At 48.1% G+C, this 143,697-nt stretch overlaps 10 protein-coding genes and 1 pseudogene across 10 annotated transcripts; 5 read left to right on the top strand and 6 right to left on the bottom strand.

The window, feature by feature from the left end:
* Nucleotides 1-63,386: 63,386 nt before the first annotated feature.
* On the top strand, nucleotides 63,387-68,476 carry LOC149435400 (uncharacterized). Its single transcript, XM_089662694.1, has 2 exons — nucleotides 63,387-63,509; nucleotides 67,324-68,476. Exons 1-2 carry the CDS (start codon nucleotides 63,387-63,389, stop codon nucleotides 68,002-68,004), a joined length of 804 nt encoding a protein of 267 aa, XP_089518820.1. The 3' UTR covers nucleotides 68,005-68,476.
* LOC149435401 (U2 spliceosomal RNA) lies at nucleotides 65,566-65,681 on the top strand (annotated as a pseudogene).
* Nucleotides 68,477-68,629: 153 nt separating the features above from the next.
* LOC149435399 (histone H3) lies at nucleotides 68,630-69,118 on the bottom strand. Its single transcript, XM_089662688.1, has one exon. The coding sequence runs from the start codon at nucleotides 69,098-69,100 to the stop codon at nucleotides 68,690-68,692; it is 411 nt and encodes a 136-aa protein (XP_089518814.1). The 5' UTR covers nucleotides 69,101-69,118; the 3' UTR covers nucleotides 68,630-68,689.
* Nucleotides 69,119-72,840: 3,722 nt separating this feature from the next.
* Nucleotides 72,841-73,152, bottom strand: LOC149435398 (histone H4). Its single transcript, XM_089662687.1, has one exon. It carries the CDS (start codon nucleotides 73,150-73,152, stop codon nucleotides 72,841-72,843), a length of 312 nt encoding a protein of 103 aa, XP_089518813.1.
* An 11,458-nt stretch (nucleotides 73,153-84,610) lies between these two features.
* LOC149435397 (histone H2A type 2-B) lies at nucleotides 84,611-85,090 on the bottom strand. The gene has a single exon (XM_089662685.1). The coding sequence runs from the start codon at nucleotides 85,059-85,061 to the stop codon at nucleotides 84,669-84,671; it is 393 nt and encodes a 130-aa protein (XP_089518811.1). The 5' UTR covers nucleotides 85,062-85,090; the 3' UTR covers nucleotides 84,611-84,668.
* A 275-nt stretch (nucleotides 85,091-85,365) lies between these two features.
* Nucleotides 85,366-85,823, top strand: LOC149435396 (histone H2B 1.1-like). The gene has a single exon (XM_089662684.1). It carries the CDS (start codon nucleotides 85,379-85,381, stop codon nucleotides 85,757-85,759), a length of 381 nt encoding a protein of 126 aa, XP_089518810.1. The 5' UTR covers nucleotides 85,366-85,378; the 3' UTR covers nucleotides 85,760-85,823.
* A 6,409-nt stretch (nucleotides 85,824-92,232) lies between these two features.
* Nucleotides 92,233-92,998, top strand: LOC149435395 (uncharacterized). The gene has a single exon (XM_089662682.1). The coding sequence runs from the start codon at nucleotides 92,242-92,244 to the stop codon at nucleotides 92,941-92,943; it is 702 nt and encodes a 233-aa protein (XP_089518808.1). The 5' UTR covers nucleotides 92,233-92,241; the 3' UTR covers nucleotides 92,944-92,998.
* A 1,961-nt stretch (nucleotides 92,999-94,959) lies between these two features.
* LOC149435394 (histone H3) lies at nucleotides 94,960-95,439 on the bottom strand. The gene has a single exon (XM_089662681.1). The coding sequence runs from the start codon at nucleotides 95,428-95,430 to the stop codon at nucleotides 95,020-95,022; it is 411 nt and encodes a 136-aa protein (XP_089518807.1). The 5' UTR covers nucleotides 95,431-95,439; the 3' UTR covers nucleotides 94,960-95,019.
* Nucleotides 95,440-96,952: 1,513 nt separating this feature from the next.
* On the bottom strand, nucleotides 96,953-97,425 carry LOC149435393 (histone H2B 1.1). The gene has a single exon (XM_089662680.1). The coding sequence runs from the start codon at nucleotides 97,395-97,397 to the stop codon at nucleotides 97,017-97,019; it is 381 nt and encodes a 126-aa protein (XP_089518806.1). The 5' UTR covers nucleotides 97,398-97,425; the 3' UTR covers nucleotides 96,953-97,016.
* A 266-nt stretch (nucleotides 97,426-97,691) lies between these two features.
* Nucleotides 97,692-98,165, top strand: LOC149435392 (histone H2A type 1). The gene has a single exon (XM_089662683.1). The coding sequence runs from the start codon at nucleotides 97,715-97,717 to the stop codon at nucleotides 98,105-98,107; it is 393 nt and encodes a 130-aa protein (XP_089518809.1). The 5' UTR covers nucleotides 97,692-97,714; the 3' UTR covers nucleotides 98,108-98,165.
* Nucleotides 98,166-99,938: 1,773 nt separating this feature from the next.
* LOC149435391 (histone H4) lies at nucleotides 99,939-100,266 on the bottom strand. Its single transcript, XM_089662678.1, has one exon. The coding sequence runs from the start codon at nucleotides 100,248-100,250 to the stop codon at nucleotides 99,939-99,941; it is 312 nt and encodes a 103-aa protein (XP_089518804.1). The 5' UTR covers nucleotides 100,251-100,266.
* Nucleotides 100,267-143,697: the final 43,431 nt, after the last annotated feature.

The following is a 143,697-nucleotide window of genomic DNA, read 5'->3' as shown; positions in this document are numbered from 1 at the left end:
CATGGCCGATATGGGGCCTGGCGGCACCTATGGGAGGCCGCTAATCTGCCAGCAACCTATGACAAAATGGACAACCGCAGGAGTGTGAGGAGATTTCAAAGTGGCACATGGCAGAGTGGAAGCAATGGGAGGCCGTACAGGGACCCAGGTCACACTGTGGGCTCAGCAGCAGCGTGACCAGGAGGTACGGGGGCCCATGGCCGATATGGGGCCTGGCGGCACCTATGGAAGGCCGCTAATCTGCCAGCAACCTATGACAAAATGGAAAACCGCAGGAGTGTGAGGAGACCTCAAAGTGGCACATGGCAGAGTGGGAGCAATGGGAGGCCGTACAGGGACCCAGGTCACACTGTGGGCTCAGCAGCAGCGTGACCAGGCGGTGCGGGGGCCCATGGCCGATATGGGGCCTGGCGGCACCAATGGAAGGCCTGTAATCTGCCAGCAACCTATGACAAAATGGACAACCGCAGGAGTGTGAGGAGATTTCAAAGTGGCACATGGCAGAGTGGAAGCAATGGGAGGCCGTACAGGGACCCAGGTCACACTGTGGGCTCAGCAGCAGCAAGACCAGGCGGTACGGGGGCCCATGGCCGATATGGGGCCTGGCGGCACCTATGGGAGGCCGCTAATCTGCCAGCAACCTATGACAAAATGGACAACCGCAGGAGTGTAAGGAGACCTCAAAGTGGCACATGGCAGAGTGGAAGCAATGGGAGGCCGTACAGGGACCCAGGTCACACTGTGGGACCAGCAGCAGCGTGACCAGGAGGTACGGGGGCCCATGGCCGATATGGGGCCTGGCGTAACCTATGGAAGGCCGCTAATCTGCCAGCACCCTATGACAAAATGGAACCCTGGGCTGGGGCAGGCAGAACCGCCGCATCTTTATCACGTTTTTCACAGGCCACCGAATGGCGACGCTGCATATGCTGACGCAACGCTGTAGTCCCAACATGGGCCCCCTGGCCACGCTTGACTTTCTGGCCACATAGTCGACATACGGCTACGTTTACTTCCTCGGGCGGCTTGACGAAAACTTGCCACACCGCCGAGTAGGAAACTTTGCACCCGCTACTCCTCACTGGCTGACTGCTACTTCCTCCGTGCACACCGGCACCACTACTGGCTGTGGTGGTAGGCTGCAGTGGAGCTGCTGCTCTACTCCGTGGCCGTTTGCCTCCACTGACACAGCTGCGACCCTGCTGCCTCCTGGCAGCAGCAATGGGAGGCCGTACAGTGACCCAGGTCACACTGTGGGCCCAGCAGCAGCGTGACCAGGCGGTACGGGGGCCCATGGCCGATATGGGGCCTGGCGGCACCTATGGGAGGCCGCTAATCTGCCAGCAACCTATGACAAAATGGACAACCGCAGGAGTGTGAGGAGATTTCAAAGTGGCACATGGCAGAGTGGAAGCAATGGGAGGCCGTACAGGGACCCAGGTCACACTGTGGGCTCAGCAGCAGCGTGACCAGGAGGTACGGGGGCCCATGGCCGATATGGGGCCTGGCGGCACCTATGGAAGGCCGCTAATCTGCCAGCAACCTATGACAAAATGGAAAACCGCAGGAGTGTGAGGAGACCTCAAAGTGGCACATGGCAGAGTGGGAGCAATGGGAGGCCGTACAGGGACCCAGGTCACACTGTGGGCTCAGCAGCAGCGTGACCAGGCGGTGCGGGGGCCCATGGCCGATATGGGGCCTGGCGGCACCAATGGAAGGCCTGTAATCTGCCAGCAACCTATGACAAAATGGACAACCGCAGGAGTGTGAGGAGATTTCAAAGTGGCACATGGCAGAGTGGAAGCAATGGGAGGCCGTACAGGGACCCAGGTCACACTGTGGGCTCAGCAGCAGCAAGACCAGGCGGTACGGGGGCCCATGGCCGATATGGGGCCTGGCGGCACCTATGGGAGGCCGCTAATCTGCCAGCAACCTATGACAAAATGGACAACCGCAGGAGTGTGAGGAGATTTCAAAGTGGCACATGGCAGAGTGGAAGCAATGGGAGGCCGTACAGGGACCCAGGTCACACTGTGGGCTCAGCAGCAGCGTGACCAGGAGGTACGGGAGCCCATGGCCGATATGGGGCATGGCGTAACCTATGGAAGGCCGCTAATCTGCCAGCAACCTATGACAAAATGGACAACCGCAGGAGTGTGAGGAGATTTCAAAGTGGCACATGGCAGAGTGGAAGCAATGGGAGGCCGTACAGGGACCCAGGTCACACTGTGGGACCAGCAGCAGCGTGACCAGGCGGATCGGGGGCCCATGGCCGATATGGGGCCTGGCGGCACCTATGGAAGGCCTGTAATCTTCCAGCAACCTATGACAAAATGGAAAACCGCAGGAGTGTAAGGAGACCTCAAAGTGGCACATGGCAGAGTGGAAGCAATGGGAGGCCTACAGGGACCCAGGTCACACTGTGGGACCAGCAGCAGCGTGACCAGGAGGTACGGGGGCCCATGGCCGATATGGGGCCTGGCGTAACCTATGGAAGGCCGCTAATCTGCCAGCACCCTATGACAAAATGGAACCCTGGGCTGGGGCAGGCAGAACCGCCGTATCTTTATCACGTTTTTCACAGGCCACCGAATGGCGACGCTGCATATGCTGACGCAACGCTGTAGTCCCAACATGGGCCCCCTGGCCACGCTTGACTTTCTGGCCACATAGTCGACATTAGGCTACGTTTACTTCCTCGGGCGGCTTGACGAAAACTTGCCACACCGCCGAGTAGGAAACTTTGCACCCGCTACTCCTCACTGGCTGACTGCTACTTCCTCCGTGCACACCGGCACCACTACTGGCTGTGGTGGTAGGCTGCAGTGGAGCTGCTGCTCTACTCCGTGGCCGTTTGCCTCCACTGACACAGCTGCGACCCTGCTGCCTCCTGGCAGCAGCAATGGGAGGCCGTACAGGGACCCAGGTCACACTGTGGGCCCAGCAGCAGCGTGACCAGGCGGTACGGGGGCCCATGGCCGATATGGGGCCTGGCGGCACCTATGGGAGGCCGCTAATCTGCCAGCAACCTATGACAAAATGGACAACCGCAGGAGTGTGAGGAGATTTCAAAGTGGCACATGGCAGAGTGGAAGCAATGGGAGGCCGTACAGGGACCCAGGTCACACTGTGGGACCAGCATCAGCGTGAACAGGCGGTACGGGTGCCCATGGCCGATTTGACCTCATTCATCCCATAGTCCTGCCGACTCACGAATAGCGTGGCCTCCTCAAAGGGCCTGAGCAAGCGCAGGTGTCACGCATGAGCTGACAATGGCTGACATCTAAGTTACACAGGGAGTACCTTTATCCGCTTTTAACATCAGGAAATCTGTGATGGCCTTTAGCTGTTCGTAAAGGCGGTCTAACATATGTAGGGTTGAATTACACCTTGTTGCAACGTCACAGCATGAGGAGTCGGTACGGGGGCCCATGGCAGATTACGTGCCTGGCAGCAGCAATGGGAGGCCCGTAATCTGCCAGCACCCTATGTCAAAAAATTCAACACAACAGCAGTGTGAAGAGACCTGAATGTGGCACATGGCAGAGTGTGGCGATGGAAACAGCAGCAATGGGAGGCCGTACAGGGACCCATGAGAGACTCTGGACTTGGCAGCAGCATGAGGAGGCGGTATATAGGGGCCTATGGCAGATTAGGGGCCTGGCAGCAGCTATGGGAGGCCCGTAATCTGCCAGCATCCTATGTCAAAAAATTCAACACACCAGCAGTGTGAGGAGACCTGAATGTGGCACATGGCAGAGTGTGGCGATGGAGACAGCAGCAATGGGAGGCCGTACAGGGACCCATGAGAGACTCTGGACCTAGCAGCAGCATGAGGAGGCGGTATATAGGGGCCCATGGCAGATTAGGGGCCTGGCAGCAGCTATGGGAGGCCCGTAATCTGCCAGCACCCTATGTCAAAAAATTCAACACACCAGCAGTGTGAAGAGACCTGAATGTGGCACATGGCAGAGTGTGGCGATGGAGACAGCAGCAATGGGAGGCCGTACAGGGACCCATGAGAGACTCTGGACCTAGCAGCAGCATGAGGAGGCGGTATATAGGGGCCTATGGCAGATTAGGGGCCTGGCAGCAGCTATAGGAGGCCCGTTATCTGCCAGCACCCTATGTCAAAAAATTCAACACAACAGCAGTGTGTGAGGAGACCTGAAAGTGGCACATGGCAGAGTGTGGCATGGAGACAGCAGCAATGGGAGGCCGTACAGGGACCCATGAGAGACTCTGGACCTGGCAGCAGCATGAGGAGGCGGTATATAGGGGCCTATGGCAGATTAGGGGCCTGGCAGCAGCTATAGGAGGCCCGTAATCTGCCAGCACCCTATGTCAAAAAATTCAACACAACAGCAGTGTGAGGAGACCTGAAAGTGGCACATGGCAGAGTGTGGCGATGGAGACAGCAGCAATGGGAGGCCGTACAGGGACCCATGAGAGACTCTGGACCTAGCAGCAGCATGAGGAGGCAGTATATAGGGGCCCATGGCAGATTAGGGGCCTGGCAGCAGCTATGGGAGGCCCGTAATCTGCCAGCACCCTATGTCAAAAAATTCAACACACCAGCAGTGTGAAGAGACCTGAATGTGGCACATGGCAGAGTGTGGCGATGGAGACAGCAGCAATGGGAGGCCGTACAGGGACCCATGAGAGACTCTGGACCTGGCAGCAGCAGGAGGAGGTGGTATATAGGGGCCTATGGCAGATTAGGGGCCTGGCAGCAGCTATAAGAGGCCCGTAATCTGCCAGCACCCTATGTCAAAAAATTCAACACACCAGCAGTGTGAGAAGGCCTGAAAGTGGCACATGTTTGAGGCATGATTCATGGCGGATTTAGTCAGTTGTGTCAGGAACTAGTGGTTTGAAATCCAGACTAATCCACGCCTGATTCATTTTCACAAACGTGAGTCTCTCCACACTTTGGGTGGACAGTCGTGTCCTCCGCGGAGTTACAATACCTCCTGCCGCACTAAACACGCGCTCCGATGCCACGCTACTGGCCGGGCATGACAGCCTTTCAAGGGCAAATTCAGCTAGTTGGGGCCAAAGGTCAAGTTTCGTTGCCCAGTAGTCAAGGGGATTGTCTACCTCGGTTGGCAGGGTGCTGTCCAAGTAGGCCCAAGCCTGTTGTTTGAGCTCCTGCTCCAGGTCCACCTGATGCTGCTGCTGGTTAGTAGTTTCCTCACTGCGCTGGTGAAGAAAGCTACTCATCATCGACTGCAGACTGAGGCAGCCGCTGCTGGTGGAGCTGCCACTGCTCCTACCACCCCCCCCTCCCCTGCTGCCATGCCAGCGGAACGCGAGCGCACAGGGCCCACAGTGTCTGAGGATGGACATTGGCGCACAAAGGCAGAGACCAACTGACTACATAGGTGGTTTTTAATAGTACGTTATTTTGGCCTCCCTCTCAGCAGGTGTGAAAAAGGCCACCATTTTGGAACGGTAGCGAGGGTCCAACAAGGTGGACAGCCAAAAGTCATCCCTCTGTCTGATGGTTATTATTCGGCTGTCGCTACGCAAGCAACCGAGCATGCTATGGGCCATTTGTGCCAAGGAATGCGAGGGACTCCCTGCCTCCATCTCCACAGCATACTGCCACGGTGCGTCTGGATCCTCTGTCTCCTCCTCCTCCTCCTCTACCAGATGCTCCTGCTCCTCCACTCCTGTCCGCTGAGTGGAAAAACCACCCATTTCACTCAATAATTCCTGAGCACAAATGTCCTCCTCTACCTCCTCCTCTTCTTCCTGTCCTGCCCCCACAGGGGTCATGTGGCGTTGAGATCTGTGCGCCACGTCTACCGCACCCTGACCAGCCATTGTTAACAGCATTTGTTCCAGGACGTGCAACAGAGGAATGACGTCGTTCATCCCATAGTCCTGCCGACTCACGAATAGCGTGGCCTCCTCAAAGGGCCTGAGCAAGCGGCAGGTGTCACGCATGAGCTGCCAATGGCTAACATCTAAGTTACACAGGGGAGTACCTTTATCCGCTTGTAACATCAGGAAATCGGTGATGGCCTTTCGCTGCTCGTAAAGGCGGTCTAACATGTGTAGGGTTGAATTCCACCTTGTTGCAACGTCGCAGATCAGGCGATGCTGTGGAATTCCGTTCTGCCGCTGCAGCTCAATGAGGGTGTTCTTTGCGGTGTAGGAATGGCTGAAATGCATGCACAGTTTACGTGACATTTTAAGGATGTCTTGCAGTGGGATGGTGGATTTTAGGAACCGCTTGACAACCAGATTGAACACGTGAGCCATGCATGGCGCATGGCACAACCTTCCTTGACGCAGAGCAGACACCATGTTCTTTCCGTTGTCGGTCAACATGGTTCAGATTTTCAGCTTGCGCGGAGACAGCCATCTGTCGATTTCTCTGTTCATTACACTCAGAAGTTCCTCCCCTGTGTGACTACGTTCGCCAAGGCATACCAGGTGCAGCACAGCGTGACACCGTTGCGCCCTGCACATGTGATATGCCGGTCGGGTAATGGGACTTGGCACGGGGTGGCGGCTGAGGACACGGCGGAAAAAGAGCTGGTAGAGGCGGACATCTTTGCTGGACCAAGGACGTGCAAACGTGGAGGCAAAAGCGTCGTGACCTGTCCAAGTTGCTGGTGCGGCTGTGCCGGCACCACGTTCACCCAGTGGGCCGTAAATGACATGTACTGTCCCTGACCGTAGTTACAGCTCCACACGTCGGCGCTGCCGTGCACTTTGGCAGAGACCGACATGCTCAAAGACTGGCCCACCATCTCTTCTACATGTGAATGCAGGGCTGGCACTGCCTTTTGGGCAAAGAAATGACGGCTTGGCACTCTCCACCGCGGCGCGGCACAAGCCATCATTTCTCGGAAAGGTGCTGAGTCCACCAGTTGGAAAGGGAGGGACTGCAGCACCAGCAACTTGGACAGGAGGACGTTCAGCTTTTGCACCGTCGGGTGCGTGCTCGCAAACTGTTGTCTCTTGGAAACGGATTCCAAGAAAGACTGTTGACGGAATCCGAGAAGAGGAGTAGCAGGAGAAGGAGCATCTGAACGAGCGGAAGATGCCAACGAGCGACAACTCCCCTCAGCAGAGGTGTTGGAGCCTTGACTGGCTGATAGAGGGTGATTGACGACGTCGGGTGACGGAGCAAGTAACGGAGCGGGTGATGGAGCGGGGGCGGGGGCAGGCAGAACCGCCTTATCTTTATCACGGTTTTCCCAGGCCACCGAATGGTGACGCTGCATATGCTGACGCAACGCTGTAGTCCCAACATGGGCCCCCTGGCCACGCTTGACTTTCTGGCCACATAGTCGACAGACGGCTACGTTTACTTCCTCGGGCGGCTTGACGAAAAATTGCCACACCACCGAGTAGGAAACTTTGCCCCCGCTACTCCTCACTGGCTGACTGCTACTTCCTCCGTGCGCACCGGCACCACTACTGGCCGTGGTGGTAGGCTGCAGTGGAGCTGGTGCTCTACTCCGTGGACGTTTGGCTCCACTGACACTGATGCGACCCTGCTGCCTCCTGGGCAACCCACCGACTGTTTCGCTCGCTGCCAAGCTGGCACCCTCTTCTCCTGATGATGCGGAAGAAATTGCCTGATGACGACGAGGCAGCCAAGTGCGATCAGCCTCATCATCATCAAGTACGGTCTCCGCCTCACTACTAGCCCCCTCGGCTGCGTCTGGGTCAGGAGACAGACCTGTCTCTAGACCGGCTACCGAGCCACTCTCCTCGCCAGTACTTGTTCGCCTGGCTGCTGAAAAGGCCGATGTCTCCCCCCGTTACTGACCGCCCTCTGTTAGCTCTTCCTCACTGTACAGTGGGGCTGAGCCCACAGCATGCGATACTTCGCTTGGTGAGGGAACAGCAAAGGACAGGGGCAGGTAGAGGACATGTGATTTCAGTGGGCTTGCTCCCGGGCCATGCCAACTAACGGTTGTGTCTGACGTACCCACCGACCGTTGGCTGTAGGTGTCAGAGGTGACCTGGGAAGAGGAAGACGACCGAGCCAACCAATCAATGACGGCAGGGTTGTCGGTGGAGACACGACCGCTGGATGACACCGGGAGCACTGGCCTCTGGCTGCGAATAGTGCTGCCTCGACCCCTTCCTCTGCTGCCACGTCTGCTCGCTCCTAAAACATTGCCTCCTCTGCCACTCCTCTGCATGTTGTCTGACATACTCTTTAATTCAACGATTATGTGTCCCTGAGTAACAATTCTGTGTCCCTGAGTAACAATTCTGTGTCCCTGAGTAACAATTCTGTGTCTGTGCGAGTAACAATTCTGTGGCCCTAAGTAACAGTTCTGTGGCCCTCAGTAACAGTTCTGTGTCTGTGCGAGTAACAATTCTGTGTCTGTGCGAGTAACAATTCTGTGGCCCTAAGTAACAGTTCTGTGGCCCTCAGTAACAGTTCTGTGGCCCTCAGTAACAGTTCTGTGTCTGTGCGAGTAACAATTCTGTGGCCCTAAGTAACAGTTCTGTGGCCCTCAGTAACAATTCTGTGTCTGTGCGAGTAACAATTCTGTGGCCCTAAGTAACAGTTCTGTGGCCCTCAGTAACAGTTCTGTGCCTGTGCGAGTAACAATTCTGTGTCTGTGCGAGTAACAATTCTGTGGCCCTAAGTAACAGTTCTGTGGCCCTCAGTAACAGTTCTGTGGCCCTGAGTAACAGTTCTGTGTCTGTGCGAGTAACAATTCTGTGGCCCTAAGTAACAGTTCTGTGGCCCTCAGTAACAGTTCTGTGGCCCTGAGTAACAATTCTGTGTCTGTGCGAGTAACAATTATGTGTCTGTGCGAGTAACAATTCTGTGGCCCTAAGTAACAGTTCTGTGGCCCTCAGTAACAGTTCTGTGGCCCTGAGTAACAATTATGTGTCTGTGCGAGTAACAATTCTGTGGCCCTAAGTAACAGATCTGTGGCCCTCAGTAACAGTTCTGTGTCTGTGCGAGTAACAATTCTGTGTCTGTGCGAGTAACAATTCTGTGGCCCTAAGTAACAGTTCTGTGGCCCTCAGTAACAGTTCTGTGGCCCTGAGTAACAATTCTGTGTCTGTGCGAGTAACAATTCTGTGGCCCTAAGTAACAGTTCTGTGGCCCTCAGTAACAGTTCTGTGTCTGTGCGAGTAACAATTCTGTGTCTGTGCGAGTAACAATTCTGTGGCCCTAAGTAACAGTTCTGTGGCCCTCAGTAACAGTTCTGTGGCCCTGAGTAACAATTCTGTGTCTGTGCGAGTAACAATTCTGTGGCCCTAAGTAACAGTTCTGTGGCCCTCAGTAACAATTCTGTGTCTGTGCGAGTAACAATTCTGTGGCCCTAAGTAACAGTTCTGTGGCCCTCAGTAACAGTTCTGTGGCCCTGAGTAACAATTCTGTGTCTGTGCGAGTAACAATTCTGTGGCCCTAAGTAACAGTTCTGTGGCCCTCAGTAACAATTCTGTGTCCCTGATTAACGTTTCTGTGGCCCCAAGTAACGGTTCTGTGGCCCTCAGTAACAATTCTGTGTCCCTGATTAACGTTTCTGTGGCCCCAAGTAAAGGTTCTGTGGCCCTCAGTAACAATTCTGTGTCCCTGATTAACGTTTATGTGGCCCTAAGTAACGGTTCTGTGGCCCTCAGTAACAATTCTGTGTCCCTGATTAACGTTTATGTGGCCCTAAGTAACAGTTTTGTGGCCCTCAGTAACAATTCTGTGTCCCTGAGTAACAATTCTGTGTCTGTGCGAATAACAATTCTGTGGCCCTAAGTAACAGTTCTGTGGCCCTCAGTAACAGTTCTGTGCCTGTGCGAGTAACAATTCTGTGTCTGTGCGAGTAACAATTTTGTGGCCCTAAGTAACAGTTCTGTGGCCCTCAGTAACAGTTCTGTGGCCCTGAGTAACAATTCTGTGTCTGTGCGAGTAACAATTCTGTGGCCCTAAGTAACAGTTCTATGGCCCTCAGTAACAGTTCTGTGGCCCTGAGTAACAATTCTGTGTCTGTGCGAGTAACAATTCTGTGGCCCTAAGTAACAGTTCTGTGGCCCTCAGTAACAGTTCTGTGGCCCTGAGTAACAATTCTGTGTCTGTGCGAGTAACAATTCTGTGTCTGTGCGAGTAACAATTCTGTGGCCCTAAGTAACAGTTCTGTGGCCCTCAGTAACAGTTCTGTGGCCCTGAGTAACAATTCTGTGTCTGTGCGAGTAACAATTCTGTGGCCCTAAGTAACAGTTCTGTGGCCCTCAGTAACAGTTCTGTGTCTGTGCGAGTAACAATTCTGTGTCTGTGCGAGTAACAATTCTGTGGCCCTAAGTAACAGTTCTGTGGCCCTCAGTAACAGTTCTGTGGCCCTGAGTAACAATTCTGTGTCTGTGCGAGTAACAATTATGTGGCCCTAAGTAACAGTTCTGTGGCCCTCAGTAACAGTTCTGTGTGAGTAACAATTCTGTGTCTGTGCGAGTAACAATTCTGTGGCCCTAAGTAACAGTTCTGTGGCCCTCAGTAACAGTTCTGTGGCCCTCAGTAACAATTATGTGTCTGTGCGAGTAACAATTCTGTGGCCCTAAGTAACAGTTCTGTGGCCCTCAGTAACAGTTCTGTGGCCGAGTAACAGTTCTGTGTCTGTGCGAGTAACAATTCTGTGGCCCTAAGTAACAGTTCTGTGGCCCTCAGTAACAATTCTGTGTCTGTGCGAGTAACAATTCTGTGTATGTGCGAGTAACAATTATGTGGCCCTAAGTAACAGTTCTGTGGCCCTCAGTAACAGTTCTGTGTCTGTGAGAGTAACAATTCTGTGTCTGTGCGAGTAACAATTCTGTGGCCCTCAGTAACAGTTCTGTGGCCCTGAGTAACAATTCTGTGTCTGTGCGAGTAACAATTCTGTGGCCCTCAGTAACAATTCTGTGTCTGTGCGAGTAACAACTCTGTGTCTGTGCGAGTAACAATTCTGTGGCCCTAAGTAACAGTTCTGTGGCCCTCAGTAACAGTTCTGTGTCTGTGCGAGTAACAATTCTGTGTCTGTGCGAGTAACAATTCTGTGGCCCTAAGTAACAGTTCTGTGGCCCTCAGTAACAGTTCTGTGGCCCTGAGTAACAATTCTGTGTCTGTGCGAGTAACAATTCTGTGGCCCTAAGTAACAGTTCTGTGGCCCTCAGTAACAATTCTGTCTGTGCGAGTAACAATTCTGTGGCCCTAAGTAACAGTTCTGTGGCCCTCAGTAACAGTTCTGTGTCTGTGCGAGTAACAATTCTGTGTCTGTGCGAGTAACAATTCTGTGGCCCTAAGTAACAGTTCTGTGGCCCTCAGTAACAGTTCTGTGGCCCTGAGTAACAATTCTGTGTCTGTGCGAGTAACAATTCTGTGGCCCTAAGTAACAGTTCTGTGGCCCTCAGTAACAGTTCTGTGTCTGTGCGAGTAACAATTCTGTGTCTGTGCGAGTAACAATTCTGTGGCCCTAAGTAACAGTTCTGTGGCCCTCAGTAACAGTTCTGTGGCCCTGAGTAACAATTCTGTGTCTGTGCGAGTAACAATTCTGTGGCCCTAAGTAACAGTTCTGTGGCCCTCAGTAACAGTTCTGTGTCTGTGCGAGTAACAATTCTGTGTCTGTGCGAGTAACAATTCTGTGGCCCTAAGTAACAGTTCTGTGGCCCTCAGTAACAGTTCTGTGGCCCTGAGTAACAATTCTGTGTCTGTGCGAGTAACAATTCTGTGGCCCTAAGTAACAGTTCTGTGGCCCTCAGTAACAATTCTGTGTCTGTGCGAGTAACAATTCTGTGGCCCTAAGTAACAGTTCTGTGGCCCTCAGTAACAGTTCTGTGGCCCTGAGTAACAATTCTGTGTCTGTGCGAGTAACAATTCTGTGGCCCTAAGTAACAGTTCTGTGGCCCTCAGTAACAATTCTGTGTCCCTGATTAACGTTTCTGTGGCCCCAAGTAACAGTTCTGTGGCCCTCAGTAACAATTCTGTGTCCCTGATTAACGTTTCTGTGGCCCCAAGTAACGGTTCTGTGGCCCTCAGTAACAATTCTGTGTCCCTGATTAACGTTTATGTGGCCCTAAGTAACGGTTCTGTGGCCCTCAGTAACAATTCTGTGTCCCTGATTAACGTTTATGTGGCCCTAAGTAACAGTTTTGTGGCCCTCAGTAACAATTCTGTGTCCCTGAGTAACAATTCTGTGTCTGTGCGAGTAACAATTCTGTGGCCCTAAGTAACAGTTCTGTGGCCCTCAGTAACAGTTCTGTGCCTGTGCGAGTAACAATTCTGTGTCTGTGCGATTAACAATTTTGTGGCCCTAAGTAACAGTTCTGTGGCCCTCAGTAACAGTTCTGTGGCCCTGAGTAACAATTCTGTGTCTGTGCGAGTAACAATTCTGTGGCCCTAAGTAACAGTTCTATGGCCCTCAGTAACAGTTCTGTGGCCCTGAGTAACAATTCTGTGTCTGTGCGAGTAACAATTCTGTGGCCCTAAGTAACAGTTCTGTGGCCCTCAGTAACAGTTCTGTGGCCCTGAGTAACAATTCTGTGTCTGTGCGAGTAACAATTCTGTGTCTGTGCGAGTAACAATTCTGTGGCCCTAAGTAACAGTTCTGTGGCCCTCAGTAACAGTTCTGTGGCCCTGAGTAACAATTCTGTGTCTGTGCGAGTAACAATTCTGTGGCCCTAAGTAACAGTTCTGTGGCCCTCAGTAACAGTTCTGTGTCTGTGCGAGTAACAATTCTGTGTCTGTGCGAGTAACAATTCTGTGGCCCTAAGTAACAGTTCTGTGGCCCTCAGTAACAGTTCTGTGGCCCTGAGTAACAATTCTGTGTCTGTGCGAGTAACAATTATGTGGCCCTAAGTAACAGTTCTGTGGCCCTCAGTAACAGTTCTGTGTGAGTAACAATTCTGTGTCTGTGCGAGTAACAATTCTGTGGCCCTAAGTAACAGTTCTGTGGCCCTCAGTAACAGTTCTGTGGCCCTCAGTAACAATTATGTGTCTGTGCGAGTAACAATTCTGTGGCCCTAAGTAACAGTTCTGTGGCCCTCAGTAACAGTTCTGTGGCCCTGAGTAACAGTTCTGTGTCTGTGCGAGTAACAATTCTGTGGCCCTAAGTAACAGTTCTGTGGCCCTCAGTAACAATTCTGTGTCTGTGCGAGTAACAATTCTGTGTCTGTGCGAGTAACAATTATGTGGCCCTAAGTAACAGTTCTGTGGCCCTCAGTAACAGTTCTGTGTCTGTGCGAGTAACAATTCTGTGTCTGTGCGAGTAACAATTCTGTGGCCCTCAGTAACAGTTCTGTGGCCCTGAGTAACAATTCTGTGTCTGTGCGAGTAACAATTCTGTGGCCCTCAGTAACAATTCTGTGTCTGTGCGAGTAACAACTCTGTGTCTGTGCGAGTAACAATTCTGTGGCCCTAAGTAACAGTTATGTGGCCCTCAGTAACAGTTCTGTGTCTGTGCGAGTAACAATTCTGTGTCTGTGCGAGTAACAATTCTGTGGCCCTAAGTAACAGTTCTGTGGCCCTCAGTAACAGTTCTGTGGCCCTGAGTAACAATTCTGTGTCTGTGCGAGTAACAATTCTGTGGCCCTAAGTAACAGTTCTGTGGCCCTCAGTAACAATTCTGTCTGTGCGAGTAACAATTCTGTGGCCCTAAGTAACAGTTCTGTGGCCCTCAGTAACAGTTCTGTGTCTGTGCGAGTAACAATTCTGTGTCTGTGCGAGTGACAATTCTGTGGCCCTAAGTAACAGTTCTGTGGCCCTCAGTAACAGTTCTGTGGCCCTGAGTAACAATTCTGTGTCTGTGCGAGTAACAATTCTGTGGCCCTAAGTAACAGTTCTGTGGCCCTCAGTAACAATTCTGTGTCTGTGCGAGTAACAATTCTGTGTCTGTGCGAGTAACAATTCTGTGGCACTAAGTAAAGTTTCTGTGGCCCTAAGTAACAATTCTCTGGCACTCAGTAACAATTCTGTCTGTCCCTGAGTAACAATTCTCTGGCACTCAGTAACAATTCTGTCTGTCCCTGAGTAACAATTCTGTGGCCCTAATAACGTTTCTGTGGCCCTAAGTAACAATTCTCTGGCACTCAGTAACAATTCTGTCTGTCCCTGAGTAACAATTCTGTGGCCCTAATAACGTTTCTGTGGCCCTAAGTAACAATTCTCTGGCACTGAGTAACAATTCTGTCTGTCCCTGAGTATGAATTCTGTGGCCCTAACTAGCGTTTCTTTGTCCCTAAGTAACGATTCTGTGGCCCTCATTAACAAGTCTGTGTCCCTGAGTAATGGTTCTCTGTCCCCAAGTATCGTTTCTGTGGCCCTAACTCTGTCCCTGTCCCTAGTACAGAGCGGTCTGCCTCTGTTCAATGACTGCAGGCAAATGAAGAATTCCAAAATGGCCGCTATTTATAGCTCGACCATTACACAGTGCTGGCTGGCTGGCTGCTGATTGGCTGATGCGATCACATGTCGTTGAGGAATGCATTATGGGTCAGCGCGCCTTGTCTGCGCGCCTTCCCAGACATCCCCGCTCCGTCGCCGCACATGTCAGCCGCCATTTTCTGAAAAATTTCGATTCGCGCGTCCGAATTAGGCTATTTTTCGGATTCGGCACGAATCAAAATTTTTCCGATATTCGACTCGAATTCCACTTCGGCTACTTCGATTCGCTCATCTCTAATAATGACATAAATCCTGTATAATGATATAAATCCTGTATAATATAAATCCTGTATAATAATATAAATCCTGTATAATAACAAACAACCAATAGACTCAACTCCAGAGGGGTCTGGCTCTAGACTGGAGGTGGAGTGGAGGTCACGTTTCCTGCCGAGTGAAGCTCCATTCTGCAGCCAGACTCCATTACCTTCACCTCCCTGTCAGTATTCCTGAGTGTAGCTCGGGGTTAACTTTCAGCACCACAAGCGGTAACCTGAGCTACACTCGGGAATATTCTGCAGCGTTGCTCCGGGATCTCTCCTGTACTTACCTTGTCCTGCGCTCCCCTGATGTCCCCCCTGCAGCGTCCCCGGCCATCTCCTCCAGCCGATGCCGGCATCTGTCATCTGGGTTCCGTTCCCTGCGACGTCGGGACGTACGGGGGACAGAACTGGCGGGAAATTTGAAAATTGTAAAAGTGACATTCACTAAAATCACTAAAATCACATAGTATAACATTCCTGTATCAAACCATTTCACATACATTTTGTCCCGAGTGCTTTGTCCGGCGCCCTGCCTGCATTTTTACTGTTCTTTCTGCCTGGAAACTGAGAAACGTCCATGGCGTCCGAAAAGCGTCCCTTTAGGTCAGACGCGGTTTTAGACCGGCTAGAGAACAGCGATAGTAAATCAGAACCACTTGCAGAATTGAGTGATAATGATTCCTGGGGGAAATTGGTCATCAGACACTGAAAACGATTCTGCGACTGAGCTCAGCGATGTGCGAACTTGGCGCTCTATTTCACATTTCAGTGTTTTTGGTTTGATTATATTATTGAATTACATTTATTATTATTATATTATTTTTTATGATTATTTATTATATTATAATTTATGATTTCAGGTTTCAAATTTTATCATCCCCGGGATGTTTACTAGACTCTTGTTCGGACAGATTTCAGTGAGTTATTCGTAAGAATTACAGGAATACAATAAAAAAACAACATATTTTCATGCAAAAAAATGTACCGCTTTGAGCACAGAAATATGTACATAATCAGACCACTAGGGAGGTTAAGAGCCCACAGAGTACCGCCCCTTCCAGAGAGCCCCGCCCCCAGCACAAATGCAACCAGAGAGCTCCGTCCCAGCAAGCACCAATCCAAAGAGCCCACCCCCAGTTCTAATGAGTGCTGTGGCCCCACCCACAGCATGCAACTAGGCCAGAGAGCCTGACCCCATGCACATATGAGACCAGGGAACCCCGCCCCCAGCACGCGCCAATCCCGGGAGCCCCGCCCTCAAGTGTAAAGTTTTGACCTAAATTTATGACACAATTTGATATTTTTTTTTAATTTTTTGCTGGACATGTTTAATAGCAAAAAGTCCAAAATATTGTTTTTTCTTTTCTCAAAATTGTCAGTCTTTTTTTTATTTGTCCCCATAAAGTGTTCAGCAACATGCAAGTCTGTGAAGTGATTGATAATCCAGTTCCAGGAATCCAACATCCGGGACACAATAGTACCCTGAAGTCATCTTTGGTCCATCAGGGGTAGGCAGCCTTAGAGCCGCAGGACTACAAGTCCCATCATGCCTCTGCAAGTCATAGCTGGAACTGTCAGTTTTGTAATGTTGCAATGCCTCATGGGAAATGTAGTTCCACAACAGCTAGAGAGCTGCAGGTTGCCTAACCCTGGTCCAGATGGACAGATCTCCCTCCATAGATGTACCAATCGTTCCCGTCATCCGTATGCAGATCTGCATCCTCTCAGCGGGTGGCCTGAATGCAGAGAGGCCCCATATATGTGTCCCTACAGATAAACAGAGCCCTGCCCACAGTGAACCCAGCAGCCAATGGAAAGCTTCCAATTTCTACTTGTGATCGCGAGATTTCCAATCACGTGTCGGCTGTGACAATCACCGCGGTCACATGATCAGAAACCCCGCCTCCAGGCATCTGAAAGTGGGAGGTGCCGACGCCAAGGGGTTAAAGGAGAAGTAGGGCCAAAGCTCTTTTCCAATCAGGACCTGTCTCCCCCTCCAAAATGGGCCACTCATATACGGGGCAATCTGATTGGACAACTTCACCAATAAGATGAAGACACAACTTGAACGTCATCCAGCCCCGCGTGTGTGTGTGTGTGTATGTGTGTGGGGGGAGGGGATGATTGTATGGGGGGGTGGGGGAAACTACACACCGTACAATCTGATAGGACAACCAGAAGGAGGCGGAGTCAGGAGGGGGAGGGGATTGTACAGGGAGAGGTAACCACACACATTACAATCTGATTGGGTGGCTCCACCAATAAGAAGATGAAGACAAAACCTGAACGTCATCCAATCCAGCGTGTGTGTGTGTGTGTGTGTGTGTGTGTGTGTGGAGGGGAGATTATTGTATGGGGGGGGGGGGACTGCAATCTGATAGGACAACCAGAAGGAGGCGGAGTCAGGAGGGGGAGGGGATTGTACGGGGAGAGGTAACCACACACGTTACAATCTGATTGGGTGGCTCCACCAATAAGAAGATGAAGACAAAACCGGAACGTCATCTAGAGATGAGCGAATCAAACTAGGCGAAGTGGAATTTGTTTCGAAGATTGGGAAATATTCGATTCGCGACGAATCCGAAAATTAGCAAACTTCGGGTGCACGAATCAAATTTTCCCAAAAATGGCGGCGACATGTGTGGCGACGGAGCGGGAATCTCTGGGAAGGCGCGCAGACAAGGCGCGCTGACCCATAATGCATTCATTCATGACATCTGATCGCATTAGCCAATCAGCAGCCAGCCAGCACTGAGTAATGGTGGAGCTATAAATCGCGGCCATCTTAGAATTCTCCATTAGCCTCCGGTCATTCAAGAGAGACAGACCTGTCTGTATTGAGGGACAGAGTTAGGGCCACAGAGACTTTAGGGCCACATAATCGTTACTCAGGGACACAGAATCGTTACTCAGGGACACAGAATCGTTACTCAGGGACAGACACATAATTGTTACTCAGGGACACAGAATCGTTACTCAGGGACACAGAATTGTTACTCAGGGACAGACACAGAATTGTTACTCAGGGACACAGAATTGTTACTCAGGGACACATAATTGTTACTGAGGGACACATAATTGTTACTGAGGGACACAATTGTTACTCAGGGACACAAAATTGTTACTCAGGGACACAAAATAGTTACTCAGGAACACAGAATCGTTACTCAGGAACACAGAATCGTTACTCAGGGACAGACACATAATTGTTACTCAGGGACAAAGAATCGTTACTCAGGGACACAGAATCGTTACTCAGGGACACAGAATCGTTACTCAGGGACACAGAATCGTTACTCAGAGACACAGAATCGTTACTCAGGGACACATAATTGTTACTCAGCGACACATAATTGTTACTCAGGGACACAACATTGTTACTCAGGGACAGACACAGAATTGTTACTGAGGGACACAGAATCGTTACTGAGGGACACAGAATCGTTACTGAGGGACACAGAATCGTTACTCAGGGACACAGAATCGTTACTCAGGGACACAGAATCGTTACTCAGGGACACAGAATCGTTACTCAGGGACACATAATTGTTACTCAGGGACACATAATTGTTACTCAGGGACACATAATTGTTACTCAGGGACACATAATTGTTACTTAGGGACACATAATCGTTACTCAGGGACACAGAATTGTTACTCAGGGACAGACACAAAATTGTTACTCAGGGACACAGAATCTTTACTCAGGGAAACAGAATTGTTACTCAGGGACACAGAATCGTTACTCAGGGACACAGAATCGTTACTCAGGGACACATAATTGTTACTCAGGGACAAAGGGATTACAATTGTTACTCAGGGACTGGGGTGCTTATTGAATTAAAGAGTATGTCAGACAACACGCAGAGGAGTGGCAGAGGAGGCAATGTTTCAGGAGCGAGCAGACGTGGCAGCAGAGGAAGGGGTCGAGGCAGCACTAGTCGCAGCCAGAGGCCAGTGCTCCCGATGTCATCCAGCAGTCGTGTCTCCACCGACAACCCTGCCGTCATCGATTGGTTGGCTCGGTCGTCTTCCTCTTCCCAGGTCACCTCTGACACCTACAGCCAACGGTCGGTGGGTACGTCAGACACAACCGTTAGTTGGCATGGCCCGGGAGCAAGCCCACTGAAATCACGTGTCCTCTACCTGCCCCTGTCCTTTGGTGTTCCCTCACCAAGCGAAGTATCGCATGCTGTGGGCTCAGCCCCACTGTACAGTGAGGAAGAGCTAACAGAGGGCGGTCAGGAAAGGGGGGAGACATCCGCCTCTTCAGCAGTCAGGCGAAGAAATACTGGCGAGGAGAGTGGCTCGGTAGCCGATCTAGAGACAGGTCTGTCTCCTGACCCAGACGCAGCCGAGGGGGCTAGTAGTGAGGCGGAGACCCTACTTGATGATGAGGAGGTTGATCGCACTTGGCAGCCTCGTCGTCATCAGGTAATTTCTTCCGCATCATCAGGAGAAGAGGGTGCCAGCTTGGCAGCGAGCAAAACAGTCGGTGGGTTGCCCAGGAGGCAGCAGGGTCGCAGCAGTGTCAGTGGAGGCAAACGGCCACGGAGTAGAGCACCAGCTCCACTGCAGCCTACCACCACGGCCAGTAGTGGTGCCGGTGTGCACGGAGGAAGTAGCAGTCAGCCAGTGAGGAGTAGCGGGGGCAAAGTTTCCTACTCGGCGGTGTGGCAATTTTTCGTCAAGCCGCCCGAGGAAGTAAACGTAGCCGTATGTCGACTATGTGGCCAGAAAGTCAAGCGTGGCCAGGGGGCCCATGTTGGGACTACAGCGTTGCGTCAGCATATGCAGCGTCACCATTTGGTGGCCTGGGAAAACCGTGATAAAGATACGGCGGTTCTGCCTGCCCCAGCCCCCGCTCCATCACCCGCTCCGTTACTTGCTCCGTCACCCGACGTCAATCGCCCTCTATCAGCCAGTCAAGGCTCCAACACCTCTGCTGAGGGGAGTTGTCGCTTGTTGGCATCTTCCGCTCGTTCAGATGCTCCTTCTCCTGCTACTCCTCTTCACGGATTCCGTCAGCAGTCTTTCTTGGAATCCGTTTCCAAGAGACAACAGTTTGCGAGCACGCACCCGACGGTGCAGAAGCTGAACGTCCTCCTGTCCAAGTTGCTGGTGCTGCAGTCCCTCCCTTTCCAAGTGGTGGACTCAGCACCTTTCCGAGAAATGATGGCTTGTGCCGAGCCGCGGTGGAGAGTGCCAAGCCGGCATTTCTTCGCCAAAAAGGCAGTGCCAGCCCTGCATTCACATATAGAAGAGATGGTGGGCCAGTCTTTGAGCATGTCGGTCTCTGCCAAAGTGCACGGCAGCGCCGACGTGTGGAGCTGTAACTACGGTCAGGGACAGTACATGTCATTTACGGCCCACTGGGTGAACGTGGTGCCGGCACAGCCGCACCAGCAACTTGGACAGGTCACGACGCTTTTGCCTCCACGTTTGCACGTCCTTGGTCCAGCAAAGATGTCCGCCTCTACTACCTCTTCTTCCGCCGTGTCCTCAGCCGCCACCCCCGTGCCAAGTCCCATTACCCGACCGGCATATCACATGTGCAGGGCGCAACGGTGTCACGCTGTGCTGCACCTGGTATGCCTTGGCGAACGTAGTCACACAGGGGAGGAACTTCTGAGTGTAATGAACAGAGAAATCGACAGATGGCTGTCTCCGCGCAAACTGAAAATCGGAACCATGTTGACCGATAACGGAAAGAACATGGTGTCTGCTCTGCGTCAAGGAAGGTTGTGCCATGCGCCATGCATGGCTCACGTGTTCAATCTGGTTGTCAAGCGGTTCCTAAAATCCACCATCCCACTGCAAGACATCCTTAAAATGTCACGTAAACTTTGCATGCATTTCAGCCATTCCTACACCGCAAAGCACACCCTCCTTGAGCTGCAGCGGCAGAACGGAATTCCACAGCATCGCCTGATCTGCGACGTTGCAACAAGGTGGAATTCAACCCTACATATGTTAGACCGCCTTTACGAGCAGCGAAAGGCCATCAGCGATTTCCTGATGTTACAAGCGGATAAAGGTACTCCCCTGTGTAACTTCGATGTCAGCCATTGGCAGCTCATGCGTGACACCTGCCGCTTGCTCAGGCCCTTTGAGGAGGCCACGCTATTCGTGAGTCGGCAGGACTATGGGATGAACGACGTCATTCCTCTGTTGCACGTCCTGGAACAAATGCTGTTAACAATGGCTGGTCAGGGTGCGGTAGACGTGGCGCACAGATCTCAACGCCACATGACCCCTGTGGGGGCAGGACAGGAAGAAGAGGAGGAGGTAGAGGAGGACATTTGTGCTCAGGAATTATTGAGTGAAATGGGTGGTTTTTCCACTCAGCGGACAGGAGTGGAGGAGCAGGAGCATCTGGGAGAGGAGGAGGAGGAGGAGACAGAGGACCCAGACGCACCGTGGCAGTATGCTGTGGAGATGGAGGCAGGGAGTCCCTCGCATTCCTTGGCACAAATGGCCCATAGCATGCTCGGTTGCTTGCGTAGCGACAGCCGAATAATAACCATCAGACAGAGGGATGACTTTTGGCTGTCCACCTTGTTGGACCCTCGCTACCGTTCAAAAATGGTGGCCTTTTTCACACCTGCTGAGAGGGAGGCCAAAATAACGTACTATAAAAACCACCTATGTAGTCAGTTGGTCTCTGCCTTTCTGCGCCAACGTCCATCCTCAGACACTGTGGGCCCTGTGCGCTCGCGTTCCACTGGCATGGCAGCAGGGGAGGGGTGGGGTGGTAGGAGCAGTGGCAGCTCCACCAGCAGCGGCTGCCTCAGTCTGCAGTCGATGATGAGTAGCTTTCTTCACCAGCGCAGTGAGGAAACTACTAACCAGCCGCAGCAGCATCAGGTGGACCTGGAGCAGGAGCTCAAACAACAGGCTTGGGCCTACTTGGACAGCACCCTGCCAACCGAGGTAGACAATCCCCTTGACTACTGGGCAACGAAACTTGACCTTTGGCCCCAACTAGCTGAATTTGCCCTTGAAAGGCTGTCATGCCCGGCCAGTAGCGTGGCATCGGAGCGCGTGTTTAGTGCGGCAGGAGGTATTGTAACTCCGCGGAGGACACGACTGTCCACCCAAAGTGTGGAGAGACTCACGTTTGTGAAAATGAATCAGGCGTGGATTAGTCTGGATTTCAAACCACCAGTTCCTGACACAACTGACTAAATCCGCCATGAATCATGCCTCAAACATGTTATTATTTTTAACATAGGCCTCTGTATGGCCTTCAATTTAAGCTGCTTACGCTTTGCCACTCTGCCATGGGCCCCTGTACCGCCTCCTCATGCTGCTGCCAGGTCCAGAGTGTCTCATGGGTCCCTGTACGGCCTCCCATTGCTGCTGTCTCCATCGCCACACTCTGCCATGTGCCACTTTCAGGTCTCCTCACACTGCTGGTGGGTTCCATTTTGTCATAGGGTGCTGTATGGCCTCCCATTGCTGCTGCCAGGCCCGTAATCTGCCATGGGCCCCCGTACCGACTCCTCATGCTGCTGCCAGGCCCGTAATCTGTCATGGGCCCCTGTACCGCCTCCTCATGCTGCTGCCAGGTCCAGAGTGTCTCATGGGTCCCTGTACGGCCTCCCATTGCTGCAGTCTCCATCGCCACACTCTGCCATGTGCCACTTTCAGGTCTCCTCACACTGCTGGTGGGTTCCATTTTGTCATAGGGTGCTTTATGGCCTCCCATTGCTGCTGCCAGGCCCATAATCTGCCATGGGCCCCCGTACCGACTCCTCATGCTGCTGCCAGGCCCGTAATCTGTCATGGGCCCCTGTACCGCCTCCTCATGCTGCTGCCAGGTCCAGAGTGTCTCATGGGTCCCTGTACGGCCTCCCATTGCTGTTGTCTCCATCGCCACACTCTGCCATGTGCCACTTTCAGGTCTCCTCACACTGCTGGTGGGTTCCATTTTGTCATAGGGTGCTGTATGGCCTCCCATTGCTGCTGCCAGGCCCGTAATCTGCCATGGGCCCCCGTACCAACTCCTCATGCTGCTGCCAGGCCCGTAATCTGTCATGGACCCCTGTACCGCCTCCTCATGCTGCTGCCAGGTCCAGAGTGTGTCATGGGTCCCTGTACGGCCTCCCATTGCTGCTGTCTCCATCGCCACACTCTGCCATGTGCCACTTTCAGGTCTCCTCACACTGCTGGTGGGTTCCATTTTGTCATAGGGTGCTGTATGGCCTCCCATTGCTGCTGCCAGGCCCGTAATCTGCCATGGGCCCCCGTACCGACTCTTCATGCTGCTGCCAAGCCCGTAATCTGTCATGGGCCCCTGTACCGCCTCCCCATGCTGCTGCCAGGTCCAGAGTGTGTCATGGGTCCCTGTACGGCCTCCCATTGCTGCTGTCTCCATCGCCACACTCTGCCATGTGCCACTTTGAGGTCTCCTCACACTGCTGCTGGGTTCCATTTTGTCATAGGGTGCTGTATGGCCTCCCATTGCTGCTGCCTCCACCGCCACACTGTGGCTCCAAACTCTGGTTTTGGCCCCGTGACTGGCCAAATGAGTGAAGTGTGCGGTGATTCTAAGATCGACGGCACTCATCTGCATGTCATACTGACTGACAGTATTATTTCTCTTCCCCAGCAGACTCCAAGGGCATTTAAATTAAAGGTACAGTGTTCTGCACTAATATAAAGGCTCTCTGAAGCCTAGAAACACCCTTTTTATAAGTTAAATTCGCAGCAAATTTATTCGACTCGAATCAAATTTATTCTGCGAATTCGGCGAATCAAATTTTTGAATAATTCGCTCATCTCTAACGTCATCCAATCCATCGTGTGGGGGGGGGGGGGGAGGGGAAGGAGATTATTGTATGGGGGGGGGGGGGACTGCAATCTGATAGGACAACCAGATGGAGGCAGAGTCAGGAGGGGATTGTAATGGGAGAGGTGACCACACACGTTACAATCTGATTGGACGATCCCCTCCAGATGGAGGCGGAGTCAGGAGAGGATTGTACAATAAAAATGTACGGTGGACAGGTGAACTGATCACACACGTTATAATCAGATTGGACAATCTCTTCCAGATATCTGTGGAGGCGGATGTGGAAAGGGAAATATTGTCCAATCAAATTGTATGGGGAGAGGTGACCCCACACGTTAAAATCTGACTGGACGATCCCCTCCAGATGGAGGCAGAGTCAGGAGGGGATTGTACAATAAGAATGTATGGTGGACAGGTGAGCTGACCACACACGTTACAATCAGATTGGACAATCTCTTCCAGATATCTATGGAGGCGGAGTCATGAGGGGGTTGGAGATGGAAAGCCAGATATTGTTCAATCAGATTGTATGGGGAGAGGTAACCACAAATGTTACAATCTAATTGGATGATTCCCATCAGATGGAGACGGAGTCAGGAGAGGTGGGGATTGTACCATCAGATTGTACAGTGGGTGGTCCCCATCATCTATGGAGGTCCAGTACCCACCTGATTGGACGGATGGGGGGAGAAGAGGTTATGCAATCAGATTGTACGATGTATGACCACCATCATCTATACCAGCCCTCTCCCTGATTGGACGGATGGGGGGAGGAGAGGTTGTGCAATCAGATTGTACGATGTATGACCACCATCATCTATACCAGCCCTCTCCCTGATTGGACGGATGGGTGGAGAAGAGGTTGTGCAATCAGATTGTACAATGTATGACCACCATCATCTATACCAGCCCTCTCCCTGATTGGACGAATGGGGGAGGGGTCTGAATAGATGTAGAGCGGATCATACGATCTAATTGTACAATGTATGGTTGGTAAATCGGTTCCTGAGGGGGAAGAGAGGAGGGGGAGGGGTGCTTCACACACAACATCCAAACCCCAATCCCCCCTCCAGACCCGGTACTCTACCTGGGGAAGGCGGTGACCCGGGCCACACCGAGGACTCCTGGAGTTCTGTCACCTCAGAGCCGCGGACAGCCAATCACAGTACAGGGAGGACCGATGTGGTGGCAAAATAGGTATCCCATGGAAACCGGTATCCCCGAGGCAACTATGCACAACACTGCCAGCATCCCCCAGACCAATCAGGTGCCTGTGATCAGAGGGGGTGGGGACAGGGCGGGAGATTTAAATACATACTAGGAATATGAGGGTGGGCGGGCATATACTCATGGTGGGCGTGGTCAAGGAGAGCGATTTCTGTAAACAATAGGCTGAGGTGAAGGCGGAACTGAAAGATAAAATCGGCCCAATAGAATTCCCTCCGGGGCGGAGCACACAGTCAGCGCCCAATTATCTCCATGTTACAGGCCAGCTGCACGTATGTGTGGCTGCAATGGGGGAAGGCGTGTCCACAGCGTGCGGCCCCTCCCTCAGAGTCAGCCGAGGTGTTCCACAGTAGGAGTGGGCGGAGCCTCCTTTAGTTGATTCACAGTAGGAGTGGGCGGAGCCTCCTTTAGTTGATTCACAGTAGGAGTGGGTAGAGCCTCCTTTAGTTGATTTACAGTTGGATTGGGCGGAGCTTCCTTTAGTTGATTCACAGTAGGAGTGGGCGGTGCCTCCTTTAGTTGATTTACAGTTGGATTGGGCGGAGCTTCCTTTTATAGGAGTGGGCAGAGCCTCCTTTAGTTGATTCACAGTTGGAGTGGGCGGAGCTTCCTTTTATATGTGTGGGCGGGGCCTCCTTTTGTTGGCTCACAATAGGAGTGGGCAGAGCCACTTTTTGTTTAACAGTGGGGGGGAGCGGGGCCTCATTGTACCAGTGGAGTGGGAGGAGTCACAGCTGTGATGATATCACAGTGTGTCTTTCCGACCGTCATTCCTAAGAAGATTTCTGAGTGACAAGGTAAGATTCTTTTAGCTCTCCTCACACATCTCCTATTCCTGAGCATGATCCTTACACCCCCATCATGTACACACAAACACACCCCCCCATCATGTACACACACACCCCCATCATGTACACACACACCCCCATCATGTACACACACACACACCCCCATCATGAACACACACACACCCCCATCATGTACACACACACCCCCATCATGTACACACACACCCCCATCATGAACACACACACACCCCCATCATGTACACACACACACACCCATCATGTACACACACACACACACACACCCATCATGTACACACACACACACCTCCATCATGTACACACACACACCCCCATCATGTACACACACGCACACACCCCCATCATGTACACCCCCATCATGTACACACACACACACCCCCATCATGTACACACACACCCCCATCATGTACACCCCCATCATGTACACACACACACATTTTCTGACTTTTTTTTTTTTCCACAAAATTTTTTTTTTTATTCTATTTGCTACAAAATGTCTTAGAACCCCCCAGACAGGATAGATTTTTTTTTAGAGCAGAGGTCCTAGAGATTTTTTTTTTTTTCCATTTTTTAGCTCGCATTTATGCAGCAATTTTTCAAACACAATTTTTACTGAAAAAAATACATTTTTAATGCACAAAAACAACACGCAATCCAACATTTTTTTTTTGGGCGGGGTAGAATATAAAACACATTACGCCGGGGAAATAGAGGGTTTCTCGCACCGCATTCTGCCCTAAAAGCGGCTGGACTGACGCAATGTGACGTCATCATGTTAGCCATACAGAACGATTAGCAAGGTTGAGTTGCAGACAGTTTAGCTGCGTTTAGGAAAAGACGGGACAGCGCTGCGTCCGCTATCTGCAGCTAGACGCACATTGCGTTTACCATCAGAAAATGGCGCACGTCCCCTTTTCTTCCTGAAATGTCGGTTGTCATCCATCCTCATGCCGATGTTCATTCTATGGAGATGCGGTCTAACAGTCGTAGTCAAAGGTGGACGCTGACATTCGGGGGAGTTGTAAGGCCTCGTCCACACTCCATGTTTTACTAACTCTCCTAGGCGCCTTTCCTCCTGGCAGCGCTGTTTTTGGCAGAAAAAAGACACTTGACGCATGCATTTAGGCGTGTCAAGCACTCGGGCATCAATTCATTTCATTGGCCAGAATAATAATTTATTCCGGCCAATGAAAAGCGTTAATGCTCAAGCGCTAAACATACGTAGCGTTAATGTGTATTTAGATGCGTTTTACACACATCAAGAGTTTTTTTTTTTTTTGCAAAATGTCGCTGCTCCAGGACACGCTGGAAGTGTTTTTTCTGCCTGTAAACACCAATGTGTGTGTATGGACACAGAGGGGAAGATCTACTACAACTGGAGAGTGCAAAATCTGCTGCAGCTCTGCATAGACACCAATCAGCTTTCAAGTTTTATTGTCAAAGCTTGATTGAACAAGCTGAAGTTGGAAGCTGATTGGCTACCATGCACCACCGGGCCAGATTCTGAGTGCTCAAGTTTTAGTAAATCTCCCCCATAAGCTAACATAGAGGGGGTTTAGAGACAGAAAAACAACCCACCAGAAGCCCCTAAGAGCTTCGCCAAAACTGTCCGTGAGGCCTAAAATGTATGCGGAGAGGTTGTGATTTCCTCCCACATCAGGACAGACTATCCCCTAGTTCAGGGGTAGGCAACTGTGGCCTTCCAGCTGTTGGTGAACTACAAGTCCCATCATGCCTCTGCCTTTGGGAGTCATCCTTGTAACTGTCAGTTTTGCAATGCCTCATGGGACTTGTAGTTCTACAACAGCTGGAGGGCCACAGTTGCCCACCCCTGCCCTAGTTACATGCTGGGATCTGCATTAGAAAAAGTTAAAATATTTCCTGCAGGTAGTTGTGGTTTATAAATGAGTCTAGCTGCATTTTCAGGTGTTTTTTTTTTCTCAGTACCCCATTCTCAGGGGGATGTTATACCTCTGGCACCTCCTCTTCCTCTTTGTTGGTAGTTTTCTGAGTGAGGAGACAGACTTCTGTCATTGAAATGGAGGGCAGAGCAAAGCTGGTGCTTACCATTGTGTGCCTGCTTGAGAGGAGAAGAAGAGTCACACGCACAGCACTACTTTTAAAAACGCACAGCACCGAGCTGAATGGTACTTCAGGACCAAGTGTTTTGGTGCCTGCAAACGCTCTGCGATGTGATCTGCATTTTGGGTACCATTAACAATCAGTTGCACCTGCATGCAGATCACATAGTCAATGTCACAGTCACCTGCAGTGCGGGAAACATGCACAAAATGCACCTTTCCCATACTGCGCCCTGGTGTGAACCGGCCCTAAGGCAGATAAAAAGGCAAATGCAGCAAAAATAGGTACATCCCCTATGCAGAGAATACAGGGTTCAGGAGTGTGTTACACGCAGAGTGCAGGGTTCCTGGAGTGCGTTACACGCAGAGTGCAGGGTTCCTGGAGTGTATTACACGCAGGGTGCAGGGTTCCTGGAGTGCATTACACGCAGGGTGCAGGGTTCCTGGAGCGCATTACACGCAGGGTGCAGGGTTCCTGGAGTGCATTACACGCAGGGTGCAGGGTTCCTGGAGTGCATTACACGCAGGGTGCAGGGTTCCTGGAGTGCATTACACGCAGATTTTTCTGGAGTGCGTTACACGCAGGGTGAAGGGTCCCTGGAGTGCATTACACGCAGGGTTCCTGAGCCGCATTACACACAGAGTACAGGGTTCCTGGAGTGCGTTATTTACAGAAAACAGGGTTCAGGAGAAAATGCTTTCAAAAAGTTTAATAATGTAATATTAAAGTGGAACTCTGAGTAAGACTCTTTGAGATGGAATGGGGAAGGGTTAGCACCCAATCCATCCAAATATAAATGAAGACATTTTGAGCGGAGTTCCACTTTGAAATTTGTACTTAAAAACTTACCTTTTTTTTTTCTTTATAGATCACAATAAAAATCTGAGAGGAAAACTATCGGAGAAAGAAGAGAGAGAGAGGAGAATGAGCTACGACAGAAAGAGAGAGGAGATAGTAAAGAGACAGGTGAGGGATAGAGAGACACTAAGACAGAGAGAGGAGAGAGAGGCAGAGATGTACAGGAAGAAAGAAGAAGAGGTACTGAGAACATTTACAGAGAGAGACGAGGAAAGAAAAATGGAACAGAGAAAGGAGGGAGAAGAGATCAGAGAGATGGACTATGACAAGGGAAGAGAGTCTATCACGGCATTTGAAGAAATAGAAAGTGCCAGGAAGATGTACAGAGAGTTAAAAGCAGAGACAGAAAGAGAGGAGGAGCAGAGCGTGAGAGAAGAAGAAAGAGGAAGAGAAGAGCAGGCGAGAGCAGATGAGAGGGCAAGAGAGCCTGTGGGGGGAGAAGAGAATGGACAAGCGATGGCTGAATCTGCTCCATATACCCCACAGGAATTGGCATCTATAATCAATGAGATCACCCTAAACGTCCTCTTGGTAAGTATCCTGTAATATTATATAGTTGTAGTTATCCAGGTTGAAGTAAATCCCATGTCTATAGGGTTCAGGCTTTCACTAATTGCAGCAGAGGAAGGGAGAACAAAACCCTCTGAATAGCTGGAAGCCATGTTTTTTCATGGGGGGGGGAAGCAAAATTACAATTGGTCATTGTTAACCTACAGATCTTTAATAAATGTTACGTTCCTGGAGAATTGGGGAAGAGCGGTCAGTAAGGTTGTCACCTCACCCCTTTAAACCCGAACACATATTAATTACACGGGTAAAGGGATGAGGTGGAAACCGTAGCAGTGATGGCAGAATCTGGTGCTAGGACTTATTCCAGGGGGGTGAATAGTGATCAGGACGTGGGCTCTCTGCACCCCATTTAGCTGCTTCCCAAGCACAATCTTTAATGTACTATGTATAGATAGTATAGATGAGCCTCCAAGTCCCAGGGGGCCCTTGTGCAGCTGCAGAGTTGGCACAAATAGTAGGCCTGCCCCTGAATTTCTCCCCCTTGCTGTATTTGGGACCTTCACATCTTTACTTCTTTAAATAATTTATGATTAGTAACTCTTTATAAACATGCTTTAAAAAATCTAATAATTTTTTTAAAGCAGAACATCAAGCAAGGCAGTTCATGGATTTCAGATGGAATGGGGGATGGGTTAGAACCTCAGTTGAATTTTTATTATGGTCTGCAATCCTGATGGGAGGATTCCGCTTACTTCTCCTGAGATGATATGAAGTAAAGGGAAACTTCCCAGTTACAACATCGAGAATGAAAACCTCAGAAAAGTCTGAACCCTTCCCCCACTCCATCCAAATCTAAAAGAAAGAGTAGAGTTCCACTTTACAATCTGTCCTTATATCTAACTTTTGTTTTTTGTTTTTTTATAGACCACCGAAAACACAAAAGGAGAGGTGGAGTTCATGACATGTGAGCGAGGGAAGATCAACATAACATGGTCCTGTGAGGACATGGAAAGAGAGGCAGAAAAGGAGGAAATGGAAGAGGAAACCTCCCAGCCACCACCAGGGAAGATAGAGGAAGCATCGCCAAGTGAGGATAAGAAGGAAGAAAACGAAGGCAAGAAATCGAGTGAAGGAGAAAAAAGCAATAAAGAAGTTCAACATCAGGAAAAGAATTGGCATCACATGGGAATCCAATGCCTCTGGAGTCCAGGACCACAGACAGACAATGATGAAGAGCCTGAATGTGGATGCTGCCAGGGTTGTCACTGCTGCGCATGCTGCCAGGGTTGTCACTGCTGTGATTGTTGCCAATGTGGTCGGTGTTGGATTTATTGCAACCCAGTTGAATGTGCGGTTGGTCTCCTTGATTGCCTCTTAGTACCTGTGTGGAAGCTGCTAAAAAGAGTAAGTGTCATATAAAATTATACCGCTTAGGTAGTTACATAAACTAGAAGTCTCTCACAAACAAGCAATTTAGGACTAGAGGACGAATGAAGCCCTCTGGGTAGCTGGAGGCCATTCTTCCTCATGGGGGGGGGGTGTCACAGTTAATAAGAAATTGTCCATTGTCAAATTACAGAGCTTTAATGAATGTTCCTTTAATGAGGGTTCCTATACAGTACACTGAATTACCGGCTACCCATCAGGCCGATCTCCTCTGTGGAGAAAACTGCCTTCTAATAATTGGCATTTTTGGGGAAACACATAGATATCATAACTGACATAAAAGTCCTAAAATCATAAATATTGCAGAAGTGACCGGCTGTATCTGATGGAGCTGAAAGAGGATACTCCTGTGTTAGATCGTCTACTAATTTTGTTTACTAATTTTTTTTTTCTTTTCCATAGTACGCTTGCCAATACACCTGTGACTGTAAATGCAGAGATGTGCATGAAGACCACAGTGAGAATGAAGAATGGCCGAGTGAAGAGGAAGAAAACAGCAAAAAAGAAGAAAAAGCTGAAGAAGAGATTGGTGACCAGGGAAAGAACTGGAATAACATAAGAATGAGGGGCTATTGGAGTCCAGACACATCGGCAGACCGTGATGAGCAGACAGAAGACAGAAGCTGTCAGTGTTGTCACTGCTGTGATTGCTGCTCTAGTTGCTGCCCTTATTGGAAATATTTAAACCCATCTGAAAGTGCGATTGGTCTCCTTAGATTCCTCTTAAAACCTCTCTGGAAGCTGCTAAAAAGGGTAAGTATCATATACAATTCTACTACTTAGGTGGTTCCATAAATAACTAGAAGTCTCTCACAAACAAGCAGTTTAGGACTAGAGGAAGAATGAAGCCCTCTGGGTAGCTGGAGGCCATTCTTCCTCATGGGGGGGGGGGGGGGCACAATTACAGTTAATAAGAAATGTTCTAGTATTAAATTACTGAGCTTTAATGAATGTTCCTTTCCTAGTGAATTGGTAGGGGGGAGGGGGGATTTGAAATGGCAGAATCTGCTACTATTACTTATTCCAGGGGGATGAATAGTGATTGGAAAATGTTTTCTAGCTTTCTCAATAGTGGTCATTCAGCCTGGCCAGATCGTCCCATTAAGGGCCCCTCCAACTTACCTCAGGGTTCCTAGTAATGTCCTCCCCTAAAAGTAGTAAAGTCCTGGCACTGGCTGACCATATAGAAAGGGTTCCTATACAGTACACCGAATCCTTCAGCCACCTATCAGGCCGACCTCCTCTGTGGAGAAAACTACCTTCTAATAATTGGCATTTTTGGGGAAACACATTTAACATAAATGACATAAAGTCCTAAACTGATAAATATTGCAGAAGTGACCGGCTGTCTCTGATGTAGCTGAAAGGTGATACTCCTCTGTTAGACCGTCTACTAATCCTTTTTTTTTTTTTTCTCTTTTCCACAGTACGCCTGCCAATGTACCCAAGAATTAAGATGGAGAAATGTAGCAGAAGATGTAGACCAGACTGAGAAGAAAGAAACATGGAGAGAGGAAGAAAAAGTTGAAGAGAATGGAGAACAGGAACGTGATCGTAATAAGTTGAAAGTCCACTTCTTCTGGACTCCTACAAAATCAAAGGAAAACCAGGACAAAAACATTGAGAAGACAGAAGAGAAAGACAACGGCGAAGAGACCGAGTGGACAGCAGGCGGATGTTGGCAGAACTTTCGTTTTGAATATTTAAGCCCACTTCGAATTGTGGGTTTGCTCTTAGAACCTCTGTGGAAGGTGATAAAAAGAGTAAGTATCATATACAATTCTACTTCTTAGGTAGTTCCATAGATAACTAGCAGCCTCTCACAAACAAGTAGTTTAGGACTAGAGGAAGGAAGAATGAAGCCCTCTGGATAGCTGGAGACCATTCTTCCTCATGGGGGGGCATCATTTCAGTTAACAAGAAATTGTCCAATGATAAATTACAGCTTTACTAAATGTTCCTTTCCTAGTGAATTGGTGGGGGAAGGTCATTGGAGATGGCAGAATCTGCTACCATCACTTATTCCAGGGGGATGAATAGTGATTAGGAAATGTTTTCTGGCTCTCTCAATAGTGGTCATTCAGCCTGGTAAGGTTGTCCCATTAAGGGCCCCTCCAACTTCATTCAGGGTCCCCAGTATTGTCCCTAAAAGCACTAGTGATGACACTGGCTGACCATATAGAAAGGGTTCCTATACTGTACACCAAATCTTCAGACACCTAACAGGCCGACCTCCTCTGTGGAGAAAACTGCCTTCTAACAATTGGCATTTTTGGGGAAACACATTTATCATAAATGACATAACGTCCTAAACTGACAGGCTGTCTCTGATGTAGCTGAAAGGTGATAATCCTGTGTTAGATCGTCTACTAATCTTTTTCTTTTCTTTTCCATAGTACGCTTGTTACTGCACCCATGAATGTGAATGGGGAGATGTGCAAGATGAAGATGAGAGTGAGAAGGAAGACGAGAGTGAGAAGGAAGACGAGAGTGAGAAGGAAGACGAGAGTGAGAAGGAAGACGAGAGTGAGAAGGAAGACGAGAGTGAGAAGGAAGAACAGCCGAGTGAGAAGGAAGAACAGCCGAGTGAGAAGGAAGAACAGCCGAGTGAGAAGGAAGAACAGCCGAGTGAGAAGGAAAAACAGCCGAATGAGAAGGAAAAACAGCCGAATGAGAGGGAAGAACAGCCAAGTGAGAGGGAAGAACAGCCAAGTGAGAGGGAAGAACAGCCAAGTGAGAGGGAAGAACAGCCAAGTGAGAGGGAAGAACAGCCAAGTGAGAGGGAAGAACAGCCGAGTGAGAGGGAAGAACAGCTGAGTGAGGAAGCAAAGGAAGTAAGAGAAGACTTGGAGAGAGAAAAGGAGGCAAGAGATGAGAAGGCGGCAATAGAAGACCAGGAGAGAGAAAGAAGGATAACAGCAGAGGAGAAGATAAGGATAGAGAGGCTGAGAGCAAAGAGGGAAGGGAAAGCCATGGAGAAAGAAAACAGTGAGAGGGAGAGAGAAAGAAGGGCGAGAGCAGAGGAGAAGGCAAGGGAAGAGAGGGTGAGAGCAAGGAGGGCAAGAGAAGTGCGGGAGAAACAAGAAAGGGCGATGGAGAGTAAAAGGAGAGATATGGAGATAGAAGAGGGGGGAAGAAAAGAGGAGAAGGCAAGGGAAGAGAGGGCGATGGTAGAAAAACAAATAGAACATAGCATTTTATATCCGATACATAAATATGGAATAGAGAAGAATAGGATAGAGTATAATATAGAACGGAATAAAAAAAATAAAATAGCGTTTCTCTACCGGGCAGCAGCAGCTGCGTGCTAGAAGGGAGGATTAAAATGGGGGGTTGTGCTAGGAGGGGGGATTTGGGGAGCTTAGGAGGCATGCAGGGAGTGGGGATTGGGGGGGGGGGGGAGGGTTGTGCTAGGAGAAGGGAGTGGGGGGGAGGTTTTTGTTTGTAGGGGTCATTTGGAGGGGATTTGTGCTTGGAGGGGGGACTTGGGAGTGAGGGGGTTGAGATGGGGAGTTGTGCTAGGAATTGGGATTTTTGGGGGCTGTGCTAGGAGGGTTTGGGAGGGTGTGCAGGGAATGAGGATTTGGGTTGGGGAGGGGTTTGTGCTAGAGGGTGGGATTTGGGGGGTTGAGCTAGGAGTGGAGTGGGGATTCAGGGGATTGTTCTAGGAGGGCAGAATTTGAGGGGTTTGGGTGCGGAGGGAGTGGGGTTTTGGGAGGGGGTTGTGCTAGGAGAAGGACTTAAGAGGGGGAAATTGTGCTAGGCTAGAAGGGGGGATTTGGGGGAGAAGATTTGCAACTAGACATGTGCTATTTGTTTCGGTCTGAATCTAAATTCGGATGAATGTTTAGTTATTTGGAGATTAGGAGAGAGGGAGATTAGGAGAGAGAGAGGGAGAGGGATAGATATAGAGATGTAGATAGATATAGAGCTGTATAGATAGATAGAGATATACAGTAGAGATATAGATAGATAGAGATAGAGCTGTATAGATAGATAGATAGATAGATAGATCTAGATATAGATATACAGTAGAGATATATAGAGATATAGATAGATAAAGCTATACAGATAGATAGATAGATAGATAGATATAGATAGATATAGATAGAGAGAGATAGATATACAGTAGAGATATAGATAGAGACAGATATAGAGATATAGTTATAGATAGATATAGTAATAGATAGATATAGAGATATAGTTATAGATAGATATAGAGATGGGCGGCACAGTGGCTTAGTGGTTAGCACTTCTGCTTTGCAGTAATTGGGTCATGAGTTTGATTCCCAACTATGGCGCCTCCTGCATGGAGTTTGCATGTTCTCCCTGTGTTCGCGTGGGTTTCCTCCGGGAACTCCGGTTTCCTCCCACACTCCAAAGACATGCTGGTAGGTTAATTGGCTCCTGTCTAAAATTGTCCTAGTTTCATCCCTGGCCATGTGGGATCCTGCATGGTAGGGAGTTGGGGAAAGACCTGGCAACCTACTCTGTAAAATAATAAGAGAATTCATGGAAAAGAGTTGCTTACAAGTGACGGTCCATGCAATCGCCAAGGGTCGGATACGACTGAATGGATAGAGATAGATAGATAGATATAAATAATATCACACAAAAACCTGATTGGAAATGAAATCAGTCTTTTTACCAGCAAGACCATATAATATGAAAGTAGAGTAGGGACTGGCCAGAGAGGGATTACTTTGACGCAGTTGGCCGGCTTAAACATGTATTGCAATGCATGTGAACCAAAAATCCCTGTTTTTATGTAAAGTGCACTAGAAATGCATAAAGGGGGTATAGCAGTGTACAGAAAGTCCATTCACATTTTTTGTTTTCATTAGCACCTGATGGGTTAATATACAGTCGTGCTCAAAAGTTTACATACCCTGGCAGAAATTGTGAAATGTTGGCATAGATATTGAACATATGACTGATCATGCCACAAAATGCTCTTTGATAATAAATGGCTTCATATAATCATCACCCTTCAATAAAATAGTTGTTTGGCTCCTTTTTAAATCATAATAACAGAAATCACCCAAAAGGCCCGGATTAAAAGTTTCCATCCACTGGAATGTTTGGCCTTGGTACAGACACACAAGGTGACACACACACACGGGATAAAATGCCAATTAGAGGTTAATGTCCCACATCTGCGGCTTTTTAAATTGCAATTAGTGTCAGTGTATAAATAGTCAATGAGTTTGTTAGCTCTTATGTGAAGCACTGACTAGGCTAGATACTGAGCCATGGGGATCAGAAAAGAACTGTCAAAAGTCCTGCGTAACAAGATAATGGCGCTTTATGAAGATGGAAAAGGACATAAAGAGATGTCCAAAGCCTTGAATATGCCAATCGGTACAGTTAAATCACCTATTAAAAAGTGGAAAGTTCAGGGATCTCTTGATACCAAGCCAAGGTCAGATAGACCAAGAAAGATTGCAGCCATAACTGACAGAAGAATTGTTTGGGATACAAAGGGAAACCCATAGGCAACCACAAGAAAAATCCTGGCTGCTCTGGAAAAAGACGGTGTGGTTGTTTTGAAGGAGCACAATATGATGACACTTCAACAAAAATGAGCTGCATAGTCGACGTGCCAGAAAGAAGCATTTACTGCACCAATGACACAAGAAGGCCCGGTTAGGCATGTCAAGGTGTTGTCAGGCATATTGTAACCGGGATTTTTTGTGGCATTGGTGCAGTAAAAGCTTCTTTCTGGCACCTCCACCAAACAGCTCATTTTTGTTCAAGTATCACCGTATTGTACTCTTTAAAAACAACCACACCATCTTTTTCCAGAGCAGCCTGGATTTCTTTTGAGGTTGCCTGTGGGTTTTTCTTTGAATCCCGAACAATTCTTCTGGCAGTTGTGGCTGCAATCTTTCTTGGTCTACCTGACCTTGGCTTGGTATCAAGAGATCCCCAAACTTTCCACTTCTTAATAGGTGATTTACCACTACTGATTGGCATATTCAAGGCTTTGGACATTTTTATGTCCTTTTCCATCTTTATAAAGTTCCATTACCTTGTTACGCAGGACTTTTGACAGGTCTTTTCTGATCCCCATGGCTCAGTATCTAGCCTAGTCAGTGCTTCCATGTAAGAGCTAACAAACTCATTGACTATTTATACACTGACACTAATTGCAATTTAAAAAGCCACAGATGTGGGACATTAACCTCTAATTGGCATTTTAGCCCGTGTGTGTGTCACCTTGTGTGTCTGTACCAAGGCCAAACATTCCAGGGGAGGGAAACTTTTGATCATAGCCATTTGGGTGATTTCTGTTATCATTATGATTTAAAAAGGAGCCAAACAACTATTTGATAATAAATGACTTCATATGATCATTATCCTTCAATAAAAGAGCATTTTTGGCATGATCAGTCATATTTCCAATATCAATGCCAACATTTCACAATTTTTGCCAGGGTATGTAAACGTTTGAGCACAACTGTATATGTATAAGCTATTTGTATTAGAGCACATGTATATCTTATTATTATTACAGTGCAGCCCAGTGACCGGACCTGAACCTGTAGCTCTACTACATATGTCATATATTGGTACTGTATCCACTGATGTATGCTGGGCAAGGAAGTATTTTTCATTTTGAATAGTAGTGTAGGGACTGACCAGAGAGATTACTTTGACGCAGTTGGCCGGCTTAAACGTAATGTATCGCATGTTAACCAAAACACCCTATTTTTATAATTATATAAAGTTTGCTAGAACGGGTGTATGGCAGTGGGCAGCGGGGTCATTCAAGATTTTTACCATACAGAGAACCTGTCACATGCCCATACTATCACGTAGTGTTTGTTAGCTCACTTTTGCTAGCAATAAAGGAAAGGAAAAAGTGTCAAAAATTAAACGAAAAAATAGGATAAGTTATTTAAGAAAAATTGAAAGCACCCCTACCCGTGCAAATGCAAACGCATGCATAGGTGTACCTGTTTTTGTAAACAGCGATTGATCTCAACATTTTCTGACATGTGACGCAGAGTGAGAGCAATAGTTCTACATAGTTAGTCTGGCTAAAAAAAGACAAAAATCCATCCAGTTCAACCATAGAAAAAAAAAAAAGTTCTAATCCTACACCCACAGTTGATCCAGAGGAAGGCAACTCCATCAAAGCATGATCCAATTTGCACCTGGTGGGAAAAAAAATCCTTTCTAGGAAAATTCTTGGACCATCAATCACAGTTAGCTCCATATTGATAACCTGAAAAGGTCAATAAAGCTTTGCCTAGGGAAAATTTGGGGTACTGTAGGAGGGTAATGTTAAGGCTTGACAAGTTTGAGAGTTTAAGGTACTTCTTGCAAAAAAAAAAGACAATTTTCACTTGTGTGTGAAAAATATCAAATATTGCCCGGGTAGACAAGTGACCTCAAGATAGGGTGCCCTATTGGCAAAACAGGTTGGTACTATAGCCAGGGCAGCCCAGATGCCCCCTGAGAAGACAACATCATCATTACCTTCAGGGTAGTCTGGTGACTAAACTGGGAGTTCTCGCAGTTTGTCATACTGCACTTGTACAAGATAAGGAGCATTCTTCCCACTGTCTACCAATGCAAGGAGCATTCTTCCCACTGACCACCAATGCAAGGAGCATTCTTCCCACTGACCACCAATGCAAGGAGCATTCTTCCAACTGACTACCAATTGAAGGAGCTTTCTTCCTGGTGTCCCCTATGCCGGCACTCAATACAAGGCCAACTTTTATGCGGATGATGCCCTTTTGGTTTTAACCAATCCTCTCATCACTCTCCCCAATCTCCAAGTCATATTGGACCGTTTTTCGACTATTTCTGGCCTCCGCATTAATTTGTCTAAAACCACGGCTTTGAATATTACGCTCCCTGCCGACCTGGTTGAACGGTTGCAGACACACTTTCCCTACCGTTGGGTGTCCCATTCTCTGGCTTATCTGGCCATTACACTTACTTCCTCCTATTCTACTTTATTTTCGGCTAATTATTACCCCTTATTGTGCTCTGTTACTTCTCTGCTTCATTCTTGGCAGATTCCTTCTCTATCTTGGATTGGCCGGTTACATCCTGTCAAGATGACTATTTTGCCGAAGATCCTGTACTTTTTCTGTACTCTTCCCATTCAGGTCCCTGCGGTTTTTCTTTGTGTACTGCAAAGCCGGCTTCACAGTTTTATCTGGGCTCATAAACGGCCCAGTGTGCCTAGAGCCACTCTATATACTCATATATTGCAGGGAGGTTTGGGAGTCCCACACATTTCTAGATATGACTTGGCAGCCCAGATTTCCCAGTTGTCTATGCTTCATGCCACGACAGATATCCCGTTATGGGTACTATTGGAATTACCCAACTGTGCTCCGCTTTCCTTAACTGCATTGCTTTGGCTCCCGCCTGAGCTACTCCCTCCAGATTTGAGCCCTATCATGCTTCACAGTTTACGAACCTGGGATTCTGTAAAATATTTGGGTAATTTGATTTCATCATTTCTACCTCTTTTGCCAATCACGTATAATCCTTTGTTTCCGCCAGGCCTAGAACACCCCCCTTCTTTCTCTTGGTGGACCTCCCATAGCTTTGTTATCGTACATTATTTTCTGAACGCTCTTACGTTTCCTTCATGGGCATCTCTTCAAGCATCAAAAGGGGGTCCCGCCACGGGAATATTATCGGTATTTGCAATTGCGCCACTGAGTCCTTTCCCTCCGTCGTACTTCTACATACCCTTACCGCAAAACGTCCTTTGAACACGTTTGTCAGCACTCCCCAGGGTCCCCTGGTCTCATTTCTGTAATTTATGCCTCCCTTAACAGTAGGTCCTCTTCACCACCCGTCTTATGTCTCTCAGTGGGAACAAGATCTGGGTGGCTCAATTGCAGCGGACAATTGGCGTAGGGCCTTGGGGATGGTGGCAAAATGTTCATTCAATACAGTCACTCTTGAGGCAGCCTACAAAGTTCTTCTGCGGTGGTACTGGGTCCCGGCTCGGACTGCACACTTTAATCCGACTGGCGGAGATATAGGATTCCAGAATTGTGGTCTATGTGGGGATGTCTTACATATTTGGTGGCCGTGCCCGCGATTGATAGGCTTCTGGTCTAGGGTTTTTGGTTTGCTACAAATGCTATTTCACATTACGGTCCATAGGGATGCAAGGGTGGCCCTTCTACATTGCCCAATTCTGGGTCTGTCTAGACCTCAGCAGAAATTGGCATCTTACCTATTTATTTCGGCCAAAATGCGCCATAGCTCAAACTTGGAGAACCCCTTTGGTTGTTTTCCAAGGGGTGAAGACCCGGATGAATGATATGTTGATCAATGAACAGATATCTAGCATTCTTCATGATTCTCATCCGAGATTTCTTAAGTTTTGGGAACCTTGGATACAATATTCCTTGCCATCCCTGCCCCTTACTAGTTATGACCCCTTTTTTTCTTTCTGACTCCTTTTTTTTTTTTTTCTTTCTTCTGACCTTTTTCTATCCTCTTCTCTTTACCGTACTCTGTTGGACTACTGCTGATAATATTTGGTTCGGCTTTTTGCCGTCCTTCCTTGCTGTTATTGGGCATTGTATTATGTGGCTAATACAAGTCAGCAGGATGTACCTGTTCCTGAGTTACTGTTACGCGTGGTCCCTGCGTGGGCATATATTGAGCTTGTTGTGTTCATAAAACAAAACTTTCTTAATAAAAATATTGAAACAGAAGGAGCATTCTTCCCACTGACTACCAATCGAAAGGAGCATTCCTCCCACTACCAATTGAAGGAGCATTCTTCCCACTGACTACCAACTGAAGGAACATTCTTCCCACTGACTACCAACTGAAGGAGCATTCTTCCCAGTGACTACCAATTGAAGGAGCATTCTTCCCAGTGGCTACCAATTGAAGGAACATTCTTCCCACTGACTAACAATTGAAGGAACATTCTTCCCACTGACTACCAATTGAAGGAGCATTCTTCCCACTGACTACCAATTGAAGGAGCATTCTTCCCAGTGGCTACCAATTGAAGGAGCATTCTTCCCAGTGGCTATCACACTAGTGTATTGTGAGCTACAGCTATAGTAATTCTTTGTAGGGGTTCCCTGAGACTGGAAAGTTATTTCAAGGGTTCCTCCATGAAAAAAGGTTGAGAAAAAAGGTGTTTATGTAATACAGCCTAAGTGTACATTGTTTGATGTTGAACCACATACACAGCAATCCACATAACATATAATAAAAAGTTCCACAATGTAATCCTCTAGCTATGATATTAATCTGTTCCATGCTACTCCATCCTTGGGGCTCCATATGAAGGAAATTCAGACTAAGTTACACCTCCTATAACACAAAGAATGTTGCTTGGGACAGACCGGGAGTTTGTACTTCTTTATTATGTATACAATATGGTGGGATGCTTTGAGATCAACAGCAATAAAGAAGTTGTGTTTTAATAATACTTTTTTTACTATAAATGATTTAGAATGATCTCTTCTGACTCCATCCAAAATTCAAAAGAAAAAATTTGTGCTTTACATAGACTTTAAAAAAAAAAAAATGTTTATTAAAGAGCTTACACTTTGTGGAGCAGCGCTGGACTCTGGAGTGTTAGTAACCAGGCCACACAGCAGGAGGTGACAGTGCTTCACATTAGGACAACGGGCAACTTGCATGTCCTCTCCCAGCCACTGATGTCATTCCATCTGCAGGGCAGGGGGCGGGAGGAGCGACAGTTCTGGAGAGCAGGAGTCCTTTAATATTAATAGGCAGGTAATCACCCTCTTGTTAACATAAGTTGGCCAGTTCCCGCCCTCCGTCCACATCTGCAGCTCGGGAGACCCGGGAAAGGAAACAGGCTGATAAACGCCTCCACCCTGCCAAAGGAAGGACTGTGTAGGGAGGCAGAGATTGAAAGGGGACAGTGATGTAAGAGGAAAGGTGGGAGGATCACTGCAAGGGGCACTGTGATGGGGGGCTGTGATTTGCTAGCAACACTGATATAAAAGTGACCACACTGTAAAAGGGCCACTGTGATATGAAGGGGACTGCACTGTAAAGGGCACTGTGATATGAAGGGGACTGCACTGTAATATAAAGGGGACTGCACTGTAATATAAAGGGGACTGCACTGTAAAGGGCCACTGTAATATAAAGGGGACTGCACTGTAATATAAAGGGCCACTGTAATATAAAGGGGACTGCACTGTAATATAAAGGGGACTGCACTGTAAAGGGCACTGTAATATAAAGGGGACTGCACTGTAATATAAAGGGGACTGCACTGTAAAGGGCACTGTGATATAAAGGGGAGTGCACTAGGGAGGAGCTATAGTTTGGGTCGAACCTAGGCTTGTCCGAACCTTTGGGAAATTGTCACATGACAGCCAACACTTGACTAAGGATGAACTAAGGTTTGGGCAAAAATCCAGTTTGTGTTGAACCCATGGGAAACTGTCACATGATAGCAGGCTGCCGACCCAATCAGCTGCTGCTGTGAAATTCCTTGGCCATGTAATAAAGACAGTGATGTTGGTGACATCAGTGACCGAATATACCCACGTGGCTCCCGGAAGGGAATTCCTCGGCCGCAGCCAATTGGTCCGTTGCCCTGCTATCATGTGACCGATTCCCATAGGATGAGCCTGAACGTTAGCTCATCCTTAGCCCAGACTTAGCTCTGCAGGTACCTCTAATGCAGATGAATGTGGCTTTGTGCTGTGTGGAAGCTGTGTGCACCACAGGCAGAAGACAGAATGTGATTTGTTGTGCGATTCGACAGTTTATAATTGCATGACAAGTCACACCCTATTTGTGCCCATGGAACCGTTCAAATCGGTGTGACTGTGACTTGCGCTATTTTTGGCGATTTCATGTGCGACTTGCATTGACATCTGTGCATGAAGTTGCACAGATGTTGGCAAACCGCACATGAAATCGCACTGACCGGCAGCTTTGAAACCGCGCAACTTCAGCTGAAGTAGCGTGATTTCAAAGCCGCATTCAATGTGAACCAAGGCTTAGCCACTTGAAGAATGCCCTGTAACAGCGCTGCCGCCAAATGCTCTCACACAGTGCCAGCCTCTCCGTGCCCAGAGCGTGAGGTCTCCCGGGCTCTGCTTGCCCATCTGCGGGCCCAGCTCACCGTTGGCTAGAGAGGAGGAAGAAGAACGGACAAGTCCGCTCCTCTTGTGCTGACCCGGAAGTGACGTTACGATGTCACTTCCGGGTCTCCGTTGAGAGATTGTAATACAATCCCCGGGAATGAATGGAATACGGTGCAGATGTGCCCCACATTACAGTCAATGGAGCAGAGAGGAGACATGCAGGGTCTTTTATACCTTGGATATCTCAAAGAGAACCTGTCACCAAAAATCAACCTGTCCCCTATGTGATGAGGAAAAAAAAAAAGCTTTTTGTTTTTTTTTTTTTCTAAAAAATGAAAGTTACACCCAAGCACATACCACCCCCCTAAAAAAAAAAATACTGAGGCCCCCACTCCCAAATATACACATGTACAAACGTAAAGGCACACTCTGGGGCGCCTTCGCATGAAACCGTCAATTGCGATACATGTTACATATCACCGCGCACGCCAGGATGACAGCGATAATTCCAGCACCAGAACTCCTCCGTAAAACTAAACTGGTGACCTATAAGGAGCTTTAAAAGTGTTGACCTATAGAAAATATAGGGCACTGAAGCTTGTCGCCATTTCACGAGAACGCACAAGTTTAAGGTTTTACAAGTTGGATATCTATTTACTCGCTGCAACCTCATCTTCTATATTTTACAAAAATAGGGAAATTTATTGCTGTTGAGCCCTAAAATTAACTTATTTGTATTTCTTACTAAAATTTTGCGGTAAAATCATGCAAAATAAAAAAGTGGAACTACCACTATTTTATTCTCTAGGGTCTCTGCTTTCAGAAAATAAATCATGTTTGGGGGTTTTATTTAAAAAATGATTTTTTAAATGTGTGCAAAAAATGCAAAAACGGCTCTGGCAGTGAAAGGAATAAAGTATAAGCCCTGCCCCACCCTTTTCTGAGGAGCAGCCAATCGTTGCATCACACTGCAAGGTCTCTCCCCTCCCTGCTAGTCCCCGGGTGCGGTGCTGCAGAGGCAGGGAGGAGAGGAGGAGATATACAGCGCAATGTTAAATATTACATGTTTAGGTCACCATAAAGCTCCTTGTTTTTAAAAGCCCCCAACATTCTTAAAATCACCTCCGATTTAAATATGATTTTGGTTACATTTTTTTTTTTGGGGGGGGTCGGGGGGGCGTGTTAAAGACGGCGACCGGAGCAGCCGCATAACTGGAGCGCCGGCGCCTCAGAATGTAATTCGCTGCCATCCGGGCAGCAGCGGACCCTTGTTGGGCACCGGATGCACCTCCAACTTTCCCTGCATCCGGGAGAGGGGTGCTGTGCTATATTGCCCCTCTCCATGGCAACGGATGTCTGCGACCTACCCCAACCCAGCTTCGGTTTCATCTCATCTGGGCCACACAGTGGGTACATCAGGGTCCCCCTCCAGTGCTTTGGGGACTGTAGCTCCCTCTACTAACACGACCCCACTGGGCCTGTAGGCCTGCTGTGGCCTAGACACTACTGGCAGTGAAGCACCTGGGCTCCCTGCACCTGTTCTGGTGGGCCCTAGAGCCAGCACACAGGGAATTCTGTGCCACACAAGTCCTTCTATCCTATCACATCCCATAATAGGAGTTGGAGCCTGCTTCTGGGTCTCTGGCCTTTACTAATAATACCTACCACAGCTTCTATCCACTCTGCCTCTCCACATGTTGATCATTTTTACAATCTAGAGATTGCGCTGAGACGCCTGATCACATCTATGTAACTATAACCTTACACCTGTACCGGGCGTTATCGGTCCCCTGGGGCTATCATCATCCTTGGCTATACAAATTTCAATCGATCACCCCCAGGAGACTTCCTGTAAGCCTTCCACCAAGAAAAAAAAAGTAGGGGAAATGCTAAAAAAAATCCCTTATGACATATTTACTTAACCTCCCTGGAGGTATTCCCGAGTGTAGCTCGGGGTAAAGTTTCAGCACCACAAGTGGTAACCCCGAGCTACACCCTGCAGCGTTGCTCCGGGATCTCTTCAGCACTTACCTTGTCCTGCGCTCCCATGATGTCCCCCCTGCAGTGTCCCCGGCAATGTCCTCCGGCCAATGCCGGCATCTGACTTCCGGGTTCCGTTCCCTGCGACGTCGGGACGTACGGGGGACGGAACTGGCGGGAAATTTGAAAAGTGACATTCACTAAACACACTAAAATCACATAGTATAACATTCCTGTATCAAACCATTTCACATACATTGTGTCCCGAGTGCTTTGTCCGGCGCCCTGCCTGCATTTTTACTGTTCTTTCTGCCTGGAAACTGAGAAACGTCCATGGCGTCCAAAAAGCGTCCCTTTAGGTCAAAAGCGGTTTTAGACCGGCTAGAGAACAGCGATAGTAAATCAGAACCACTTGCAGAATTGAGTGATAATGATTTGTGGGGGAAATTTGTCAGACACTGAAAACGAGTGACACCAATGCTGAGTGTTATTACTGTGTCCACTGACACCAATGCTGGGGGTTATTACTGTGTCCACTGACACCAATGCTGGGGGTTATTACTGTGTCTACTGACACCAATGCTGGGGGTTATTACTGTGTCCACTGACACCAATGCTGGGGGTTATTACTGTGTCCACTGACACCAATGCTGGGGGTTATTACTGTGTCTACTGACACCAATGCTGGGGGTTATTACTGTGTCCACTGATACCAATGCTGAGTGTTATTACTGTGTCCACTGACACCAATGCTGAGTGTTATTACTGTGTCCACTGACACCAATGCTGAGTGAAAACAATAATAACCCCCAGCATTGGTGTCAGTAGATGCAATAATAAATGCCACATGCACCGTACACCGGACACCACATGCACCGGACATCCCATGCACCGGACACCCCATGCACCGGACACCAGGCACCACATGCACCGGACACCCCATGCACCAGACATCCCATGCACCAGACATCCCATGCACCGGACACCGGACACCCCATGCACCGGACACCCCATGCACCGGACACCAGGCACCACATGCACCGGACACCAGGCACCACATGCACCGGACACCCCATGCACCGGACACCCCATGCACCGGACACCGGGCACCACATGCACCGGACACCCCATGCACCGTACACCCCATGCACCTGACACCCCATGCACCGGACACCCGGCACCAAATGCACCGGACACCCCATGCACCGTACACCGGACACCCCATGCACCGGACACCCCATGCACCGTACACCCCATGCACTGTACACCGGACACCCCATGCACTGTACACCGGACACCACATGCACCGGACACCCCATGCACCGTACACCGGACACCCCATGCACCGTACACCACATGCACTGTACACCGGACACCACATGCACTGTACACCCCATGCACCGTACACCAGACACCCCATGCACTGTACACCGGACACCCCATGCACTGTACACCGGACACCCCATGCACTGTACACCGGACACCCCATGCACTGTACCTGATCCGCTCTCCTCCTCTGGCTGCAGCAGATGAAAACGGGAACTTCCAGGCTGCCACTTGCCGTCTCCTAGCGACCGAGGACCCTGTGAGCAGTCTAGCTATTTGCAGGTCCTTTTTTTTTTTTTTTTTGTCATTTTCCGTTTTTTTTTTTTTTTTTTTTTAATTACCGGCTGGCTCGGCGGGCTTTTAAATAACTTTTTCAGGGCATATCCGGCCCGCGGGCCGTAGTCTGAGGACCCTGAGTTCCACAGTAGGAGTGGGCGGAGCCTCCTTTAGTTGTTTCACAGTAGGAGTGGGCGGAGCCTCCTTTAGCTGTTTCACAGTAGGAGTGGGCGGAGCCTCCTTTAATTGTTTCAAGTAGGATTGGGCGGAGCCGACTGTTGTAGGTGTGGGCGGGGCCTTCTTTTTTATTTGCAGTAGGAGTGGGCGGAGCCTCCTGATGTAGAAGTGGGCTGACCTCATGTTGACGACTCCAGTAGGAGTGGGCGGAGCCTCCTTTAGTTAATTCAAGTATGATTGGGCGGAGCCTCTCTTTGTAGGTGTGGGCGGGGCCTTCTTTTTTTTATTCAGAGTGGGCGGAGCCTCCTTTAGTTGATTCAAGTAGGAGTGGGCGGTGCCTCCTTTTGTTAAAGTGGGCGGGGCCTCATGTTGTGGATTGGCAGTGGGAGTGGGCGGGGCCTCATTTATTTGACTCACAGTAGGAGTGGGCGGAGTCTCTTTTTGTTTGCCGTGGAGTGGGCGGAGCCATTGCCGTGACGTCACAGTGTGTCTATCTCAGCAGGGGAAGGTCATTACTGAGAAGGCTTCCCATGGATAAGGTACGTTTTTTTAGCTCTCCTCACACATGTCTAATTCCAGCATTCCTGTGATGGGCCCATGATCCTTACACCCCCATCATGTACACACACCCCCCATCATGTACACACACACCCCCATCATGTACACACACACCCCCATCATTTAATGTACGAAAACAACACGCAATCCAACATTCATTTTTTTTCGGGGGATAGAATATAAAACACATTACGCCGAGGAAATAGAAACCAAACAAGTCACGCTTTACAATGCTGGGGGTTATTACTGTGTCCACTGACACCAATGCTGGGGGTTATTACTGTGTCCACTGACACCAATGCTGGGGGTTATTACTGTGTCTGTTCCGTTCTCAAAACACTGACTATGTGTGGCTCTAAACGGACAGCTAAACCCTTGTCAGAATCCCCAGCAAACAGAAGCCCACTGCTTGTGTTGTCTACCAAAGAATCCAACTTTATTTTATAGGTGAAACTGAAACACAATACAATAACAGCATATCAGTATACATAGAATAACTAGTGTAACATAAATGACAGATGACACAGAAGAAAGGCACTTACAGGTGATGATGTCTCAGGCCCCTTGGGAGAGAAGCAAGCACACTGCATCCCCAGTGAATAGAAGTCTAAAATGGCTGACGAGCTTCCTAAACCAAGAGTAATTTCCTGTCTGAGAGCTTACATATGCAGAGGAGACCTGCCATACATGTCTGCCACTAGATGGCAGTGGTACCCTACATATCCCATATAAGTAACTATAATTCCATTAGCCTGTGAAGGCAACACACTCCCTGCCTGATATAATATATTATATCACTACCCATGCATATCTACTGTACAGGGAAAACACATAAGAAAATACATTCTGGCCTAGATTGGTAACATAAACTAAAACATGAGTCCACAACATATCAGGGTCTTTTGGCTATGGTACTTCAAGCTTATGGCCCACATGAAGAAATAGTATAGTCCTTAAACCCATCTTCAAAGTAGAGTAGCCGCCCAAGGCCAAACTATCTCCAACCCCAATTGTAATCCACAGGATGGAATTTAACTCAATGGTGAATGTCTCCCCTGAACGCTATCAGTGAGGAGCTCTCTGCTATGTATTGTGCCAACTACACAACAGCAATGCTTTTCAAAGGAGAACAATGACATCTGAAACTGGTCTAGTATACACTTTAGCAGTCCCTTGTTTTGTCACTTTGACTTCAACCTTTCTGACATTACCATCTTTACTTGGCAATGTATTTGTGACAATTCCCACAGGCCAGTTGTTTCTGCTCTCTTGACAATCTTTCAATAAAACAACATTTCCATCTTTGACGTTGGGACTGGTCTCAGTCCATTTCTTGCGACTTTGTAAGGTACACAGGTATTCTCTCCTCCATCTCTTCCAAAACATATCAGCCAGGCATTGGACTTGTTTCCATTGCTTTACATGAAGTTCTGTTGTACTAAAGTCCCCATAAGGGGCCGATAAAGAGTCTACCTTTTGGGTCAAGAGCATGGCAGGCGTAAGAACTGTAGGATTATCAGGATCTGTAGATAGTGGTACCAAAGGTCTTGCATTAATGATAGCCATAACTTCTGCCATGAAAGTACTCAAAGTCTCATGAGTCAAACGAGTAGGTTTAGCTTGGAGTAACATTGCATCTAAAATGCGCCTAGCTACACCTATTAATCTCTCCCAAGCACCTCCCATGTGAGATGAGTGTGGAGTGTTAAAGATCCATGTGCATCCTTTGTCTTGAAGATAGTCTAGAAGCTCTGTATCATTTGAGCATATATGCAGCTCTTTGCATGCTCCTACAAAGTTAGTACCTCTATCAGAGCGAATCAGCTTAGCTGGACCACGAACAGAAAAGAATCTTCTTAGAGCGTTAATGAAACTGGATGCTGACATGGACTCAACCAATTCTATATGCACTGCTCTTGTAGAAAGACATGTGAAAAGAACAGCCCAGCGTTTGCTGTCAGCACTGCCTCCTCTAGTTCGTCGTGTAACAACTGCCCAGGGGCCAAACACATCAACACCCACACTAGTGAAGGGAGGTTCAGGATTGACTCTATCTTTTGGCAACTCTGCCATCTTTTGGCTTTCCAATCTCCCTCTGAGCTTACGGCACACAACACATTTGTGAATAATTGCAGACACTAAACGTTTTCCACCAAGAATCCAGAAACCTGCAGCTCTGATTGCACCTTCTGTTATGTGGCGCCCTTGGTGAACTATCTGGTTGTGATAATATCTTACGATCAATGTAGCAATGTGGTGATCATGAGGAATGATGACAGGATGCTTCTCCTCATCTGGCAGCGTGGCAAAGGATAAACGGCCACCTACTCTCAATAGTCCATCTTGATCTACAAAGGGACTCAGTTTTGTAAGACGGCTTTGTTTTGGAAGTGTCCTTTGTTGTTCAATACAGTCATATTCTTGTCTGAAACATGCGTGTTGTACAGAAGAAATTATAACTGTTTTGGCCTGTGAAAGTTCTTCTAAACTGACTCTTTCATGGAAAACTCCCCAACTTCCGGGTTGATCATCATTAGTTTTCTTTTGGAAGCTTTTGGCAACATGAATTAATTTTGCTATAACCCTGCTTAGTCTCTTCCAGTTGGAAAATCCTTTGAAACAATGCGGCCGTAGTCTGGTGTCAAAGGCTTTAGTACTGAAGTTTACTACTTCTGACCTAATTTCAGGATCAGCTTCAGGATCCACTAAAGGATAAACATTGTTGTCATCAGGATTATCTACAGCTGTCTGATACAGAAAAGGTGGACCGGAGAACCATATAGAGTTCTGAAGGCAAGCTATCTGTGTAGGCCTGGTAGCATAATCTGCAGGATTTTGCTCTGAGGGTACGTAGAACCACTGCTCTGGACAGGTTGTTTGTCTGATCCTATTCACCCGATTGGAGACATACAAGAAGAATCTCTTTGTAGTGTTGCAGATATAGCCTAAAACTGTTTTACTGTCTGTAAAGAATTTCACAGCATCTAGGCTCAGGTCTATCTCATCTCTCACTAGCTCATACAGTTCAATCGCTAGTACAGCTGCAGATAACTCTAGGCGTGGAATTGTATGTGCCGGCCTAGGGCTCAGTTTGGATTTTCCCATTACGAATCCAACATGACAGACATTTTCTGCATCACTTACCTTCAAGTAAGCGACTGCACCTATTGCTATAATGGAGGCATCTGAAAAGATGTATAGTTCTCTCTTGCAGGCCTGTGACAATGAAACAGGAACATAACATCTGGATATTTGAAGACATTGTAAAGCTTGTAAAGACTCTGTCCATTGGACCCACTCATGGAGTCTCTCTTGTGGAAGTAAGGCATCCCACTCACTTTCTCCACTTGACAGTTCACGAACTAAGGCCTTACCTTTTATGGTGACTGGTGCTACAAACCCGAGAGGATCATAAAGACTGTTCACAGTGGATAGGATCCCTCTTCTTGTGAATGGCTTTTCTGCTAAAGAAACCTGAAACACAAAGCAGTCTTTATCTAGATCCCAACTTAGGCCTAAACTCTTCTGTAAAGGAAGGGTGTCTGTTCCCAGGCACAGGTCTTTGAGATCTTTAGCTCTATCTTCTGCGGTGAAAGCTTCCATGACTTGTTTGCTGTTAGAGGCAATCTTATGTAGTCGTAGATTAGACTCCGCCAGCATCTGTTTTGCTTTGTTGAGAATGTCGACTGCTCCTTCAGGTGTGTTAGCTGAAGCAAGTCCATCGTCTACATAGAAATGTCTCATCACAAAGTGTTTGGCATCTTGACCATAACATTCTGCACCTTTGTGGGCAGCTTTGCGCATGCAGTATATGGCAACAGCAGGAGACGGGCTGTTACCAAAAACATGTACTCTCATTCTGTACTCTGTCACCTCTTTAGCTATGTCATTATCCTTGTACCACAGGAAACGCAGGTAGTCACGATGGTCCTCTCTCACTAGGAAACAATAAAACATCTGTTGCACATCACCTGTGAAAGCAATAGGCTCTTTCCTGAAGCGTAAGAGGACTCCCAGAAGTGTGTTATTTAGATCTGGGCCACTCAGTAGTACATCATTCAATGAAACACCTCCATGTTGAGCACTGGAATCAAACACAACTCTTATTTGGTCTGGCTTGTGTGGATGGTAAACGCCAAACATTGGCAGATACCAGTGTTCTTTACCTTCATCCAGTGACGGTGCTACTTCAGCATGATTATTATCAAGCATCCTTTTGATGAATTCTGTAAAGTCTTTTTTCACTTCAGGCTTTCTTTGCAAGGTTTTACGTAGTGTGTTCAGGCGCTTCAAGGCCTGCTCTCTGTTACTGGGTAAGTAACACCTTGGTGTGCAAAAGGGTAAGGGAGCTACCCAATTGTTGTTTTCATCTTGGAAAGTCTCTTTATCCATGATATGGAGAAAAGCTTGATCATCTATAGACATTGCTTGTTTGTCGTCATCTTTTGTTCTCTGGAATACTGAGTTCCCTAAAGTGTCAGACTCCATGCCACTACTAATGTCTCTATTGTAACTAGAAGGAAAGTCACAGTATGGTTTTGGGATGTTAAGGGTTTCTTTCACAACAAAGCTGTTTTGGCATGGACTTAGAAGGGATGTGCGTCCATTCAGTAGCACAGATGTCTTTGACGTATTGACACTGTCAGGCCGATGTACTGCTCCTAGACAAACTTCTCCTACTATGACCCACCCTAGGTCAAGTCTTTGGGCATAGGGGGCATTAAAGGGCCCATTAATTTGTTGGCGTACCTTATGTACTTGTAGAATGTCTCTCCCAAGAAGTAGAAGAATAGAGGCATCTGTCTGGATAGCTGGAATAAAGTGAGATATTGAATTGAGATGAGGATGATGACGGGCTACTTCTGGTGAAGGGATCTCTGTTTTATCATCCGGTATCATATCACACTCTATCAAAATGGGAAGTGAGAGATGGACTCTCTTGTCAAGAGACTCAATAGTAAAGTCAGTAGCTCTTCTTCCTGAAGTTTCTATCATTCCTGCACATGTCTTTAGGGTGTATGGGATAGCACTTGATGTAATGTTGAAGGCATCGAAAAAGTCTGACCTTGCCAGTGACCTGTTACTCTGTTCATCCAGAACTACATACATCTTAACTGCCTTCTCCTTTTTCCCTGTGGGGTACACTGTTGCTAGGCAGATCTTGGCACATGAGCGTGGACTTGTACTGTCGCCACAGATTTCAGTGCATTTGGACATTACTGGGGTAGCTGAATTATCCTTTTGCTCCCTGCCCTCATCTTTCTGCTCTTCAGCGACCTCTAGTGGTTGACGCAATGTATCAGGGTGTAAAGCTGTGATGTGTCTGTTACTGCCACATTCTGAGCAATCCGCTTGTATTTTGCAGTCTTTTGCTACATGCTTAGTGGATCCACAACACTTGAAGCAGATGCCGTTTTGTCTAAGAAAGGCTATCCTTTCCTTGATGGGTTTACTTTTGAACCCTTTGCACTTGTTTAGAGGATGGGGCTTTTTATGAAGTGGGCAAAGTCTGTCAGGACCTTCAAAGGTGTTTACCTTGTAGCTGCTTGGACAGCCTGGGTCCTCAGAGGGAACCGTTGTCTTGTGGGCAATCACTGAAGTCCTATTGTAGGATCGAAGTGGCTTTTCTGCCTTTGGCAGTTGACTGCTGGTGATGAAGGAAAAGCTGGGATCACACCGGATCCTTGCTTGCTGCTGTACAAATCTAGAAAACACAAAGAAAGGGGGGAAGGGGACATCATATTCTTCTTTGTATTTGGCTCCAACACTCACCCATTTTTCTTGCAGGTTGTGAGGTAGTTTCTCCACTATTGGCTTAGTACCGCTGGCGGTATCTAAATGTGCAAGTCCTCTTAGATAGCCTTCTTCTTTGGCACACTGGACTTCCCAAAGAATATCACCCAGCTCTTGCAGTTTCAAGTTGTCTTTGCTGTTTAGCTTGGGAAAAGACTCAAGTCTTTTCATTAGAGCACCTTCAATTGCCTCTGGTGATCCATATCTTTCCTCTAGCCTTTGCCAGGCCATATCAAGTCCTGCTGGAGGGTTAAATATATGTACCCTGCGCATCCTTCTTGCATGTTCTGCTGACTCCGTCCCAAGCCATTTTATCATCAGGTCCAGCATCTCGGCTGCTGATAAGCCTAAGTCTTTGACTGCATACAGAAAAGAAGACTTCCATGCCCAGTAATTCTCAGGGCAGTCATCAAACTTGAGAAAGCCCGAATTAACCATTTCTTTACGGATAAGATATTTAGTGACATCTTGTGTACTCTGGTGTTTGGATTGCTGTACTAAGGATTCATTTTTAATCGCTCTGGTACTGCTGGCCTCATCGGTTTGTTTTCGTACGCTCAGGGGTTCTGCTGGTCTTGGTTTAGATTCAGCTGATTCTGGATTGGTTTGTTTTTGTACACTCAGGGATTCTGCTGGTCTTGGTTTAGATTCAGCTGACTCTAGATTAGGGAACTGTTTTGTAGCATTGCTGCTTGAATGTTCTTGGACATACTCCCTTGTGCGTTCTACTGAGGAGAGGGGTTTCTCAGGCACATATGGGCCTTCGTGGATAGACCCACTTCCATACCGTTCCATTTTGGCATAAGCTGCGGCCTCTGCTGCGGCGGCGGCGGCTGCACACTGACGCTGAAGAATATGCAACTTTGCTTCTTTTTCTGATTTTTCTTTTATAATGGCAGCCTGTGCTGCTGCAGCGGCGGCTTCTTTCTCAGCCCTTTCCTTTATAATGGCAGCCTGTGCTGCTGCAGCGGCGGCTTCTTTCTCAGCCCTTTCCTTTATAATGGCAGCCTCTGCTGCTGCAGCGGCGGCTTCTTTCTCAGAAATTTCCTTCATAACGGTGGCCTCTTTCTCAGCGAATTCTAGCTGAACACGAGCTGCCTCTGCTTTGGCGCGAGCTCTGGCTAAAAGGGCACTTGCTGATGAAATCTGACTAGACCTTGCTGATCTAGACGAGTGTGAGCATGCATCATCTTGCTGGACACTTGCTCTCCCTGCCTTGATGTGTCCCGGGTGACTGATCTTCAGCCTTATACTGCCTTCCTGATCTTAGACTCATTCTGTCTGTGCAGTGACTCCTATCTCCAGGCTTGTTGCGCTTCACCTTTTCACTGTTCCGTTCTCAAAACACTGACTATGTGTGGCTCTAAACGGACAGCTAAACCCTTGTCAGAATCCCCAGCAAACAGAAGCCCACTGCTTGTGTTGTCTACCAAAGAATCCAACTTTATTTTATAGGTGAAACTGAAACACAATACAATAACAGCATATCAGTATACATAGAATAACTAGTGTAACATAAATGACAGATGACACAGAAGAAAGGCACTTACAGGTGATGATGTCTCAAGCCCCTTGGGAGAGAAGCAAGCACACTGCATCCCCAGTGAATAGAAGTCTAAAATGGCTGACGAGCTTCCTAAATCAAGAGTCACTTCCTGTCTGAGAGCTTACATATCCAGAGGAGAACTGCCATACATGTCTGCCACTAGATGGCCATGGTACACTACATGTCCATATAAGTAACTTTAATTCAATTAGCCTGTAAAGGCAACACAGGGATGCTGCTGGGGGATGGGGGACATTGTCAGGATGGGGACTTCTGGACACACTTGGACTAGTTTAGGGCTCATCTGCTTCCAGTTATTACTGACACACATCCTGTCATTTGTCTCCTTTTGTCATACATTCCTGGGAGTCTAACTATGGGACATATATACACCATCATCCACCCAACTTACATCGTAGGAAGACACGACTCAGACCATCAGATGGGCAAACATCGGCTTACTCGTTATATATATTGTCGGAATTTGTATTATGAGGGTTTTGAGTGATACAAAAAATAAATCTTGATAAATGTGCTTTATATGAATATTTGCAATGTCCTAATGATTTTTGGCTGATCGCAGAGCCTGGCATGAATGGAAGGGTTGATCGATCTTCCCGGATAAAACGGTAAATGGATGCGGTCGGTTCTCCGTATCGGATTTGGCGGTAAGAGGGCGGATTGCCTGTGACGTCACATAGAATTCCAGCGGGTGATTTGAATGAAGCAATTAGAAAGTTGATCCAATGACAGTTATAGACGTTTCCTTCAGATAGTAAAACCTCTTTTTTTCTACGTGGAGTGTGAAGGAGGTGATGAGATCTGTTCCCTCAGTCGGGAGGATCGTTGTTCGGTATATATTGAACGATCTCTGATCTTCAGGAGAAACTCATCACAACTAAAGGAAGGCGGATAAGATCAGTCCCTGGAATAAGATGTCATTTCCCCAGAGTCTCACACTGAAAGCATTTTCTATTATTAATGTATATTTGTCATCATAATTGAATCATAAATAAAGAGAAGGAATGATGTAAATTGAACAGTGGGGGGTTTAGTATCACTTAACGGGGAAAAGGAACCTGGAGTTCTGGATTAAGTTGAACGATATCAACACATCTGCCAACTGTGTTCGCTTCTCGGCCTTTTGGCTAAGATCAAGTGTAGTATCGACCTTGCCTTTAGGGGTGTCCCTGCTTCCAGCTAGGACGTTGAGAAACACTTGTATCTATCCCAGCCATTTGGTCTGTGTGGGGTACCCTCTTCTCGGCCTTGTAGGATCGTCAATTAAATTCGGCTTCACCTGCTTGCTGCTATTGGGTTTGAGGCTTAGCCCCCACACAGAACGAGTTTGTGATCTTCCCCCCCTTGTTCACTCTGCGTTACTACCTCCGGGCAGTAGACGCTCAATAGCCTTTTCAAAGGCTAAGCAAGCGAGAGTGAAGCCGCCGAGGAAGAAGAAGGAGAAGGAACCCGACCAAGATCTCTGGGAAGCCCTCCTGAGAACTCCTCTGCGCCAAGATGGGGAAGAAACAGACCGTGAAGAAGCCACAGAATGCCACCACCGCCAAGACCCCGGGAGAAGCCCCCTCCGCCTCCACCTCCACCTCAGATCGCCTCGGCCCTGCAGACGGCCTCCCTCCACTGGAGCCCTGGATGAAGCAGACAGTCGTGCTGCGGCTGAAAGAGGTGGAAGGCAGAATCCCGGACATGACCCCGGAAGTCTTCGGGAAGAAAATGATCCTGGAACAAGGATTCAGCAAGGCAGAGACCCTGTCGGTGCAGTCCTTCATGAAAGGCGTTTTCTTCATTACTTTTGTCTCCCTACAGGTATGCAGAAGGTACTGGGAGGCAGTGAAGACCTCTGGACCCGACTCCCTCTTCCGAAAGTTCACCGCAAACTCTCCCATTCAAAGGGACGAAAGGAGGATCACGGTGTCCATGAGGAACCCTCATGTCCCTGGTAGAGACATCGCCACCTACCTCCAAAGGTTTTGCGTCGTGTTGAAGGACCCAGTCCGGATACTAGACGCCAACGGCTTCTGGACGGGTAAGTGGTCTGTATTTTGCAGATTGCTGAGAGATCGTCCCGCTGGAGATCTCCAACACCTGCAACAGTGCTTCTCCCTGGGAGCGTCAGCAGGACTCCTACACTACCCGGATCAACCCCAGTCATGCCGCAGGTGCGGACAGCCGGGGCACGAGGGTAAGGATTGCCAGGTGCTGTCTTGTAGGTTCTGTCGGTCTGCAGGTCACGAGACCAAGGATTGCCCGAGGTCCAAAACCTGCAACCTCTGTGGACGGTCAGAGCACGTCTACAGGGACTGCCCAGAGAGAAGCAGGACGTATGCTGGGGCCCTGAGCAAGGGCTCTGCCGCCAAACCAGCAACACAGAAACCCCCAAAGGACCCAGGTAAGAGGAACCCCCCTCCCCCCACCCCAGCCCCCCCGGACCCTGGTCCCCCTGCCCCTGGCCCCCCTGCCCCCCCCCCGCTCCTCCCCCTCCTGCCCCCCCCCCGCCCCCGTCCCTCCTGCCCCTCCCGCCCCTACCCCTCCCACCCCTGCCCCCCCTGCCCCACCCCTCCCGGGCCCGGTTCCACCCCCCCTGACCTGTCCTCACAGGAGGATTTCCCACCCCTTCCCCCTGCCACCCCCGTCAGCAGCTCTGCGGTGGGGATCGGGAAGCGGAAGAAGGAGCAGGCTAGCCCGGCGGCGGAGGAACGCTCCTCCGCCACCAAACGGCCTGCCGTCCTCCAGAATGCCGCAGGTCCCGACCCCGTGGGGGAAGACCTCGACACGCTGGAGGAAGAGGAGGAGGTGGAAGAAGAGATGGCTCTGACCCGGTCAGGGCCAGATCTCTCCACCGACTTCGATGAGGTCCTCAACGAGGTCCTCAACCAGATCGGACTGAGCCAGGACCCTGGCCAGGCCGAAGAGGTCGCCCCCCCTCCCCAGGGGAGGTAGGCACAGCCCCTGCCGACTAACCCCTTCATCTCTTTCCCATGATGGCTGAGATCTCTATCTTTTCCATTAATGTGAGGAGCATCAAGGATGTGTCTAGGAGGCAGACTGTGCTGACCTTTCTTTCCACGCAGCAGAGTGATGTGTACATGCTTCAGGAGTGCGCACTTCCCCCTCTGAGGAGGTACACTCATTTGTCCTCCCAGTGGACCCACGGTCCCTCCTACTGGTCTGGGGGTGGCGATTGCAAGTCCGCAGGGGTTGCGGTTCTTATCAGGGGAGGACGTTTCACTGTTGACTCCGTCCATGAGCTCGTCTGTGGCCGCCTTCTGGTCATAGACGGTTCGTGGGCGGGGGAGCCCGTTAGGCTCATCAACGTGTACGCCCCCCCGGAGAAGAACGCGCGGCTGGAACTTTTCCAAACCCTGCGGACGCAACTCGCCACAACGAGAACAGTAGTAATCGGCGGTGATTTTAACTGTCCGATAGAGGAGGATGGGCGCAGCTCCAGCATGTACGCAAAACTCGACGCCACCTCGAAGCTGCTCCGGGAGATGATTGCAGAGGCTTCCCTGCGAGACGCAGTGGGATCCGTGGGGCGCGGTTCCGTGAACTACTCATGGAGCCGCCCCGATGGATCCGTGCGCTCCAGGATTGACTTTGTGCTCACCTCCAGGGCAGTCAGGCACCGCGGGTTCTCCATGGTTCCCTGCTTTTTCTCTGACCACAGGGCCATTCACTTTCAAGGTGATCTGGGAGAGGGCTTTGCCCCGGGCCCAGGCTCCTGGAAGCTGAATTGCACCCTGCTGGACGATGAGGAACTGCTAGAGGAGCTCAGGGAAACCTACGGTGCCTGGCGAGGGGAGAAGTCTTTCTTTCCCAAGGTAAGCGACTGGTGGGAGTTCGTGAAAGTCAAGCTGCGCAGCTTCTTTCAGGCCAGGGGACGCCAGCAAGTGTGTGCCAGGAGGAGGGAACTCAGGAGGCTGCAGCGTCAGCTGCAGTCCCTGCAGGACCTTCATCACTGTGGCTGGGACGTGAGGCAAGACCTGGAGGACACCAAGAAGTGCTTGAAAAAGCACTTTGAGGAAGAATCCAGGCACATTGTCTTCCGTGCCAAGGTGGAGCATCTCGAGAAAGGTGAGAAGTGTAACTCTTTCTTTTTCAGGAAACTCCACTCAGGACACACACCCCTGTCGGAGCTGCGCGACAAGACTGGAACACTCCAGAAGGGGAAGGAGGCCGTGATGGAAGTGGTCAGCGACTACTACTCCGACCTCTACTCCCCCAAAGAAACAAACTCAGAAGCGGCCGACAGGTTCTTGTCAGGTATCTCTAACGCTATTGATCCTGCAGGTTTGTCGGCCATCAACGCCCCCTTGACGTTGGAGGAACTGCACTCTGCCGCTAAATCCTTTAGGCGGGGCAGGACCCCGGGCTGCGAAGGTCTCCCAGCAGAGCTCTATGTAGCGCTGTGGGATCTCGTGGGCCCGGACCTGCTCGAGCTGTACGAGGAGATGGTGGTGGAGGGCAAGATGCCTCCTTCGTTGAGGGAGGGGATGATCACGATCCTGTACAAGCGTAAGGGGGAAAGATGTGATTTGAAAAATTGGCGTCCCATCTCTCTCCTGAACGTGGACTACAAGATCCTCGCCAAAGTCATGGCGAACAGGCTGAAGGCTGTCATCGGACAGATCATCAACCCGGATCAGACTTGCGGCATTCCTGGCCGCAGGATTGCGGACAGCCTAGCGCTTGTCCGGGACACGGTCCAATACATCAAGGACCGCCGTGTGCACGCGGCCCTGGTCAGTCTTGATCAGGAAAAGGCCTTTGACCGTGTCTCCCATGGGTTTATGTGCAGAGCCCTGCGCAGGTTTGGTCTCGGGGAAATGTTTTGTTCATATGTTGACATCATGTATAATGACATCTGTAGTTCCGTGCAGGTGAACGGCTGGAAGACTGACCCCTTCCCGGTCCTCTCCGGGGTCAGACAAGGCTGTCCTCTCTCACCTCTGCTTTTTGTTTGCTGTATAGAGCTCTTCGCCGAATGCATCAGACGGAATCCAGAGATCGGGGGAATCACCGCACCGGGACCAGACAGACGGGAAGTGAAGTGCTCGCTCTACATGGACGACGTGACGGTGTTCTGTGCCAACCAGCGCTCCATCGACCTGCTCGTCCAGACCTGCGAGGACTTCGGCCAAGCTTCGGGGGCAAAGGTCAACTGCGGGAAGTCGGAAGTCATGCTCTTCGGAAAGTGGTTCCTGCCTTCTTCTGCATCCATGCCCTTTGGCATCAAGACAGACTTCATGAAGATTTTGGGAGTTTGGTTTGGTGCCGAGGGCGCAGCCCTGAAGTCTTGGGAAGAGAGACTGGCCAAGATGTGCCAAAAGTTTGGACTCTGGAGCCTCAGAGACCTCACCATCGAAGGGAAGACACTGGTACTCCGCAGCGAGATTCTCCCTGTGTTGCAGTACCTCGCCCAGGCCTGGCCCCCTCGGGTCAACACCTGCAAGGCCATCACCAGGGCGGTGTTTCACTTCATCTGGGGCTCCAAGATGGACAGAGTGAAGCGGGCAGTCATGTTCAAGGAACCCCTCAAGGGCGGTAAGGGCGTGCCCGACATCGCCACCCAGCTGAGGGTGTTCTTTGCTTGCAACTGCATCCGCAGAACTTTGCCAAGACGGATTATGGACTCTGGCGGGAACGCAATGTCTCGCTTCTTCCTGTTGCCTCTCTGGAGGTCCCTGGGGTGGGACACCTGGGATAGTTCCATCCCCTACAACTGGGACACTCCTTGGTACTACTTGGATACCTTCAAGTTCATCAGGGAGCAAGGGCTGCAGGGAGTCAAGCCTGACTTGTGGAAGCCAAAGACGATCTACAAGCTCATCCGAGCCAGCGACATTTTGGAGTCGGTTCCAGGCCTGCCTTCAGACACCTGCAAGGTGGTCTGGAGGAATGTTTCTTCCAACATCCTCACCAACAGGCATAAAGACCTGGCATGGATGGCTATCCAGGGGGGACTGCCTCTCAGGACATTTATGCATGCCAGGAACCTGAGCAGATACAGACACTGCCCCTTCTGCATCATCCACGAGGAAACGTCTTACCACGTTTTCTGGGAGTGCTCATTTGCTCAGGCCCTGTTGGGGGCCCTGGAACCTGAACTCAAGGACTTTGTGCCACAGACAGCCATCACTCACTTTGGGGTGTTGAATGGACTGTTCTGTGGAACCTTTTCACTGGAGGACATTGACGGCGCCTGGCGGGTGCTGTGCTGTTTTAAGGACGCTTTATGGTGCGCCAGAAAGCGCCTCATCCACCAGCGGGAGAGGATGTCCATTGAGGACTGCCGCAGACTGATCCTCAGTCTGCTCAGAGACTATTCCTTGATGGACTTTAAGGAGGAAGAGGACGTCTGAAGATTTCCCCCTTCCCCCTACTCCCCCTTGCGTGTCTTTGTCTTTTCAATAAAGCTTCGGGCCTGTGTTTCTTTCCCCCCCCCTCCCCCTTCCCACACACACCCGATGCCTATTGATTGATTGTAATATCCGGCTTCCGTTTTTGTGCATGCACTAGTATTGTTAGGAAACGTAATGTGTAGTAGAATGTTACAGTTTTTGGGGTAAGCGGCGTTATGCATGACGTGGTGGTCTGGGGATTCATCCTCGGCACATCACGTCAGGCATCATACCGCTGAGCGAATGTATTTATTTCTGAATGTATTTATTGTATGCTTGGAACTGTATTGCTATGTGGTGCGCTGCGTCGCAGTACAGGGTGAGATGTACCCCGATTACACGTATCATGTTGTTTTTGATGCTTCTGTAATAAAAGTATCTTTTCAATCAAAATTTGTCATCATAATTAACTTGGATAATATATTATTATACAATATGTATACCATTGTTTAATTTAAATTATAACAAATACAAAAAAGTCAGTTATTTTAGATTTTGCAACAATATAACTTGAGGATGATCGACTTGGGGGAGGAGCCACGCCATACATCTACAATGGTCAGTTACTGCTTTCCGCCTTTTTCCTATCTCCTGATTTTCCTCTCTGAGACTGAATCGGTTGATAAGGAGGAGGTTTATAGAACTGTGTATGGAGATGTGGGTGGCCCTGAGAAGAGCTGTTGTGTTGGGTAATAGAAGTTATTGTGATGGTCCTAACACCCCTGTGTTCGGTTTGCGGTCGAACGTTCGAACCGAATAGATGTTTGACGACGAACTTCAAGCTCAATGCAAGTTTATGGGACTCACTTGTAAATTCAAAAGTGCCCATTTTGAAGGCTTAAATGCACGTTTTTGGCCGTAAAAGGGGTATGGAGACATGAATCAGTGAAAACATTTTTTTTCAAAAAGTACAGTTTTAAAGGGGCAGTCATTTTTCATTGTTTAAAGTAAACAAATAATTACTTTAAATATTATGCCTGGGGGTCCCTTTACCCGCAAAGCTGCACATCTGTGCAATGTATAGAACCTGCTGCAGCATGACTTAAATTTTTTTTATATTAAATTTTTATTAAAAAAAAAAATAAAAAAAAAAATGGGGTCCCCCTCTAAGTCTTACCAGACCCTTTAGCTCTGGTAGGAAGGTTAGGAGGCACCCCACAGTAATAAAACAAAAAAAAGGCTTGGTAGGTCTTTTAAGTGGAACCACTCCCCTCAAAGAAATGGGTAAAAAAAATGTTTGGTCCCCCCTAACCAGACCAGACCTTTGATCTGAGCACAGGCCTGGCAGGGAGCAAGGGAAAAGGGCCTTCCCAAAAACATTGGCCCGGTGGATGTGGGGGACTGGGCAAAGGGAGTTTGTTGTTTGTGAATGAGTAAGGGGTTCTTGTACATCTACCCATTCATTAAAGGGTTAAATGCAGTAAAAAAAATAGATCAATCTTTTGAAAAATCTCTCTAATTTAAACAAAAGCAAAACAAATTTTAACAAGTCCTTTAATAATAATTTAGAACAAAAATAAAAAATCGCTCCATCATTGTAATGTATTGTCAATCACGGGGTCCAGCGTTGTCACAAGGATGCCGACTCACCAAAATTAAAACAAACCAAAAATTAAAAAAAAAAAAAAAAAAGTAGCTATCGGTGACATCCCCACCTGCTCTTCCCAATTGTTTACATCTGACCGGCAACTGCCAGACCTGTCCTATTGCAAAGAGTGTTCGGCGGGTGCGGACAGGTGGGTGGGCTTAGTTTTCTTTTTTAAATTTTGGCAAGTCGGCATCATCAGGACAACACTGGATGCCGTTACTGACAATGGATTACATCGATGGAACCATTTTTTGTCATCCTGAGGATTTACCCCCCTTCCTGACCAGGCCTCTTTTTGTTATTTGGTGCTGCACTATTTCAACTGGTAGTTGCACGGTCATGCAATGCTGTACCCAAACAAAATGTGTGTCCTTCTTTTCACACAAATAGAGCTTTCTTTTGGTGGTATTTGACCACCTGTGCACTTTTTATTTGTTGTGCTATAAAAAAAAGACCACAAATTTTGAAAAAAAGAAATACTTTCAAAGTTAGAATACATTTTGGCCTAAATGTATGACTGTTACATGTGTTTTGTAAACAAAACCCAATAAGAGTGTATTTATTGCTTTGTGTGAAGTTATACCGTCTACAAACTATGGTATACATACTGCAATTTACACCATTGTTTGCTATACAGCGCTGCGCTAGTTTAACTGACAATTGCGCGGTCATACAATGCTGTACATAAATTACATTTCTGTCCTTTTTTAAAAGAAACATACATTTTTCATTTTTCTCATGGTAGTATATGATCACCTGTGCATGTTTTTTTTTCCACAATAAACAAAAAACAGCCTGAAAATTTAGAAAAAAAAAATTTTCTCATTTCTGTCATAAATAGAGATGAGCGAATTTCTCAAAAATTTGATTCGGCTGATTCGGCGAATTCCAGTATGAAATTCGATTTGATGCGAATTAATTTGCTACAAAGTTAACTTATTAAAAGGGTTTCTAGGCTTCAGAGAGCCTTTAAATTAGTGCAGAACACTGTACCTTTAATTTAAATGCCCTTGGAGATGAGGAAGGAGAAGGAGAAGGATGAGAAGAAGGAGAAGGAGAAGGATGAGAAGAAGGAGAAGGAGAAGGATGAGAAGAAGGAGAAGGATGAGAAGAAGGAGAAGGAGAAGGAGGAGGAAAAGGATGAGAAGAAGGAGAAGGAGAAGGATGAGAAGAAGGAGAAGGATGAGAAGAAGGAGAAGGATGAGAAGAAGGAGAAGGAGAAGGATGAGAAGATGGAGAAGGAGAAGGATGAGAAGAAGGAGAAGGATGAGAAGAAGGAGAAGGATGAGAAGAAGGAGAAGGATGAAAAGAAGGAGAAGGAGAAGGATGAGAAGAAGGAGAAGGATGAGAAGAAGGAGAAGGATGAGAAGAAGGATGAGAAGAAGGAGAAGGATGAGAAGAAGGATGAGAAGAAGGAGAAGGATGAGAAGAAGGATGAGAAGAAGGAGAAGGATGAGAAGAAGGAGAAGGAGAAGGATGAGAAGAAGGAGAAGGATGAGAAGAAAGAGAAGGAGAAGGATGAGAAGAAGGAGAAGGAGAAGGATGAGAAGATGGAGAAGGAGAAGGATGAGAAGAAGGAGAAGGATGAGAAGAAGGATGAGAAGAAGGAGAAGGATGAGAAGAAGGACAGTTCTGTGACAGTTTCTGTCTATTTCTGACAGTTCTGGGACATTCCCTCCATACAGCGGTTGAAACCGCTGGAAACATTTATGGAAACAGCGGTTGTTTCCATAAATGGATCCATTTATGGAAACAAATAGATACAATGTTTCAACCGCTGTATGGAGTGAGTGTCCCAGAACTGTCATAAATAGTCTATTTCTGACAGTCTATTTCTGACAGTTCTATGACATTCTCTCCATACAGCGGTTGAAACCGCTGTATGGAGTGAATGTCCCAGAACTGTCAGAAATAGACTATTTATGACAGTTCTGGGACACTCACTCCATACAGCGGTTGAAACATTGTATCTATTTGTTTCCATAAATGACATTCTGCAAATACACTTAGAGGAGCTCTGCAGATACACTTTTTGCCGGCTTGGAATTAATCTTATTTTCATCCTACTTCTTCTTCTTCTTCATCCTCAGAAGAAGAAGAGGATGAGGATGAGGATGAAGAAGAAGAAGAAGAAGTAGGATGAAAATAAGAATAATTCCAAGCCGGCAAAAAGTGTATGTGCAGAGTTCCTCTATTTCTGACAGTTCTCTGACAGCTTCTTCACATGTACAGCGGTTGAAACATCTGTATCCTAAATGTAAACTAATAGATACAATGTTTCAACCGCTAAACATGTGTTCCTTCTGTCAGAGAACTGTCAGAAATAGCGGAGCTCACTGCAGGGACACTTTTGCCGGCTGATCGGGAAATATTCGATTTGCGCACCCAAAGTAGGCAAAATTTCGGATTCGGCGCAAATCAAATATTTCCTGAAATTCGACTCGAATTCCGGTTCGCCTGGTTCGATTCGCTCATCTCTAGTCATAAACAATATCCAAAAAAACTCGAATGTTGTCATAAATGTATAGGCCAAAATGTATCTAAATGTATAAAAACATCTGGGGGGTAAGAGAGATTCCAAAGCAATTTCCAGGAAAAGCTTTGTTTTCTCCAGTTTATTCTTTGCAGTTATTATATTTTGTCCCACCAGCCCCTCTGTACTAGATTGTAAGCTCCCTGGAGCAGGGCCTCCTAACCCTCTTGTATTGAATTGTATTGTTGCTGTATTGTCTCCATTTATATTTTTTACAGCACTGCACAAAGCGTTGGCTCTATATAACTCCTGAATATTAGTAATAATAATAACCATCATCATCAGATAATATTAATACTATTCCATTCTTCTTGGTCTGAGCAAAAGGGGGGACACCCCTATCCACCACATGGGAGATAATATTAGGATTTCCAGCAAAGGTCTCATTATTGAAATGATCTCTGGGAGAATCAAATGTTGATGGATTGCAACAATGTATCAAGCAGAGAAGAAAAGAGAAACATATTTAAAGTAACAACAAAATCCTTCCCGTCTATGTGTGTAAAATAAAGTGACATCTAATGGGAGTGTTGAGCATTGCAGCCAATCATCCCATCCCCCAAATATGCAGGTTAGGCCGTCCCGGATAGAGAGGAGCGGTGCTCTTGGGGGGAGAGAGGAGCGGTGCATGACTGCTGACATATTCATCAAAGGGGTGAAGTCTCCCAGGTGATGTATTTAACTCTTTATGGTCATATTCTGGTGACAACTCAACATTTGGCAATATTCCTTTACTTTCACTCTACCTGATAACACTAAACAGGACAAAGACCGAAGATGGAGCGCAGAGAGCAGAAAAAACGCTGCAATCCTCATAGTCCAAAATGGAAAACCTTTCTTGTTTGTTTATTTGTGTTTTTTTCATGTGGTTTTTTTTCATCGCTTCTCGGCCTTTTGGCTAAGATCAAGTGTAGTATCTGTTCTTATCAGTGTCCAGTGGGGGTGCTCCCGACCATTCTAGCTTTGCGGGGATGGTTGTTGTATAGTACCCTCACTGGTATGATGGGGGTCCGGAAGGCTAGTACCGGAGGGACAGAAACCAGGGAGCGCCATGATACGTTCTGGGGCCTTGGGAGTAATTCCTCTGGGAAGACTGGAAAGACCCAGTACCTCCTGATTTGGACGGATCTACCTTGGTCTGGCCAGGGGCTGGGGACGCAAAAAGTCAGCAAACTCAGTGCCCCCTGGGAAAGACGCTCTCAGGGGTGTCACTAGTAACACTTGGGTGTGGGACCCCACGGTGTGAAGATGACACTTGGCCACTGTTTTTCACCTCTTTTTGCACAGCGCCCTAAGGACCAGGCCTTTTGGCTAGGACCAGGGCAATTTTTGCTACGGGCCTCAGGGCCTGGTCTGTGCACAATTCGGCACGGTACCACTTTTTTATTTTTTCTTTACTTTATTCTATTTATTTATTATGCACTTCCCACGTTTTGTCACTTTTTACTTTACTTATGTGTGTGTTTTCCACGGATGGAGGGTGTGGGTCCTCGGGCCTATCCTGAAGTCTAGGGGGAGGATGTGTGGCCTTTTGGTTCCTTCCTCCCCTGATCCCTAGGGGGCTTTTCTTCGGGAGAGCCCCCTTGCCTAGTACTGGATGTCCGGCTTCGGCTGGGCATAGGGAACGGTGGTCCACCAGGCCTTTTGGCCAGGAGGACCAATTGGGAATCTTGTCCCCGTCAGGAGCTTCGTGCCCCGGGGGATCAGGGTAAGCGATCCAAGCCCCTTTAGGGGTAGGACACAGCACACCCCTAAGTGCACTTTTTCGTGTGGTGTTTTGCACTTGCACATTTTTTGTGAACACTTACGGGTTTTTTTCGTTACAGTTGCACGTTTGCGGACAAAAAAAAAAAAAAAATTGTGTTTTTTTGTGTTTTTTCATGTGGTATTGAGGGCAGGATTGAAAATGCACAGATTATTTAAAGTACAGAAAACAAACAACAAACAGTTGTGTGTGTGTGGGTGGGGGAGCAGGATTTGGCTCTCAATGTCCATTTGTGATGATGATCCAATAATGACCCCTAGGCCATGACACCTGACACCCTGTAATGGGCGGAGCCCTTTGTATCTGTCCCAATGTCTGCCATGACATGACACAAGGATCTCCTGTGATCGGCCGATGGTTTTGTTCCCGGCTCCTTGTAGTCAGGTAGAGATGAGCCGAGTTGGGTATTAGAGGGAAATGTTTGGCGATCTCCCCTCTTCCCTCGTGTAATTCTAAGCGGATTGTAGTGGGGGATGGGAGCAGATTGTTTTGTGGGTAGAATGTGTCCCCCAAGCAGGTAGAAGGCAGAATGGGCCCCCCACTCCGGAGGATGGTTGTGTTTGCAGCCTCTGTGTTCAGCCTCGTGAGCAGCTCCTGACAGCTGGAAGTGACCCCCGATAAGTGACAGTCCAGGGAGCAGATCGGCTCCCCGGTGCACATCGGACATCGTTCTATTTCGGAATAAAATCGGTTTTATATCTACCGGGAAACACATGAAGGGAGAGAATATACTCAGCCACAGGAGAGACAGCCAGTGGGCGTGTCTGATGTGTAACCAATAGCAGGACAGAGTGGAGTTGTGTGTCAACCAATCGCAGTGTTAGAAGGTCTGTATATAAGGCGGAGCGCCGTGTGATTTGTAATGAACTATTGTGGAAACATTTCCCGAGTCATGACGGAGACTGAGAGCGCCCCAGCCGCCGCTCCTCCAGCGGAGGCCGCCGCCAAGAAGAAGCCGGCTAAGAAGGCGTCAGCCGGAGGAGGAGCCAAGAAAGGCATCAAGAAGGCGTCCGGTCCCGCCGTGTCCGCTTCCAAGGAGCGCAGCGGGGTGTCCCTGGCCGCCCTCAAGAAGGTCCTGTCCGCCGGAGGATACGATGTGGACAAGAACAAGAGCCGCCTGAAGATCGCCCTCAAGGCGCTGGTGACTAAGGGGAGCCTCGTCCAGGTCAAAGGCCATGGAGCCTCCGGATCGTTCAAGGTCAACAAGAAGCAGCCCGACGGCGCCAAGGACAAGGCGAAGCCCAAGAAACCGACCGCCGCCAAGAAGAGCAACAAGAAGCCATCGGCGGCGGCCAAGCCCAAGAAACCGGCCGCCAAGTCCCCCAAGAAGAAGGCGGCCAGCAAAGCCCCCACCGCAGCCAAGAGCCCCAAGAAGAAGCCGGCCGCCAAGAGACCGGCAAAGGCTGCAGCTGCAGCCAAGAAGGTGACCAAGAGCCCCAAGAAGAGCAAAGCTGCAGCCAAGCCGAAAAAAGGCGCCAAGAGTCCCGCTAAGGCCAAGCCGGCAGCTAAGAAGGCGGCTAAGCCCAAGAAGGCCGCTCCGAAGAAGAAATAATGGGCGGCGACCTCCTTCATCTCCACCCCCCCAAGGCTCTTCTCAGAGCCCCCCACCAGAGCTCTCCATACATACACCGACCACGAGCCGCATTCTCCCTCCTCCAGTCTCCATCCTCCTCACATTGTACACTTGTCCCTCATAGTTCATCCAATTATCCCTTCGATCCTACAAATGATTACTGGTTGGCCAAAGGAGAGATCCCTCCCGATACATTTCACAGGCCCGAATTACTGAATTATATTTCCTATAGAAAACCGGCCGGGGCGGCACACACGGAGAGCAGAAGGAAGAATCCTCCCGGTGTGTCCGTGTGTGCCGCCCCGGCAGAGAGATGTGATCTGTGATGAGCCCGATGTAGTATCGGAGGAGGTAATAGAGGACATGACTGACCCCCCCATAGTGACATCTCCGTGTGGAAGGGGCCCATTCGGATGGATCTCATTGTGTCTCACATTCCATGACTAGTTATGAGCGAATTAAAAATGAATAAAACCAGTAAAGGGATGGCGGTCCCGGGGGGGCTGAGAGGAGGAAGTGCAGAGATTTCCCTGACAACAGAAGCCTGTTCCCGGGTGTTGTAGTCATTGTAGTTCGGTAGTGTAGAGCTCTGTGTGGGGGGAGGTTGTGGCTCTGAGAAGAGCCGTTGGTTGGCGGGTTGTGTGGAATGTCTGTTGCGGGGGGTCTAGGCCCTCTCTCCGCGGATGCGGCGTGCCAGCTGGATGTCTTTGGGCATGATGGTGACCCTCTTGGCGTGGATGGCGCAGAGGTTGGTGTCCTCGAAGAGTCCGACGAGATAAGCCTCTGCGGCCTCCTGCAGAGCCATGACGGCGGAGCTCTGGAAGCGCAGGTCGGTCTTGAAGTCCTGGGCGATCTCTCGGACGAGGCGCTGGAAGGGCAGCTTGCGGATGAGCAGCTCGGTGGATTTCTGGTAGCGGCGGATCTCTCGGAGAGCCACGGTGCCGGGCCTGTAGCGGTGAGGCTTCTTCACTCCGCCGGTGGCCGGGGCGCTCTTGCGGGCGGCTTTGGTGGCCAGCTGCTTGCGGGGAGCTTTCCCTCCGGTGGACTTACGGGCGGTCTGCTTGGTACGAGCCATCTCTACTCCTCTCTTGCCGGGAACTGCGAATGTAATGCGCCTCCGCTCTGCACAGCTATTTATACACATCCCTGCCCTCTGATTGGACAGTGAACACAGTCCTCTGATTGGTTTACTTAAAAAGCGGCAGCTTTTACAATCTCCGCCCAGACAGGCACAATATCTTTGTTAGATCGGCCATGGTTCTCTGGGATCTCCTCACCACCAAATGAGGAAACATCGATAAGAATTCTGTTTCTAATTAAAGATTACAATTCCTTATTGATGAAAGAATTAGAAGCTCCGAGAGTGGACTATTCTGTCCATAATTCAGTAAATTACATGAAGGAGGGGGGAGGGGGATAAAACGGGACAATGCTGTCACGTGTTTGTAATGACAATTCTAAAAGGTAGAAACAACAGAAAGGCTTTCAGGGTGAGATTCTGGGGAAATGATTATCTACAATCTTTATCATCCACTTTCTGATGATCAGATCATTTCTGCACAAAAAGATACAAAAATATTTATTTTATCCGAAAGAAAAGTATAACTGTCATTGCTTCATCTGTAATTACATTCCAATCTCCCGCCGGAATTCTATGTGACGTCACAGACAATCCGCCCTCTTACCGCCAAATCCGATACGGAGAACAAAGGAGATCATCAGATGAGACATTTATCGGCGAACAATCACCAACACTTTCATTCCAAGCAGATTTATCGATTAATCAGGAATGTCTACAAATGTATTCTGATGATTACTGAATCGCGTGAAACATTTCTATAAAACATTGTATATTTCACTATCAGATCTGTATACGATCATGTCACAATGACCGATGTGTGCTTCTCTCTCTCTTAGCCATGTAGCAGTCACTGCCCCCCCCCATATATCACATTCAGAATATTGATAATACGAAATGACTGGTAGAAATAAGAAGTGATCATGACACCGCCAGATAAATATGTACAATGAATCGGTAGAGAGAATCTGACATGTCTGAGGAACCAAATCGGTTTCCTCTTTGTACCTAGAAATCAGCAACATGTTTACAGAATAATACACCTATCATTGCAACAATTCTGTGTTGCTATTCTGTCTCAGTGTTACAATACACATAACATTCGATTTTTAGACCGATCATTTCTTTGTGAGGGGCGAACATTCAACATCAGTAGGGGATCAAATACTTATTCCCTTCACTGTATCCTCTGTCCCGCTCTGCATCCAGAACCACCAGATTCTAGCAAAGATTCTGCCTTGTTCTTGGCATTGAATGGGACATTGTGAATACCTCGTGTTCTACAAAGACTCCATTGTGCCATGCATCGGTCCAGTTGGGGGCTTTTTGTTCCTTTTTGCCCACCTTATAACCGGTGGGGTTATGTCTTTCTAAACCTTTTGATGAAATCTCCCGCCATCCCTTCCAAATAGAAATATCAATATAAGGATCAACATCAAATGGAAACCTTTATAAGGCTCTTATAATGACAACCTTCCCGCTGGACTGAATCTCTTTTTTCTGTTAGACTTCTAGCCTTCTCATTAACAAAGGGGTCTCTTTATTTAAATGCTTGAGACTATCGCACATCATATATATTTTTTTACTCAGTTGTCATGAATTTTCCAATATTTTACATTATATGTTTATTTCCTGTGTCAGCCCTATCTAGTGGCCACAATGTGGTATTTTCTTGATAGATGTAATTCGGGAAAATACTGCTTTATGGCCACTAGATGGAGCTGATGATCAAAGGAGATAAATGCATTAGACCAACATGTGATTATTTATGACAGCTGAACAAATGCCTGAGACATTCTCACAGCACATTTACTATAAGTAGGCTCCTAGGCTGTGTGTCTCAAGCATTCCCTCAGCTGTCATGAATTATCCCGCATTTTGCTTTCCACCAGTGTATTAATGTTTGAAAATGAGCCCAAAAAAGGAGTTTGTTTTGAGATATTTGGGTTTTTGCCCACAAATGGAGGAATCTGCATTCAGTCAAGGCTCCTCCTGGGGAAGATGTTGCTGTTGAGGTAGAGTATGTGGGTTTGGACACTCTGGAAGCTCATGTCCGGGCCGGTCACCTTTGATAAGTCAACAATCATTTTTGGAACAACAATTCTCAACAAATTACAATTGTATCCATGATGTCATATATAGACCCCAGATGGTTTAGTCAGATCAGGGAAAGCTGCATCCCAACATATGCTTTGGAAACTAACACAATTGGCAGATGTGTTGATATCGTTCAACTTAATCCAGAACTCCAGGTTCCTTTCCCCGTAAAGTGATACTAAACCCCCCACTGTTCAATTTGCGTTATTCCTTCTCTTCCTGCATATGGATGGCGGCAACTCCAACGCTTTTGGGATACAGAGTACAAATAAATATCAATAAACGGTTTTAAGATTGAGTCATAACAGCTTTGCATTATTGTGATCACATGATCACCGGGTCCTGATTACCGGGATCGCACAGCGTCCCCTTGTGTTGGTACAGTCACATCGGCATACCGGTACTTTGCTGTACAAGGCAGGCGGGAGGATGAGAAGTGCTTAAAGGAGTGAAAATAACAAAGCAAACAAAAAAAAGTTATAATTTTTAATACAATAATTTATAAAAAAGAAAAAAAAAATCATGAAGATAATTAAATGGAGAAAGATAAAAAGGAGTTAACTAGGACCGATTACAGTAAATTAAGAGTTAATAAGGAGTGAAACAGAGGAACAGTTCATTAAAAATTACATATTTGACAGATGGCTTTCAACTGACTTCAACTGCATATGGAAGTTCATCCCTTTGACCTGTAGATGAATAAACAGAAAGATACAAAATTAAACAATGTTTCTTTTTATCTGATTTAGGGCTGAGCAATGCTGATTATAAACATCGTTAGGCAGTTTAATTTTTTTATAGAGCTGAAGGATTAACGTTTTGGGCGGAAGAAAACTAATAGAATGATTTATCAAAAATCTTCCTGATCAGATAATTTCCTCCCAAATTATGTGGGTGTTTTATATGAATGAAAAACCTATAACTGTCATTGCTTAATAAATTCCAAATTCCCGCCGGAGTTCTATGGAACGTTATACAATCCGCCCTCTACCTCAAAATCCGATAAGGAAAATCGATCGATCAATCATTCCAGGCTCTGCAATTAGACAAATCATAAGAGCATTGCAAATGTACACAAAATGCGACAAGATGGAGTTCTCAGTTTATTGATTTTGTTGAACTTCCTGCACTATTAATAAAAAATCGCCGAATACATGTTTTTTTCCTCGCAAGAAAAGCATTACTAGCTGATGGAGACAACGCCTTTCATTCAAAGCAGATTTATCGATGAGTCAGCAATATCCACTAATAGATCCTGATGATTACTGAATCACGTAAAACATTTCTATAAGAAATTGTACATTTCTAGATCAGATCTGTAAGAACGATATATTGTAGACTTGTATCTGTTACAGATATAACACTGCCAGATACATATGTGCAATGAATCGAGAAAACATGACATGTCTGAAGAACCAAATCGGTTTCCTCTTTGTAACAAAGCTTCTAAATAAGTGATATTCGGTTAGCGGGTTCCATCACCCCCCCCCCCCCCCCATACTGGAATGATTGGCAATCCTACCCCAAGGAGCACAGATAGAACCCTGGAGATGATCAATCAATAGCCCTTTGTATGAGAAGGTGGGCGGCCCTGAGAAGGGCCTTTGTGACGATGAAGGGGGGGGGGGTGTTATGAGGATTTATCCCCCGAATCCGTAGAGAGTGCGTCCCTGTCGTTTGAGAGCATAGACGACATCCATGGCGGTGACGGTCTTCCTCTTGGCGTGCTCGGTGTAGGTGACGGCATCGCGGATGACATTCTCCAGGAAGACTTTCAGCACTCCGCGGGTCTCCTCATAGATGAGGCCGGAGATGCGCTTGACTCCCCCTCTGCGGGCCAAACGTCTGATGGCGGGTTTGGTGATGCCCTGGATGTTGTCCCGGAGCACCTTCCTGTGGCGCTTGGCGCCGCCTTTCCCCAGACCCTTCCCTCCTTTACCGCGACCAGACATGACGACTCTTCTCTGCTACAAACACCGACTGAGCTCTGGGCTGGGCCCGCCTTCCTTTTATAGAGCATGAGCGGACCTGATGGGAACCTTCCAGGGAAGAGGCGGAGTCATGCCCATTCATTACATAGAATAGAATTGTATTCATTTGGAAGCTTTCTCCACGTTCCGCCATTTTCAGATTCCTTAATGACGATAGAAATCCATCTCCAGGAGAGATTTATACCCTTGTATACATTTGGATGATTTTTAGTGACTGATTTGGAGGAGGAAACCGATTTGGTTCCTCAGACATGTCATATGTTCTCTCTGGATACATTGTCCGGATTTCTCTGGCAGTCTCCTTATTTCTACCAGTCATTTCACATTTGTTTTTATGAATATTCTGGATGTGATATGGGGGGAGGGGATCTGTAACTGCTACATGTGTGAAGGAGGGACACAAATATCGGTCAGTGACATGATCGTATACAGATGTGATCATGGAATCTACAATACTTGTATTCACAATGTGTTACATGATTCGGTAAATATGGAAATCCATCTTCAGACTCATCAATACATCTACTTGGGATGAAAGCGATGATAATATTTCTCGGATAAATGTCTCATCTGATGATCTCCTTTGTTCTCCGGCTCGGATTTGGCGGTATAATCGGGCGGAATATTTGTAACGATCTACACAATTCCGGCGGTCAAACTTTGATGACAGCAATTTAAAATATGAGCCAATCACAGCTGTGGGCGGTTCCTTCATCAGCCAGTAATGTTCTCCTTACGAGGAATCGCTAGAAATGTATCCGGATTTTGTATTCTGAGAGGGAAAGAAAACATTGCAATTAGAGATGAGCGAAGAAATGAAAAATTCGATTCGACTGATTCGGCGAATTCGTGGACAATATTTGATTCGAGTCGAATAAATTCGCTGTGAATTTAACTTAAAAAAGGGTGTTTCTAGGCTTCAGAGAGACTTAATATTAGTGCAGAACACTGTACCTTTAATTTAAATGCCCTTGGAGTCTGCTGGGGAAGAGAAATAATACTGTCAGTCAGTATGACATGCAGATGAGTGCCGTCGATCTTAGAATCACCGCACACTTCACTCATTTGGCCAGTCACGGGGCCAAAACCAGTGTTTGGAGCCACAGTGTGGCGGTGGAGGCAGCAGCAATGGGAGGCCATACAGCAACCTATGACAAAATGGAAACCAGCAGGAGTGTGAGGAGACCTCAAAGTGGCACATGGCAGAGTGGGAGCAATGGGAGGTGGTACAGGGACCCAGGTCACACTGTGGGACCAGCATCAGCGTGAACAGGCGGTACGGGGGCCCATGGCCGATTTGACCTCGTTCATCCCACAGTCCTGCCGACTCACGAATAGCGTGGCCTCCTCAAAGGGCCTGAGCAAGCGCAGGTGTCACGCATGAGCTGACAATGGCTGACATCTAAGTTACACAGGGAGTACCTTTATCCGCTTTTAACATCAGGAAATCTGTGATGGCCTTTTGCTGTTCGTAAAGGCGGTCTAACATATGTAGGGTTGAATTACACCTTGTTGCAACGTCACAGCATGAGGAGTCGGTACGGGGGCCCATGGCAGATTACGTGCCTGGCAGCAGCAATGGGAGGCCCGTAATCTGCCAGCACCCTATGTCAAAAAATTGAACACACCAGCAGTGTGAGGAGACCTCAAAGTGGCACATGGCAGAGTGGGAGCAATGGGAGGCGGTACAGGGACCCAGGTCACACTGTGGGCTCAGCAGCAGCGTGACCAGGCGGTACGGGGGCCCATGGCCGATTTGGGGCCTGGTGGCACCTATGGAAGGCCTGTAATCTGCCAGCAACCTATGACAAAATGGAAAACCGCAGGAGTGTGAGGAGACCTCAAAGTGGCACATGGCAGAGTGGGAGCAATGGGAGGCGGTACAGGGACCCAGGTCACACTGTGGGCTCAGCAGCAGCGTGACCAGGCGGTACGGGGGCCCATGGCCGATTTGGGGCCTGGCGGCACCTATGGAAGGCCTGTAATCTGCCAGCAACCTATGACAAAATGGAAAACCGCAGGAGTGTGAGGAGACCTCAAAGTGGCACATGGTAGAGTGGGAGCAATGGGAGGCCGTACAGGGACCCAGGTCACACTGTGGGCCCAGCAGCAGCGTGACCAGGCGGTACGGGGGCCCATGGCCGATTTGGGGCCTGGCGGCACCTATGGGAGGCCCGTAATCTGCCAGCACCCTATGACAAAATGGAACCCTGGGCTGGGGCAGGCAGAACCGCCGTATCTTTATCACGTTTTTCCCAGGCCACCGAATGGCGACGCTGCATATGCTGACGCAACACTGTAGTCCCAACATGGGCCCCCTGGCCACGCTTGACTTTCTGGCCACATAGTCGACATACGGCTACGTTTACTTCCTCAGGCGGCTTGACGAAAACTTGCCACACCGCCGAGTAGGAAACTTTGCACCCGCTACTCCTCACTGGCTGACTGCTACTTCCTCCATGCACACCGGCACCACTACTGGCTGTGGTGGTAGGCTGCAGTGGAGCTGCTGCTCTACTCCGTGGCCGTTTGCCTCCACTGACACAGCTGCGACCCTGCTGCCTCCTGGCAGCAGCAATGGGAGGCCGTACAGGGACCCAGGTCACACTGTGGGCCCAGCAGCAGCGTGACCAGGCGGTACGGGGGCCCATGGCCGATTTGGGGCCTAGCGGCACCTATGGGAGGCCTGTAATCTGCCAGCAACCTATGTCAAAATGGAAAACCACAGGAGTGTGAGGAGACCTCAAAGTGACACATGGCAGAGTGGAAGCAATGGGAGGCCGTACAGGGACCCAGGTCACACTGTGGGACCAGCAGCAGCGTGACCAGGCGGTACGGGGGCCCATGGCCGATTTGGGGCCTGGCGGCACCTATGGAAGGCCTGTAATCTGCCAGCAACCTATGACAAAATGGACAACCGCAGGAGTGTGAGGAGATTTCAAAGTGGCACATGGCAGAGTGGAAGCAATGGGAGGCCGTACAGGGACCCAGGTCACACTGTGGGACCAGCAGCAGCGTGACCAGGCGGTACGGGGGCCCATGGCCGATTTGGGGCCTGGCGGCACCTATGGAGGGCCTGTAATCTGCCAGCAACCTATGACAAAATGGACAACCGCAGGAGTGTGAGGAGATTTCAAAGTGGCACATGGCAGAGTGGAAGCAATGGGAGGCCGTACAGGGACCCAGGTCACACTGTGGGCCCAGCAGCAGCGTGACCAGGCGGTACGGGGGCCCATGGCCGATTTGGGGCCTGGCGGCACCTATGGGAGGCCCGTAATCTGCCAGCACCCTATGACAAAATGGAACCCTGGGCTGGGGCAGGCAGAACCGCCGTATCTTTATCACGTTTTTCCCAGGCCACTGAATGGCGACGCTGCATATGCTGACGCAACGCTGTAGTCCCAACATGGGCCCCCTGGCCACGCTTGACTTTCTGGCCACATAGTCGACATACGGCTACGTTTACTTCCTCGGGCGGCTTGACGAAAAATTGCCACACCGCAGAGTAGGAAACTTTGCCTCCGCTACTCCTCACTGGCTGACTGCTACTTCCTCCGTGCACACCGTCACCACTACTGGCCGTGGTGGTAGGCTGCAGTGGAGCTGGTGCTCTACTCCGTGGCCGTTTGCCTCCACTGACACTGCTGCGACCCTGCTGCCTCCTGGCAGCAGCAATGGGAGGCCGTACAGGGACCCATGAGACACTCTGGACCTGGCAGCAGCATGAAGAGGCGGTACAGGGGCCCATGGCAGATTACGGGCCTGGCAGCAGCAATGGGAGGCCTGTAATCTGCCAGCACCCTATGTCAAAAAATTCAACACACCAGCAGTGTGAAGAGACCTGAATGTGGCACATGGCAGAGTGTGGCGATGGAAACAGCAGCAATGGGAGGCCGTACAGGGACCCATGAGAGACTCTGGACTTGGCAGCAGCATGAGGAGGCGGTATATAGGGGCCCATGGCAGATTAGGGGCCTGGCAGCAGCTATGGGAGGCCCGTAATCTGCCAGCACCCTATGTCAAAAAATTGAAAACAGAAGCAGTGTGAAGAGACCTGAATGTGGCACATGGCAGAGTGTGGCGATGGAGACAGCAGCAATGGGAGGCCGTACAGGGACCCATGAGAGACTCTGGACTTGGCAGCAGCATGAGGAGGCGGTATATAGGGGCCCATGGCAGATTAGGGGCCTGGCAGCAGCTATGGGAGGCCCGTAATCTGCCAGCACCCTATGTCAAAAAATTCAACACAACAGCAGTGTGAAGAAACCTGAATGTGGCACATGGCAGAGTGTGGCGATGGAAACAGCAGCAATGGGAGGCCGTACAGGGACCCATGAGAGACTCTGGACTTGGCAGCAGCATGAGGAGGCGGTATATAGGGGCCCATGGCAGATTAGGGGCCTGGCAGCAGCTATGGGAGGCCCGTAATCTGCCAGCACCCTATGTCAAAAAATTCAACACACCAGCAGTGTGAAGAGACCTGAATGTGGCACATGGCAGCAGAGTGTGGCAATGGAAACAGCAGCAATGGGAGGCCGTACAGGGACCCATGAGAGACTCTGGACTTGGCAGCAGCATGAGGAGGCGGTATATAGGGGCCCATGGCAGATTAGGGGCCTGGCAGCAGCTATGGGAGGCCCGTAATCTGCCAGCACCCTATGTCAAAAAATTCAACACAACAGCAGTGTGTGAGGAGACCTGAAAGTGGCACATGGCAGCAGAGTGTGGCAATGGAAACAGCAGCAATGGGAGGCCGTACAGGGACCCATGAGACACTCTGGACTTGGCAGCAGCATGAGGAGGCGGTATATAGGGGCCCATGGCAGATTAGGGGCCTGGCAGCAGCTATGGGAGGCCCGTAATCTGCCAGCACCCTATGTCAAAAAATTCAACACAACAGCAGTGTGTGAGGAGACCTGAAAGTGGCACATGTTTGGGGCATGATTCATGGCGGATTTAGTCAGTTGTGTCAGGAACTGGTGGTTTGAAATCCAGACTAATCCACGCCTGATTCATTTTCACAAACGTGAGTCTCTCCACACTTTGGGTGGACAGTCGTGTCCTCCGCGGAGTTACAATACCTCCTGCCGCACTAAACACGCGCTCCGATGCCACGCTACTGGCCGGGCATGACAGCCTTTCAAGGGCAAATTCAGCTAGTTGGGGCCAAAGGTCAAGTTTCGTTGCCCAGTAGTCAAGGGGATTGTCTACCTCGGTTGGCAGGGTGCTGTCCAAGTAGGCCCAAGCCTGTTGTTTGAGCTCCTGCTCCAGGTCCACCTGATGCTGCTGCTGCTGCTGCGGCTGGTTAGTAGTTTCCTCACTGCGCTGGTGAAGAAAGCTACTCATCATCGACTGCAGACTGAGGCAGCCGCTGCTGGTGGAGCTGCCACTGCTCCTACCACCCCACCCCTCCCCTGCTGCCATGGCAGCGGAACGCGAGCGCACAGGGCCCACAGTGTCTGAGGATGGACGTTGGCGCACAAAGGCAGAGACCAACTGACTACATAGGTGGTTTTTATAGTACGTAATTTTGGCCTCCCTCTCAGCAGGTGTGAAAAAGGCCACCATTTTGGAACGATAGCGAGGGTCCAACAAGGTGGACAGCCAAAAGTCATCCCTCTGTCTGATGGTTATTATTCGGCTGTCGCTACGCAAGCAACCGAGCATGCTATGGGCCATTTGTGCCAAGGAATGCGAGGGACTCCCTGCCTCCATCTCCACAGCATACTGCCACGGTGCGTCTGGGTCCTCTGTCTCCTCCTCCTCCTCCTCTACCAGATGCTCCTGCTCCTCCACTCCTGTCCGCTGAGTGGAAAAACCACCCATTTCACTCAATAATTCCTGAGCACAAATGTCCTCCTCTACCTCCTCCTCTTCTTCCTGTCCTGGCCCCACAGGGGTCATGTGGCGTTGAGATCTGTGCGCCACGTCTACCGCACCCTGACCAGTCATTGTTAACAGCATTTGTTCCAGGACGTGCAACAGAGGAATGACGTCGTTCATCCCATAGTCCTGCCGACTCACGAATAGCGTGGCCTCCTCAAAGGGCCTGAGCAAGCGGCAGGTGTCACGCATGAGCTGCCAATGGCTGACATCTAAGTTACACAGGGGAGTACATTTATCCGCTTGTAACATCAAGAAATCGGTGATGGCCTTTCGCTGCTCGTAAAGGCAGTCTAACATGTGTAGGGTTGAATTCCACCTTGTTGCAACGTCGCAGATCAGGCGATGCTGTGCAATTCCGTTCTGCCGCTGCAGCTCAAGGAGGGTGTGCTTTGCGGTGTAGGAATGGCTGAAAGGCATGCACAGTTTACGTGACATTTTAAGGATGTCTTGCAGTGGGATGGTGGATTTGAGGAACCGCTTGACAACCAGATTGAACACGTGAGCCATGCATGGCGCATGGCACAACCTTCCTTGACGCAGAGCAGACACCATGTTCTTTCCGTTGTCGGTCAACATGGTTCCGATTTTCAGTTTGCGCGGAGACAGCCATCTGTCGATTTCTCTGTTCATTACACTCAGAAGTTCCTCCCCTGTGTGACTACGTTCGCCAAGGCATACCAGGTGCAGCACAGCGTGACACCGTTGCGCCCTGCACATGTGATATGCCGGTCGGGTAATGGGACTTGGCACGGGGGTGGCGGCTGAGGACACGGCGGAAAAAGAGGTGGTAGAGGCGGACATGTTTGCTGGACCAAGGACGTGCAAACGTGGAGGCAAAAGCGTCGTGACCTGTCCAAGTTGCTGGTGCGGCTGTGCCGGCACCACGTTCACCCAGTGGGCCGTAAATGACATGTACTGTCCCTGACCGTAGTTACAGCTCCACACGTCGGCGCTGCCGTGCACTTTGGCAGAGACCGACATGCTCAAAGACTGGCCCACCATCTCTTCTACATGTGAATGCAGGGCTGGCACTGCCTTTTTGGCGAAGAAATGCCGGCTTGGCACTCTCCACCGTGGCGCGGCACAAGCCATCATTTCTCGGAAAGGTGCTGAGTCCACCAGTTGGAAAGGGAGGGACTGCAGCACCAGCAACTTGGACAGGAGGACGTTCAGCTTCTGCACCGTCGGGTGCGTGCTCGCAAACTGTTGTCTCTTGGAAACGGATTCCAAGAAAGACTGTTGACGGAATCCGAGAAGAGGAGTAGCAGGAGAAGGAGTATCTGAACGAGCGGAAGATGCCAACGAGCAACAACTCCCCTCAGCAGAGGTGTTGGAGCCTTGACTGGCTGATAGAGGGTGATTGATGACGTCGGGCGACGGAGCAAGTAACGGAGCAGGTGATGGAGCGGGGGCTGGGGCAGGCAGAACCGCCGTATCTTTATCACGGTTTTCCCAGGCCACCGAATGGTGACGCTGCATATGCTGACGCAACGCTGTAGTCCCAACATGGGCCCCCTGGCCACGCTTGCATTTCTGGCCACATAGTCGACATACGGCTACGTTTACTTCCTCGGGCGGCTTGACGAAAAATTGCCACACCGCCGAGTAGGAAACTTTGCCCCCGCTACTCCTCACCGGCTGACTGCTACTTCCTCCGTGCACACCGGCACCACTACTGGCCGTGGTGGTAGGCTGCAGTGGAGCTGGTGCTCTACTCCGTGGACGTTTGGCTCCACTGACACTGATGCGACCCTGCTGCCTCCTGGGCAACCCACCGACTGTTTCGCTCGCTGCCAAGCTGGCACCCACTTCTCCTGATGATGCGGAAGAAATTGCTTGATGACGACGAGGCAGCCAAGTGCGATCAACCTCCTCATCATCAAGTACGGTCTCCGCCTCACTACTAGCCCCCTCGGCTGCGTCTGGGTCAGGAGACAGACCTGTCTCTAGACCGGCTACCGAGCCACTCTCCTCGCCAGTACTTGTTTGCCTGGCTGCTGAAAAGGCGGATGTCTCCCCCCGTTCCTGACCGCCCTCTGTTAGCTCTTCCTCACTGTACAGTGGGGCTGAGCCCACAGCATGCGATACTTCGCTTGGTGAGGGAACAGCAAAGGACAGGGGCAGGTAGAGGACATGTGATTTCAGTGGGCTTTCTCCCGGGCCATGCCAACTAACGGTTGTGTCTGACGTACCCACCGACCGTTGGCTGTAGGTGTCAGAGGTGACCTGGGAAGAGGAAGACGACCGAGCCAACCAATCGATGACGGCAGGGTTGTCGGTGGAGACACGACCGCTGGATGACACCGGGAGCACTGGCCTCTGGCTGCGACTAGTGCTGCCTCGACCCCTTCCTCTGCTGCCACGTCTGCTCGCTCCTAAAACATTGCCTCCTCTGCCACTCCTCTGCATGTTGTCTGACATACTCTTTAATTCAACGATTATGTGTCCCTGAGTAACAATTCTGTGTCTGTCCGAGTAACAATTCTGTGGCCCTAAGTAACAGTTCTGTGGCCCTCAGTAACAATTCTGTGTCCCTGAGTAACGGTTCTGTGGCCCTCAGTAACAATTCTGTGTCCCTGTGTAACAATTCTGTGTCTGTGCGAGTAACAATTCTATGGCCCTAAGTAACGGTTCTGTGGCCCTCAGTAACAATTCTGTGTCCCTGAGTAACAATTATGTGTCTGTGCGAGTAACAATTCTGTGGCCCTAAGTAACAGTTCTGTGGCCCTCAGTAACAGTTCTGTGTCCCTGAGTAACAATTCTGTGTCTGTGCGTGTAACAATTCTGTGGCCCTAAGTAACAGTTCTGTGGCCCTCAGTAACAATTCTGTGTCCCTGAGTAACAATTATGTGGCCCTAAGTAACGGTTCTGTGGCCCTCAGTAACAATTCTGTGTCCCTGTGTAACAATTCTGTGTCTGTGCGAGTAACAATTCTGTGGCCCTAAGTAACAGTTCTGTGGCCCTCAGTAACAATTGTGTCCCTGAGTAACAATTCTGTGTCTGTGCGAGTAACAATTCTGTGGCCCTAAGTAACAGTTCTGTGGCCCTCAGTAACAGTTCTGTGTCCCTGAGTAACAATTCTGTGGCCCTAAGTAACAGTTCTGTGGCCCTCAGTAATAATTCTGTGGCCCTAAGTAACGGTTCTGTGGCCCTCAGTAACAATTCTGTGTCCCTGTGTAACAATTCTGTGTCTGTGCGAGTAACAATTCTGTGGCCCTAAGTAACAGTTCTGCTGCCCTCAGTAACAATTCTGTGTCCCTGAGTAACAATTCTGTGTCTGTGCTAGTAACAATTCTGTGGCCCTAAGTAACAGTTCTGTGGCCCTCAGTAACAATTCTGTGTCCCTAACAATTCCGTGGCCCTAAGTAACGGTTCTGTGGCCCTCAGTAACAATTATGTGCCCCTGTGTAACAATTCTGTGTCTGTGCGAGTAACAATTCTGTGGCCCTAAGTAACAGTTCTGTGGCCCTCAGTAACAATTCTGTGTCCCTGAGTAACAATTCTGTGTCTGTGCGAGTAACAATTCTGTGGCCCTAAGTAACAGTTCTGTGGCCCTCAGAATTGTTACTCAGGGACACAGAATTGTTACTGAGGGCCACAAAACTGTTACTTAGGGCCACAGAATTGTTACTCGCACTGACACAGAATTGTTACTCAGGGACACAGAATTGTTACTGTGTCAGTGCGAGTAACAATTCTGTGGCCCTAAGTAACAGTTCTGTGGCCCTCAGTAACAATTCTGTGGCCCTAAGTAACGGTTCTGTGGCCCTCAGTAACAATTCTGTGTCCCTGTGTAACAATTCTGTGTCTGTGCGAGTAACAATTCTGTGGCCCTAAGTAACAGTTCTGTGGCCCTCAGTAACAATTCTGTGTCTGTGCGAGTAACAATTCTGTGGCCCTAAGTAACAGTTCTGTGGCCCTCAGTAACAATTCTGTGTCTGTCCCTGAGTAACAATTATGTGGCCCTAACTAAAGTTTCTGTGGCCCTAAGTAACAGTTCTGTGGCCCTCAGTAACAATTCTGTGTCTGTCCCTGAGTAACAATTCTGTGGCCCTAACTAAAGTTTCTGTGGCCCTAAGTAACAATTCTCTGGCACTCAGTAACAATTCTGTCTGTCCCTGAGTAACAATTCTGTGGCCCTAATAACGTTTCTGTGGCCCTAAGTAACAATTCTCTGGCACTCAGTAACAATTCTGTCTGTCTCTGAGTAAGAATTCTGTGGCCCTAACTAGCGTTTCTTTGGCCCTAAGTAACAATTCTGTGTCCCTGAGTAATGGTTTTCTGTCCCTAAGTAACGTTTCTCTGTCCCCAAGTATCGTTTCTGTGGCCCTAACTCTGTCCCTGTCCCTAGTACAGAGCGGTCTGCCTCTGTTCAATGACTGCAGGCAAATGAAGAATTCCAAAATGGCCGCTATTTATAGCTCGACCATTACACAGTGCTGGCTGGCTGGCTGCTGATTGGCTGATGCGATCACATGTCGTTGAGGAATGCATTATGGGTCAGCGCGCCTTGTCTGCGCGCCTTCCCAGACATCCCCGCTCCGTCGCCGCATATGTCAGCTGCCATTTTCGGAAAAATTTCGATTTGCGCGTCCGAAGTAGGCTATTTTTCGGATTCGGCGCGAATCAAAATTTTTCCGATATTCGACTCGAATTCCACTTCGGCTACTTCGATTCGCTCATCTCTAATTGCAATGGACTTGATGTTCCGGAATTCGCAGAGCCTGGAATGTATGGAAGGATTGATCGATCTTCCCGGATAAAACGGTCAATGGATGCAGATTGTCTAACGGTCCATAGAATTCCGGCGGGAAAGATGAAGTAGAAAGTGGAGCCAATTCCTTCAGATAAAAGGCGATTCCTTCAGATAAAACGTTTCTCTACTCGGGAGTTTGAAGAGATCTGTTCCCTCAGTCGGGAGGATCGTTGTTCGGTATGGATTGAATATATAGACTTGATTGATCTCTTCTCTAAGAAAAAAATCAACAAACGAAAAACTCCATTTTGTCGGGATTTGTATTATGAGGAATTGGAGTGAAAATAAAACATTTCATATTTGGAGATTTGAATGAAGCGATTAGAAAGTTGATCCAATGACCGTTATAGACGTTTCCTTCAGACAGTAAAACCTCTTTTTTTCTACGTGGAGTGTGAAGGAGGTGATGAGATCTGTTCCCTCAGTCGGGAGGATCGTTGTTCGGTATATATTGAACGATCTCTGATCTTCAGGAGAAACTCATCACAACTAAAGGAAGGCGGATAAGATCCGTCCCTGGAATAAGATGTCATTTCCCCAGAGTCTCACACTGAAAGCATTTTCCATTATGTTTTATACCTATAAAAAATAGCTTATGACGTTTTGTACCGTAAATTATATTTATAAATAAAAGCCGGTATTTTATCTTGCGACAACATAAGCAAAAGGATCTCCGACTTCTCCTCCCCGAGAGTCCATCCCATAGAAGCGGGAGATAGAGAGGAGTGTGGGATTGGTGTCCATAGAAGCCGTATGTCCGCCCTTTGTATGGAGATGTGGGGGGCTCTGAGAAGAGCCGTTGTGTTGGCGGATAGAAGGGAATCCTGTGGGGGGATTACTTGCTCTTGGCGGCCTTGTGGCTCTCGGTCTTCTTGGGCAGCAGCACGGCCTGGATGTTGGGCAGGACTCCTCCCTGGGCGATGGTGACGCCGCCCAGCAGCTTGTTGAGCTCCTCGTCGTTGCGGACAGCCAGCTGCAGGTGTCGGGGGATGATGCGGGTCTTCTTGTTGTCTCGGGCGGCGTTGCCGGCCAGCTCCAGGATCTCAGCCGTCAGATACTCCAGGACGGCGGCCAGATAGACGGGAGCTCCGGCCCCGACCCGCTCGGCATAGTTGCCCTTCCGGAGCAGACGGTGAACACGACCGACGGGGAACTGCAGACCAGCCCGGGACGATCGGGTCTTGGCCTTAGCCCGAGCCTTGCCTCCTTGTTTGCCGCGACCAGACATGATTGGATGACTGACGAATCACACACAGATAGGCCCCAGCAGCCGCTTCCTCTCCTTTATACACTCCATGCTCTGACGTCACACGCTGCGATTGGTTGCTTTTGAATTCAACAAACAGCGGTCAGACTTGTTTCTACACCAATCTGCACACGAGGATAGACAGCATGACGTCACTTTCCATCTCATGGCAACGTCCTCCAATAGGAAGTTTGAGGCAGTACGAAACTCCTTTGCATAGGCCGCCTATAAAAGCAGCACATGAGGGCGGCTCCAGCACACTTTCTCCGCAGCCAACCAAGCAGTGGTGAACCCTGATCATGCCTGAACCAGCCAAGTCTGCGCCGGCGGCCAAGAAGGGCTCCAAGAAAGCCGTGACCAAGACCCAGAAGAAGGACGGCAAGAAGCGGAGGAAGACTAGGAAGGAGAGTTATGCCATCTACGTGTACAAGGTGCTCAAGCAGGTCCACCCCGACACCGGCATCTCGTCCAAGGCCATGAGCATCATGAACTCCTTCGTCAATGACATCTTCGAGCGCATCGCCGGCGAAGCTTCCCGCCTGGCTCATTACAACAAGCGCTCCACCATCACCTCCCGGGAGATCCAGACCGCCGTCCGCCTCCTCCTGCCCGGAGAGCTGGCCAAGCACGCCGTCTCCGAGGGCACCAAGGCCGTCACCAAGTACACCAGCGCCAAGTAATCCCCCCGCCCCCGGGGCCCCATCATCCCAACAAGGACACAAAGGCTCTTCTAAGAGCCGCCCACCATTCCAATCACTGAGCTGTCATCACATTGTATTGCCGCTAGAGGTCCCACACACGTCACACTTACACTGGACATTCGTTCTAGGGACGGACTAACCTGCACATTGGGGGGATGGGAGGATTGGCTGCAATGCTCAACACTCCCATTAGGTGTCACTATATTACACACATAGACGGGAAGGATTTTCTTGTTTCTCTTTTCTGCTCTGCTTGATACATTGTTACACGTAGTAGAGGCGAATGTTTAACTCTTCACTGACTGATATATGTGCGGCTGTAACATGGCATCATAGGAAATTATACAGAAATCATGGAAACATTACTCCATATATTACCAGGAATAGATTTACTGATTTCATATAGTACGAGATGTGGAAAACACTACATTGCAACCGTTTTACTAAAACTTTATAAAGATTACAAAGTACAAATGCCAAGCAAAAAATTAATGCATTTCTGATAATGTGGTTATTATGGATCTGCATGGGGATTATGGGAGGAATATAATGGTCACACATCCCATACACATTACATTTCACCTTTTTAAATATATGGCTAACATTGCTTTTATATCTGGGATTATGGGGGGATATCATGGTAAACATGCATTTGACCTTTTTCATAATATGAGAATACTATTGTTTTTCAACATGGGTATCATGGATGAATGATTGCAGATACACACTTCATGGAGCATATTTGAATTTTCTCCTAAGAATATGAGTATAGTTATTTTTCTATATTCGGATTATGAGTGTAATATATTTAGGAACACATTTGACCCCGTTCTGATAAGAGTATGAGAATAGCTTTTTTTTCAACATGGGGATTATGGGTGGAATATTGTTTCTTTTTAACATTTCTAGGGATATATTTGATCTATTTCTGATCAAAAATATGAGAATAGTTATTTTTATACATGGGGATTAGGGGTGTATTGTGGTGGATACAATCAGATCATTGTTCTACCTGAGGAATTCACAGATTTAAACGTTTATAAATTGCAAGTACAAACCTCAAATCTGACATAATAACGTGCATGAATAGAGGAAGGAGATTTGGCAGAGAAAGAAAGAGAACAGCAGTCATAAGAACAGATCTAATTCCGCAAGCGGAGTCAAGTATCCACCAGCATGATACGCACCTTGAAAAGTGTTAATCACCCATTAGCCCTCTATATGTTTCTGAGAAAGTGAAAGCATACCAATTGGACCATAGTTTGTGGAATCTGGCAACCATGTCATCGGTCATAGTCAATGTCCTTTCCAACTCCTGAATGAGGTTAACCTCTCTTATCCAGTCAGAATCGATGGGGTCTGAGAGGTCTTCCAATGCCTGGGGATTAGGTTCTTGGCCACATTCAAAAGGTGCCATACCAAAGATTGCTTGTACTTCAAAGAACACTCAGAGATATGGAGAAGACAACATTTGGGGGTTAAGTTTAATGCAGTCTCAGTAATAGAGTATGTCAACCGAGAATGTTGTCCCACAATGGCATAAGCCTTGGGCATTGCCACCAAATATCTAACAGGGAGCCCTCGGCTGATTCACAGCAACAACATAGGCCTGACGTCTGGGGGAAGCACCTCTTTAACCTACCCGATGTAGCATAACATCTTGTTAACAATTTATAGGAGGTTTCTTGAGTCCTAGTGCTGATGGAGCATTTTTAAGAAAAAATGCAGGCTTTTCTTCATTGACACGTATTGATGTGCCATCCTGGAGGAGTTGGACTGCCTGTGCAACCTCTGTAGGGTCTAGGTATCGCTTCATGCCATGTCACATGACAGGGTGGGGTCAGCGCATGCTGAAGCGCACAGTGCTCAGAAGTCGCCAACTGTCTGCAAAGTCAATAGCTAAAGACCTCCAAACTTGGTGTGGCTTTCAGATTAGTACAACAACTGTACATAGAGAGCTCCATGGAATGGGTTTCCATGGCCGAGCAGCTGCATCCCAGCCTTCCATCACCAAGTGCAATGCTTTTGTCAGATGCAGTGGTGTAAAGCATGCCGCCACTGGACTCTAGAGCAGTGAAGATGTGTTCTCTGGAGTGTCCAATCATGCTTCTCTGTGTGGTTATCTGTTAGACGTCTCTGGGTTTGGAAGTAACCAGGAGAACGGTGCTTTCCTGACTGCATTGTGCAAAGTTTAATGTTTGGTGGAGGGGGTATTATGGTGGGGTGTTGTTTTTCAGGGGTTGGGCCTGGCCCCCTAGTTCCAGTGTTACTTTTAAGTCGTCAGCATACCAAGACATTTTGGACAATTTCATGCAGCTGCAGGCATCATCCTGGTATAACCATTCAAAGTCCAGTGATGTACCAGTACGTTGCTGGTCCAAGGTTGTACAAATGTCTAAATAGTGGCACGTTTAAATAAAAATTGTCCACGTATAAGTGGTTCCCCACATGGAAAAAGGATGACACCAAGTCCCAAACTATCTTGCCACTGCTCTCCATGTAGTCTGGGCATACGGGGGGCCTCCATGTGATCTTTTCCCTCGTAAATCTAAAACTTATAGCTATATCCTGTTGCTCTCTCACAGGTCCTCTACATCTTGGCCCCATATCTGGCACGCTTGCTGGGGAGAAATTGTTTGAATGCAAGGCGGCCAGACAAATTAATGAGGGACTCATCAATGTAGATGTTTTGCTGGGGAGTATAGACATCTGCAAATTTTTGGTTAAGGTGATTTATGAGGCATTTCTACTATAGGGTTGCTTAGAAGCGATTCAACATGTCCAGTAAAATAAAAAAATTTAAATAAAATTTTGTCATCAATGTAGGCCAAAATGTATTCTGTGACATGTCTTTGCTAAAAAAAAAGTCCCAATACATGTAAATTAATTGTTTTACGTGAAAGTTATAGCATTTACAAATGGCTGTGTAGATACTGGAATTTTTTTGTTTTTTTATTTAATAATAATGTCGGTAATCAGTGACATATAGCGGTACTGCGGTGAACATTCTAACACTGGGGGGAACTGACTTGGTGTCAATGACATCCCCAATGACACCAATACAGAGATCAGTGCTAAAAAAAACCCACTGACACTGTACTAATGGCACTGGACAGGAAGGGGTTAACATTTGGGGGCAATCAAAGGGTTAACTGTGTGCTAGGTGACTTTTTTTTCTTTCTAAGTGGCAGGCTTCACTGTAAAAGCACACTTCTCTGGATGGCACTGCTCAGCCATCCAGAGAAGTGTGCCCAAGCTGACAGGGAGGAGTGGTAAACAAGGCAGGTGATTGACGCCCGGGGCTGCGATCAGGGGAGTGGGTAGGGCGGTCACACGCCTCATGCGCCCCCCCACCCGGAAATGCAAAAAAAAGTATATTTACATAATTTTGCGCACCTGTACCGCCATGTAGCAGTATATCTGTTATACGGCGGTGGGTATTAAAAGAGTTTTCAAAAACTGTTGTTTTGTGTTCAATTAAAGATGCTAATGAGCCTGCCTGCCTGCCTTCTGCAAACCCCCATAACCACAGGGCCAGGGTTCTGTGAAAGAGGCCCTTGTTACAATCTAGGAGGGAGGGGATGGTGGCACAGGAGGAGATAGCTGTGGGGGATGGGATGGTAGGAAGAGTGGAGGAGGTCTGCAATTAGCAGGGGGCGGGGTAGGCTTCCCTGAAGAGATGGGTTTTCAGGGTGTGCCTAAACGAGAGGAGAGTAGTTGATAGTCTGATGGATTGGGATAGGGAGTTCCAGAGTATGAGTGACGCTCTGGAGAAGTCCTGGAGGCAGGTATGGGGGATGGAGACCAGGGAACTAGAGAGAAGGAGGTCTTGTGAGGAGCGGAGTGTGCGTGCTGGGTGGTACTTGGATATTAGGTCGGTGATGTAGTTCGGGGCAGTATGGTGGACGGCTTTGTACGTCAGTGTTAGGATTTTGAATTTGATCCGTTGGGCAATCTGAAGCCAGTGGAGGGATTGGTAGAGGGGGGTGGAGGACACTGAGTGGAAGCCAGTGGAGGGATTGGCAGGAGGGGGTGGCGGAAACGGAGCAGTTGGTAAGGTGGATGAGTCTGGCTGCTGTATTCAGGATGGACTGAAGCAGGGATAGCCAACGGCGAGGCAGGCCAGTGAGGAGGGAGTTGCAGTAGTCCAGTCGTGATATGATGAGGGAGTGGATGAGCTGTTTAGTGGTTTCTGGGGTTAGGAACGTGCGGATTTTGGCGATGTTGCGGAGGTGGAGTCTGCACGAGTTTGTTAGTGAATGGACTTGGAGCAGGAAGGATAGATTGAACTCGAGAATGACATCTAGTACTCTGGCTTGCGGGGCGGGCTTGATGGTGGCATTGTTGGACGTGATGGAGCAGTCAGGGGGGGGGGGGGTTGGGCGGTGCGCAGGCTGGGGGGAAGACTAGGAGCTCGGTTTTGGAGAGGTTCAGTTTAAGGAAGTGGAGCGACATCCAGTCTGATATGTCTTTCAGTAGGCTTGTGATTTGGGCGGAGACTGAGGGGGTGAGGTGGGGGGTCGAGAGATAGAATTGCGTGTCGTCAGCATAGAGGTGGTAGTTGAAGCCGTGAGAGTGTATGAGTTGGCCAAGGGAGGAGGTGTAGATGGAGAGGAGAAGGGGCCCGAGGACAGAGCCCTGAGGGACCCCAACAGAGAGGGGGAGTGAGGGGGAGGTGGTAGTGTTATAGGTAACGCTGAAGGAGCGTTGAAGTATTGAATTGTATTGTTGCTGTATTGTCTCCATTTATATGTTTTACAGCACTGCACAAAGGGTTGGCTCTATATAAATCCTGAATAATAATCACAATCATCATCAGATAATATTAATAATACTATTCCCTTCTTCTTGGTCTGAGCAAAAGAGGGACACCCCGATCCACCACATGGGAGATAATGTTAGGATTTCCAGCAAAGGTCTCATTACTGACATGATCTCTGGGGGAATCGAATGTTGATGGATTGCAACAATGTATCAAGCAGAGCAGAAAAGATAAACATATTTAAAGTAACAACAAAATCCTTCCTAGTGTAAAATATAGTGACACCTAATGGGAGTGTTGAGCATTGCAGCCAATCCTCCCATCCCCCCAATATGCAGGTTAGCCCGTCTCGGCTAGAGAGGAGCGGTGCTCTTGGGGGGGAGAGAGGAGCGTTGCTCTTGGGGGGGGGGGGGGGGGAGAGCGTTGCATGACAGCTGACATATTCATCAAAGGGGTGAAGTCTCCCAGGTGATGTATTTAACTCTTTCTGGTCATATTCTGGTGACAACTCAACATTTGGCAATATTCCTTTACTTTCACTCTACTTGATAACACTAAACAGGACAAAGACCGAAGATGGAGCGCAGAGAGCAGAAAAAAAAACGCTGCATCCTCTTTTTTTTCGAAACAGAATTTTTTTTTTTTGTTTGTTTTGTGCCTGTTTTCTTTTATTTTTTTGTGTACTTCACATACTTTGTACACTTTCATTTTTGCCCTCAATGCCACATGAAAAACAAAAAAAAGGTATTTTAGGTATTGGCGAGGGGGGGGGGGGGGGGACATGTCTTCCCTGTCACTTCTAGGGCCCTGGGCCACGCCTTATCTGGGGAGGTGATTGTATCCGGATTAGAATCATTGTAGCAACTGTACAAAGAAAAGAAGTGTCAGGGTCAGTAGACATGTGTTGGTCTTAGAGGAACCCCGCCGCTCATTCCCCCCCAAATAGCCGACATTTCCTCTCCACATTCCCCACATGATAGACAAGAATGGGATTTGCAGCAAACTTCCTATTCCTGAAATGATCTCTCAGGGAATCCAAATGTGATGAGCCAATAATGACCCCTAGGTCATGACACCTGACACCCTGTAATGGGCGGAGCCCTTTGTATCCGTCCCAATGTCTGCCATGACAGGACACAAGGATCTCCTGTGATCGGCCGATGTTTTTGTTCCCGGCTCCTTGTAGTCAGCTAGAGATGAGCCGAGTTGTGTATTAGAGGGAAATGTTTGGCGATCTCCCCTCTTCCCTCGTGTAATGTGAAGCGGATTGTAGTGGGGGATGGGAGCAGATTGTTTTGTGGGTAGAATGTGTCCCCCCAAGCAGGTAGAAGGCAGAATGGGCCCCCCACTCCGGAGGATGGTTGTGTTTGCAGCCTCTGTGTTCAGCCTCGTGAGCAGCTCCTGACAGCTGGAAGTGACCCCCGATAAGTGACAGAACGGTGTCCGATGTGCACCGGGGAGCCGATCTCCTCCCTGGACTATTTCGGAATGAAATCGGTTTTATATCTACCGGGAAACACATGAAGGGAGAGAATATACTCCAACACTGGAGAGACAGCCAGTGGGCGTGTCTGATGTGTAACCAATAGCAGGACAGAGTCGAGATGCGTGTCAACCAATCGCAGTGTTAGAAGGTCTGTATATAAGGCGGAGCGCCGTGTGATTTGTAATGAACTATTGTGGAAACATTTCCCGAGTCATGACGGAGACTGAGAGCGCCCCAGCCGCCGCTCCTCCAGCGGAGGCCGCCGCCAAGAAGAAGCCGGCTAAGAAGGCGTCAGCCGGAGGAGGAGCCAAGAAAGGCATCAAGAAGGCGTCCGGTCCCGCCGTGTCCGAGCTCCTCGTCCAAGCCGTGTCCGCTTCCAAGGAGCGCAGCGGGGTGTCCCTGGCCGCCCTCAAGAAGGTCCTGTCCGCCGGAGGATACGATGTGGACAAGAACAAGAGCCGCCTGAAGATCGCCCTCAAGGCGCTGGTGACTAAGGGGAGCCTCGTCCAGGTCAAAGGCCATGGGGCCTCCGGATCGTTCAAGATCAACAAGAAGCAGCCCGACGGCGCCAAGGCGAAGCCCAAGAAACCGGCAACTAAGAAGGCCGCCAAGTCCCCTAAGAAGAAGGCGACCGGCAAAGCCCCCACAGCAGCCAAGAGCCCCAAGAAACCGGCCGCCAAGTCCCCCAAGAAGAAGGCGGCCAGCAAAGCCCCCACCGCAGCCAAGAGCCCCAAGAAGAAGCCGGCCGCCAAGAGACCAGCAAAGGCTGCAGCTGCAGCCAAGAAGGTGACCAAGAGCCCCAAGAAGAGCAAAGCTGCAGCCAAGCCGAAAAAAGGCGCCAAGAGTCCCGCTAAGGCCAAGCCGGCAGCTAAGAAGGCGGCTAAACCCAAGAAGGCCGCTCCGAAGAAGAAATAATGGGCGGCGACCTCCTTCATCTCCACCCCCCAAAGGCTCTTCTCAGAGCCCCCCACCTCCCCCCAACAGAGCTCTCCATACACACGCCGACCACGAGCCGCATTCTCCCTCCTCCAGTCTCCATCCTCCTCACATTGTACACTTGTACCTTATAGTTCATCCAATGATTCCTCCGATCCTACAAATGATTACTGGTTGGCCAAAGGAGAGATCCCTCCCGATACATGTCACAGGCCCGAATTATATTTTCTATAGAAAACCGGCCGGGGCGGCACACGGAGAGCAGAAGGAAGAATCCTCCCGGTGTGTCCGTGTGTGCCGCCCCGGCAGAGAGATGTGATCTGTGATGACGCCGATGTAGTATCGGAGGCGGTAATAGAGGACATGACTGACCCCCCAGTGACATCTCCGTGTGGAAGGGGCCCATTCGGATGGATCTCATTGTATGTCTCACATTCCAGGACTAGTTATGAGAGTATTAAAAATGAATAAAACCAGTAAAGGAATGGCGGTCCCGGGGGGGCTGAGAGGAGGAAGTGCCGAGATTTCCCCGACAACAGAAGCCTGTTCCCGGGTGTTGTAGTCATTGTAGTTCGGTAGTGTAGAGCTCTGTGTGGCATAGAGAAGCATAGAGAGGGAGGATTACGGAGGACTTGAAAGGTGCTCAGTGGGGATTGAAGCAAATTAACTCCACCATCTTTCCGACCACTGGGTCTGGGTGAGTGAGCTCAGAGAAGGCCTCCATAGGAAAGTGCTGCTGGAGAAGCAGAATCTGCTGCTTGAAGTCAGGTTTCTGTACTTGCTTGTAGGTTAAGGGAGTGGGAGACACAAAGGTCATGGACAGAGGTGAGTTTATTACAGACAGAGCGGGCATTCCAGAGCGCGCATGAAAAAGGGTGGTTTCTAGGAGCATGGGGATTGAGATTAAATGGAGTGGATTGCAGCAATTTCTGGAGGAAGGAGGGTGCTTGGTGTGGGGGTGAGATACTGGAGGACCAGGGTTTGGGGACGTATCCCCAGAGGTTAGGAGAAGCAGGGTGAGGAAAGTAAGTTGGGAGCCGGATGTATATGAGGGCACATGCCTTCCTGTCCTGGTGTTTGGGTCAGCTGGTGAGTAAAGTATCAGGAGGAGATGAGAGCAGTAGTAGGGAGATGGTAGCAGTGAGGGGGAGATGTATAAATTGAGGTGGAGAAGAGGGATAAATGAAGGAGATTTTGAGAGCAAAGGATAGTAATATGAGGAGTAGAGGTGGCATATTTAACAGGTACATGGAGTGGGAATCAGACTTGTAGATGTTTCCCAGGGTGTCTGCCTGCAGCCCATCCAGTGTGCAGTAGAGTTCTTCCTGCTGCTTGAGTTATCCTGTTGTGTTCAACTGAAAATGCCCTCATAGGACAGAGCCATCTGTGACTTCCCCCATAAACTGGTCTACATTTATAGAGAGATGAACAACTCTTCTCCGCCCCAATTAGGAATTGATAAGGATCACAGTAATTTTTTTGGGGAGAGGATTATATAATCCAGACCAGACAGGCCAAAGTCAAACGATGGATTGATTCTCTGATCACAGAAAAGGCAAAAATAGGTGAGAATCAATCACCACAAATAGATATAGACTAATTATCCTGAGATTTGCAGAAAGTCAATGCATTGCAGGGAGACAGTTTAAGGTGTAGATGAGGCAGCAGCATTTACCCCAATTTACTAGCTGCTGGTAACAGAACCACCCATGACGTCATTGATAAGGACATGGGGCCCCTGCACAGGATCCTTGCTTGCCTGTCAGCAGTGAGATCACATTAGCCGAGACAGAAACCCGGCAAGTGAAGGAGAACAGAAACTATTTGCTTTGGAAGGAAAAAAATCCCCCCCATGTTCAGACGGCGCTGCGTTGTGTAAACCGGTTTGGTTCCTTACATGTTGTAATGGGCGCCTCCAGATTGCGCTGAATTGTAAAAGGCGCCACGAGGGGGAAAGGCGGAGAAGTCCCGGTACAGAGCTCTGTGTGGGGGAGGTTGTGGCTCTGAGAAGAGCCGTTGGTTGGCGGGTTGTGTGGAATGTCTGTTGCGGGGGGTCTAGGCCCTCTCTCCGCGGATGCGGCGTGCCAGCTGGATGTCTTTGGGCATGATGGTGACCCTCTTGGCGTGGATGGCGCAGAGGTTGGTGTCCTCGAAGAGTCCGACGAGATAAGCCTCTGCGGCCTCCTGCAGAGCCATGACGGCGGAGCTCTGGAAGCGCAGGTCGGTCTTGAAGTCCTGGGCGATCTCTCGGACGAGGCGCTGGAAGGGCAGCTTGCGGATGAGCAGCTCGGTGGATTTCTGGTAGCGGCGGATCTCTCGGAGAGCCACGGTGCCGGGCCTGTAGCGGTGAGGCTTCTTCACTCCGCCGGTGGCCGGGGCGCTCTTGCGGGCGGCTTTGGTGGCCAGCTGCTTGCGGGGAGCTTTCCCTCCGGTGGACTTACGGGCGGTCTGCTTGGTACGAGCCATTACTTCTCAGATCTGTGCTGGGAATGGGAACTGAAGCCGCTCTGCACAGCTATTTATTCACATCCCTGCCCTCTGATTGGAGAACTACGTTACGCCCCTTCTAATGATTGGGTTACATAAAAAGAGCGGGATGTCCAAAATGCCCGCCAGGATCTGCACGTGATCTCTGTAGATAGAGAAGCCCGCTGTGTCAGGGGTGGGGGAGGGGAGTTCCTCCACATCATACAATGCTCGGAGCTCTCCTTACTACCAAAGAAGAGAAGATTAATCAGAGATCTGCTAATAATCAGAGATCAGAGACTCCCTGTACAATGTAACAATTACATCCACTGACATCGGACTGGATTCCTCCATAATACAGTGACTGGGATGACAGAAGATCCTCCTCCGATCTCACGGATCCGATGATTCCTCTGTTAGGGACTAAGAAGCAGAACGTTTGTCGCCCATCTCGGTCCATCCAGCACAATTGTGGACTAACAGGGACAGTCAGAAGGGCTGCAATGTATTGTCTATAGAAGAGCGAGATGACAAGAGACATGACTTGTGTGCGGATCTGGGAGGAGATACAATGTGATTTCTGCCTTTTCTCTCCGAATCCCACTTCCAAGGACAATCCGATCCCGGCGATGACAGTGTGGACTTTGATGGCACAATGACAATCTATCGCTGAGGATGTGAGGAGGCGGACATCTAGTCTGCAGCAATTCATCCCATTCATTTTACAGTTAGGAGTTTATTTGTAACAAACATTTTGTGTCTTATATTTTAAGAATGTTTTTTTTTTAATTTCCCGCCAAGATCTGCAGGTTCTCTGTTAATAGAATATCCCGATCTCTCTGGGAGCTCCTTACTGCCAGATGGGAAAACATTGATAAGAAAGATGTTTATAAATAAAAATTAGAACTTATCAATGTAAGAATTGTAAACCCCGAGAGAGGACTATTTCTGTCGATAATTCAGTAAATTAGATGACAAAGTAAAGGGGGAATTAATCGGCCCAATGTATCCCCCCCCCCCCCCATATTAATGATAACCGTATTACAGTTTATAACCTCCACTTTCCATTCTGTGTATTAATCTGATGCACCTGAAATTCACCGAATACTCTAAAGGAAAATATAGATACATCTAGATACACACTATATTACCAGTAGTATTGGGCCGGCCCTCCATATCATTGGGTTCAGGTGTTCCCATCAAGCCCCGAGGCATGCAGACCGCTTCACGAACATTTGTGAAAGAACGGAACGCTGATAGCTAATGGGGACAAATCTCTGCCTTCTGTCCGGGGATCGGGGAAGATCTACAATGCGGGTTGTTTCTGGATCCACTAGAAGACAATATTCTGTACAAATGAAATCCTCCAAATGGAACAATCAGGAATTCCACAATAAATGGGATCTGGAAGGCTGGCTGGTATTCTGATAGCGAGAAGAAGTCTAGAAACCCCGTGTAAGTGTGACGTGTGTGGGACCTCTAGCGGCAATACAATGTGATGACAGCTCAGTGATTGGAATGGTGGGCGGCTCTTAGAAGAGCCTTTGTGTCCTTGTTGGGATGATGGGGCCCCGGGGGCGGGGGGATTACTTGGCGCTGGTGTACTTGGTGACGGCCTTGGTGCCCTCGGAGACGGCGTGCTTGGCCAGCTCTCCGGGCAGGAGGAGGCGGACGGCGGTCTGGATCTCCCGGGAGGTGATGGTGGAGCGCTTGTTGTAATGAGCCAGGCGGGAAGCTTCGCCGGCGATGCGCTCGAAGATGTCATTGACGAAGGAGTTCATGATGCTCATGGCCTTGGACGAGATGCCGGTGTCGGGGTGGACCTGCTTGAGCACCTTGTACACGTAGATGGCATAACTCTCCTTCCTAGTCTTCCTCCGCTTCTTGCCGTCCTTCTTCTGGGTCTTAGTCACGGCTTTCTTGGAGCCCTTCTTGGGCGCCGGCGCAGACTTGGCTGGTTCAGGCATGATCAGGGTTCACCACTGCTTGGCTGGCTGCGGGGAAAGTATGCTGGAGCCGCCCTCATGTGCTGCTTTTATAGGCGGCCTATGCAAAGGAGTTTCGTACTGCCTCAAACTTCCTATTGGAGGACGTTGACATGTGATGGAAAGTGACGTCATGCTGTCTATCCTCGTGTGCAGATTGGTGTAGAAACAAGTCTGACCGCTGTTTGTTGAATTCAAAAGCAACGAATCGCAGCGTGTGACGTCAGAGCATGGAGTGTATAAAGGAGAGGAAGCGGCTGCTGGGGCCTATCTGTGTGTGATTCGTCAGTCATCCAATCATGTCTGGTCGCGGCAAACAAGGAGGCAAGACTCGGGCTAAGGCCAAGACCCGATCGTCCCGGGCTGGTCTGCAGTTCCCCGTCGGTCGTGTTCACCGTCTGCTCCGGAAGGGCAACTATGCCGAGCGGGTCGGGGCCGGAGCTCCCGTCTATCTGGCCGCCGTCCTGGAGTATCTGACGGCTGAGATCCTGGAGCTGGCCGGCAACGCCGCCCGAGACAACAAGAAGACCCGCATCATCCCCCGACACCTGCAGCTGGCTGTCCGCAACGACGAGGAGCTCAACAAGCTGCTGGGCGGCGTCACCATCGCCCAGGGAGGAGTCCTGCCCAACATCCAGGCCGTGCTGCTGCCCAAGAAGACCGAGAGCCACAAGGCCGCCAAGAGCAAGTAATCCCCCCACAGGATTCCCTTCTATCCGCCAACACAACGGCTCTTCTCAGAGCCCCCCACATCTCCATACAAAGGGCGGACATACGGCTTCTATGGACACCAATCCCACACTCCTCTCTATCTCCCGCTTCTATGGGATTCTCGGGGTCTGGGGGGGGGGGGGGGGAGGAGGAAAGTCGGCGACTTCTTCCCTCCGTCCTGCTCTGTAGATCTCGGATTAGTAAAGGACGTTCTGGGATGGAAGCTGTCACGTGTTTGTAATGAAAATTCGAAAAGGTGGAAATCCTTCCCGCCGTCCGGACAGTAAGTCTCCTCTACATCCGGGTGTCATCTCTGCTTCTCCATAGGAAGACGTTTGGACGCCGGGAAGGGTTTCTATGTTGAACTTTCTGGGGAGAAAGTGATCTCTCGGCGCCCCGGGATTGGGCGGGTTATTTGTAGCTGATAACCGGTTTTCACATCCGAATTCTAAAAGGTAAAAATATAGAAAAGGATTTCAGTGACATCAAAAATCTTCCGGATCAGATCATTTCCTCCCCACATTTTATTTGAATAAAAATCTGTCATGGCTTCAATTGTCTATACATTCCAATTTCCCGCCGGAGTTCTATGGACCGTTACAGACGATCTGCATCCATTGACCGTTATAGCCGGGAAGATCGATCAATCCTTCCATTGGAAATGTTTTATTTGTACTCAAAACCCGACACGATGTAGAACTTCCTGCACTAGGAATAGAGATCTCCGAATACTTGTTTATACTTCTCGTAAGAAATGCATTACTGGCTGATGGAGACAACGCCCACAGCTGTGATTGGCTCAGATTTCAAATTCTGCCTCCGGAATTGTATCCATCGTTCCAGAGAAACCTTCAGCCCGATTATACCGCCAAATCCGAGCCGGAGAACAAAGGAGATCATCAGATGAGACATCCGAGAAATATCAACACTTTCATTCCAGACAGTTGTATTGATTAGTCAGGGATGTCTACAGATGGATGTCGGGGATTACCGAGTCATGTCAATCCGTGTTCTGTTATCTCTGTCCCCAGGATCCTCTATATCCAATGTGTTTGCGGACTAATAAACAATGACTAGAAATGGATTCTGATGATTACTTTCATATATTGTCTTCTCAGAATCCAGGATCCCCTCCCCCCGCAACATACAGAACATGAGTGACATCATACATGTCATAGATCTCTACCTTTCTATATGATGAGAAATAAAGTATCGTACGATTCTATCAGATCTGTATACGATCATGTCCTTCCTTTTAACAATTACAGACCCCCCCCCCCCCCATATATATCACATCCAGAATATTGAAATATCTTGTAAAAACAGGTAATCATGACACCGCCAGATAAATATGTACAATGAATCGATAGAGGAAATATTACATATGTAAAGAATCAAATCGGTTTCTCTGTAAGAACATCCATGAACCCTTTCATTATTCGGGGCTCAGATCGGTCACAAACATAAGCGCATTGCGATCACCGACATGTTTATTTTACTCTAACGTTACAATGCAAAATCCGGCATTCCGAACCGGATCCATCCCGATTACCGACCACACACTATGCAATCAGGTGATTGGACAGATTCTTGGAATTGCAGAACTATATCCATGACGTCATCCTGTTATATAGAATGACTGACGGATAGTTCCATCATCCCCATCACTAGAATGAGCGGCAATCCTTCTCCCCCCAGGAGGAGCAGATAGAACCCTGGAGATGATCAATCAATAGCCCTTTGTATGAGAAGGTGGGCGGCCCTGAGAAGGACCTTTGTGACGATGAAGGGGGGGGGGGCGGTTATAAGGATTTATCCTCCGAATCCGTAGAGAGTGCGTCCCTGTCGTTTGAGAGCATAGACGACATCCATGGCGGTGACGGTCTTCCTCTTGGCGTGCTCGGTGTAGGTGACGGCATCGCGGATGACATTCTCCAGGAAGACTTTCAGCACTCCGCGGGTCTCCTCATAGATGAGGCCGGAGATGCGCTTGACTCCCCCTCTGCGGGCCAAACGTCGGATGGCGGGTTTGGTGATGCCCTGGATGTTGTCCCGGAGCACCTTCCTGTGGCGCTTGGCGCCGCCTTTCCCCAGACCCTTCCCTCCTTTACCGCGACCAGACATGACGATTCTTCTCTGCTGCAAACACCGACTGAGCTCTGGGCTGGGCCCGCCTTCCTTTTATAGAGCATGAGCGGACCTGATGGGAACCTTCCTGGGAAGAGGCGGAGTCACACCCATTCATTACACACAATACAATTGGATTCATTTGGAAGCTTTCTCCACGTTCCGCCCTTTTCAGATCCCTTAATGACAATAGAAATCCATCTCCAGGAGAGAAATCTCTTCATTCTTCTCAATGGTTTTCTATTTCTTCCTCGGAGATTACACAGAAACATTCATCTTTCACATTTCAGAACACAAACCATCATCACCAGTTACTATTGTTAGCAGCAATTTATTATTGATAAATATGACTTGGAAATAAAACAACACAAACATTTAGACCGATGCCCCACGTTCCTGGTTATAAATCCGAGCGGACCTGAAGGGAGACTGATGGAAAGGGGCGGGGTCACAGCCATTCATTCCTCTGCAGAGAATTTCATTGATTTAACAGGTCAGTCTCTGCAATGTCAAACCGCACAGACAGAGAGCGCACTGTCACACCACGCCGTCATTGGTGTCAGTGGGAGGAATAGTGCCCCGTCATTGGTGACAGTGGGAGGAATAGTGCCCCGTCATTGCTGTCAGTGGGAGGAATAGTGCCCCAACATTGGTGTCAGTGGGAGGAATAGTGCCCCATCATTGGTGTCAGTGGGAGGAATAGTGCCCCATCATTGCTGTCAGTAGGAGGAATAGTGCCCCATCATTGCTGTCAGTAGGAGGAATAGCACCCCATCGTTGCTGTCAGTGGCTGGAATTCTAATAGGAAGAGATGAAGCTTAAAGAGAAAGGGATGGAGTTTCCAGATGAAGGGGTGGAGCAACTTTAGATGAGGGGGGGGTGCCTGATTTTAGTCTTGCCTAGGCAGCACAAAATCAAAATACACCACTGGTCACAGGTGCTCCAATCCCCTCCATGGACACAGGTGTATACAATCAGCCCCTAGGCATGCAGACGGCTTCTACAAACATTGGTGAAAGAATGGGTCGCTCTCAGGAGCTCAGTGACACCAAGCGTGGTCCCGTGATAGGTGGCCACCTGGGCGATAAGTCCATCCGTGACATTTCCTGGCTACTAAATATTCCACGGTCAGCTGTCAGTGGCCGGGCTTTTTTTTCTCAGAGAATAGGTGCGGGAACTCCCCCTTCTGAGTCACTTCTTGTCTCCACCCCCTACCCATCTCTCAGTACCTCCCCTTTCAGAGAATACAGATCCATGTATCATTCTGTGGTGTCAGGTCATTTGTATGGAATTTTTTAATGATAAGAAAAGCAGTAAGTTAGATCCCCCGCAGCCAGCAGCAGAAGCCCCCCCCCCACCCCCCCCACCCCAGCAACAACAACAGATTTCTCAGCAGCCGGAATCAAATTCTCAAGCAGCCGGGAAACAATAGATCTCTCTGTGATGGGGACGGCGTCAGACCCCAGCCCTTTTCACCAACTTGTGACCGAAGGACTAGCCAATCTAAAACCGCGCTGTCACTTGCATAACAATGCCATGCCCAACTGCACCCTGCACAAAGATTTTCCAGCTCACTGGACCACATTCTATGTGCCACAGCCTGAGAGCGATTGTTACCGGGTCAGGTTAATTACGCAATTAACCCTTCACACTGCCACCACCTTCTTTTTGTACAGAGAAAGAGGAAACTCACCAATCTTGCAGTAACACTATGATGTTTGAATAATAGTCTGTATACCACTGTCACCGCAGGCAGATGTATGCAGAAGTTTAAAACACACAGTAGCGCTCTTCAGAGACAGGGATTCTTAGTTTGCATTAAAGAGCTTTAGAAACAGTTCAACACTTTTCAGAAAATAGGATTTATTACTAAAAAGGCCAAAATGGTGCAATAAAAATATTTAAAGAAAAATATGTAGCCTATATATACAGAGAACAATAACACAGCAGAGAGATAACAGAAAGAAGTTTAGGGAGGTAGAATACTTGCCAGAGTCCTGGTCTAAGCAAATTCAAGGTCCAGAACAAACGGGTTCTGTTTCTCCCAAAGTTGGTTCTTGATGTTAAAAGGGAGAATCTCTTCATCTCCAGGCCTGATAGCCTGTTTTCTAGTCCCCCAGCAGGGGTTGTCTGCTGAAGCCAAGGGCCAATCACCTCGTTTGGGGAGGGGGTTTAGGCGGAGACCCCAGCTGTGACCCAAATCTCTCCCCAAGTACTCACCATGGTTAATAACCTTCCATAGGTACATGTAGCATCCTATCCACTGGTAGGATAATATGCAGAATCATCTGCTGAAAGTCCAGACTACAGATATGATATATCTACCTGTGACGGTTAAGGAGATATCGCTTTCTGCTCTCGGGTAGACGTTATCTAGGGGTGTAAGGGATCAGGTGACTCACATTAAACTGACCTATCTGAATATATGCTTTGTTTTATTTATTATTATTATACAGTATTTATATAGCGCCAATGGGTATGCTCAGCGCTGTACAGTAGCAATGGGGACAGAACATGACAAGACAGTAACAATACAATACACGAGGGGTTCGAGGGCCCTGCTCTTTTGAGCTTACAATCTAGGAGGGAGGGGAAGGTGGCACAGGAGGAGATGGCTGTGGGGGATGGAGTGGTAGGAGGAGTGGAGGAGGTTAGTTGTTAGGTGAGGTCGGGTGTTAGGTGAGGTTGGGGTAGGCTTCCCTGAAGAGGAGGGATTTCAGGGTGCGCTTGAAGGTGAGGAGGATAGGCGACAGTCTGATGGATTGGGGTAGGGAGTTCCAGAGGATGGGGAAGTCCTGGAGAAGTCCTGCAATCGAGCGTGGGAGGAGGAGACCAGGGAGCTAAAGAGTAGGAGGTCCTGTGAGGAGCGGAGGGCATGAGTAGGGTAGTATTTGGGTATCAGGTCAGTTATGTAGATTGGGGCAGCATTGTGAATGGCTTTGTAGGTCAGAGTTAGCAGTTTGAATTTGATGCGTTGGGCAATCGGGAGCCAATGAAGGGATTGGCAGAGAGGGGAGGCAGATGTGGAGCGGTTGGTGAGGTGGATGAGTCTAGCCGCTGAGTTTAGGATCGACTGGAGTGGGGATAGCACTCGTTTGGGTAGGCCAGTGAGAAGGGAATTGCAATAGTCCAGGCGTGAGATGATGAGGGAGTGTACGAGTTGTTTGGTGGTGTCTGGGGTGAGGAATGTGCGTATCTTGGAGATGTTGCGGAGGTGGAGCCTGCATGATCTAGATAGCAGTTGGACGTGGGGTAGGAAGGAGAGGTGGGAGTCCAGGGTGACACCCAGGACTTTGGCGTGTGGGGTGGGAGAGATGGTGGCGTTGTTAGTAGTGATGGAGAAGATGGGGGGGCACGGGGTGGGGGGAAGACCAGGAGCTCGGTTTTGGATAGGTTACGTTTGAGGAAGTGGAGCGACATCCAGTCTGATATGTTGTTTAGGAGGTGGGAGATGCGGGAAGAGAATGAGGGGGTGAGGTGGTGGGTGGAGAGGTAGATTTGGGTGTCGTCAGCATAGAGGTGGTATTTGAGGCTGTGGGAGTGAATACGTTTGCCAAGGGAGGAGGTATAGATGGAGAAGAGGAGGAGCCCGAGGACAGAGCCTTGGGGGACCCCAACAGAGAGTGGGAGGGAGGGGGAGGTGGCAGTGTTGTAGGTGACGCTGAAGGAGAGTTAGGAAAGGTAGGAGGAGAACCAGGAGAGAGCAGCGTCCTTGATGCCAAGGGAGTGCAGTTTGACAAGGAGGAGAGGGTGGTCAACAGTGTTGAAGGCCGCGGAGAGGTCGAGGAGCAGGAGGATAAAATAGTGGCCATTGGCTTTGGCGGTTAGCAGGTCATTGGTGATTTTAAGTAGGGCGGTTTCGGTGGAGTGTAGGGGACGGAAGCCAGACTGTAGGGGGTCAAGGAGGTTGTTATCAGTGAGGTGGGCGCTTAGGTGATTGTAGGCCAGGCACTCAAGGAGCTTGGAAGTGAAGGGCAACAAGGAGATGGGTCTAAGGTTGTTAAGGTTACTGGGGTCAAGGGAGGGTTTTTTGAGTATGGGGGTGATGTGTGCATGCTTTAGAGGGGAGGGGAAGGTGCCAGTGGAGAGGGAGAGATTGAAGATGTGGGTGAGGGAGTGAATGATGGAGGGGGGGTGACTGGAGGAGCTGTGAGGGGATAGGGTCCAGGGGGCAGGTGGTGAGGCGGGCTACAATGAAGACCTTAGCGACCTCCTCGGGGGTAGTTGGGCTGAAGGAGCGGAGTGTTGGGGAGGTGATGATGTGCGGGGCATTAGGTATAGTGGAGGGTAGTGCGGCTATGAGGTCGGGGGAGGGGACGATTGAGGAGGGCGGGAGGCTGGGTGGAGAGGTGGATTGTCAGTTGACAATGTCCTTACGGATTGCGTCAATCTTGTTTTGGAAGTGATTGGCAATCTCGTGGGCGGTGAGTGAAGTGCTGGGTGGGGGTGGGAGAGAGCACGAATTTGAAAGTGGAGAAGAGCCGACGAGGACAGGTGGAGAGGGTGTTGATAAGGGTTATGAAATAGGCTTGCTTGGCGGCATGGAGGGAGGTGGTGTAGGCGAGGTAGGCGGCTTTATAGAGGGAGAACGCGCAAGGGGATCTGGTTTTGCGCCATAAGCGCTACAGCGTGCCACTGCGTCGTTTGAGGCATTTTGTGTGGTCATTTTGCCAGGGGTGACGTGGTCGGGGTCTAATGCTACGTGTGGTTAGGGGTGCCAGGGAGTCAAGGGCAGCTGACAGTGAGTCGTTGTATGCAGTAGTGGCCACGTCAGGGCATGACAGAGGGAGGATACTGTCATACAGACGGTCAGCTACTGGGTGGAGATGGGTCGGGTTCAGATTGCGGAGGTTGCGGGTGATGGTTAGACGCTTCGGGGGGGAGTTGAGGGAGGGGGAGATGGAGAATGTGAGGAGGTGGTGGTCAGAGAGGGGGGAAGGGGGTGTTAGTGAAGTCGTGGGGGTGCAGTGGTGGGAGAAGATGAGGTCCAGGGTGTTTCCGTTGAAGTGGGTGGAGGACTGAGTGTGCTGTGAGAGCGCGAAGGAGGAGGTTAGAAGGAGGAGTTGGGAAGTAGCCGGGTTGTTGGCGTTGATCGGGATATTGAAGTCGCCTAGGATGATGATCGGTAGCTCGGAGGAGAGGAAGAAGGGAAGCCAGGCGGCAAAGTCATCTAGGAAGGGGGATGCAGATCCAGGAGGCTGATAGATTACCACAATCCTTAGGGGGGTGGGAGAGAAGAGCCGGATGCAGTGGGCCTCAAAGAAGGAGAAGGATAGGGAGGAGGGGTTAGGGAGGACCTGGAAGGTGCTCAGCGGTGGTAGGAGCATACCGACCCCTCCGCCTCTGCGTCCGCTCGGTCTGGGTGAATGGGTCCAGACGAGGCCTCCATAGGAGAGGGCAGCAGGGGAGGTGAAGTCAGTGGCTTGGATCCAGGTTTCGGTGACCGCAAGGAGGTTGAGGGAGTGGGAGACAAAGAGGTCGTGGATGGCGGTGAGCTTGTTGCAAACCGAACGGGCGTTCAGGAGTGCAACAGAGAGAGGAGGGGTGGCTGTGGGGAGGAGGGGGACAGGTATGAGATTGAGGGGGTTGCGGTGGTTGGCGTGGGTAGGGGGGTGCCGGGAGGGTTAGTGGGGACATGGAGGGCCAGGGTTCGGGGAGATGTCACCGGCGGTAAGGAGAAGGAGGAGGGTGAGGAAGGTGGCATGAGAACGGGAGGTGCAGGAGCGCGTGGGTCTATTGGTGGTGGCATGTGGGTCGGCGGGGGAGTGGAGTATTAGAAGGAAGTGGTGAGAGCTGTAGAGGGGGGAGGGAAGAAGTGAGGGTGCGATGTAGAGCTGTTTTGGGAGAGTAGGGGGGTAGAGGGAGGCAAGTTTGGGGATGGAGGAGAGGAGAACGAGGAGGAGGAGTGCAGGTGGCATGCTAGGGTGGGCAGAATGCTGATTGGGTCGGAGAGAAGGGAGGTTTCAGTCAGGACGTGAGGATGGGGAGAGTCCATTATGCCATGATGGAGTTCATCAGTGTCCAAATGTAGGAGGGGAGAGGGAGTGGTGGGCGGCTGGGGCCGCAGCTGGCTGGTTGCAGTCTGTGGGTGCTGTAGGCCGGCGTCTGCGGGTGTTGTGGCACGGCGTCGGTGGGCACATTGGTGCGGCGACTGGACGAGCCTTGGGACGCTGTGATTATAGGTGTTGTAGGCCCGGCGTCAGGGGTGCTGGAGACCCGGCGTAGGGAGGCGTTGAGTGCACAGCTTCGGGAGGTGATGAGGGCCCGGCGTCAGGAGGTGTTGAGTCGTCAAAGTTTTGCCCGAGGGACAGCGCGCCGGAGGGCAGAGTGGTGGGCTGGTGGTCCCTGGTGGGGTGGTGGGCTTGCAATCCCAGGTGGGATAGTGGTGATCCCGGGTGGGATAGTAGCCTAGGGTCCTTGGTGGTTAGGAGTCCCTGGTGGGTAGTGGGTGCCCCTGTTTGAGTCCCTGGTGGGATGGTGGGCTTGCGATCCCCGGAGGGATAGTGGCGGTCCCAGGTGGGATGGTGGGCTTGCGGTCCCCGGTGGGATAGTAGCCTGGGGTCCCTAGTGGCTTGCAGGGAGGCAGCTGGTGGAGGAGGCCGACCCTCTCGGTGGTGGTGGGGGGTTACCCTCTCGGTGCAGGTGGCGGAGGTGCGGCGACGTCTCTGTTCCCTGGGTGGCCTGGAGAGGTCCCTGGTCTGAAGGCTGGGTGTCGGCTGATGCAGGATGCTGGGTGGTCTAAGGCAGCCCCTAGGTGCCGGGTGCAGGTAGCTGGGTGCCCAGTGGCTGGGTGTCCAGAGGTGGTAGCTGGGTGCCCAGGTAGCTGGGTGCAGGGTGTCCGGGGGTGGTGGTAGGATGCTGGTAGCTGGGTGCAGGGTGGCCTGATGGGGAGGGCTCTGGGAGACAGGCAGGCCGACGGGCTGGGTGGTGGAGAAGCGATCCGCAGTGGGCCAGAGCTGGTTCCTGGTGGTCAGGGATGGACCCAGGGCCAGTGGGGGGGGCTGACAGATCGGCAGGGACCGGGAAAAGAAACGGCGGCGGTCCGGGCCGATGTCCGGCGATCCGGGTCGGCCGCGTCAAAAATTGAGGCCGCGGCTTCGGGGTAGGCCTCAAGTCCCGGAGCTCCGGGAAAGAGGTTCAGTGGCCTCCCTGGCTGATGAGCAGAGACCGGAGAGTCGTGGGGCCCCCGTCAGGGTCTGCTGCCGCCCAGATGGCAGTGGATTGGGGCCAGGGGAGAAGGAGCTTGCTGCCGTACGTCCGTCCCGCCGGACGTCCCAGTAATATTTATTGTACCTTTTTCCTACCGGGATTAATGAAATTGTATGAGAAAGTGGTTTCAAGTGGGATGTATGTTTTACTGCTAGTCCAGGATGCTTTTCATGTCCCGTGACTGACGGGTTTATAGCTATATGATCAGGCCAGAGAAAGAGTCTGACAGACACTATGGAACCAGCTAATTGGGTTTACAACCATGAATTCTATCCAGCTGTGCCCGATGCACTCCTGAACTCAGCCACACCAGACCACATGCCATGCAACAAAAAGAGAGGGGGGCTGATTTGGAGTGAGAATGACACAAGATGGTGGATCTTAGCAAAATGGTTGTCCGCGTTCATATCTGTGCGCATCATTGCTACACTGTCCCTCAACAATACATCCCTTTCAGCAACAACTGCAACCTTTTTAACAATATAAGCCCTGCAGCAACAATAGACCCCCCGCCAGCAACAATAAATCTCTCCAGCAACAATAGACTGCCATGCAAAAATAGATGCTGGCTACTATGTGATCTATTGTTGCTGGGGGGGGGGGGGGGCAATTGTTGCTGAATGGGATCTACTGTTGAGATAGCAATTGACCCCCCAGCAATAACAGACCTCCCCAGAAACAAAGGACCACCATGTAAAAATAGATCCCCTCCAGCAACAATAGATCCCCCAGCAGCCAGCATCAATAGACCCTCCAGCAAACCCCGGCACTCCCTGCCATTACATACATTCAGTGCTGGAGGTGCCGACGTGGTGTTCCTCCACATTTCCGCTGAAAAAAATCCCAACTTACTGGGATTATAACAAAGTGGAAGCAACTGGGAACAACAGCAACTCAGCCACCAAGTGGTAGGCCACGTCACATGACAGGGCAGGGTCAGCGCATGCTGAAGCGCACAGTGCGCAGAAGTCGCCAACTGTCTGCAGAGTCAATAGCTAAAGACCTCCAAACTTGGTGTGGCCTTCAGATGAGCCCAACAACAGTGCGTAGAGAGCTTCAAGGAATGGGTTTCCATGGCCGAGCAGCTGCATCCAAGCCTTCCATCACCAAGTGCAATGCAAAGAGTCGGATGCCGTGGCGTAAAGCACGCCGCCACTGGGCTCTAGAGCAGTGGAGATGTGTTCTCTGGAGTGACCAATCACGCTTATCTGTCTGGCAATCCGATGGACGTATCTGGGTTTGGCGGTTGCCAGGAGAATGGTACTTGCCTGACTGCATTGTGCCAAGTGTAAAGTTTGGTGGAGGGGGATTATGGTGTGGGGATGTTCCTCAGGGGTTGGCCTTGGCCCCCTAGTTCCAGTGAAGGGAACTCTTAAGGCGACATTTTGGACAATTTCATGCTCCCAACTTTGTGGGAAGAGTTTGTGGATGGCCCCTTCCAGTTCCAACATGACTGCGCACCAGTGCACAAAGCAAGGTCCATAAAGACATGGAGGAGCCAGTTTGTGCAGGTCAGTCAAGTTCCTCCAGCCCAGAGTCCTGACCTCAACCCCATAGAACAGCTTTGGGATGAATTAGAGCGGAGACTGTGAGCCAGGCCTCCTCCCCCGACATCAGTGCCTGACCTCACAAATGTGCTTCTGGAAGAATGGTCCAACCTTCCCATAGACACCTCCTAAACCTTGTGGACGGCCTTCCCAGAAGAGTTGAAGCTGTTATAGCTGCAAAGGGCGGGGCCAACTCAATATTGAAACCTACGGACTAAGACTGGGGGGCCATTAAAGGTCATGTGTGTGGAAAGGCAGGAACCCCAATACTTTGGGATATATAGTGTATATCTTGGGGGCAATGTGGTGACGGTGTATATTGGTCATGTATTTTGTCCTGTTTTTTTTTTTAATGTATGACATTGCACACAACAAACAAAAAAACTGTATTATTTGTAAAATAAATATTTTATTTGAATAACTTGAAAGATATTAGTCAGTTTTTTCTATGTTAAAGCCCACCCCCAGGAATTAGATTACAATAATGCCTCCCTGCACTGCAAGAGTAAATAGATGGAGACAAAGAGCTGAATGATTTAATAGGCGATGTAATATATGTATTTGTCCACAAGATGGCGACAGATAAATGATTGAATAATAGGCGATGTCATAGCAAAACCTCACCACAGGATGGAGACAGGGAGCGGAACGGCTTTTCGAAGGGTGATGTAATACCTGTATTTGTCCACAAGATGGCGCCAGAGGGAAATCATTCTACTCTCTGTCTCCATCCTGTGGTTGGGTTTGGCTATAACATCGCCCATTATTCAATCCTGTATCTGGCGCCATCTTGTGGGCAAATATGGGTATAACATCACCCTTCAGAAAATCACTAGGAAGCAAAAAAAGAAAAAGACCACAAAAGGAATGAACCCGGAAAATGACCCCCCTGAGACAGAAATCAGACCATGTATTAGTGGAGTGCAGGACAGGAAACATTGGAGATCAGGATGAAGGTTTATAATTACAAAGCAGCCCTCCGTCACCTGGGGGGGGGGTCCCCAGAATAGTCCGAGGAATGGAGGAAAGATGAGCGATCCACAACACTGCGATTGGTCTCATCGATTTTTACTGAATAAATACATGGTTTCTCGGTGACTCAACAACCTACATAAACAATAAGAACTAAACCTTCAGCGAGCTGAGAGGATGTATATATGAGAAGTCCAGGTATTGTACATCCGGTGTATTGCATCTAACGAATTGTACAATCGGATTGTATGGTGAGTGATCAGCTAAAAACTCTTTCCCCACAGATTTTACTAAAATAGCTAGAAATTCGTATAACTACAGGAAAAAATGTATAGATTCCTATAGACAGCCCTCTGTATGAGAAGGTGGGCGGCCCTGAGAAGGACCTTTGTGACGATGAAGCGGGACGGTAATTGTCTGGGTTTGCCCTCCGGATCCGTAGAGAGTGCGTCCCTGCCGTCTGAGAGCATAGACGACATCCATGGCGGTGAAACGTGCGTCAGAAATCTTCTCTGGCCGGTGCAGCGCATGTGGGAACAGTTTTGACACGCCTTTTATTACCAGGGACACGGGAAGTATTTGCTGATCGGGGCGCATTGGGTGTCACACTGAGAGCTCCTAGGAGGGCTGTTCCCCATCATATGGAGGGCGATCCTATAGTATCCAGGAATATAGATCTATAGGGGTCATGGGGGGGGCAGGTTTGATGACATATGTAGGACTATGCACAGAGCAGGCTCGTGTCTGGAGACGTGTATACAGGGGGATGCTGCTGGGGGATCGATGACATTGTCAGTATAATAGGGGAACTACAGTGGATAGAAAAAGTCTTCACACCCCCTGATAAAATGTCAGGTTTCTGTGATGTAAAAAAATGAGACAAAGATAAATAATTTCAGAATGTTTTCCACCTTTAGTGTGACCTATGAACTGTACAACTCAGTTGAACAATAAACTGAATTTTTTTTTTTTTTTTTTTTTGGGGGGGAGTAAACATAAAAAACTAAAATGTGGTTGCATAAGTGTGCACACCCTCTTATAATTGGGAATGTAGCTGTGTTCAGAATTAAGCGATCACATTCACAATCATGTGACATAGGAGTCAGTACACAGCGACATCATTTAACCATTAGCTGCCCGGCGGGTTCAAAAGTGCATTAGCTTTCCGGGTACACGCCATTTGGCGTCCTCCCGGATACGCCCCCAAAGCGCGCCCCCAGCGGCGTGTATCGCGCCCGTCTCTTGTCGGCTGTGTCCCATGGACACAGCACTTTCCCTGATGAGGGTAACAGCCAATACAATTGGCCGTTTACCCTGCGATCGGCCGTGTCCTATCACAGCTGATTAGAAGTATGATCAACGAGCTGTCACTTGGTGTCCTCCCGGACACGCCCCTAAAGCGTGCCCCCCCCCGGCGGCGCAGCGAGCCGGTATCTTGTCAGCTGTGTCCCATGGACACAGTGCTTTCCCTGATGAGGGTAACAGCCAATACAATTGGCTGTTTACCCTGTGATTGGCTGTGTCCTATCACAGCCGATCAGAAGTATAAACAATGAGCTGTCACTTGTTGTCACCACTTCTTCTCCTCACACACGGATCCTGTGTGAGGAGAAGAAGGGGAACCGTAAGTTACAGCTCAGTACAATGCAGCACATTATAGATTGCCAGAGTGTACCTGTCAGTGTACCTGTCAGCCCATAACAGTGTACCTGTCAGCCCATCACGGTGTACCTGACAGCCCATCACGGTGTACCTGTCAGCCCATCAGGGTGTACCTGTCAGCCCATCAGGGTGTACCTGTCAGCGCATCACCAGCCCATCACGGTGTACCTGTCAGCCCATCACGGTGTACCTGTCAGCCCATCAGAGTGTACCTGTCAGTGCATCACCAGCCCATCACCGTGTACCTGTCATCAGCCCATCACCGTGTATCTGTCATCAGCCCATCACCGTGTACCTGTCATCAGCCCATCACCGTGTATCTGTCATCAGTCCATCACCGCGTACCTGTCAGCAGCCCATCACCGCGTACCTGTCAGCAGCCCATCACCGTGTACCTGTCATCAGCCCATCACCGTGTACCTGTCATCAGCCCATCACCGTGTACCTGTCATCAGCCCATCACCGTGTACCTGTCATCAGCCCATCACCGTGTACCTGTCATCAGCCCATCACAGTGTACCTGTCATCAGCCCATCACTGTGTACCTGTCATCAGCCCATCACCGTGTACCTGTCATCAGTCCATCACAGTGTACCTGTCATCAGCCCATCACAGTGTACCTGTCATCAGTCCATCACAGTGTACCTGTCATCAGCCCATCACAGTGTACCTGTCATCAGCCCATCACAGTGTACCTGTCATCAGCTCATCACCGCGTAACTGTCAGCGCATACAACTGTGCAGCCTGTCAGTGTACCTGTCATCAGCCTGTCATCAGAGTACCCATAAAAGCCACCATCACTGCAGCCCATCAGTAGTGTACCCATTACAAGAAAAATTAGAAAAGTGCAGCGCTAGATAACACAGTGTAAAATACAGTAAGTTCGATCTAAATAGTTCGATCGGAAATAAATGTTCATAAAGAATCCTGCGATCGATTCATAAGTAAGGTGAACACAGCTTGTATCAAATCCGGAAAATGGCAGAAATGCGCACTCACCGACCGCGCATAGGAAATGCGCATATGTGTATCAAATCCCACAGATGTCGTTATCCTCCAGAAAGGGGTGTCATCAGACGATCTGCTGGGCTAGACGGGCCTCCTTAGATATGGATCAGCCAAGGTATATATTCCTTCCAGGTGCAGGATTCCCTCCTCTGGATAAGATATACAGCTGTGTCTGCCAACCCCTCAGTGAGGGGTAAAAATAGGGAAAGTACCCATAGTGTAGTATGTAAATGCTTTATTGGTGCATAAAATCTAAAAAATCAGGTCAGTGAACAAGATACTGGCACAATGCCAGAAGAACACACAGTGAGGACTTGTTAAAAGAAAATAAGTACTGACCCTAGTAGCAGTTGGCCGCCAGACCTACACGTGGTCTGGGCGGCTAGATCAGGCGTCACAGGCTGTCAGTTCCTCCTGAGGCCTTTCGTGCTAAGGCACATCATCAGAGGGGATACTGACAGCCCTGTGACAGACGCCAAATGCTTAAATTCAGACCGCGGGGATTCGCGCATGCGCACTGAATCGCCGCCATTTTGCCGAAGACCACGCTACTGCGCATGCGCGCAGATCGAAGCGCCATTTTGCCATGGTTATATAGAACTGTCAGCCGAGGCACACTGAGCCAGGCTGACAGCGCACCGACATCGGCGCGATTGAGCCTGGAAAAAGAGGCTCTTTGTTCCCAGGGAGGTGAATGCTCAGTGACATCACTGGGCAGATAGTTATGACCACCTCCCTCCTCCCAGTCAACACCCATTCGGGTGAGAGTGCAGGAAATGGAGCTACTAAACCCACGTTATAAAGGGGTGCTCCGAATGTTCGGGTCTCCGGCTGATGGATTAAATAAAGCATATATATTAGATAAAAGATGATAATATAAAAAATAATAGAACACAGATCAAATCGGGCATCAGTATATATAGCTATATATAGCTAAACAGCTGTGACTATAGAGGGGAAATCTGAAGAACTATCAAATTCTCCACCGCCGTTTGCCATCAACTGATAATTTGCATCCAGAGGTACCATTCACTTGCCACCTTAACATAAGAAATAGCAGTAAGCACTGCCATCCTAGCGTATAAACAAACGCTGATATGCCACTACAAAGTGGTTAAACAATCTCAAGGGGGTAATAGTATCAATAACACATCCCCTATTTGGTGATTCAACACCGGAAAGGTGAGTTATACAGATGACATGGTATAGGTTCATAGCTTATGTAGGTATTCCAGGTGCAAAAAAATTGGATAATATCCAAACAGAGGACTCCATAAATCCCTACATGAGATGACCGAGTACATCAAATATAAGTCATAACAACATAACAAATTGACAAGATAATATAAATGAATAGGATAGCTAAAAATATCGTAAAACACATAAAATCTATTCAGGGCTATAGTATAGTGTATACCATATCTCACTCTTGTTTAATTTTGCATTGGTAAACACCATCTGCTCTACTGAAGAGATGTACCCGATTATGCATAGTGCATATTATGCACAATCACTCTGCCACATAGGAATATACTATGGTGAGAGATGATCTCACAGAAATAATGGTAATATCTAATCCTAGGTATGTGGGAGAAGGTACCTTTAATGAATCCTTGGCAGATATGGGTGTTTAGATGCAATAGTAAATAACGTTAATGTGGTACAGGTAAGAGTTAGCAACCCACCAGTGTGGGGAAGAGGATAGTTATATAGATCGGACTAAAAAAAAATTTCCCTATGGGATAATACAAAGATGTTATTTCCATAAAAATCTGTGAAACTGAATAGGATAACTGAATTAGGTAGGGTAGCTAAAACGGGTATTAGCTTATAGATGAAAAGGTTGAAATGGAGGTATAAGATCTATATTTGTCAGTCTAATGATGGTATATTCTGTAAAAATCGCAAAGCAATAGTGCAAGGGGGGTTTGTGTAAACCAGTCTATTGGTGGGTGTCCATGATGCTAATTGTTTGCTATATAACAGTTGATATCGATATCGATGTTATGTCCTTTGGGATGTAAAGTGTCTAGTTCAAAAACCCATTTTGTTTCGGCTTGTGATACAGCCCTAGTTTTATTCAGACCTCTCCAATATGGTGTTATTACCTCGATTCCCACAAATTTGAGGGAAGAGGGATCGCAATTGTGAAAACGCCTATAGTGATTTGAGAGTGAATGCTCTCTATAGCCCTTCCTGATGTTGGCTACATGTTCTCTCAATCGGTCACGGAGACGTCTGGTCGTCCGCCCCACATACTGCATGTGACACGGGCATTGGAGAAGGTACACTACAAACTTGCTGTTGCAAGAAATAAATTGTTTGATAGTGTACGATTTGTTGGTTCTGGAAGATGTAAAGTTGTTAATCCTGTGTTTCCTAGTTCCATTACACTTACAGATAACACATTTGTTACATGGGTAAAACCCTTTCAATTCCTCAAAGAATGTGGTACCGGTTGGAGGGTTAATTGCATTAGGGGCTATTTGGTGCCGAATTGCTGTCGCTTTCCGATAGATGACCTCGGGTTTGTCTGGTAAAATTTTTTTGATAATATGGGATCTAGTTTCAGTAAGTCCCAATTCTTTTTTATAATTCCCCCAATCTGTCTGAATTGTGTGGAGAATGTTGTGATGAAGGGACAGACCCTCGTTTTGACTGGTCTAGATGTGTTAGATAACATCCTGTTCCTATCGTATTGGGCAACCATTTGGATTGTATTATCAAGTATGTCCTCCTTGTAGCCCTTTTCAAGAAACCTTTCTTTTAATACAGATGCTTGATCAAAGTAAGTGTTCTGGTCTGAACAGTTGCGTCGAATGCGCATAAATTGGCCTTTCGGAATGTTATTAAGCCAATTAGGGTGGTGACAGCTACTGGTTGGAATGTAGCTATTCCTGTCAGTGGTCTTAAAGAATGATTTCGTTGTAATTTTACCATTAAGGTTGATGAGTGTAAGGTCTAAAAAATTTATCTCAGACTGACTGTATGTGAACGTGAGATGAATGTTGAGCTTGTTATTATTGAGGCTAGTGAAGAAATTAACAAGTGATTCTTCCTCTCCATTCCAAAGGAGGATAATGTCATCTATATACCTCTTGTACATAACTAATTCTGGCCAATCTCTGGCATATATGAGATCTTCCTCCCAGCGGGCCATAAAGAGGTTCGCCAAGCTGGGGGCAAACTTTGCCCCCATCGCGACACCCCTGGTTTGCAAATAATACGACTGGTCGAACCAGAAGTAATTGTGGTCCATTGCAAATGCCAATAACTCCAAGATATAACATTTTTGTATTGGCGGTAAAGTACTATAGTTCGTGAGGTGAAAATCAACTGCCTCCATACCATCTGCATGGTTGATGTTGGTGTAGAGTGATGTTACATCAGCGGTCACCAGATAGGTGCTGGATGACGTGTCTAAGGAGCTACAGATGTTTAATACCTGTTTTGTGTCCTGAAGGTACGATGGAGTTTGTGTTACCAAAGGCTGGAGGTAATGATCTATATACTCCCCTATTCTGGAGCATAGGGATCCGATCCCACTGATGATCGGACGACCTGGAGGGTGGACCGGGTCCTTATGTATCTTAGGCAAAATGTACAATATTGGCAACCTAGGTGCTGTGGGGCACAGATAGCCTTTCTCTTTCTTGTTTAGAATGTCTAAGTCATAACCTCTATTGATAATCTTCTTAAGTTCTTTTTTGTAACTTGGCATAGGGTCACATGGTAAAGGTCTATATGTAGTGTTGTCATTCAGAATGTTTTTGACTTCCATAATATATTGGGCCTTGTTGAGAACTACCACACCTCCTCCCTTGTCTGCTGGTCTAATGACAAGGTCTTTCCTTTCAAGTAGGGATTTGATTGCCACATTGTCACCCGCCCCTTTAAATGGGTTCCTCACCGAGATATTTCTAAGGTCTTTGAGGACCTTATCCCTAAAGAGATTCACATATGAATGTGTTTGAGGTGGTGGGTTGTAGGTGGAAGCGTTCCGCAGGTTAGAATGTACAAAGCCATTACAGCCGCTCGAGGCAGCATTGTTAATAATTGGGTTACTGTAAAAATATCGTTTTAAAGACAGCTGCCTGGCAAATTTATGCACATCAATGTATGTGTTGAATTTATCCAACTTTTTGGGTGGTGCATATTTAAGACCCTTGTCAAGGAGGCGTAATTCGTTATCATTCAGGTGTGTGTTACTCAGATTAAAAATTCCTTTGCCTACTACATTTTCCTCTTTTTTGGAGTGTCTATTCGTCCTTCTTCCTCCCCTCTTTCCTCTTCTAAACCCCTTCTTTTCCTTGAGTGGCCTTCCTCTAAAAAAGGCTGGTTAGGGTATTGAGGTTGATGTGGATTCTTAGGGACAGGGTTTTGTGGATGTTTGCGATTACCTTGATGGTTGCCCCTAGAATTCGTTTGTTTCCTCTTTTGGGGAGGGTAGTAGGGGGGAGGGTGCCTAGTTCCCCTATAGTCTTCATAATAATTTGGAGTGTAATCCATGGAACTTTGCTCAGGGTAATAATTATGATATGATCGGTCAAAATTGTTATGTTGGGTCGGTGGCTGGTTGTTATTCCTTGGGGGGGTATAGTAGTCAGCCGGGATTCTCTCCCTTGCATGACTGTAATTGGCATTTGGATGCCTATATAATTCTCTGGAGCCAATGTTACTGTCCCACTGAGGTTGTGGTCTATTTGGGTACTGCTCCTTGTTATGGGCATTAGAGGGCCTTAAATTAGGTTTTTTAAAACTAGTTTTAGAAGTGTTTGTAATTGCAGTATTAAGTGGAGCAGCGTCCTGCTGTTTCTGCCAGTCGAACACTTCTTGGTCTGAATAGTCCTTAAAGTCCCTCTGGAACTTTTTCTTTTTCTTTATTCTTTGTTCCTTTTCTATCCCCTCCAAGTGTATTTTAAGCTTATTGGACTCTATATTATAGCTATCCTTATCCTTAAATGGAGTCAGTTTATCCCTAATGAGATTGATCTCATTATCCAAATGTATCAATTTCTTCTTTTTCCTTAAAATCAGGAATTTTAATAGATCTAGTCCTGCATTATTAAAAAACTGGAACCATTCTATATGGCTATTCGTATCCTCTGTATCTGGGCGTACATCCCAGCGCAATGATCTGGGAACCATTTTCTCTTTAGTATATTTATTCAAAAAAGAGATGTCCCATAGTGTTTTAATTTCACTTGTGGCAAGGTTTTTAAGTTGTACAAATAGACCTTTAAGGTCCTCTATTTCCTTATCCACTATATCCACTGTATAGAAATCTTCTGGGATGATAGCTCTGGAGAGTCTGTACTCAAAGATATCACCCATTTTTTATATATATAGAAGATAGCAGCAGCTCCGAACTTAAAAAGTGATAAAGTAGACAAATTGATATAAAACAAAAGTGAGCGCTACTGATAAATTGTCACATAAGCAGCTAAAAGCACTAAGGATGATCACAACCACCTCTATAAAAGAAAAATTAGAAAAGTGCAGCGCTAGATAACACAGTGTAAAATACAGTAAGTTCGATCTAAATAGTTCGATCGGAAATAAATGTTCATAAAGAATCCTGCGATCGATTCATAAGTAAGGTGAACACAGCTTGTATCAAATCCGGAAAATGGCAGAAATGCGCACTCACCGACCGCGCATAGGAAATGCGCATATGTGTATCAAATCCCACAGATGTCGTTATCCTCCAGAAAGGGGTGTCATCAGACGATCTGCTGGGCTAGACGGGCCTCCTTAGATATGGATCAGCCAAGGTATATATTCCTTCCAGGTGCAGGATTCCCTCCTCTGGATAAGATATACAGCTGTGTCTGCCAACCCCTCAGTGAGGGGTAAAAATAGGGAAAGTACCCATAGTGTAGTATGTAAATGCTTTATTGGTGCATAAAATCTAAAAAATCAGGTCAGTGAACAAGATACTGGCACAATGCCAGAAGAACACACAGTGAGGACTTGTTAAAAGAAAATAAGTACTGACCCTAGTAGCAGTTGGCCGCCAGACCTACACGTGGTCTGGGCGGCTAGATCAGGCGTCACAGGCTGTCAGTTCCTCCTGAGGCCTTTCGTGCTAAGGCACATCATCAGAGGGGATACTGACAGCCCTGTGACAGACGCCAAACAGGTATTAAACATCTGTAGCTCCTTAGACACGTCATCCAGCACCTATCTGGTGACCGCTGATGTAACATCACTCTACACCAACATCAACCATGCAGATGGTATGGAGGCAGTTGATTTTCACCTCACGAACTATAGTACTTTACCGCCAATACAAAAATGTTATATCTTGGAGTTATTGGCATTTGCAATGGACCACAATTACTTCTGGTTCGACCAGTCGTATTATTTGCAAACCAGGGGTGTCGCGATGGGGGCAAAGTTTGCCCCCAGCTTGGCGAACCTCTTTATGGCCCGCTGGGAGGAAGATCTCATATATGCCAGAGATTGGCCAGAATTAGTTATGTACAAGAGGTATATAGATGACATTATCCTCCTTTGGAATGGAGAGGAAGAATCACTTGTTAATTTCTTCACTAGCCTCAATAATAACAAGCTCAACATTCATCTCACGTTCTCATACAGTCAGTCTGAGATAAATTTTTTAGACCTTACACTCATCAACCTTAATGGTAAAATTACAACGAAATCATTCTTTAAGACCACTGACAGGAATAGCTACATTCCAACCAGTAGCTGTCACCACCCTAATTGGCTTAATAACATTCCGAAAGGCCAATTTATGCGCATTCGACGCAACTGTTCAGACCAGAACACTTACTTTGATCAAGCATCTGTATTAAAAGAAAGGTTTCTTGAAAAGGGCTACAAGGAGGACATACTTGATAATACAATCCAAATGGTTGCCCAATACGATAGGAACAGGATGTTATCTAACACATCTAGACCAGTCAAAACGAGGGTCTGTCCCTTCATCACAACATTCTCCACACAATTCAGACAGATTGGGGGAATTATAAAAAAGAATTGGGACTTACTGAAACTAGATCCCATATTATCAAAAAAATTTTACCAGACAAACCCGAGGTCATCTATCGGAAAGCGACAGCAATTCGGCACCAAATAGCCCCTAATGCAATTAACCCTCCAACCGGTACCACATTCTTTGAGGAATTGAAAGGGTTTTACCCATGTAACAAATGTGTTATCTGTAAGTGTAATGGAACTAGGAAACACAGGATTAACAACTTTACATCTTCCAGAACCAACAAATCGTACACTATCAAACAATTTATTTCTTGCAACAGCAAGTTTGTAGTGTACCTTCTCCAATGCCCGTGTCACATGCAGTATGTGGGGCGGACGACCAGACGTCTCCGTGACCGATTGAGAGAACATGTAGCCAACATCAGGAAGGGCTATAGAGAGCATTCACTCTCAAATCACTATAGGCGTTTTCACAATTGCGATCCCTCTTCCCTCAAATTTGTGGGAATCGAGGTAATAACACCATATTGGAGAGGTCTGAATAAAACTAGGGCTGTATCACAAGCCGAAACAAAATGGGTTTTTGAACTAGACACTTTACATCCCAAAGGACATAACATCGATATCGATATCAACTGTTATATAGCAAACAATTAGCATCATGGACACCCACCAATAGACTGGTTTACACAAACCCCCCTTGCACTATTGCTTTGCGATTTTTACAGAATATACCATCATTAGACTGACAAATATAGATCTTATACCTCCATTTCAACCTTTTCATCTATAAGCTAATACCCGTTTTAGCTACCCTACCTAATTCAGTTATCCTATTCAGTTTCACAGATTTTTATGGAAATAACATCTTTGTATTATCCCATAGGGAAATTTTTTTTAGTCCGATCTATATAACTATCCTCTTCCCCACACTGGTGGGTTGCTAACTCTTACCTGTACCACATTAACGTTATTTACTATTGCATCTAAACACCCATATCTGCCAAGGATTCATTAAAGGTACCTTCTCCCACATACCTAGGATTAGATATTACCATTATTTCTGTGAGATCATCTCTCACCATAGTATATTCCTATGTGGCAGAGTGATTGTGCATAATATGCACTATGCATAATCGGGTACATCTCTTCAGTAGAGCAGATGGTGTTTACCAATGCAAAATTAAACAAGAGTGAGATATGGTATACACTATACTATAGCCCTGAATAGATTTTATGTGTTTTACGATATTTTTAGCTATCCTATTCATTTATATTATCTTGTCAATTTGTTATGTTGTTATGACTTATATTTGATGTACTCGGTCATCTCATGTAGGGATTTATGGAGTCCTCTGTTTGGATATTATCCAATTTTTTTGCACCTGGAATACCTACATAAGCTATGAACCTATACCATGTCATCTGTATAACTCAGCTTTCCGGTGTTGAATCACCAAATAGGGGATGTGTTATTGATACTATTACCCCCTTGAGATTGTTTAACCACTTTGTAGTGGCATATCAGCGTTTGCTTATACGCTAGGATGGCAGTGCTTACTGCTATTTCTTATGTTAAGGTGGCAAGTGAATGGTACCTCTGGATGCAAATTATCAGTTGATGGCAAACGGCGGTGGAGAATTTGATAGTTCTTCAGATTTCCCCTCTATAGTCACAGCTGTTTAGCTATATATAGCTATATATACTGATGCCCGATTTGATCTGTGTTCTATTATTTTTTATATTATCATCTTTTATCTAATATATATGCTTTATTTAATCCATCAGCCGGAGACCCGAACATTCGGAGCACCCCTTTATAACGTGGGTTTAGTAGCTCCATTTCCTGCACTCTCACCCGAATGGGTGTTGACTGGGAGGAGGGAGGTGGTCATAACTATCTGCCCAGTGATGTCACTGAGCATTCACCTCCCTGGGAACAAAGAGCCTCTTTTTCCAGGCTCAATCGCGCCGATGTCGGTGCGCTGTCAGCCTGGCTCAGTGTGCCTCGGCTGACAGTTCTATATAACCATGGCAAAATGGCGCTTCGATCTGCGCGCATGCGCAGTAGCGTGGTCTTCGGCAAAATGGCGGCGATTCAGTGCGCATGCGCGAATCCCCGCGGTCTGAATTTAAGCATTTGGCGTCTGTCACAGGGCTGTCAGTATCCCCTCTGATGATGTGCCTTAGCACGAAAGGCCTCAGGAGGAACTGACAGCCTGTGACGCCTGATCTAGCCGCCCAGACCACGTGTAGGTCTGGCGGCCAACTGCTACTAGGGTCAGTACTTATTTTCTTTTAACAAGTCCTCACTGTGTGTTCTTCTGGCATTGTGCCAGTATCTTGTTCACTGACCTGATTTTTTAGATTTTATGCACCAATAAAGCATTTACATACTACACTATGGGTACTTTCCCTATTTTTACCCCTCACTGAGGGGTTGGCAGACACAGCTGTATATCTTATCCAGAGGAGGGAATCCTGCACCTGGAAGGAATATATACCTTGGCTGATCCATATCTAAGGAGGCCCGTCTAGCCCAGCAGATCGTCTGATGACACCCCTTTCTGGAGGATAACGACATCTGTGGGATTTGATACACATATGCGCATTTCCTATGCGCGGTCGGTGAGTGCGCATTTCTGCCATTTTCCGGATTTGATACAAGCTGTGTTCACCTTACTTATGAATCGATCGCAGGATTCTTTATGAACATTTATTTCCGATCGAACTATTTAGATCGAACTTACTGTATTTTACACTGTGTTATCTAGCGCTGCACTTTTCTAATTTTTCTTTTATAGAGGTGGTTGTGATCATCCTTAGTGCTTTTAGCTGCTTATGTGACAATTTATCAGTAGCGCTCACTTTTGTTTTATATCAATTTGTCTACTTTATCACTTTTTAAGTTCGGAGCTGCTGCTATCTTCTATATATATAAAAAATGGGTGATATCTTTGAGTACAGACTCTCCAGAGCTATCATCCCAGAAGATTTCTATACAGTGGATATAGTGGATAAGGAAATAGAGGACCTTAAAGGTCTATTTGTACAACTTAAAAACCTTGCCACAAGTGAAATTAAAACACTATGGGACATCTCTTTTTTGAATAAATATACTAAAGAGAAAATGGTTCCCAGATCATTGCGCTGGGATGTACGCCCAGATACAGAGGATACGAATAGCCATATAGAATGGTTCCAGTTTTTTAATAATGCAGGACTAGATCTATTAAAATTCCTGATTTTAAGGAAAAAGAAGAAATTGATACATTTGGATAATGAGATCAATCTCATTAGGGATAAACTGACTCCATTTAAGGATAAGGATAGCTATAATATAGAGTCCAATAAGCTTAAAATACACTTGGAGGGGATAGAAAAGGAACAAAGAATAAAGAAAAAGAAAAAGTTCCAGAGGGACTTTAAGGACTATTCAGACCAAGAAGTGTTCGACTGGCAGAAACAGCAGGACGCTGCTCCACTTAATACTGCAATTACAAACACTTCTAAAACTAGTTTTAAAAAACCTAATTTAAGGCCCTCTAATGCCCATAACAAGGAGCAGTACCCAAATAGACCACAACCTCAGTGGGACAGTAACATTGGCTCCAGAGAATTATATAGGCATCCAAATGCCAATTACAGTCATGCAAGGGAGAGAATCCCGGCTGACTACTATACCCCCCCAAGGAATAACAACCAGCCACCGACCCAACATAACAATTTTGACCGATCATATCATAATTATTACCCTGAGCAAAGTTCCATGGATTACACTCCAAATTATTATGAAGACTATAGGGGAACTAGGCACCCTCCCCCCTACTACCCTCCCCAAAAGAGGAAACAAACGAATTCTAGGGGCAACCATCAAGGTAATCGCAAACATCCACAAAACCCTGTCCCTAAGAATCCACATCAACCTCAATACCCTAACCAGCCTTTTTTAGAGGAAGGCCACTCAAGGAAAAGAAGGGGTTTAGAAGAGGAAAGAGGGGAGGAAGAAGGACGAATAGACACTCCAAAAAAGAGGAAAATGTAGTAGGCAAAGGAATTTTTAATCTGAGTAACACACACCTGAATGATAACGAATTACGCCTCCTTGACAAGGGTCTTAAATATGCACCACCCAAAAAGTTGGATAAATTCAACACATACATTGATGTGCATAAATTTGCCAGGCAGCTGTCTTTAAAACGATATTTTTACAGTAACCCAATTATTAACAATGCTGCCTCGAGCGGCTGTAATGGCTTTGTACATTCTAACCTGCGGAACGCTTCCACCTACAACCCACCACCTCAAACACATTCATATGTGAATCTCTTTAGGGATAAGGTCCTCAAAGACCTTAGAAATATCTCGGTGAGGAACCCATTTAAAGGGGCGGGTGACAATGTGGCAATCAAATCCCTACTTGAAAGGAAAGACCTTGTCATTAGACCAGCAGACAAGGGAGGAGGTGTGGTAGTTCTCAACAAGGCCCAATATATTATGGAAGTCAAAAACATTCTGAATGACAACACTACATATAGACCTTTACCATGTGACCCTATGCCAAGTTACAAAAAAGAACTTAAGAAGATTATCAATAGAGGTTATGACTTAGACATTCTAAACAAGAAAGAGAAAGGCTATCTGTGCCCCACAGCACCTAGGTTGCCAATATTGTACATTTTGCCTAAGATACATAAGGACCCGGTCCACCCTCCAGGTCGTCCGATCATCAGTGGGATCGGATCCCTATGCTCCAGAATAGGGGAGTATATAGATCATTACCTCCAGCCTTTGGTAACACAAACTCCATCGTACCTTCAGGACACAAAACAGGTATTAAACATCTGTAGCTCCTTAGACACGTCATCCAGCACCTATCTGGTGACCGCTGATGTAACATCACTCTACACCAACATCAACCATGCAGATGGTATGGAGGCAGTTGATTTTCACCTCACGAACTATAGTACTTTACCGCCAATACAAAAATGTTATATCTTGGAGTTATTGGCATTTGCAATGGACCACAATTACTTCTGGTTCGACCAGTCGTATTATTTGCAAACCAGGGGTGTCGCGATGGGGGCAAAGTTTGCCCCCAGCTTGGCGAACCTCTTTATGGCCCGCTGGGAGGAAGATCTCATATATGCCAGAGATTGGCCAGAATTAGTTATGTACAAGAGGTATATAGATGACATTATCCTCCTTTGGAATGGAGAGGAAGAATCACTTGTTAATTTCTTCACTAGCCTCAATAATAACAAGCTCAACATTCATCTCACGTTCACATACAGTCAGTCTGAGATAAATTTTTTAGACCTTACACTCATCAACCTTAATGGTAAAATTACAACGAAATCATTCTTTAAGACCACTGACAGGAATAGCTACATTCCAACCAGTAGCTGTCACCACCCTAATTGGCTTAATAACATTCCGAAAGGCCAATTTATGCGCATTCGACGCAACTGTTCAGACCAGAACACTTACTTTGATCAAGCATCTGTATTAAAAGAAAGGTTTCTTGAAAAGGGCTACAAGGAGGACATACTTGATAATACAATCCAAATGGTTGCCCAATACGATAGGAACAGGATGTTATCTAACACATCTAGACCAGTCAAAACGAGGGTCTGTCCCTTCATCACAACATTCTCCACACAATTCAGACAGATTGGGGGAATTATAAAAAAGAATTGGGACTTACTGAAACTAGATCCCATATTATCAAAAAAATTTTACCAGACAAACCCGAGGTCATCTATCGGAAAGCGACAGCAATTCGGCACCAAATAGCCCCTAATGCAATTAACCCTCCAACCGGTACCACATTCTTTGAGGAATTGAAAGGGTTTTACCCATGTAACAAATGTGTTATCTGTAAGTGTAATGGAACTAGGAAACACAGGATTAACAACTTTACATCTTCCAGAACCAACAAATCGTACACTATCAAACAATTTATTTCTTGCAACAGCAAGTTTGTAGTGTACCTTCTCCAATGCCCGTGTCACATGCAGTATGTGGGGCGGACGACCAGACGTCTCCGTGACCGATTGAGAGAACATGTAGCCAACATCAGGAAGGGCTATAGAGAGCATTCACTCTCAAATCACTATAGGCGTTTTCACAATTGCGATCCCTCTTCCCTCAAATTTGTGGGAATCGAGGTAATAACACCATATTGGAGAGGTCTGAATAAAACTAGGGCTGTATCACAAGCCGAAACAAAATGGGTTTTTGAACTAGACACTTTACATCCCAAAGGACATAACATCGATATCGATATCAACTGTTATATAGCAAACAATTAGCATCATGGACACCCACCAATAGACTGGTTTACACAAACCCCCCTTGCACTATTGCTTTGCGATTTTTACAGAATATACCATCATTAGACTGACAAATATAGATCTTATACCTCCATTTCAACCTTTTCATCTATAAGCTAATACCCGTTTTAGCTACCCTACCTAATTCAGTTATCCTATTCAGTTTCACAGATTTTTATGGAAATAACATCTTTGTATTATCCCATAGGGAAATTTTTTTTAGTCCGATCTATATAACTATCCTCTTCCCCACACTGGTGGGTTGCTAACTCTTACCTGTACCACATTAACGTTATTTACTATTGCATCTAAACACCCATATCTGCCAAGGATTCATTAAAGGTACCTTCTCCCACATACCTAGGATTAGATATTACCATTATTTCTGTGAGATCATCTCTCACCATAGTATATTCCTATGTGGCAGAGTGATTGTGCATAATATGCACTATGCATAATCGGGTACATCTCTTCAGTAGAGCAGATGGTGTTTACCAATGCAAAATTAAACAAGAGTGAGATATGGTATACACTATACTATAGCCCTGAATAGATTTTATGTGTTTTACGATATTTTTAGCTATCCTATTCATTTATATTATCTTGTCAATTTGTTATGTTGTTATGACTTATATTTGATGTACTCGGTCATCTCATGTAGGGATTTATGGAGTCCTCTGTTTGGATATTATCCAATTTTTTTGCACCTGGAATACCTACATAAGCTATGAACCTATACCATGTCATCTGTATAACTCACCTTTCCGGTGTTGAATCACCAAATAGGGGATGTGTTATTGATACTATTACCCCCTTGAGATTGTTTAACCACTTTGTAGTGGCATATCAGCGTTTGCTTATACGCTAGGATGGCAGTGCTTACTGCTATTTCTTATGTTAAGGTGGCAAGTGAATGGTACCTCTGGATGCAAATTATCAGTTGATGGCAAACGGCGGTGGAGAATTTGATAGTTCTTCAGATTTCCCCTCTATAGTCACAGCTGTTTAGCTATATATAGCTATATATACTGATGCCCGATTTGATCTGTGTTCTATTATTTTTTATATTATCATCTTTTATCTAATATATATGCTTTATTTAATCCATCAGCCGGAGACCCGAACATTCGGAGCACCCCTTTATAACGTGGGTTTAGTAGCTCCATTTCCTGCACTCTCACCCGAATGGGTGTTGACTGGGAGGAGGGAGGTGGTCATAACTATCTGCCCAGTGATGTCACTGAGCATTCACCTCCCTGGGAACAAAGAGCCTCTTTTTCCAGGCTCAATCGCGCCGATGTCGGTGCGCTGTCAGCCTGGCTCAGTGTGCCTCGGCTGACAGTTCTATATAACCATGGCAAAATGGCGCTTCGATCTGCGCGCATGCGCAGTAGCGTGGTCTTCGGCAAAATGGCGGCGATTCAGTGCGCATGCGCGAATCCCCGCGGTCTGAATTTAAGCATTTGGCGTCTGTCACAGGGCTGTCAGTATCCCCTCTGATGATGTGCCTTAGCACGAAAGGCCTCAGGAGGAACTGACAGCCTGTGACGCCTGATCTAGCCGCCCAGACCACGTGTAGGTCTGGCGGCCAACTGCTACTAGGGTCAGTACTTATTTTCTTTTAACAAGTCCTCACTGTGTGTTCTTCTGGCATTGTGCCAGTATCTTGTTCACTGACCTGATTTTTTAGATTTTATGCACCAATAAAGCATTTACATACTACACTATGGGTACTTTCCCTATTTTTACCCCTCACTGAGGGGTTGGCAGACACAGCTGTATATCTTATCCAGAGGAGGGAATCCTGCACCTGGAAGGAATATATACCTTGGCTGATCCATATCTAAGGAGGCCCGTCTAGCCCAGCAGATCGTCTGATGACACCCCTTTCTGGAGGATAACGACATCTGTGGGATTTGATACACATATGCGCATTTCCTATGCGCGGTCGGTGAGTGCGCATTTCTGCCATTTTCCGGATTTGATACAAGCTGTGTTCACCTTACTTATGAATCGATCGCAGGATTCTTTATGAACATTTATTTCCGATCGAACTATTTAGATCGAACTTACTGTATTTTACACTGTGTTATCTAGCGCTGCACTTTTCTAATTTTTCTTTTATAGAGGTGGTTGTGATCATCCTTAGTGCTTTTAGCTGCTTATGTGACAATTTATCAGTAGCGCTCACTTTTGTTTTATATCAATCAGTGTACCCATTACAGTTGCCTGACATACTGCCAACATGTCAAAAAAATATTATTCTAGTGAGGAGGCTTTCCAAATCCTGAGCATGACGGACGAGAGCAGCGGGGAGCTCTCACCATCCGATTCCGATTTGGATTACGAGCCAAGAGAAAGCAGTGGATTGGTGACCGAATCGGAAGAGTTAGTAGTCCCTACTAAAAGAATAAGACACTCTGAAGAGCAAGCCACAACGAGCAGCGCCAACATACAAGTGCATTACACACAAATGGTCAGTCAGAAAATGCCAACAGAGCTAGACCCCAGGATGACAGGCCCAGTACCAGCACTGGGATATCACGCCAGACCCCAAGAGTCAGGTCCCAAACTTGCCTCCCAAACTCTCTTGCAAACCCTTTGTGGCTGCCTTCCAACACAGGATCAGCTACAATCCACCCTTTCACCGCACAACCAGGAGTGCAGCCCAACACAGAAAATTTTTCCCCAATTGATTTTTTTAATTTATTTTTTCCCTGATAGTTTCCTTCAGTCAATTGTCGATCAAACCAACCTATTTTCCCCATCCACTTTACTGGCCAGCTGGGAATCAAGCAATATATGCCCAGTAAGAGGGCCAGGTATGGACTGAAGCTCAACAAGCTGTGTGAAAGTGCCACGGGTTATGTGCATGCCTTTCTCATGTATGAAGGCAAAGACTCCCACCTGCAGCCCCCTGGGTGCCCAACCTACATTGGCATAAGTGGCAAAATTGTCTGGGACCTGGCCTTTCCACTCCTCCAAAAGGGGTATCACATCTACCTAGACAATTATTATACAAGCCTGCCCCTTTTCCACCACCTGCACCTTGAAAAAACAATGGCCTGCGGTACTGTCCGACCAAACAGGAAGGGCTTCCCACAAAGTTTAATTAGAACGACTCTACAAAGAGGGGAATCTGCAAGTGTTAGGAACGAGGAAGTGCTGGCCGTGAAATGGAAGGATAGGAGAGATGTTTATGTCCTGTCCACTATCCATAATGACATCATGGTGGACATTCATAGAAGACGAGGGGAAGTCCAAAAGCCAGAGTGTATCCACAATTATAATCAATTCATGGGGGGGGGGGGATTTAAACGATTGCATGCTGCAGCCATACTTACCAACAAGGAAGTCCCTCTACTGGTACAAAAAAGCTGCAATATACTTTTTCCACATGGCCATTTATAATTCATACATCATCTATCAAAAATCAACTGAAAGACCTAACCACCTCTTCAAATACACTGAAGATGTCATCACTGCCCTAATCTATCAGCAAGGATCTCCACCACAAACCATTCGCTCCGATTGTGTCAGCAGACGGCATGAACGCCATTTCCCTGAGAATATTCCACCATCAGAAACAGGAAGAAGACGTTGAAAAACATGTAAGGTATGCAGCAGAAGGGGAATTAGGAAAGACACCAGTGTTCATTGTCCCCAATGTCCCTCCCAACCAGGCCTATGCTTCGGAGACGGCTTCAGACGTTATCACACTTTAATAAGATATTAGTTCCCCATATTTTCAACAGCCGGCAATTTCCCCATTTTTGTTATCTGTGCTGATCTTTTGCCTACTGCCTTGATTTACCATGCCTCTGCCTTCCACCTTAACTGACCCTGGCCTGTTTACCCACAATGCCTCTGCTTGCCGTCTGAATTGTTTCTACACCACATTTCTGCTTTCCACCAAAACTGACCATGACTTGTTTATCGACAATGCTTCTGCCTGCCGTCTGGATTATCAACCACGTTAATGCCTTCTTCCTGGACTGACCTTGGCCTGTTAAATCGACAATTTTCTTTGCCTGCTGCTTGGATTGATCTTTTGCCCTGCTACTGCAGTAGTGGGATTCAAGATAACACAGGGGTCTCGCATATGTGAGGGACTTCAGAATAGAGAAAAAACAGTTTTTGGTTTTCTCCGGGTTTTGTTAGTCCCAGAATAGGGTCTGTTTATCCGGAGGCTTCGAAGAGATTGGGTGGGACGAAGCCTCTACCCCTGTGCCCCAGTCCTACCTGATCAAGGCCCTCAGCCTGATGTTCCTGTCTGCTGCCTGGACCAATACTTTGGCTGTGCTGACCATATCTCCTCTTGCTACCTGTACTGACCCAACACTTTCAGACCATGTTCCTGCCTGCTGCCTGGACCAATACTTTGGCTGTGTTAATCATAGCTCTGCTTGCTGCCTGTACAGACCTAGGACTTTTTATGGACCATGTTCCTGCCTGCTGCCTGGACCAATACTTTGGCTGTGTTAATCATAGCTCTGCTTGCTGCCTGTACAGACCTAGGACTTTTTATGGACCATGTTCCTGCCTGCTGCCTGGACCAATACTTTGGCTGTGTTAATCATAGCTCTGCTTGCTGCCTGTACAGACCTAGGACTTTTTATGGACCATGTTCCTGCCTGCAGCCTGGACCAATACTTTGGCTGTGTTAATCATAGCTCTGCTTGCTGCCTGTAAAGACCTAGGACTTTTTATGGACCATGTTCCTGCCTGTTGTCTGGGCCAAAATTTTGGCTGTGCTGACCATATCTCTGCCTGCTGCCTGGACTGACCTAGGACTTTTTATGGACCATGTTTCTTCCTTCTACCTGGATCTTAGCCTGCTGCCTGTTCTGACCCTGGCTTGTTTATCCACCATATTCCTGCCTGCTGCCTGGTCGAGTCCTGTTGCTGTTGCCTGCTTCCTGGTCCAATGCTCTCCTAAAACCATAGGTAATCTTTTGCTTATCCTTTCTTTAGCTGTGAAAAAGTTTCACATGTGGTATTGTCATGTTCAGGAGGAGCAGTAAAATGTATTTTCAAGTATAGAAGAAATATCCTATAAATTGACAACTTTGTGTAAAAAAAAAAAAATAATAATTTTTCATTTTTTTTCCACATTTTCTAAAAACTTGTGGAAAAAAATAACATGTTCAAAAGACTCATTATGCCTGATAGAATATACCTTGGGATGTTTGCTTTCCAAAATGGGGTCATTTTGTGGGTGTTTCCACCATCCTGGTGCTCCAGGGCCTTCAAAACTGTGATAGGGAGTCAGAAAATGAGATGTGTAATTTATGCCCCTTCTATTCTCCTACAACGTGTGAAGGAACTACTTGGATGTTGGGTCTCTGTATGTGGTCAGGTTGTGGAAATGTCTCACACATGTGGTATCGCCATACTCAGGAAGTGCAGCAGAATGTGTTTTGGGGTGCAATTGCAATTATGTCTATGCCAGGTGTGAGAAATAACTTGTTATTTTGGCAATTATGCGTGAAAAAAAAAATTATATTAATTTATTCATTTTCCAAAGAATTTTGGGAAAAAATTACAACTTCAAATAACTCACCATGTCTTTTACTAAATACTTTGGACTGTCTATTTTCCAAAAAGGGGTCTTTTGGGGGCTATTTGTACTTTCCTAGCATGTTAGGGCCTCAAGAAATGAAATAGGCCATCAGTGCTTCCTGTGTCATCAATTTGCAATGATTGGTGCCATAGCTTGTAGACTTTATAACTTTCACACAGACTAAATAATATTCACCGATTTGTTTTTTTTTTACCAAAGTTATGTAGCAGTATACATTTTTGCCTAAATTTATGAAGAAAAATTACTTGTTTGCAAAATTTTATAATAAAAACAAAGAAAATCTTATTTTTTTTTCTAAATTTTCGGTCTTTTTTTGTTTATAGTGCAAAAAATAAAGAACTCGGGGGTGATTAATTACCACCAAAAGAAAGCTCTATTTGTGGGAAAAGAATGATAAAAATGTCATATGGGTACAATGTTGCATGACCGCGCAATTGTCATTCAAAGTGCGACAGCACTAAAAGCTGAAAATTGGTCTGGGCAGGAAGCTGTAAAATTGCCCAGTATTGAAATGGTTAAAGTGCCTCTGATGAACCCCAAATAAAGTTCAGCTGTTCTAGTTGGTCTTTCCTGACATTTTTTTAGTCGCATCCTACAGTAAAAGCAATGGTCCACAGCACTTCCAAAGCATCAGAGGGATCTCATTGTTAAAAGGTGTCAGTCAGGAGAAGGGTACAAAAGAATTTCCAAGGCATTAGATATTCCATAGAACACAGTGAAGACAGTCATCAAGTGGAGAAAAGATGGTGCAACAGTGACACCATCAACAGTGACATCACCAACAGTGACACCATCAACAGTGACATCACCAACAGTGACACCACCAACAGTGACATCACCAAGAAATGGATGAAAAGATGAGAAAATGGGGCACTGTTCCTCCCAGTGACACCAATGATGGGGCACTGTTCCTCCCAGTGACACCAATGATGGGGCACTATTCCTCCTACACTGACACCAATGATGGGGCACTATTTCTCCCACTGATACCAATGATGGGGCACTATTCCTCCCACTGACACCAATGATGGAGCACTATTCCTCCCACTGATACCAATGATGGGGCACTATTCCTCCCACCGATACCAATGATGGAGCACTATTCCTCCCACTGACACCAATGATGGGGCACTATTCCTCCCACTGACACCAATGATGGGGCACTATTCCTCCCACTGACACCAATGATGGAGCACTATTCCTCCCCCTGATACCAATGATGGGGCACTATTCCTCCCACTGACACCAATGATGGGGCACTATTCCTCCCACTGATACCAATGATGGGTCACTATTCCTCCCACTGACACCAATGATGGGGCACTATTCCTCCCACTGACACCAATGATGGGGCACTATTCCTCCCAATAACACCAATGATGGGGCACTATTCCCCCCAATAACACCAATGATGGGGCACTATTCCTCCCACTGACACCAATGATGGGACACTATTCCTCCCACTGACACCAAAGATGGGGCACTATTCCCCCCACTGACACCAAAGATGGGGCACTATTCCCCCCACTGACACCAAAGATGGGGCACTATTCCTCCCACTGACACCAATGATGGGGCACTATTCCTCCCACTGACACCAATGATGGGGCACTATTCCTCCCACTGATACCAATGATGGGACACTATTCCTCCCACTGATACCAATGATGGGGCACTATTCCTCCCACTGACACCAATGATGGGGCACTATTCCTCCCACTGACACCAATGATGGGGCACTATTCCTCCCAATAACACCAATGATGGGGCACTATTCCTCCCACTGACACCAATGATTGAGCACTATTCCTCCCAATAACACCAATGATTGAGCACTATTCCTCCCACACTGACACCAATGATAGGGCACTATTCCTCCCACTGACACCAATGATGGGGCACTATTCCTCCCACTGACACCAATGATGGGGCACTATTCCTCCCAATAACACCAATGATGGAGCACTATTCCTCCCACTGACACCAATGATGGGGCACTATTCCTCCCACTGACACCAATGATGGGGCACTATTCCTCCCACTGACACCAATGATGGAGCACTATTCCTCCCCCTGATACCAATGATGGGGCACTATTCCTCCCACTGACACCAATGATGGGGCACTATTCCTCCCACTGATACCAATGATGGGTCACTATTCCTCCCACTGACACCAATGATGGGGCACTATTCCTCCCACTGACACCAATGATGGGGCACTATTCCTCCCAATAACACCAATGATGGGGCACTATTCCCCCCAATAACACCAATGATGGGGCACTATTCCTCCCACTGACACCAATGATGGGACACTATTCCTCCCACTGACACCAAAGATGGGGCACTATTCCCCCCACTGACACCAAAGATGGGGCACTATTCCCCCCACTGACACCAAAGATGGGGCACTATTCCTCCCACTGACACCAATGATGGGGCACTATTCCTCCCACTGACACCAATGATGGGGCACTATTCCTCCCACTGATACCAATGATGGGACACTATTCCTCCCACTGATACCAATGATGGGGCACTATTCCTCCCACTGACACCAATGATGGGGCACTATTCCTCCCACTGACACCAATGATGGGGCACTATTCCTCCCAATAACACCAATGATGGGGCACTATTCCTCCCACTGACACCAATGATGGGGCACTATTCCTCCCACTGACACCAATGATGGGGCACTATTCCTCCCAATAACACCAATGATGGGGCACTATTCCCCCCAATAACACCAATGATGGGGCACTATTCCTCCCACTGACACCAATGATGGGACACTATTCCTCCCACTGACACCAAAGATGGGGCACTATTCCCCCCACTGACACCAAAGATGGGGCACTATTCCCCCCACTGACACCAAAGATGGGGCACTATTCCTCCCACTGACACCAATGATGGGGCACTATTCCTCCCACTGACACCAATGATGGGGCACTATTCCTCCCACTGATACCAATGATGGGACACTATTCCTCCCACTGATACCAATGATGGGGCACTATTCCTCCCACTGACACCAATGATGGGGCACTATTCCTCCCACTGACACCAATGATGGGGCACTATTCCTCCCAATAACACCAATGATGGGGCACTATTCCTCTCAATAACACCAATGATTGAGCACTATTCCTCCCACTGACACCAATGATGGGACATTTTTCTCTCAGAGAATAGGTGCAGGAACTCCCCCTTCTGAGTCACTTCTTGTCTCCGCCCCCTACCCATCTCCCAGTACCTCCCATTTCAGAGAATACAGAGACAAGTATCAATATGTGGTGTAAGGTCATTTGTATGGAATTTGTTAATTATAACAAGAAAAGCAGTAAATTAGATCCCCCGCAGTCAGCAGCAAAAGCCCCCCTCCCCCCCCCCAGCAACAACAGACCCCGGGGCAACAACAGATTTCTCAGCAGCCAGCATCAATAAATTCACAAGCAGCCGGGAAACAATAGACCTCTCCCTCAGCAATAGATCCCTTTCAGTAACCGTTGTCTACCCCCCCCCCCCCCAACAGTATAAGCCTTGCAGCAACAATAGGCCCCCCCCCCACCAGCAACAATAAATCTCTCCAGCAACAATGGACCACCATGTAAAAATAGATCCCCTCCAGCAACAATAGATCCCCCAGCAGCCAGCATCAATAGACCCTCCAGCACACCCCGGCACCCCCTGCCATTACATACATTCAGTGCTGGAGGTGCCAGCATTGCGTTCCCCCGCATTCCCGCTGAAAAAAATCCCTAGTTAGTGGGATTATAACAAAGTGGAAGCAACTGGGAACAACAGCAACTCAGCCACCAAGTGGTAGGCCACGTCACATGACAGGGCGGGGTCAGCGCATGCTGAAGCGCACAGTGCGCAGAAGTCACCAACTGTCTGCAGAGTCAATAGCTAAAGACCTCCAAACTTGGTGTGGCCTTCAGATGAGCACAACAACAGTGCGTAGAGAGCTTCATGGAATGGGTTTCCATGGCCGAGCAGCTGCATCCAAGCCTTCCATCACCAAGTGCAATGCAAAGCGTCGGATGCCGTGGTGTAAAGCACGCCGCCACTGGACTCTAGAGCAGTGGAGACGTGTTCTCTGGAGTGACCAATCACGCTTCTCTGTCTGGCAATCCGATGGATGTGTCTGGGTTTGGTGGTTTCCAGGAGAACTGTACTTGCCTGACTGCACTGTGCCAAGTGTAGAGTTTGGTGGAGGGGGGATTATGGTGTGGGGTTGTTTTTCAGGGGTTGGGCTTGGCCTCCTAGTTCCAGTGAAGGGAACTCTTAAGGCGACATTTTGGACAATTTCATGCTCCCAACTTTGTGGGAAGAGTTTGGGGATGGCCCCTTCCTGCTCCAACATGACTGCGCACCAGTGCACAAAGCAAGGTCCATAAAGACATGGAGGAGCCAGTTTGGGGTGGAGGAACTTGACTGTCCTGCACAGAGTCCTGACCTCAACCCAATAGAACACCTTTGGGATGAATTAGAGCGGAGACTGTGAGCCAGGCCTCCTCCCCTGACATCAGTGCCTGACATGACAAATGTGCTTCTGGAAGAATGGTCCAACCTTCCCATAGACACCCTCCTAAACCTTGTGGACGGCCTTCCCAGAAGAGATGAAGCTGTTATAGCTACAAAGGGCGGAGCCAACTCAATATTGAACCCTATGGACTAAGACTGGGGGGCCATTAAAGGTCATGCGTGTGGAAAGGCAGGCACCCCAATACTTTGGGATATATAGTGTATATCTTGGGGGCAATGTGGTGACAGGGTGTATATTGGTCATGTATTTTGTCCTTTGTTGTGTGCAAAGTCATATATTAAAAAAAAAAACAAAAAAACGGTATTATTTGTAAAATAAATATTTTATTGAAATAACTCAAAAGATATGAGTCAGGTTTATTTCTATGTTAAAGCCCACCCCCAGGAATTAGAATACAATAATGCCTCCCTGCACTGCAAGAGTAAATGGATGGAGCCAGAGAGCTGAATGATTCAATAGGCGATGTTATATCTGTATTTGTCCACAAGATGGCGACAGATAAATGATTGAATAAAAGGCGATGTCATAGCCAAACCTCACCACAGGATGGAGACAGAGAGCGGACCGGCTTTTCAAAGGGCGATGTTATACCTGTATTTGTCCACAAGATGGCGCCAGAGGGAAATCATTCTACTCTCTGTCTTTATCCTGTGGTTGGGTTTGGCTATAACATCGCCCATTATTCAATCATATATCTGGCGCCATCTTGTGGACAAATATGGGTATAATATCGCCCTTCAGGAAATCGCTATGAAGAAAAAAAGAAAAAGACCACAAAAGGAATGAACCCGGAAAATGACCCCCCTGAGACAGAAGACAGACCATGTATTAGTGGAGTGCAGGACAGGAAACATTGGTGATCGGGATGAAGGTTTATAATTACAAAGCAGCCCTCCGTCACCTGGGGGGGCCCCTGGAGGTCCCCAGAATGGTCCGAAGAATGGAGGAAAGATGAGAGATCCACAACACTGCAATCGGTCTCATCGATTTTTACTGAATAAATACATGGTTTCTCGGTGACTCAACAACCTACATAAACAATAAGAACTAAACCTTCAGCGAGCTGAGAGGATGTATATATGAGAAGTCCAGGTATTGTACATCCGGTGTATTGCATCTAACGAATTGTACAATCGGATTGTATGGTGAGTGATCAGCTAAAAACTCTTTCCCCACGGATTTTACTAAAATAGCTAGAAATTTGTATAACTACAGGAAAAATGTATAGATTCCTACAGACAGGCCTTTGTATGAGAAGGTGGGCGGCCCTGAGAAGGACCTTTGTGACGATGAAGCGGGGCGGTAATTGTCTGGGATTGCCCTCCGGATCTGTAGAGAGTGCGTCCCTGCCGTCTGAGAGCATAGACGACATCCATGGCGGTGAAACGCGCGACAGAAATCTTCTCTGGCCGGTGCAGCGCATGCAGGAACAGTTTTGACACGCCTTTTATTACCAGGGACACGGGAAGTATTTGCTGATCGGGGTGCATTGGGTGTCACACTGAGAGCTCCTAGGAGGGATGTTCCCCATCATATGGAGGGCGATCCTATAGTATCCAGGAATATAGATCTATAGGGGTCATGGGGGGGGGCAGGTTTGATGACATATGTAGGACTATGCACAGAGCAGGCTCATGTCTGGAGACGTGTATACAGGGGGATGCTGCTGGGGGATGGGTGACATTGTCAGTATAATAGGGGAACTACAGTGGATAGAAAAGTCTTCACACCCCCTGATAAAATGTCAGGTTTCTGTGATGTAAAAAAATGAGACAAAGATAAATCATTTCAGAACTTTTTCCACCTTTAATGTGACCTATAAACTGTACAATTAAGTTGAACAACAAACTGAAATCTTTTTTTTTTTTTGGGGGGGGGAGTAAACATAAAACAATAAAATGTGGTTGCATAAGTGTGCACACCCTCTTATAACTGGGGATGTAGCTGTGTTCAGAATTAAGCGATCACATTCAAAATCATGTGACATAGGAGTCAGTACACACCGACATCATTTAAAGTGCCTCTGATTAACCCCAAATAAAGTTCAGCTGTTCTAGTTGGTCTTTTCTGACATTTTCTTAGTCGCATCCTACAGCAAAAGCCATGGTCTGCAGAGAGCTTCCAAAGCATCAGAGGAATCTCACTGTTAAAAGGTGTCAGTCAGGAGAAGGGTACAAAAGAATTTCCAAGGCATTAGATATACCATGGAACACAGTGAAGACAGTCATTATCAAGTGGAGGAAATATGGCGCAGCAGTGACATCACCAACAGTGACACCACCAACAGTGACACCACCAACAGTGACACCACCAACAGTGACATCCCCAACAGTGACATCACCAACAGTGACACCACCAACAGTGACATCACCAACAGTGGCACCACCAACAGTGACACCACCAGGAACTGGACGTCCCTCCAAAATGGATGAAGACAAGAAGAAAACTGGTCTGGGAGGCGGCCAAGAGACCTACAGCAACATGAAAGGAGCTGCAGGAATATGTGGCAAGTCCTGGCTGTGTGGTCCATGTGACACCAATCTCTCGTGTTCTTCATATGTCTGGGCTATGGGGTAGAGGGACAAGACGGAAGACTTTTCTTACAAAGAAAAACATCCAAGCCCGGCTAAATTCTGAAAAAAACACATCTGAAGTCTCCCAAAAGCATGTGGGAAAATGTGTTCTGGTCTGATGGAACCAAGGTGGAACTTTTTGGCCATAATTTCAAAAGATATGTTTGGCGCAAAAACAACACTGCACACCACCAAAAGAACACCATACCCACCGTGAAGCATGGTGGTGGCAGCCTCATGCTTTGGGCCTGTTTTTCTTCAGCTGGAACTGGGGCCTTAGTCCAGGTGGAGGGAATTATGAACAGTTCCAAATACCGGTCAATATCGGCACAAAACCTTCAGGCTTCTGCTAGAAAGCTGAACATGAAGAGGAAGTTCATCTTTCAGCATGACAACCACCCAAAGCATCCATCCAAATCAACAAAGGAATGGATTCACCAGAAGATGAGGGAAGTTTTGGAATGGCCCAGCCAGAGCCCAGACCTGAATCCGATGGAAGATCTGTGGGGTGATCTGAAGAGGGCTGTGCGCAGGAGATGACACGCAATCTGACAGATTTGGGGGGTTTTTGCAAGGAAGAGTGGGGGAAATATTGCCAAGTCAGGATGTGCCGTGCTGATAGACTCTCTTTCCCTTTCTGTATACCGATCTACTTCCATTTATGTGTTTAATCGTTTCGCTTCTCCAACTCAATTACCAAATCACCCTTCATTTTAACATATTTTCCCGATGTTTTAAAATCATACCCCCCTCTCCGCTTTTCTGTAAACACTTCCACTTTATCCTCTTCAATACAACACAACTCCTCCATCCTATTGATATACTCAATTCTATTGATCCAGTCCTTCATTGTTGGGGGATCCTGGGATTGCCAATATTTGGGAATCAAGCTCTTTGCCGCACTCAATAGATAATACAGTATATTATTTTTATATTGTTTTACTGGCAACTCTGTTTTATGGAAAAGACACCCCCAGGGGTCCTTCTGGATTGAGGTCCCCAAAATCTCCCTGTGTATTAACCTCCCTGGCGGTATTCCCGAGTGTAGCTCGGGGTAAACTCTCAGTACCAAAAGCGGGAACCTGAGCTACACTCGGGAATACCCTGCAGCGTTGCTCCGGGATCCCTCCAGCACTTACCTTGTCCTGCGCTCCCGTGATGTCCCCCCTGCAGCATCTCCGCTAGCATCTGTCTTCCAGGCCCTGCAAGTGTCGGGACGTACGGGGGATGGAACTGGCGGGAAATGGAAAAATGTTAAAAAGTGACATTCACTGAATACACTAAAATCACATAGTATAACATTCCTGTATCAAAACATTTCACATACATTTTGTCCCGAGTGCTTTGTCCGGCGCCCTGCCTGCATTTTTACTGTTCTTTCTGCCTGGAAACTGAGAAACGTCCATGGCGTCCAAAAAGCGTCCCTTTAGGTCAGACGCGGTTTTAGACCGGCTAGAGAACAGCGATAGTAAATCAGAACCACTTGCAGAATTGAGTGATAATGATTCGTGGGGGAAATTCCTCATCAGACACTGAAAACGATTCTGCGACTGAGCTCAGCGATGTGCGAACCTGGCGCTCTATTTCACATTTCAGTGTTTTTGGTTTGATTATATTCTAGAATTGCATTTATTATTATATTATTATTTTTTATGATTATTTATTATAATATAATTTATGATTTCAGGTTTCAAATTTGATCACACCCGGGATGTTTACTAGACTCTTGTTCAGACAGATTTCAGTGAGTTATTCCTAAGAATTACAGGCCGACAATAAAAAAACTACATATTTCCATGCAAAAAAATGTACCGCTTTGAGCACAGAAATATGGACATAATCAGACCGCTAGGGAGGTTAATTTTAACACTTTACTTTTCTGTTGATCTTTGATTTTTATACCCAATTCTCTTTCCCATTTTTGTAAGAATGTCGGAATTCCAGCTCCCATGAGTTCAGATAAGATCTTATAAATCCTTCATGTTATATGTTTACAATTCATCTTTGAACTCATCAATTTTTCAAATGGTAGCATCTCTTCCGCCATCCTCAGTGGCTGGGGGAGTGTTGAGAGACAAAATGTCCTAATTGACTATATCTCAGTTCATCTAGTGCAGCGGTTCTCAACCTGTGGGTCGCGACCCCTTTGGGGGTCGAACAACCCTTTCACAGGGGTCTCCTAAGACCATCAGAAAAGACATTGGCCGCCGGAATTGTAGCTCAGGAGAGGCACAGAGGCGGCCAATCACCAGCGAGGAGGAGGAGCCAAGCAGCAGCGCGAAGATCAAAGAAGATCGAGCGAGGGAGAAGGAAGACAGCTGACAGGTAAGTGTCTGTAGCGTGCAGATGGTGCTGCTGCAGCCAGGTAAGCTGGCTGTAGATGGGAGAGGGAGGGAGCGAGCCCAGGCTGGAGCAGGAGTCAGCAAGGTAAGTATCATTGATGTCAGTGGGAGGAATAGTGCCCCATCATTGGTGTCACTAATACCAATGATGGGGCACTATTCCTCCCAGTGACACCAATGATGGGGCACTATATCCTCCCCCCCCACTGACACCAACGATGGGGAACTATTCCTCCCCCCACTGACACCAACGATGGGGCACTATTCCTCCCACTGACACTAATGATGGGGCACTATTCCTCCCACTGACTCCAATGATGGGGTACTATTCCTCCCACTGACACCAATGATGGGGTACTATTCCTCCCACTGACACCAATGATGGGGTACTATTCCTCCCACTGACACCAACAATGTGGCACTATTCCTCCCACTGATATCAATGATGGGGCACTATTCCCCTCACTGACACCAATGATGGGGCACTATTCCTCCCACTGACACCAACAATGTGGCACTATTCCTCCCACTGATATCAATGATGGGGCACTATTCCCCTCACTGACACCGATGATGGGGCACTATTCCTCCCACTGACACCAATGATGGGGCACTATTCCTCCCACTGATACCAATGATGGGGCACTATTCCCTCCACTGACACCGATGATGGGGCACTATTCCTCCCACTGATACCAATGATGGGGCACTATTCCTCCCACTGATACCAATGATGGGGCACTATTCCTCCCACTGATACCAATGATGGGGCACTACTCCTCCCACTGATACCAATGATGGGGCACTATTCCCCCCACTGACACCAATGATGGATCATTATTCCCTCCACTGACACCAATGATGGGGCACTATTCCTCCCACTGACACCAATGATGGAGCACTATTCCTCCCACTGACACCAATGATGGGGCACTATTCCTCCCACTGACACCAATGATGGGGCACTATTCCTCCCACTGATACCAATGATGGGGCACTATTCCTCCCACTGACACCAATGATGGGGCACTATTCCTCCCACACTGACACTAATGATGGGGCACTATTCCTCCTACTGACACCAATGATGGGGCACTATTCCTCCCAGGGACACCAATGATGGGGCACTATTCCTCCCAGGGACACCAATGATGGGGCACTATTCCTCCCACTGACACCAATGATGAGAACTATTCCTCCCACTCACACCAATGATGGGGCACTATTCCCCACACACTGACACCAATAATGGGGCACTATTCCTCCCACTGACACAAATGATTGGGCACTATTCCTCCCACTGACACCAATGATGGGGCACTATTCCTCCCACTGACACCAATGATGGGGCACTATTCCTCCCACTGACACCAATGATGGGGCACTATTCCTCCCACACTGACACTAATGATGGGGCACTATTCCTCCCACTGACACCAATGCTGGGGCACTATTCCCCCCACTGACACCAATGATGGGGCACTATTCCTCCCAGGGACACCAATGATGGGGCACTATTCCTCCCACTGATACCAATGATGGGGCACCATCGTTGGTGTCAGTGGGAGGAATAGTGCCCTATCATTGGTGTCAGTGGAAGGAATAGTGCCCCATCATTGGTGTCAGTGGGAGGAATAGTGCTCCATCATTGGTGTCAGTGGAAGGAATAGCGCCCAATCGTTGTTGTCAGTGGATGGAGCTCTAATAGGAAGAGGAGGAGCTTTAAGATGAAGGGGTGGGGTTTGCAGATGAAGGGGAGGTTCTTAAATAGGAAGGGGTAGAACAAATTTAGATGGGGGGGTGCCTGATTTTAGTCTTGCCTAGGGCAGCACAAAACCAAAATACACCACTGGTCACAGGTGCTCCGATCCCCTCCATGGACACAGGTGTATACAATCATCCCCTAGGCATGCAGATGCTTCTACAAACATTGGTGAAAGAATGGGTCGCTCTCAGGAGCTCAGTGACTCCAAGCGTGGTCCTGTGATAGGTTGTCACCTGTGCAATCCATCCATCCATGACATTTCCTGGCTACTAAATATTCCACGGTCAATTCTCTGAGAAAATAGACCTCTCCCTCGCCAGTAGATCCCTTCCAGCAACAATTGCCCCCCCCTCCAATAATATAAGCCCTGCAGCAACAATAGGCCCCCCACCAGCAACAATAAATATCTCCAGCAACAATAGATCACACAGTAGCCAGCAACAGTAGACCGCTCTCTCAGCAGTAGATCCCATTCAGCAACAATTGACCCCCCAGCAGCATAACACCTCCCCAGCAACAACAGACCTCCCCAGCAACAATGGACCACCATGTAAAAAATAGATCCCCTCCAGCAACAATAGATCCCCTCCAGCATAAATAGACCCTCCAGCACACCCCGGCACCCCCTGCCATTACATACATCCAGTGCTGGAGGTGCCGACATTGCATTCCCCCGCATTCCCGCTGAACAAAAATCCCTAGTTAGTGGGATTATAACAAAGTGGAAGCAACTGGGAACTACAGCCACTCAGCCACCAAGTGGTAGGCCACGTCACATGACAGGGCGGGGTCAGCGTATGCTGAAGCGCACAGTGCGCAGAAGTCGCCAACTGTCTGCAGAGTCAATAGCTAAAGACCTCCAAACTTGGTGTGGCCTTCAGATGAGCCCAACAACAGTGCGTAGAGAGCTTCATAGAATGGG

Source organism: Staurois parvus, unplaced genomic scaffold, assembly GCF_062004578.1.
Source record: "Staurois parvus isolate SC_StPar_1 unplaced genomic scaffold, SC_StPar_1.0 ptg001521l, whole genome shotgun sequence".
NCBI classification, from domain to species: domain Eukaryota; kingdom Metazoa; phylum Chordata; class Amphibia; order Anura; family Ranidae; genus Staurois; species Staurois parvus.
Note: the sequence above shows the minus strand (reverse complement) of the source record. Positions and strands in the feature narration are given on the sequence as shown.

Coding starts and splice junctions, on each gene's coding strand:
- LOC149435392 (XM_089662683.1), top strand. CDS start 97,715: ATGTCTGGTCGCGGCAAACAAGGAGGCAAGACTCGGGCTAAGGCCAAG.
- LOC149435398 (XM_089662687.1), bottom strand. CDS start 73,152: ATGTCTGGTCGCGGTAAAGGAGGGAAGGGTCTGGGGAAAGGCGGCGCC.
- LOC149435396 (XM_089662684.1), top strand. CDS start 85,379: ATGCCTGAACCAGCCAAGTCTGCGCCGGCGGCCAAGAAGGGCTCCAAG.
- LOC149435397 (XM_089662685.1), bottom strand. CDS start 85,061: ATGTCTGGTCGCGGCAAACAAGGAGGCAAGGCTCGGGCTAAGGCCAAG.
- LOC149435400 (XM_089662694.1), top strand. CDS start 63,387: ATGGAGAAGGAGAAGGATGAGAAGAAGGAGAAGGATGAGAAGAAGGAG. Junction 63,510..67,323: donor AGGAGAAGGATGAGAAGAAG/GAGAAGGATGAG, acceptor GTAATGAACTAT/TGTGGAAACATTTCCCGAGT.
- LOC149435395 (XM_089662682.1), top strand. CDS start 92,242: ATGACGGAGACTGAGAGCGCCCCAGCCGCCGCTCCTCCAGCGGAGGCC.
- LOC149435393 (XM_089662680.1), bottom strand. CDS start 97,397: ATGCCTGAACCAGCCAAGTCTGCGCCGGCGCCCAAGAAGGGCTCCAAG.
- LOC149435394 (XM_089662681.1), bottom strand. CDS start 95,430: ATGGCTCGTACCAAGCAGACCGCCCGTAAGTCCACCGGAGGGAAAGCT.
- LOC149435399 (XM_089662688.1), bottom strand. CDS start 69,100: ATGGCTCGTACCAAGCAGACCGCCCGTAAGTCCACCGGAGGGAAAGCT.
- LOC149435391 (XM_089662678.1), bottom strand. CDS start 100,250: ATGTCTGGTCGCGGTAAAGGAGGGAAGGGTCTGGGGAAAGGCGGCGCC.